The sequence below is a fragment of the Sebastes fasciatus genome, chromosome 4, assembly GCF_043250625.1.
Source record: "Sebastes fasciatus isolate fSebFas1 chromosome 4, fSebFas1.pri, whole genome shotgun sequence".
NCBI lineage: Eukaryota > Metazoa > Chordata > Actinopteri > Perciformes > Sebastidae > Sebastes > Sebastes fasciatus.
The window spans coordinates 22764077-22908255 of NC_133798.1; the positions used below are offsets into that span (position 1 = coordinate 22764077).

At 39.3% G+C, this 144179-nt stretch overlaps 10 protein-coding genes, 4 long non-coding RNA genes and 1 pseudogene across 26 annotated transcripts in view; 9 read left to right on the forward strand and 6 right to left on the reverse strand.

The window, feature by feature from the left end:
* The first annotated feature begins 921 nt into the window (after window positions 1–921).
* On the forward strand, window positions 922–2556 carry LOC141767080 (beta-1,3-galactosyl-O-glycosyl-glycoprotein beta-1,6-N-acetylglucosaminyltransferase 3-like; annotated as a pseudogene).
* A 2599-nt stretch (window positions 2557–5155) lies between these two features.
* LOC141766892 (beta-1,3-galactosyl-O-glycosyl-glycoprotein beta-1,6-N-acetylglucosaminyltransferase 3-like) lies at window positions 5156–6472 on the forward strand. Its single transcript, XM_074634063.1, has one exon. It carries the CDS (start codon window positions 5189–5191, stop codon window positions 6470–6472), a length of 1284 nt encoding a protein of 427 aa, XP_074490164.1. The 5' UTR covers window positions 5156–5188.
* A 2853-nt stretch (window positions 6473–9325) lies between these two features.
* On the forward strand, window positions 9326–10642 carry LOC141766893 (beta-1,3-galactosyl-O-glycosyl-glycoprotein beta-1,6-N-acetylglucosaminyltransferase 3-like). Its single transcript, XM_074634064.1, has one exon. The coding sequence runs from the start codon at window positions 9359–9361 to the stop codon at window positions 10640–10642; it is 1284 nt and encodes a 427-aa protein (XP_074490165.1). The 5' UTR covers window positions 9326–9358.
* An 8117-nt stretch (window positions 10643–18759) lies between these two features.
* LOC141766244 (beta-1,3-galactosyl-O-glycosyl-glycoprotein beta-1,6-N-acetylglucosaminyltransferase 3-like) lies at window positions 18760–21284 on the forward strand. The gene is made up of 2 exons (XM_074632916.1): window positions 18760–20487; window positions 20671–21284. The coding sequence occupies exon 1, from the start codon at window positions 18790–18792 to the stop codon at window positions 20119–20121; it is 1332 nt and encodes a 443-aa protein (XP_074489017.1). The 5' UTR covers window positions 18760–18789; the 3' UTR covers window positions 20122–20487; window positions 20671–21284.
* Window positions 21285–28225: 6941 nt separating this feature from the next.
* On the forward strand, window positions 28226–30365 carry LOC141766245 (beta-1,3-galactosyl-O-glycosyl-glycoprotein beta-1,6-N-acetylglucosaminyltransferase 3-like). The gene has a single exon (XM_074632917.1). The coding sequence runs from the start codon at window positions 28265–28267 to the stop codon at window positions 29594–29596; it is 1332 nt and encodes a 443-aa protein (XP_074489018.1). The 5' UTR covers window positions 28226–28264; the 3' UTR covers window positions 29597–30365.
* A 1771-nt stretch (window positions 30366–32136) lies between these two features.
* Window positions 32137–34968, reverse strand: LOC141766233 (uncharacterized). Of its 3 annotated transcripts, XR_012593594.1 has the most exons (5): window positions 34735–34968; window positions 34523–34637; window positions 33977–34182; window positions 33238–33359; window positions 32908–32995 (listed from the first exon to the last, which is right to left on the reverse strand). It is a non-coding gene; the product is annotated as an uncharacterized LOC141766233 (long non-coding RNA). The 3 variants fall into 3 exon arrangements; XR_012593595.1 differs by lacking the exon at window positions 33238–33359 and having other exon boundaries at window positions 32137–32995; window positions 34735–34960; XR_012593596.1 differs by lacking the exons at window positions 32908–32995; window positions 33238–33359 and adding an exon at window positions 33541–33675 and having other exon boundaries at window positions 34735–34962.
* Window positions 34969–35636: 668 nt separating this feature from the next.
* On the forward strand, window positions 35637–38134 carry LOC141766243 (beta-1,3-galactosyl-O-glycosyl-glycoprotein beta-1,6-N-acetylglucosaminyltransferase 3-like). Its single transcript, XM_074632915.1, has one exon. The coding sequence runs from the start codon at window positions 36149–36151 to the stop codon at window positions 37574–37576; it is 1428 nt and encodes a 475-aa protein (XP_074489016.1). The 5' UTR covers window positions 35637–36148; the 3' UTR covers window positions 37577–38134.
* Window positions 38135–39760: 1626 nt separating this feature from the next.
* LOC141766246 (beta-1,3-galactosyl-O-glycosyl-glycoprotein beta-1,6-N-acetylglucosaminyltransferase 3-like) lies at window positions 39761–41356 on the forward strand. 2 transcript variants are annotated; one of them, XM_074632919.1, is made up of 2 exons: window positions 39761–39884; window positions 39933–41356. In XM_074632919.1, exons 1-2 carry the CDS (start codon window positions 39787–39789, stop codon window positions 41122–41124), a joined length of 1290 nt encoding a protein of 429 aa, XP_074489020.1. In that variant the 5' UTR covers window positions 39761–39786; the 3' UTR covers window positions 41125–41356. The 2 variants fall into 2 exon arrangements, with proteins under 2 accessions (XP_074489020.1, XP_074489019.1); XM_074632918.1 differs by lacking the exon at window positions 39761–39884 and having other exon boundaries at window positions 39898–41354.
* Window positions 41357–41639: 283 nt separating this feature from the next.
* bnip2 (BCL2 interacting protein 2) lies at window positions 41640–53759 on the reverse strand. Of its 4 annotated transcripts, XM_074632914.1 has the most exons (13): window positions 53364–53759; window positions 52736–53148; window positions 49163–49258; window positions 48965–49032; window positions 48376–48552; window positions 46525–46707; window positions 46243–46345; window positions 46034–46165; window positions 45811–45897; window positions 45621–45719; window positions 44485–44520; window positions 43873–43900; window positions 41640–42371 (listed from the first exon to the last, which is right to left on the reverse strand). In XM_074632914.1, exons 2-12 carry the CDS (start codon window positions 53128–53130, stop codon window positions 43888–43890), a joined length of 1389 nt encoding a protein of 462 aa, XP_074489015.1. In that variant the 5' UTR covers window positions 53131–53148; window positions 53364–53759; the 3' UTR covers window positions 41640–42371; window positions 43873–43887. The 4 variants fall into 4 exon arrangements, with proteins under 4 accessions (XP_074489015.1, XP_074489012.1, XP_074489011.1 ...); XM_074632911.1 differs by lacking the exon at window positions 43873–43900; XM_074632910.1 differs by lacking the exon at window positions 43873–43900 and having other exon boundaries at window positions 44464–44520.
* A 138-nt stretch (window positions 53760–53897) lies between these two features.
* Window positions 53898–85630, forward strand: LOC141766250 (uncharacterized). Of its 2 annotated transcripts, XR_012593598.1 has the most exons (4): window positions 53898–56961; window positions 57052–57150; window positions 84741–85131; window positions 85317–85630. It is a non-coding gene; the product is annotated as an uncharacterized LOC141766250 (long non-coding RNA). The 2 variants fall into 2 exon arrangements; XR_012593597.1 differs by having other exon boundaries at window positions 84741–85630.
* A 221-nt stretch (window positions 85631–85851) lies between these two features.
* Window positions 85852–94401, reverse strand: LOC141766251 (uncharacterized). 4 transcript variants are annotated; one of them, XR_012593601.1, is made up of 4 exons: window positions 92396–94401; window positions 92084–92300; window positions 91629–91842; window positions 85852–85986 (listed from the first exon to the last, which is right to left on the reverse strand). It is a non-coding gene; the product is annotated as an uncharacterized LOC141766251 (long non-coding RNA). The 4 variants fall into 4 exon arrangements; XR_012593602.1 differs by lacking the exon at window positions 85852–85986 and adding an exon at window positions 91263–91432 and having other exon boundaries at window positions 92084–92243; XR_012593599.1 differs by lacking the exon at window positions 85852–85986 and adding an exon at window positions 91263–91432.
* Window positions 94402–96483: 2082 nt separating this feature from the next.
* Window positions 96484–97822, forward strand: foxb1a (forkhead box B1a). Its single transcript, XM_074632896.1, has one exon. It carries the CDS (start codon window positions 96484–96486, stop codon window positions 97441–97443), a length of 960 nt encoding a protein of 319 aa, XP_074488997.1. The 3' UTR covers window positions 97444–97822.
* Window positions 97823–99210: 1388 nt separating this feature from the next.
* Window positions 99211–123995, reverse strand: LOC141766252 (uncharacterized). Its single transcript, XR_012593603.1, has 3 exons — window positions 122745–123995; window positions 122367–122631; window positions 99211–99425 (listed from the first exon to the last, which is right to left on the reverse strand). It is a non-coding gene; the product is annotated as an uncharacterized LOC141766252 (long non-coding RNA).
* Window positions 123996–132851: 8856 nt separating this feature from the next.
* Window positions 132852–138501, reverse strand: anxa2a (annexin A2a). Its single transcript, XM_074632900.1, has 13 exons — window positions 138383–138501; window positions 137698–137755; window positions 137493–137586; window positions 136143–136237; window positions 135929–136042; window positions 135661–135751; window positions 134886–134965; window positions 134740–134799; window positions 134008–134101; window positions 133808–133903; window positions 133574–133632; window positions 133197–133319; window positions 132852–133107 (listed from the first exon to the last, which is right to left on the reverse strand). Exons 2-13 carry the CDS (start codon window positions 137743–137745, stop codon window positions 133048–133050), a joined length of 1014 nt encoding a protein of 337 aa, XP_074489001.1. The 5' UTR covers window positions 137746–137755; window positions 138383–138501; the 3' UTR covers window positions 132852–133047.
* Window positions 138502–138709: 208 nt separating this feature from the next.
* ice2 (interactor of little elongator complex ELL subunit 2) overlaps window positions 138710–144179 on the reverse strand; it is an 11936-nt gene continuing 6466 nt past the window's right edge. The window contains exons 11-16 of one of the 3 annotated variants that reach the window (XM_074632898.1): window positions 143708–143837; window positions 141701–141785; window positions 141424–141474; window positions 139792–140035; window positions 139026–139137; window positions 138710–138930 (exon numbers count right to left, since the gene is read on the reverse strand). In XM_074632898.1, the coding sequence (XP_074488999.1) occupies window positions 138896–138930; window positions 139026–139137; window positions 139792–140035; window positions 141424–141474; window positions 141701–141785; window positions 143708–143837 (657 nt within the window). In that variant the 3' untranslated portion in view covers window positions 138710–138895. Of the gene's footprint in view, window positions 139138–139791; window positions 140036–141423; window positions 141475–141700; window positions 141786–143707; window positions 143838–144179 lie in introns of all 3 variants that reach the window. The other 2 variants (XM_074632899.1, XM_074632897.1) reach the window with 2 other exon arrangements.

Genomic DNA, 144179 nt, shown 5'->3' on the forward strand with positions numbered 1-144179 from the left:
TCTTTCTATTTTCTCTGTACTTTCTTTTTAGTTTTTTTTCTATCATCCTGTATCTTCCCAGTGGTGTTCTTCATGTATTCAAATCCCAACATTCACATTTTGGTCAAAGTATGTTTTTGCATCAAAATGCTATTTTTCTTTCAAGTCCTTCTAAAACCTTTTTCCCACATCGTGACCTGACGTAGGTTTCTGCATGATGACACTGCTACATGTACAGTATTTATACTAGGGCTGGGACGATATGCCTATCTCCTGATTCAATACTATCATGATACTCGGGTGCCGATTCGATATATATTGTGATTTTTAAGTACATGGACATGTAATGTTTTATACTTCTGGTGAATATAATCCAATCAATCTTATTTCCATATATGTATTTTGTATACAGTTCCCTTTGTTAACACCTTATTTTGAAAACCAGACATAGTCACAAATGTATACTTCCTCTAACTTCTCCAAGGTCATTACTAGCTCTCCCGTCAGCTCCTTTCTCTTTATAATTTATATCCATGGTCAGCTCCATCAGGGCCGTTTGAACGCATCATTTTAAAAAAAATTTTTTTTAATTTTCATAACAATCAAAAAAAGTAACATCTACAGACAGACTCACAAACATACCAACCCCACATACAGAAAACAAGCATAAAATAAAATAAAAATGAAAAATAATTAAAAAAAACATGCATGCAAAAAATGTCGTTTGAATGCATTTAACATAAACATCAGTATATGGGTGCTCTACAGTTGTAGCGTCAGCCGATTTGACCACAGAGATGCGAGTTACCTTTCCCTCCACGCCTTAATTTGACACACCTACTTACTGAATCTGAGTTGATCATTTATACGGACGGCACTTGTCAAACTGTAATTTGTACTGAAGATGAGCTCACCTGCTTTGTAGTTACCTCAAGCAAGGAAATGTTTTTTACAAGGCTGTTGAAGATGCGGAGGATCCCCTGTCTTATCCTCACAGGTATGCTCCTTTTTTTTGTCCTTTGGAAAACTGCATTGAACAGGCCGTCATTGCCTGATCTCAGAATACCACAGCAGCTCTCTAATGACCTGCCTGGCTGCTCGGCTATCTTCAGTGGAGACGCAGTGGTCAAGAAAGACAAATTAAAAATGCTTCTGACATCCAGGAAGAGAAAGACTCTTTTATCTGAGGACTTCTACCTTAATGTGACTCAAGACTGTCCTTCTTACATTGAAAGGAGAGGTTTCTTTACAGAGCATCTCAGTGAAGAGGAGAAGGATTTTCCTATTGCCTACTCCATGGTGATCCATGAGAAGATTGAGATGTTCGAGCGACTTCTATGAGCTGTTTACACTCCGCAGAACATCTACTGTGTACATGTGGACCAGAAATCCCCAAAGGAATTTCAGAAGGCCGTGGAGGCAATTACTTCTTGCTTTCCTAATGTGTTTATAGCCAGCAAGTTAGAAAGAATTGTATATACCTCGTGGTCGCGGGTGCAGGCAGACTTGAACTGCATGAAAAACCTCCTGAACTCACCCGTCCAGTGGAGGTACCTGCTAAACACCTGCGGGACAGACTTCCCCATCAAAACCAACGGAGAGATTGTTCAGACCCTGACGGCCCTAAACGGGAGAAACAGCATGGAGACTGAGACCACCAATGACTACAAGAGACCCCGTTGGCAGTATCATTACGATGTGACTAACACATCTGTCATCAGGACAGATGTGAAGAAAAGTCCCCCACCCATTAGCAGCCCCATGTTCCAAGGAAATGCTTACTTTGTGGTCACGAGAGCCTTTGTGGAACATGTGATGCAGGACAGAGAGGTTCAGCAGCTTCTGGAGTGGGAGAGGGACACATACAGCCCTGACGAGCACTTGTGGGCCACTCTACAGAGGATGCCCTCTGTTCCCGGATCAATACCAGCCCACTCCAAGTACGATACATCAGACTTGCAGGCCATCGCTCGTGTGGTGAAGTGGAGCGATTTAGAAGGAGATGTGAAACACGGAGCCCCGTACTATCCCTGCACTGGTGATTACAGAAGAGCAATTTGTGTGTATGGAGCTGGTGACCTCCCGTGGCTCATGAGACAACATCATCTCTTTGCAAATAAGTTTGATCCTCTGGTTGATGATGTTGCTATCAGATGTCTGGAGTCAGTCCTGTATCACAAAGCTTTAGGCTATGATCCACTGCTAACAGATCACACCACGTTGTAAAGCTTGTAATTATTTGAAATGTAAAATATGATGTACTAAGGAAACAGTTCGTACTTAGACAGGTAAATATGATAGAAACCATATTTATTCTATATTATATTGTCAAAGATTTTCTACTGAAATGGCATTACATATTTCTTATTCTCAAAATATCTTGTAATGGGATTTTTTTTTAAGTCTGTGGTTTTTAATGTTGTTGTCAGTATGTTGTTAAGATCTATAATTTATAATATTCTGTGCATTTGTATTTATTGTCAAGATATTAATATGTATCTTGCTATGTCATTTTGTTTCCGTAGCAGAATTCGGAAACTATTTAACTTAGGAATTTCAAATTTGGTATGATGGTTGATAGTGTGGTCTCGTTGTGTCTTTTGGGGTTTAGAAGTCCAGGGTGCCCAACATTTTTGAAATTTCGCCAAAAAACTGTAATTCCATTAGTTCCAAACGGGCAAAACCTTTGGCCCTACTTTAGTAGGAGTCAAGCAGTGAGCGTGGGTATGTGAGCCATGCTCAGTTTTGCCTTGTTGTCAGGAGCACTTGTCATTTAGCCAATATTTTTCTAAACTAGCAAGTAAAAACAACTATTATTTTCATCATATCATTTAGTAATCTCAGAACAATGTTGCATTACATGTATAAGTGAGTTTTATGTTTGTAATCAGTGCCTGAAATGGGTCGGTTCTCACTGGTACTGAGTACAGGTACTTCTGTTTTTTGTCCACATGAGTACTCTTACCTCTTATAGCTAGCTGCAGTGCAAATTGACTCTGAGGCTGTCAGTAAGTTTTCTGTTTTACTCAATTTATGTTGATTTGACACACTGTAGCCTACTTCAAGGTGACAATTGACGTGAATGCATCATTTGAGTTAAATAAATGCCCCCAGGTTTTGCCCATACATTATGGACTTACCTTTGGTATTCCTTCTCATAATCCAATTTAATCTGTAGGTCAACAGATATCATATTTTCAGTTGGTTTTATTGTAGCATATATGCAATATTATATTTGTGTACAATTAGATTTGTATAAATAGCTACATTTAAAGTTTTATTATTAACTATATACCTTTATGGACAAACTGTGGAAATGTATGTTATACTGTTTGTACTTTTTTTAATGCAGATTAATTTAAAAAGTTTGATTATGCCTTACATGCAATCCTTATATCCTGTGTCATCTTTTTTGTGTAACTATCTGACCATCAGAAAATGAAACATTAAACAATTTTCCCACACTAATCTTCACATTTAACTTTTGTAACAGTGGTGTAAGAGATGTTAGACTCCTACAATAGCAGGTAACATGTTGCAGGTTTAATACACACCAACTGCATCCATCATTTGTGCCTAAGCAACACCATACTTACAGCTTCTTATGCCTCTATCTAGTGGTAAAGGTGGGTAAAGCAGACAATTCTGAAGTTTCTGTGCCCAAGTGCTCAGGTCAACAGGACACTCTCTGTTGTCTGTCAAATGTGAGATGTGGTTACTCTGTTTATTGTTTTTATTTTTGGCAAATATAGCGAATGCCTCGCATGTGATGCATCCTGTAAGACCTGCTTTGGCCCACAAGCACTGGATTGTTCTTCTTGTTTGAAAGGTACAAATACTCACTGTCTTTGGTCATGAGTGTAAGTGTAAAGCCAAGACACGTTATCATTACACTTGTTCAACAAGCATAAACATGATGAAACGGTTAAACATGGAGGAAAGCAACGTTTCAATATGCTCTGTCTGCAGTCTCTCATCCACCGCCGCTTTAGACAGGCACAGTGCGCTAGCTCGGTGGCTAACAGCAAACTGTAAACACGTGTAAGTTATTTAGTTGAGTTGTGAGTGACTTTTTTCCACTTCAAGCACTGTCGTCATGTTACTCAGACTACAACAATAAAAGTATTAACTTCCTTCTACCTCCACATAGACTCAAATGAAGCAAATATCGATTCTGGCATTAGAAAAATCGATTTCAAAATCGTACAAAAAAAAAATTGCGATAGGTGAATCAATTATTTTTCCCAACTCTAGTAAATATGTACAGTATTCTGATATTCTACTCATATGTCTTCATATAATAAGTGTTACTGGCATGCTGCACTTCATTGTGCTTCACGTCATACCTTGATTGACACACAAGAGGTGACGAGCTGCAGAAACACAAACACAGCTTCCTGCAAAACCAATCATCTAAACTGCTATTTTCCTTTCAAGTCCTTCTAAAACCTTTTTCCCCACATCGTGACCTGACGTAGGTTTCTGCATGACGACGCTGCTATATACAGTATATATACTAGGGCTGGGACTATACACCTATCTCCTGATTCGATACTATCAAGTTACTTGGGTGCCGATTCGATATATATTGTGATTTTTAAGTACATGGACATGTAATGTTTTATACTTCTGGTGAATATAATCCAATCAATCTTATTTCCATATATGTATTTTGTATACATTTCCCTTTGTTAACACCTTATTTTGAAAACCAGACATAGTCACAAATGTATACTTCCTCTAACTTCTCCAAGGTCATTACTAGCTCTTCCGTCAGCTCCTTTCTCTTTATAATTTATATCCATGGTCAGCTCCATCAGGGCCGTTTGAATGCATATTTTTTTATTTATTTTTTTAAAATTTTCATAACAAAGAAAAAAAGTAACATCTATAGACAGACTCACAAACATACCAACCCCACATACAGAAAACAAGCATAAAATAAAATACAAATGAAAAATAATTTAAAAAAACATGCGTGCAAAAAAATGTCATTTGAATGCATTTAACATAAACATCAGTATATGGGTGCTCTACAGTTGTAGCGTCAGCCGATTTGACCACAGAGATGCGAGTTACCTTTCCCTCCACGCCTTAATTTGACACACCTACTTACTGAATCTGAGTTGATCATTCATACGGCACCATTCAAACTGTAATAGGCACTGAAGATAAGCTCACCTGCTTTGTAGTTACCTCAAGCAAGGAAATGTTTTTTACAAGGCTGTTGAAGATGTTGAGGATCCCCTGTCTTATCCTCACAGGTATGCTCCTTTTTTTTGTCCTTTGGAAAACTGCATTGAACTGGCCGTCATTGCCTGATCTCAGAATACCACAGCAGCTCTCTAATGACCTACCTGGCTGCTCGGCTCTCCTCAGTGGAGACGTAGAGGGCAAGAAAGACAAATTAGAAATGCTTCTGACATCCAGGAAGAGAAAGTCTCTTTTATCTGAGGACTTCTACCTTAATGTGAATCAAGACTGTCCTTCTTACATTGAAAGGAGAGGTTTCTTTACAGAGCCTCTCAGTGAAGAGGAGAAGGATTTTCCCATTGCCTACTCCATGGTGATCCATGAGAAGATTGAGATGTTCGAGCGACTTCTACGAGCTGTTTACACTCCGCAGAACATCTACTGTGTACATGTGGACCAGAAATCCCCAAAGGAATTTCAGAAGGCCGTGGAGGCAATTACTTCTTGCTTTCCTAATGTGTTTATAGCCAGCAGGTTAGAAAGAGTGGTATATACCTCGTGGTCGCGGGTGCAGGCAGACTTGAACTGCATAAAAAACCTCCTGAACTCACCCGTCCAGTGGAGGTACCTGCTAAACACCTGCGGGACAGACTTCCCCATCAAAACCAACGGAGAGATTGTTCAGGCCCTGACAGCTCTAAACGGGAGAAACAGCATGGAGACTGAGGCCACCAATGACTACAAGAAAGGCCGTTGGCAGTATCATTACGATGTGACTAACACATCTGTCATCAGGACAGATGTGAAGAAAAGTCCCCCACCCATTAGCAGCCCCATGTTCCAAGGAAATGCTTACTTTGTGGTCACGAGAGCCTTTGTGGAACATGTGATGCAGGACAGAGAGGTTCAGCAGCTTCTGGAGTGGGAGAGGGACACACACTGCCCTGAGGAGCACTTGTGGGCCACTCTACAGAGGATGCCCTCTGTTCCTGGATCAACACCAGCCCACTCCAAGTACGATACATCAGACATGCTGTCCCTCGCTCGTGTGGTGAAGTGGAGCTTTTTATCAGGAGATATGAAAAACGGAGCCCCGTACTATCCCTGCACTGGTATTTACAGAAGAGAGGTTTGTGTGTACGGAGCTGGTGACCTCCCGTGGCTCATGAGTCAACATCATCTCTTTGCAAATAAGTTTGATCCTCTGGTTGATGATGTTGCTATCAGATGTCTGGAGTCAGTCCTGTATCACAAAGCTTTAGGCCATGACCCACTGCTAACAGATCACACCACGTTGTAAAGCTTGTAATTATTTGAAATGTAAAATATGATGTACTAAGGAAACAGTTCGTACTTAGACAGGTAAATATGATAGAAACCATATTTATTCTTTATTATATTGTCAAAGATTTTCTACTGAAATGGCATTAATATTTCTTATTCTCAAAATATCTTGTAATGGGATTTTTTTTTAAGTCTGTGGCTTTTAATGTTGTTGTCAGTATGTTGTTAAGATCTATAATTTATAATATTCTGTGCATTTGTATTTATTGTCAAGATATTAATATGTATCTTGCTATGTCATTTTGTTTCCGTAGCTCGGAAACTATTTCACTTAGGAAGTTCAAATTTGGTATGATGGTTGATAGTGTGGTCTCGTTGTGTCTTTTGGGGTTTAGAAGTCCAGGGTGCCCAACATTTTTTAAATTTTGACCAAAACTGTAATTCCATTAGTTACTAAAGGGCAAAACCTTTGGCCCTACTTTAGTAGGGGTCAAGCAGTGAGCGGGGGTATGTGAGCTATGCTCAGTTTTGTCTTGTTGTCAGGAGCACTTGTCATTTAGCCAATATTTTTCTAAACTAGCAAGTAAAAACAACTATTATTTTCATCATATCATTTAGTAATCTCAGAACAATGTTGCATTACATGTATAAGTGAGTTTTATGTTTGTAATCAGTGCCTGAAATGGGTCGGTTCTCACTGGTACTGAGTACAGGTACTTCTGTTTTTTGTCCACATGAGTACTCTGCCATTTTATAACTAGCTGCAGTGCAAATTGACTCTGAGGCTGTCGGTAAGTTTTCTGTTTTACTCAATTTATGTTGATTTGACACACTGTAGCCTCCTTCAAGGTGACATTTGATGTGAATGCGTCAGTGGAGTTAAATAAATGCCCCCAGGTTTTGCCCATATATATATGCAATATTATATTTGTGTACAATTAGATTTGTATAAATAGCTACATTTAAAGTTGTATTATTAACTATATACCTTTATGGACAAACTGTGGAAATGTATGTTATACTGTTTGTACTGTTTGTAATGCAGATTAATTTAAAAAGTTTGATTATGCCTTACATGCAATCCTTATATCCTGTGTCATCTTTTTTGTGTAACTGTTTGACCATCAGAAAATGAAACATTAAACAATTTTCCCACACTAATCTTCACATTTAACTTTTGTAACAGTGGTGTAAGAGATGTTAGACTCCTACAATAGCAGGTAACATGTTGCAGGTTTAATACACACCAACTGCATCCATCATTTGTGCCTAAGCAACACCATACTTACAGCTTCTTATGCCCCCATCTAGTGGTAAAGGTGGGTAAAGCAGACAATTCTGAAGTTTCTGTGCCCAAGTGCTCAGGTCAACAGGACACTCTCTGTGGTCTGTCAAATGTGAGATGTGGTTACTCTGTTTATTGTTTTTATTTTTGGCAAATATAGCGAATGCCACGCATGTGATGCATCCTGTAAGACCTGCTTTGGCCCACAAGCACTGGATTGTTCTTCTTGTTTGAAAGGTACAAATACTCACTGTCTTTGGTCATGAGTGTAAGTGTAAAGCCAAGACACGTTATCATTACACTTGTTCAACAAGCATAAACATGATGAAACGGTTAAACATGGAGGAAAGCAGCGTTTCAATATGCTCTGTCTGCAGTCTCTCATCCACCGCCGCTTTAGACAGGCACAGTGCGCTAGCTCGGTGGCTAACAGCAAACTGTAAACACGTGTAAGTTATTTAGTTGAGTTGTGAGTGACTTTTTTCCACTTCAAGCACTGTCGTCATGTTACTCAGACTACAACAATAAAAGTATTAACTTCCTTCTACCTCCACATAGACTCAAATGAAGCAAATATCGATTCTGGCATTAGAAAAATCGATTTCAAAATCGTACAAAAAAAAAATTGCGATAGGTGAATCAATTATTTTTCCCAACTCTAGTAAATATGTACAGTATTCTGATATTCTACTCATATGTCTTCATATAATAAGTGTTACTGGCATGCTGCACTTCATTGTGCTTCACGTCATACCTTGATTGACACACAAGAGGTGACGAGCTGCAGAAACACAAACACAGCTTCCTGCAAAACCAATCATCTAAACTGCTATTTTCCTTTCAAGTCCTTCTAAAACCTTTTTCCCCACATCGTGACCTGACGTAGGTTTCTGCATGACGACGCTGCTATATACAGTATATATACTAGGGCTGGGACTATACACCTATCTCCTGATTCGATACTATCAAGTTACTTGGGTGCCGATTCGATATATATTGTGATTTTTAAGTACATGGACATGTAATGTTTTATACTTCTGGTGAATATAATCCAATCAATCTTATTTCCATATATGTATTTTGTATACATTTCCCTTTGTTAACACCTTATTTTGAAAACCAGACATAGTCACAAATGTATACTTCCTCTAACTTCTCCAAGGTCATTACTAGCTCTTCCGTCAGCTCCTTTCTCTTTATAATTTATATCCATGGTCAGCTCCATCAGGGCCGTTTGAATGCATATTTTTTTATTTATTTTTTTAAAATTTTCATAACAAAGAAAAAAAGTAACATCTATAGACAGACTCACAAACATACCAACCCCACATACAGAAAACAAGCATAAAATAAAATACAAATGAAAAATAATTTAAAAAAACATGCGTGCAAAAAAATGTCATTTGAATGCATTTAACATAAACATCAGTATATGGGTGCTCTACAGTTGTAGCGTCAGCCGATTTGACCACAGAGATGCGAGTTACCTTTCCCTCCACGCCTTAATTTGACACACCTACTTACTGAATCTGAGTTGATCATTCATACGGCACCATTCAAACTGTAATAGGCACTGAAGATAAGCTCACCTGCTTTGTAGTTACCTCAAGCAAGGAAATGTTTTTTACAAGGCTGTTGAAGATGTTGAGGATCCCCTGTCTTATCCTCACAGGTATGCTCCTTTTTTTTGTCCTTTGGAAAACTGCATTGAACTGGCCGTCATTGCCTGATCTCAGAATACCACAGCAGCTCTCTAATGACCTACCTGGCTGCTCGGCTCTCCTCAGTGGAGACGTAGAGGGCAAGAAAGACAAATTAGAAATGCTTCTGACATCCAGGAAGAGAAAGTCTCTTTTATCTGAGGACTTCTACCTTAATGTGAATCAAGACTGTCCTTCTTACATTGAAAGGAGAGGTTTCTTTACAGAGCCTCTCAGTGAAGAGGAGAAGGATTTTCCCATTGCCTACTCCATGGTGATCCATGAGAAGATTGAGATGTTCGAGCGACTTCTACGAGCTGTTTACACTCCGCAGAACATCTACTGTGTACATGTGGACCAGAAATCCCCAAAGGAATTTCAGAAGGCCGTGGAGGCAATTACTTCTTGCTTTCCTAATGTGTTTATAGCCAGCAGGTTAGAAAGAGTGGTATATACCTCGTGGTCGCGGGTGCAGGCAGACTTGAACTGCATAAAAAACCTCCTGAACTCACCCGTCCAGTGGAGGTACCTGCTAAACACCTGCGGGACAGACTTCCCCATCAAAACCAACGGAGAGATTGTTCAGGCCCTGACAGCTCTAAACGGGAGAAACAGCATGGAGACTGAGGCCACCAATGACTACAAGAAAGGCCGTTGGCAGTATCATTACGATGTGACTAACACATCTGTCATCAGGACAGATGTGAAGAAAAGTCCCCCACCCATTAGCAGCCCCATGTTCCAAGGAAATGCTTACTTTGTGGTCACGAGAGCCTTTGTGGAACATGTGATGCAGGACAGAGAGGTTCAGCAGCTTCTGGAGTGGGAGAGGGACACACACTGCCCTGAGGAGCACTTGTGGGCCACTCTACAGAGGATGCCCTCTGTTCCTGGATCAACACCAGCCCACTCCAAGTACGATACATCAGACATGCTGTCCCTCGCTCGTGTGGTGAAGTGGAGCTTTTTATCAGGAGATATGAAAAACGGAGCCCCGTACTATCCCTGCACTGGTATTTACAGAAGAGAGGTTTGTGTGTACGGAGCTGGTGACCTCCCGTGGCTCATGAGTCAACATCATCTCTTTGCAAATAAGTTTGATCCTCTGGTTGATGATGTTGCTATCAGATGTCTGGAGTCAGTCCTGTATCACAAAGCTTTAGGCCATGACCCACTGCTAACAGATCACACCACGTTGTAAAGCTTGTAATTATTTGAAATGTAAAATATGATGTACTAAGGAAACAGTTCGTACTTAGACAGGTAAATATGATAGAAACCATATTTATTCTTTATTATATTGTCAAAGATTTTCTACTGAAATGGCATTAATATTTCTTATTCTCAAAATATCTTGTAATGGGATTTTTTTTTAAGTCTGTGGCTTTTAATGTTGTTGTCAGTATGTTGTTAAGATCTATAATTTATAATATTCTGTGCATTTGTATTTATTGTCAAGATATTAATATGTATCTTGCTATGTCATTTTGTTTCCGTAGCTCGGAAACTATTTCACTTAGGAAGTTCAAATTTGGTATGATGGTTGATAGTGTGGTCTCGTTGTGTCTTTTGGGGTTTAGAAGTCCAGGGTGCCCAACATTTTTTAAATTTTGACCAAAACTGTAATTCCATTAGTTACTAAAGGGCAAAACCTTTGGCCCTACTTTAGTAGGGGTCAAGCAGTGAGCGGGGGTATGTGAGCTATGCTCAGTTTTGTCTTGTTGTCAGGAGCACTTGTCATTTAGCCAATATTTTTCTAAACTAGCAAGTAAAAACAACTATTATTTTCATCATATCATTTAGTAATCTCAGAACAATGTTGCATTACATGTATAAGTGAGTTTTATGTTTGTAATCAGTGCCTGAAATGGGTCGGTTCTCACTGGTACTGAGTACAGGTACTTCTGTTTTTTGTCCACATGAGTACTCTGCCATTTTATAACTAGCTGCAGTGCAAATTGACTCTGAGGCTGTCGGTAAGTTTTCTGTTTTACTCAATTTATGTTGATTTGACACACTGTAGCCTCCTTCAAGGTGACATTTGATGTGAATGCGTCAGTGGAGTTAAATAAATGCCCCCAGGTTTTGCCCATATATATATGCAATATTATATTTGTGTACAATTAGATTTGTATAAATAGCTACATTTAAAGTTGTATTATTAACTATATACCTTTATGGACAAACTGTGGAAATGTATGTTATACTGTTTGTACTGTTTGTAATGCAGATTAATTTAAAAAGTTTGATTATGCCTTACATGCAATCCTTATATCCTGTGTCATCTTTTTTGTGTAACTGTTTGACCATCAGAAAATGAAACATTAAACAATTTTCCCACACTAATCTTCACATTTAACTTTTGTAACAGTGGTGTAAGAGATGTTAGACTCCTACAATAGCAGGTAACATGTTGCAGGTTTAATACACACCAACTGCATCCATCATTTGTGCCTAAGCAACACCATACTTACAGCTTCTTATGCCCCCATCTAGTGGTAAAGGTGGGTAAAGCAGACAATTCTGAAGTTTCTGTGCCCAAGTGCTCAGGTCAACAGGACACTCTCTGTGGTCTGTCAAATGTGAGATGTGGTTACTCTGTTTATTGTTTTTATTTTTGGCAAATATAGCGAATGCCACGCATGTGATGCATCCTGTAAGACCTGCTTTGGCCCACAAGCACTGGATTGTTCTTCTTGTTTGAAAGGTACAAATACTCACTGTCTTTGGTCATGAGTGTAAGTGTAAAGCCAAGACACGTTATCATTACACTTGTTCAACAAGCATAAACATGATGAAACGGTTAAACATGGAGGAAAGCAGCGTTTCAATATGCTCTGTCTGCAGTCTCTCATCCACCGCCGCTTTAGACAGGCACAGTGCGCTAGCTCGGTGGCTAACAGCAAACTGTAAACACGTGTAAGTTATTTAGTTGAGTTGTGAGTGACTTTTTTCCACTTCAAGCACTGTCGTCATGTTACTCAGACTACAACAATAAAAGTATTAACTTCCTTCTACCTCCACATAGACTCAAATGAAGCAAATATCGATTCTGGCATTAGAAAAATCGATTTCAAAATCGTACAAAAAAAAAATTGCGATAGGTGAATCAATTATTTTTCCCAACTCTAGTAAATATGTACAGTATTCTGATATTCTACTCATATGTCTTCATATAATAAGTGTTACTGGCATGCTGCACTTCATTGTGCTTCACGTCATACCTTGATTGACACACAAGAGGTGACGAGCTGCAGAAACACAAACACAGCTTCCTGCAAAACCAATCATCTAAACTGCTATTTTCCTTTCAAGTCCTTCTAAAACCTTTTTCCCCACATCGTGACCTGACGTAGGTTTCTGCATGACGACGCTGCTATATACAGTATATATACTAGGGCTGGGACTATACACCTATCTCCTGATTCAAAACTATCATGATACTTGGGTGCCGATTCGATATATATTGCGATTTTTAAGTATTGCGATTCGATATTACCATTTATTGTCATTTTTGTTCACTTTTTTTAGCACTAGACAATGGGAAATAGCTGAATCATACACTTCTAGGGACTTTTACTTTGAAAAATCTCTAAATGAATCCAGTAAAAATGTTAGATTTTCAGCATGTACTGTATGTAGTCAGATATGTCCTGAAGTCAAATATATAAGTCATTGTCAGGAATTATTTATTAAATTCTTTCCAGCAACCCAAAAATCAAAGAATAAAGACATTTCCTTCACAAATTAGTAGTATTTCCTTTTTACTTTATAAGGGACATGTAATGTTTTATACTTCTGGTGAATATAATCCAATCAATCTTATTTCCATATATGTATGTTGTATATACAGTTACCTTTGTTTACACTTTATTTTGAAAACCGGACGTAGTCATGTGTATACTTCCTCTAACTTCTCCAAGGTCGTCGCTAGCTCTCCCCGTCAGCTGGTAAATGGACTTGGACTTATATAGTGCTTTTCTAGTCTTCCGACCACTCAAAGCGCTTTACACTACATGTCAGCATTCACCCATTCACAGACACATTCTTACACTGATGGCAGAGGCTGCTAAGGTGCCAAATTTGCCCATGAGGATCTAATCTAAATACTCATTCACACACCGATGGCTATGCCTTCGGGAGCAATTTGGGGTTAAGTGTCTTGCTCAAGGACACATCGACATGTGACCCAGAGCAGCCGGAAATCGAACCACCGACCTTCCGATTGGTGGACAACCTGCTCTACCCTCAGCCGCCCACAGCTCCATTCTCTTTATACATCCATGGCTAACAGCTAACTGTAAACACGTGTAAGGTATTTAGTTGAGTTGTGACTGACTTTAGTTCCCTAGTAAGCAGTGATCCAGTGTTTGTGTCCTAGGATGATTGTAATGGAAATTCTGTCAATTTCCCTAGATGAGTCCTAATGAACGTTGAAATAAAGATCTCGAACAGATGAAATGTCTTTGTCGTATTTTATTCTTGCAAGAAGAGGCACTGGTTATACAGAGTCACACAGAGTCTGCAGAAGAGTGCACTCCGTTTCACACCCTCACAGAGGGGGAAAGCAGGTGAAAGGATGTTTAAAATGTCATTGACGCCATATTGTCAACACAGGGTTAAAATAGGTGTAATCCATTCATCTATTACACTCTTCAAAGCTATTTATATTTAGACGACAATATCTCACTTTTGAGTGTTCCGTTAAATTAATAAGTCTGTTAATTTATGCATCCACAAATCGGGAGTTTTTTCTTTTTCCAGCTGTTCTTCCTGCATTTGGCAGCTTCAACTGTGTTACTTTTAATCTGGATTAAGTGTTTAACTTCTTCGTATTTGTCTAATATATATTAGTTTGCTCTTCCTTTGTTAAATGTGCCTCTCTGCCTGTCTGTCTGTAGACTTGTCCATGTCTGTGATGGGTCAGATGCTGCAAACACCTCCTCGTTCATGTGAACGCGCTCATATCCAGACTGAGAAACCCTGGGTTGACTTACCGAGTTGATAACCAGCTTCGTAGTACAGTTTAGCGAGATCTCGTTTGTTAGGTTAAGTGAAGCCAGATAACGAGAAGGTACCCTGGGTATGTTGAATTCGCTTCGTAGCACAGGCCTCAGGACCCTGTTTAAAGTTATTCATTCTGTTATTTATGCTATGCAGATGATACACAGCTTTATGTCCCGCTTAAAATCTCAGATTCCAGCTGTTTAACGTCCCTCAAGGCCTGCCTAGCTGATATACTGTACATTGGTGGATGTCCCAGAATTTTCTTCAGCTGAACTCTGACAAATCAGAGGTACTCCTATTTGGTCCCCTCAGTCACAACTCAAATTTACATGACAGTCTCGAATCCCTCTCTGTAAATATGAAACCAGTTGCAAGAAACCTGGGTGTTTTATTTGACACAACACTTTGCTTTGAGTCACAAATAAAATGGGTGGTGCAATCCTGCTTCATGCATCTCAGAAACATTTCTAAAATTAAATCTTTGTAATCAACTCATGACCTCAATATAGTAGTCAACGCTCTTATCTGCTCCTGTTTAGACTACTGCAACGTCCTTTATTCCGGTCTCAGCCAAACTTCAATACATCGCCTTTAACTAGTCCAAAACGCAGCTGTTAGACTGATCACGGGTACGAGGAGATTTGAGCACATCACTCCGGTTTTAGCTGCACTTCACTGGTTGCCTGAAAAATTTAGAATTGATTTTAAGATTTTATTATTAACTTTTAAAGCTCTGCATGGTTTGGCACCAAGCTACATCACTGAGCTCCTTACACCCTATGTGCCACTGCGAAACCTGATGTTGTCTGACTTGGCTCTACTGGTTGTACCCAGGTCTAGGTTGGTGACTAAGGGTGACAGGGCCTTTGCCATCAATGCCCCTAGACTGTGGAACAGCTTACCTCGGGACCTCAGGTTAGCTAGCTCTACTACCAATTTTAAATCTCTTTTAAAAACCCATTTTTAAAAGAGATGTCACGCCACACAACAATGTGTTTGGATCCAGCACAAGTCCCCTATCACACCAGGTGCACTGGTTTGCGTCTGAGCCAGAACAACTCATAAAAGTCTGGTGGCACTCTGCAAATAGTCAAACAAATTAGATTGCGTCAGTTGAATGTCACATAACTGTATTACTTATTGTTGACTTTTGTCAGCCACAGCCACGCTGTACAAAGGGGTAGCACTAGAACTGGCACTTAAACTCTTCCACACAACTCTCATACTACGCAAGGGGCAGCCTCTCACACTAGGCCTGCACCATATGAGGAACATCTGCGATGTGCGATAACACTGTTTAATATTGCGATGACGTTGTGACTTGCGATAAATAAAAAAATATTGAAGTGTGCATATTAGCTATACATATACATATACTGTATTTAAAATATAACTAGGCTAAATGTTGTTTCTAGAGCAGCAACAGTAATGTTTACAACAGCAAAGTCACCATATAAACTCTCTAATATCTCACTGGAAACAATCTAAAATGTTAATGAAATAAATCATATTCCTGACATGAAAATACTAAGTGAAGTTTATAAAGACTGAAGAACACAGACATCAGTCAGTATCAGTCCTTCCTCCTGTCCTCTGTCCTCTGTCCTCCTGTCCTCTGCTGCAGGTAACATTAGGGCGGATAGAGGAAAGAGGGGTTGCTTTGTTTCAGCCAGCTGATGAATTTGTAAGTTAAATATGTGACAACCAACCTAACAGTGAGACTACACAGCCTACGGCCAGGTAATAAATTAACAACACAGATGCTCAGTGTGCAGCGCATGTAATGGAAAATTACACTGTTTGTATCGATGTCTCTTTGTGCACCAGTGGAAAGTTACTGTCTACTCTGTCTGCATGTCTCATGTAGTGGGAAAGTACTGAGTGTTGATGTTCTATTGGGACACTCTGTAAAAACAACTCCTTATCTGTGTAAAACAACTCCTTTCCCCACAGTCCCCATTGTAGATTTCTATATAATCACCTTGTAATATTCTCCTGCAGTGCACTCTTCTGCAGACTCTGTGTGACTCTGTATAACCAGTGCCTCTTCTTGCAAGAATAAAGTACGACAAAGACATTTCATCTGTTTGAGATCTTTATTTCAACGTTCATTAGGACTCATCTAGGTACATTGACATAATTTCCATTAAAATCTTGGCGCTGCGAGCAGGGTTCTATGGAAGATCGTCCTGAGACCACGGGAGATCAGGGACTGATCATCCAGGAGAAGTAAAAGCATTAACTTCCTTCTTCCTCCTCATAGACTCAAATGAAGCAAATATCGATTCTGGCGTTAAAAAATCGATTTCAAAATTGTACCAAAAAAATAAATCGCGATACATAGGTTAATCGATTATTTTTCCCCAACCCTAGTAAATATGTACAGTATACTGATATTCTTCTCATATGTCTTCATATAATAAGTGTTACTGGCATGCTGCACTTCATTGTGCTTCACGTCGTACCTTGATTGACACACGAGGTGTGAGCTACAGAAACACAAGCACAGCTTCATGCCAAACCAATCATCTGAACTTTTAAAACACTTCTAAATCAAAGCTTAAAACTTTCCTGTTTGCTGCTGCCTTTTATTAAATCAAATAATGATCTTATACTGCACTATAACTTTTACTCTTGTGTGTTATATTCTATTTTAGCTTCGATCCTAGCTTTTATTTTTAGATTGTTTTTATTTTCTAGTATTTAATGCTTTTATGTTTTTATACCTGTTTTAATTATTTCTTAATGTTCTTTTGCACTTTGTCGCAATGTTCTTGAATGTTAATGTAAAGCACTTTGAATTGTCCTGTTGCTGAAATGTGCTATACAGATAAAGCTGCCTTACCTTGCCTTGCCTAAACTGGACTTTACCACCTGATCTCCACCAACATCAGCAGAGCCAGGAAACTGCCATTACAGCTGGCTAATTGTGCATTACTGCCAATACTGACAAGATCCTTAAAATAAATGTCCTTGAAATGCCCCTTCTTAGAATATGGAGGTGATGAAAATTGATACGATTTCCCAGAACAGTGGAGCAGTGATGGCCTACAGGTTGGAGCTTGGGACCGAAAGGTTGCCGGTTCAATCCCCACGGACTGGCAGGATAAATTTGGGTGGGGAAAGTGAAAAGCAGCGCTTGCCCCTTCCTCATTACCACCACCACTGAAGTGCCCTTGAGCAAGGCACTTAACCCCAACCGCTTCAGTGGCCAGCAGATAAGACTGTGGTTGTACTGAGCAGCTTCAAGATGTGAATGTGTAACTGTGTGGATGTGATCAGGGCGTTCCTGAAAAAGAGAACATTGTTCTCAGTGAACTTCCCCTTCAACAGATAAAGGTAATAAAAAACAGCTGTAAACCAGCTCAACAATCACCCTTTTATTGTTTTACCAGAGAGGAGCGGGTCAAAATCTCTCTCAGCATCTTTCTATTTTCTCTGTACTTCCTTTTTAGTTTTGTTCTATCATCCTGTATCTTCCCAGTGGTGTTCTTCATGTATTCAAATCCCAACATTCACATTTTGGTCAAAGTATGTTTTTGCATCAAAATGCTATTTTCCTTTCAAGTCCTTCTAAAACCTTTTTCCCACATCGTGACCTGACGTAGGTTTCTGCAAGATGACACTGCTACATGTACAGTATATATACTAGGGCTGGGACAATACACCTATCTCCTGATTCGATACTATCATGTTACTTGGGTGCCGATTCGATATATATTGTGATTTTTAAGTACATGGACATGTAATGTTTTATACTTCTGGTGAATATAATCCAATCAATCTTATTTCCATATATGTATTTTGTATACATTTCCCTTTGTTAACACCTTATTTTGAAAACCAGACATAGTCACAAATGTATACTTTCTCTTACTTCTCCAAGGTCATTACTAGCTCTTCCGTCAGCTCCTTTCTCTTTATAATTTATATCCATGGTCAGCTCCATCAGGGCCGTTTGAATGCATCATTTTTAATTTATTTTGAAAACTTTTCATAACAAACAAAAAAAGTAACATCTACAGACAGACTCAAAAACATACCAACCCCACATACAGAAAACAAGCATAAAATAAAATACAAATGAAAAATAATTTTAAAAAAACATGCATGCAAAATTTTTTCGTTTGAATGCATTTAACATAAACATCAGTATATGGGTACTCTAGTGTTGTAGCGTCAGCCAATTTGAATGTGGATATGCGAGTTACCTTTCCCTCCACGCCTTAATTTGACACACCTACTTACTGAATCTGAGTTGATCATTTATACAGCACTTGTCAAACTGTAATTTGTACTGAAGATGAGCTCACCTGCTTTGTAGTTACCTCAAGCAAGGAAATGTTTTTTACAAGGCTGTTGAAGATGTTGAGGATCCCCTGTCTTATCCTCACAGGTATGCTCCTTTTTTTTGTCCTTTGGAAAACTGCATTGAACAGGCCGTCATTGCCTGATCTCAGAATACCACAGATAACTGCATTGAACAGGCCGTCATTGCCTGATCTCAGAATACCACAGCAGCTCTCCAATGACCTGCCTGGCTGCTCGGCTATCTTCAGTGGAGACGCAGTGGGCAAGAAAGAAAAATTAGAAATGCTTCTGACATCCAGGAAGAGAAAGACTCTTTTATCTGAGGACTTCTACCTGAATGTGACTCAAGACTGTCCTTCTTACATTGAAAGGAGAGGTTTCTTTACAGAGCCTCTCAGTGAAGAGGAGAAGGATTTTCCCATTGCCTACTCCATGGTGATCCATGAGAAGATTGAGATGTTCGAGCGACTTCTACGAGCTGTTTACACTCCGCAGAACATCTACTGTGTACATGTGGACCAGAAATCCTCTAAGGAATTTCAGAAGGCCGTGGAGGCAATTATTTCTTGCTTTCCTAATGTGTTTATAGCCAGCAGGTTAGAAAGAGTGATATATACCTCGTGGTCGCGGGTGCAGGCAGACTTGAACTGCATGAAAAACCTCCTAAACTCACACGTCCAGTGGAGGTACCTGCTAAACACCTGCGGGACAGACTTCCCCATTAAAACCAATGGAGAGATGGTTCATGCTCTGAAGGCCCTCAACGGGAGAAACAGCATTGAGTCTGAGACCACCAATGACTACAAGAGACCCCGTTGGCAGTATCATTACGATGTGACTAACACAGCTGTCATCAGGACAGATGTGAAGAAAGGTCCCCCACCCATTAGCAGCCCCATGTTCCAAGGAAAAGCTTACATTGTGGTCACGAGAGCCTTTATGGAACATGTGATGCATGACAAAGAGGTTCAGCAGCTTGTGGAGTGGGAGAGGGACACACACTGCCCTGAGGAGCACTTGTGGGCCACTCTACAGAGGATGCCCTCTGTTCCTGGATCAACACCAGCCCACTCCAAGTACGATACATCAGACATGCTGTCCCTCGCTCGTGTGGTGAAGTGGAGCTTTTTATCAGGAGATATGAAAAACGGAGCCCCGTACTATCCCTGCACTGGTATTTACAGAAGAGAGGTTTGTGTGTACGGAGCTGGTGACCTCCCGTGGCTCATGAGTCAACATCATCTCTTTGCAAATAAGTTTGATCCTCTGGTTGATGATGTTGCTATCAGATGTCTGGAGTCAGTCCTGTATCACAAAGCTTTAGGCCATGACCCACTGCTAACAGATCACACCACGTTGTAAAGCTTGTAATTATTTGAAATGTAAAATATGATGTACTAAGGAAACAGTTCGTACTTAGACAGGTAAATATGATAGAAACCATATTTATTCTTTATTATATTGTCAAAGATTTTCTACTGAAATGGCATTAATATTTCTTATTCTCAAAATATCTTGTAATGGGATTTTTTTTTAAGTCTGTGGCTTTTAATGTTGTTGTCAGTATGTTGTTAAGATCTATAATTTATAATATTCTGTGCATTTGTATTTATTGTCAAGATATTAATATGTATCTTGCTATGTCATTTTGTTTCCGTAGCAGAACTCGGAAACTATTTCACTTAGGAAGTTCAAATTTGGTATGATGGTTGATAGTGTGGTCTCGTTGTGTCTTTTGGGGTTTAGAAGTCCAGGGTGCCCAACATTTTTTAAATTTTGACCAAAACTGTAATTCCATTAGTTACTAAAGGGCAAAACCTTTGGCCCTACTTTAGTAGGGGTCAAGCAGTGAGCGGGGGTATGTGAGCTATGCTCAGTTTTGTCTTGTTGTCAGGAGCACTTGTCATTTAGCCAATATTTTTCTAAACTAGCAAGTAAAAACAACTATTATTTTCATCATATCATTTAGTAATCTCAGAACAATGTTGCATTACATGTATAAGTGAGTTTTATGTTTGTAATCAGTGCCTGAAATGGGTCGGTTCTCACTGGTACTGAGTACAGGTACTTCTGTTTTTTGTCCACATGAGTACTCTGCCATTTTATAACTAGCTGCAGTGCAAATTGACTCTGAGGCTGTCGGTAAGTTTTCTGTTTTACTCAATTTATGTTGATTTGACACACTGTAGCCTCCTTCAAGGTGACATTTGATGTGAATGCGTCAGTGGAGTTAAATAAATGCCCCCAGGTTTTGCCCATATATATATGCAATATTATATTTGTGTACAATTAGATTTGTATAAATAGCTACATTTAAAGTTGTATTATTAACTATATACCTTTATGGACAAACTGTGGAAATGTATGTTATACTGTTTGTACTGTTTGTAATGCAGATTAATTTAAAAAGTTTGATTATGCCTTACATGCAATCCTTATATCCTGTGTCATCTTTTTTGTGTAACTGTTTGACCATCAGAAAATGAAACATTAAACAATTTTCCCACACTAATCTTCACATTTAACTTTTGTAACAGTGGTGTAAGAGATGTTAGACTCCTACAATAGCAGGTAACATGTTGCAGGTTTAATACACACCAACTGCATCCATCATTTGTGCCTAAGCAACACCATACTTACAGCTTCTTATGCCCCCATCTAGTGGTAAAGGTGGGTAAAGCAGACAATTCTGAAGTTTCTGTGCCCAAGTGCTCAGGTCAACAGGACACTCTCTGTGGTCTGTCAAATGTGAGATGTGGTTACTCTGTTTATTGTTTTTATTTTTGGCAAATATAGCGAATGCCTCGCATGTGATGCATCCTGTAAGACCTGCTTTGGCCCACAAGCACTGGATTGTTCTTCTTGTTTGAAAGGTACAAATACTCACTGTCTTTGGTCATGAGTGTAAGTGTAAAGCCAAGACACGTTATCATTACACTTGTTCAACAAGCATAAACATGATGAAACGGTTAAACATGGAGGAAAGCAGCGTTTCAATATGCTCTGTCTGCAGTCTCTCATCCACCGCCGCTTTAGACAGGCACAGTGCGCTAGCTCGGTGGCTAACAGCAAACTGTAAACACGTGTAAGTTATTTAGTTGAGTTGTGAGGGACTTTTTTCCACTTCAAGCACTGTCGTCATGTTACTCAGACTACAACAATAAAAGTATTAACTTCCTTCTACCTCCACATAGACTCAAATGAAGCAAATATCGATTCTGGCATTAGAAATCGTACAAAAAAAAAATTGCGATAGGTGAATCAATTATTTTTCCCAACTCTAGTAAATATGTACAGTATTCTGATATTCTACTCATATGTCTTCATATAATAAGTGTTACTGGCATGCTGCACTTCATTGTGCTTCACGTCATACCTTGATTGACACACAAGAGGTGACGAGCTGCAGAAACACAAACACAGCTTCCTGCAAAACCAATCATCTAAACTGCTATTTTCCTTTCAAGTCCTTCTAAAACCTTTTTCCCCACATCGTGACCTGACGTAGGTTTCTGCATGACGACGCTGCTATATACAGTATATATACTAGGGCTGGGACTATACACCTATCTCCTGATTCAAAACTATCATGATACTTGGGTGCCGATTCGATATATATTGCGATTTTTAAGTATTGCGATTCGATATTACCATTTATTGTCATTTTTGTTCACTTTTTTTAGCACTAGACAATGGGAAATAGCTGAATCATACACTTCTAGGGACTTTTACTTTGAAAAATCTCTAAATTAATCCAGTAAAAATGTTAGATTTTCAGCATGTACTGTATGTAGTCAGATATGTCCTGAAGTCAAATATATAAGTCATTGTCAGGAATTATTTATTAAATTCTTTCCAGCAACCCAAAAATCAAAGAATAAAGACATTTCCTTCACAAATTAGTAGTATTTCCTTTTTACTTTATAAGGGACATGTAATGTTTTATACTTCTGGTGAATATAATCCAATCAATCTTATTTCCATATATGTATGTTGTATATACAGTTACCTTTGTTTACACTTTATTTTGAAAACCGGACGTAGTCATGTGTATACTTCCTCTAACTTCTCCAAGGTCGTCGCTAGCTCTCCCCGTCAGCTGGTAAATGGACTTGGACTTATATAGTGCTTTTCTAGTCTTCCGACCACTCAAAGCGCTTTACACTACATGTCAGCATTCACCCATTCACAGACACATTCTTACACTGATGGCAGAGGCTGCTAAGGTGCCAAATTTGCCCATGAGGATCTAATCTAAATACTCATTCACACACCGATGGCTATGCCTTCGGGAGCAATTTGGGGTTAAGTGTCTTGCTCAAGGACACATCGACATGTGACCCAGAGCAGCCGGAAATCGAACCACCGACCTTCCGATTGGTGGACAACCTGCTCTACCCTCAGCCGCCCACAGCTCCATTCTCTTTATACATCCATGGCTAACAGCTAACTGTAAACACGTGTAAGGTATTTAGTTGAGTTGTGACTGACTTTAGTTCCCTAGTAAGCAGTGATCCAGTGTTTGTGTCCTAGGATGATTGTAATGGAAATTCTGTCAATTTCCCTAGATGAGTCCTAATGAACGTTGAAATAAAGATCTCGAACAGATGAAATGTCTTTGTCGTATTTTATTCTTGCAAGAAGAGGCACTGGTTATACAGAGTCACACAGAGTCTGCAGAAGAGTGCACTCCGTTTCACACCCTCACAGAGGGGGAAAGCAGGTGAAAGGATGTTTAAAATGTCATTGACGCCATATTGTCAACACAGGGTTAAAATAGGTGTAATCCATTCATCTATTACACTCTTCAAAGCTATTTATATTTAGACGACAATATCTCACTTTTGAGTGTTCCGTTAAATTAATAAGTCTGTTAATTTATGCATCCACAAATCGGGAGTTTTTTCTTTTTCCAGCTGTTCTTCCTGCATTTGGCAGCTTCAACTGTGTTACTTTTAATCTGGATTAAGTGTTTAACTTCTTCGTATTTGTCTAATATATATTAGTTTGCTCTTCCTTTGTTAAATGTGCCTCTCTGCCTGTCTGTCTGTAGACTTGTCCATGTCTGTGATGGGTCAGATGCTGCAAACACCTCCTCGTTCATGTGAACGCGCTCATATCCAGACTGAGAAACCCTGGGTTGACTTACCGAGTTGATAACCAGCTTCGTAGTACAGTTTAGCGAGATCTCGTTTGTTAGGTTAAGTGAAGCCAGATAACGAGAAGGTACCCTGGGTATGTTGAATTCGCTTCGTAGCACAGGCCTCAGGACCCTGTTTAAAGTTATTCATTCTGTTATTTATGCTATGCAGATGATACACAGCTTTATGTCCCGCTTAAAATCTCAGATTCCAGCTGTTTAACGTCCCTCAAGGCCTGCCTAGCTGATATACTGTACATTGGTGGATGTCCCAGAATTTTCTTCAGCTGAACTCTGACAAATCAGAGGTACTCCTATTTGGTCCCCTCAGTCACAACTCAAATTTACATGACAGTCTCGAATCCCTCTCTGTAAATATGAAACCAGTTGCAAGAAACCTGGGTGTTTTATTTGACACAACACTTTGCTTTGAGTCACAAATAAAATGGGTGGTGCAATCCTGCTTCATGCATCTCAGAAACATTTCTAAAATTAAATCTTTGTAATCAACTCATGACCTCAATATAGTAGTCAACGCTCTTATCTGCTCCTGTTTAGACTACTGCAACGTCCTTTATTCCGGTCTCAGCCAAACTTCAATACATCGCCTTTAACTAGTCCAAAACGCAGCTGTTAGACTGATCACGGGTACGAGGAGATTTGAGCACATCACTCCGGTTTTAGCTGCACTTCACTGGTTGCCTGAAAAATTTAGAATTGATTTTAAGATTTTATTATTAACTTTTAAAGCTCTGCATGGTTTGGCACCAAGCTACATCACTGAGCTCCTTACACCCTATGTGCCACTGCGAAACCTGATGTTGTCTGACTTGGCTCTACTGGTTGTACCCAGGTCTAGGTTGGTGACTAAGGGTGACAGGGCCTTTGCCATCAATGCCCCTAGACTGTGGAACAGCTTACCTCGGGACCTCAGGTTAGCTAGCTCTACTACCAATTTTAAATCTCTTTTAAAAACCCATTTTTAAAAGAGATGTCACGCCACACAACAATGTGTTTGGATCCAGCACAAGTCCCCTATCACACCAGGTGCACTGGTTTGCGTCTGAGCCAGAACAACTCATAAAAGTCTGGTGGCACTCTGCAAATAGTCAAACAAATTAGATTGCGTCAGTTGAATGTCACATAACTGTATTACTTATTGTTGACTTTTGTCAGCCACAGCCACGCTGTACAAAGGGGTAGCACTAGAACTGGCACTTAAACTCTTCCACACAACTCTCATACTACGCAAGGGGCAGCCTCTCACACTAGGCCTGCACCATATGAGGAACATCTGCGATGTGCGATAACACTGTTTAATATTGCGATGACGTTGTGACTTGCGATAAATAAAAAAATATTGAAGTGTGCATATTAGCTATACATATACATATACTGTATTTAAAATATAACTAGGCTAAATGTTGTTTCTAGAGCAGCAACAGTAATGTTTACAACAGCAAAGTCACCATATAAACTCTCTAATATCTCACTGGAAACAATCTAAAATGTTAATGAAATAAATCATATTCCTGACATGAAAATACTAAGTGAAGTTTATAAAGACTGAAGAACACAGACATCAGTCAGTATCAGTCCTTCCTCCTGTCCTCTGTCCTCTGTCCTCCTGTCCTCTGCTGCAGGTAACATTAGGGCGGATAGAGGAAAGAGGGGTTGCTTTGTTTCAGCCAGCTGATGAATTTGTAAGTTAAATATGTGACAACCAACCTAACAGTGAGACTACACAGCCTACGGCCAGGTAATAAATTAACAACACAGATGCTCAGTGTGCAGCGCATGTAATGGAAAATTACACTGTTTGTATCGATGTCTCTTTGTGCACCAGTGGAAAGTTACTGTCTACTCTGTCTGCATGTCTCATGTAGTGGGAAAGTACTGAGTGTTGATGTTCTATTGGGACACTCTGTAAAAACAACTCCTTATCTGTGTAAAACAACTCCTTTCCCCACAGTCCCCATTGTAGATTTCTATATAATCACCTTGTAATATTCTCCTGCAGTGCACTCTTCTGCAGACTCTGTGTGACTCTGTATAACCAGTGCCTCTTCTTGCAAGAATAAAGTACGACAAAGACATTTCATCTGTTTGAGATCTTTATTTCAACGTTCATTAGGACTCATCTAGGTACATTGACATAATTTCCATTAAAATCTTGGCGCTGCGAGCAGGGTTCTATGGAAGATCGTCCTGAGACCACGGGAGATCAGGGACTGATCATCCAGGAGAAGTAAAAGCATTAACTTCCTTCTTCCTCCTCATAGACTCAAATGAAGCAAATATCGATTCTGGCGTTAAAAAATCGATTTCAAAATTGTACCAAAAAAATAAATCGCGATACATAGGTTAATCGATTATTTTTCCCCAACCCTAGTAAATATGTACAGTATACTGATATTCTTCTCATATGTCTTCATATAATAAGTGTTACTGGCATGCTGCACTTCATTGTGCTTCACGTCGTACCTTGATTGACACACGAGGTGTGAGCTACAGAAACACAAGCACAGCTTCATGCCAAACCAATCATCTGAACTTTTAAAACACTTCTAAATCAAAGCTTAAAACTTTCCTGTTTGCTGCTGCCTTTTATTAAATCAAATAATGATCTTATACTGCACTATAACTTTTACTCTTGTGTGTTATATTCTATTTTAGCTTCGATCCTAGCTTTTATTTTTAGATTGTTTTTATTTTCTAGTATTTAATGCTTTTATGTTTTTATAACTGTTTTAATTATTTCTTAATGTTCTTTTGCACTTTGTCGCAATGTTCTTGCATGTTAATGTAAAGCACTTTGAATTGTCCTGTTGCTGAAATGTGCTATACAAATAAAGCTGCCTTGCCTTGCCTAAACTGGACTTTACCACCTGATCTCCACCAACATCAGCAGAGCCAGGAAACTGCCATTACAGCTGGCTAATTGTGCATTACTGCCAATACTGACAAGATCCTTAAAATAAATGTCCTTGAAATGCCCCTTCTTAGAATATGGAGGTGATGAAAATTTATACGATTTCCCAGAACAGTGGAGCAGTGGTGGCCTAAAGGTTGGAGCTTGGGACCGAAAGGTTGCCGGTTCAATCCCCACGGACTGGCAGGATCAATTTGGGTGGGGAAAGTGAAAAGCAGCGCTTGTCCCTTCCTCATTACCACCACTGAAGTGCCCTTGAGCAAGGCACTTAACCCCAACCGCTCCAGTGGAGCTGCTCAGTGGCCAGCAGATCAGACTGTGGTTGTACTGAGCAGCTTCCAGATGTGAATGTGTAACTGTGTGGATGTGATCAGGGCGTTCCTGAAAAAGAGAACATTGTTCTCAGTGAACTTCCCCTTCAACAGATAAAGGTAATAAAAAACAGCTGTAAACCAGCTCAACAATCACCCTTTTATTGTTTTACCAGAGAGGAGCGGGTCAAAATCTCTCTCAGCATCTTTTTATTTTCTCTGTACTTCCTTTTTAGTTTTGTTCTATCATCCTGTATCTTCCCAGTGGTGTTCTTCATCTATTCAAATCCCAACATTCACATTTTGGTCAAAGTATGTTTTTGCATCAAAATGCTATTTTCCTTTCAAGTCCTTCTAAAACATTTTTCTCACATCGTGACCTGACGTAGGTTTCTGCAAGATGACACTGCTACATGTACAGTATATATACTAGGGCTGGGACGATACACCTATCTCCTGAGTCGATACTATCAAGTTACTTGGGTGCCGATTCGATATATATTGTGATTTTTAAGTACATGGACATGTAATGTTTTATACTTCTGGTGAATATAATCCAATCAATCTTATTTCCATATATGTATTTTGTATACATTTCCCTTTGTTAACACCTTATTTTGAAAACCAGACATAGTCACAAATGTATACTTCCTCTAACTTCTCCAAGGTCATTACTAGCTCTCCCGTCAGCTCCTTTCTCTTTATAATTTATATCCATGGTCAGCTCCATCAGGGCCGTTTGAATGAATATTTTTTTATTTATTTTTTTAAAATTTTCATAACAAAGAAAAAAAGTAACATCTATAGACAGACTCACAAACATACCAACCCCACATACAGAAAACAAGCATAAAATAAAATACAAATGAAAAATAATTTAAAAAAACATGCGTGCAAAAAAATGTCATTTGAATGCATTTAACATAAACATCAGTATATGGGTGCTCTACAGTTGTAGCGTCAGCCGATTTGACCACAGAGATGCGAGTTACATTTCCCTCCACGCCTTAATTTGACACACCTACTTACTGAATCTGAGTTGATCATTCATACGGCACCATTCAAACTGTAATAGGCACTGAAGATAAGCTCACCTGCTTTGTAGTTACCTCAAGCAAGGAAATGTTTTTTACAAGGCTGTTGAAGATGTTGAGGATCCCCTGTCTTATCCTCACAGGTATGCTCCTTTTTTTTGTCCTTTGGAAAACTGCATTGAACTGGCCGTCATTGCCTGATCTCAGAATAACACAGAAAACTGCATTGAACAGGCCATCATTGCCTGATCTCAGAATACCACAGCAGCTCTCTAATGACCTGCCTGGCTGCTCGGCTCTCCTCAGTGGAGACGTAGAGGGCAAGAAAGACAAATTAGAAATGCTTCTGACATCCAGGAAGAGAAAGTCTCTTTTATCTGAGGACTTCTACCTTAATGTGAATCAAGACTGTCCTTCTTACATTGAAAGGAGAGGTTTCTTTACAGAGCCTCTCAGTGAAGAGGAGAAGGATTTTCCCATTGCCTACTCCATGGTGATCCATGAGAAGATTGAGATGTTCGAGCGACTTCTACGAGCTGTTTACACTCCGCAGAACATCTACTGTGTACATGTGGACCAGAAATCCCCAAAGGAATTTCAGAAGGCCGTGGAGGCAATTACTTCTTGCTTTCCTAATGTGTTTATAGCCAGCAGGTTAGAAAGAGTGGTATATACCTCGTGGTCGCGGGTGCAGGCAGACTTGAACTGCATAAAAAACCTCCTGAACTCACCCGTCCAGTGGAGGTACCTGCTAAACACCTGCGGGACAGACTTCCCCATCAAAACCAACGGAGAGATTGTTCAGGCCCTGACAGCTCTAAACGGGAGAAACAGCATGGAGACTGAGGCCACCAATGACTACAAGAAAGGCCGTTGGCAGTATCATTACGATGTGACTAACACAGCTGTCATCAAGACAGATGTGAAGAAAAGTCCCCCACCCATTAGCAGCCCCATGTTCCAAGGAAATGCTTACATTGTGGTCACGAGAGCCTTTATGGAACATGTGATGCAGGACAGAGAGGTTCAGCAGCTTGTGGAGTGGGAGTGGGACACACACTGCCCTGAGGAGCACTTGTGGGCCACGCTACAGAGGATGCCCTCTGTTCCCGGATCAACACCAGCCCACTCAAAGTACGATACATCAGACTTGCTGGCCATCGCTCGTGTGGTGAAGTGGAGCGAATTAACAGGAGATATGAAAAACGGAGCCCCGTACTATCCCTGCACTGGTATTTACAGAAGAGGGGTTTGTGTGTATGGAGCTGGTGACCTCCCGTGGCTCATGAGACAACATCATCTCTTTGCAAATAAGTTTGATCCTCTGGTTGATGATGTTGCTATCAGATGTCTGGAGTCAGTCCTGTATCACAAAGCTTTAGGCCATGACCCACTGCTAACAGATCACACCACGTTGTAAAGCTTGTAATTATTTAAAATGTAAAATATGATGTACTAAGGAAACACTTGGTACTTAGACAGGTAAATATGATAGAAACCATATTCATTGATTATTATATTGTCAAGATTTTCTATTGAAATCGCTTTAAATATTTCTTATTCTTTATTTTCAAAATATCTTGCAATGGGATTTTTTTTTAAGTCTGTGGCTTTTAATGTTGTCATTATATAGTTATTGTAATTGTATAGTAATTTATAATATTCAGGGCATTTTGATTTATTGTCAATATATTGATATGTATCTTGCTATGTCATTTCTTATAATATTCTTTTCTTTATGATTTCAATGTATTTGTGGTGCCATCTAGTGGATTCTAAGCGGAAGAGACAAAGCAAAAAAAAATGACATCAATAGCAATTTGGAGATTATTATTTGAATCTTTTCAAACGTACTTGGTGTTTGGTCACTATATACTTTTAATGTTGCTTACAATGTCTACCTTGTTAGAACTGCAAAACTGGTACTAAATGGAATTAAAAATAATAAGCTACATCTTTGCTTCAGATTGTTGCTCCCACAAATGTTCTTCCTCCACAAGTCAGAGGGCACATTCAAGTGAAAATAGAATTTTTTTTTTCCCCAGGCAGGATTTTGATAGCGACGTTTCATCGGGTCAGAGACTGTGGAAGTAAAACTTTTAGAACTTATAGAAATATGTTAACCAATGATAGATAATATTGATCATAAAGGTATAAGATCTTTATTAAATGTTATATTATAATCCCCAGCCAGCATACTGTTCACCTTCTGTGTGTGTGTCTCCAACCTGACCTCACCCTGCCCATTTGCATGGCCACAGCACAATTTGATAAGACTGCATTCTTCTCTCCACCAGAATATAGACCGAACAGAGACCTTGTTTAAAACCCAGCTCTTATTTGAGTATCCTGTGTTGACTTTTTTGACATCCTGAACATTGATTTTTGTAGAAAGTTTATCAGGGATTTCAGACATCATTTGACCCAAGGTCTGAAATATTTTGCTTCGACAAGACCTACAATGTCATATTAAATCACTCTATTTCCCCTTTCACAATATCTCTTACTAACAGGCAGGAAAAGGGTAATCAATATAGGCTCTATATACCTATATACTATGAACTGTGCTTATCTTTGACCTGTTCAAATCTATTATTGCTTGGTAATGTTTCCTCATTCATGTTTTTTTTTTAATTTTCATAACAAACAAAAAAACTAACATCTACAGACAGACTCACAAACATACCAACCCCACATACAGAAAACAAGCATCAAATAAAATAAAATAGAAAAATTATAAAAAATAATGAAAAATAATTTTAAAAAAAACATGCATGCAAAAAAATGTTGTTTGAATGCATTTAACATAAATGTCAGTTTATGCTCTACAGTTGTAGCGTCGGCCGATTTGACCACGGAGATGTTAGGCTCCGGTACAAATCCGCAAAACGGGTCCGGATAGGAGTCCACTTGCACGGCGGGACGGATCCGTAACAGATACGGATCACGGATCCAGACCAGATCCGGCCCGGACACTGCCCGTATCCGCTCACAAATGAGCTTATCCTGCCCGGATCCGATTTGGACCCGTTCATTAAGCAGCTCATCCGGCCCGGATCCGATTTGGACCCGTTCATGAAGTGGCTCATTCGGTCCGGACCCGTTCCGGATCCCTTATTAAAAATGGCTCTGGCCAAAACTAGCTACAGAAATATCAAAAATCTAGCTGACCAACATTTAGATTGCTCTATAAAAGCTTGAATACTTCTTATAACCAGTCATTCTTTATTATTAATAAAACATTCAATTAATTTAAAACTTGAAAAAATCTGAACCTATTCTTTAAGCCACCCTGTGATTCTCCAGGTAAATGCTTTTACTGTGAAGCAGAAGTAGGAAAATTGGGTTATTAGCAGTAACTTAATAGTTCTGCTACTGCTGTAAGAGAGCCAGCAGTTATCAGTGAGGCTCATGTCAGATCAAATTAGTTACGCTGGGAAACATAAATGCATAGTTTCTTGTAAATCCCGTATGTAGTTTTATCCAAAGGTGGACTCTGCCTTACCACCGTGGCCCGGGTTCAAATCTGACCTGGGGCCCTTTGCTGCATGTTAACCCCTCTCTCTCCCCCTATCCAGCACATCTGTCCTGACTATCTAATAAAGGGAAAAAGCCAAAAAATAATCTAAAAACAGAGGTCATTAGACTGTAAATGTATTGAATAGGTGTTACTGGAAAAAGGATATGCTTCCATAAATAGTATAAAATCCTTTTTTATTTAATGAAAATCTTAATGAACACAGTAGGGTACACCTTGAGGGAATTTCATTACAACTGGTAAAAACATCCACTTGAACTGAAGAATGAACTCATTAGAATGTGGTGGTCAAGGTCACTGTGACCTCTCAAATCATGTTTCTGGCCACAACTCAAGAATTAATATTGTAATTATGACAATTTCATAAAAAGATGAAGTAATGACATGCAGCTCAGCACTGTGTCAAGTTCTTCTAGTCAATAATAAGAAATACAAATGAATGAATGAATTAAAATGAATAGTAAAAGTGTATAGGGGTTTAGAATGATAGAAGTGACAATACAGTACAATGAAATGGCAACTATGGGGACTAACATCATCACACATGAATCTCAGCTTAACAGTGATACCCAATTTATGTAATTCTAAAAAGACTGTTTAGGGACCCCAGTATGCAGAAATATTCAAATACACCATTTTAGAAAAGGAGACAATAACACATTTAAACTGCATCCAAAAACCTGCATGTGATTATCATAAAGTGGGCATGTCTGTAAAGGGGAGACTTGTGGGTACCCATAGAACCCATTTTCAGTCACATATCTGGAGGTCAGAGGTCAAGGGACCCTTTTGAAAATGACCATGCTAGTTTTTCCTCTCCAAAATTTAGCCCAACTTTGGAGTGTTATTTAGCAATCTTCTCGACATGGCAGCATGACATGGTTGGTACCAATAGATTCCTTAGGTTTTTCTAGTTTCATATGATATATGTAGCTCTAAAACTGAACCTGCTACAGCCTCAGAAAGACAGTAAAGTTGGGTCTCAGAGGGTTAACAGGATGATGAGGATCAGCAAATTCAACTGTATGAAAACAACGGAGGCAACAAATGTGATTGGCTGTTGTTGATGTGGAGCTCATGACTGTAGCCTTAAACCTGAACCTACTAGAGCCTCTGAAAGACAGTCAGAGGGTTAAATACCGGTCGGCTCAGCAGGGATGCCGACAGTGGCACGCTTCCTCGAGCTCCCCCGATCTGCGGCAAGGTTGAACCACCGTATTGCGTGTTTTGAAATGTCAGCATCAGTGGCGGCACGGGAGACGGCACTCTTTCTCACGGCATCTGTAATCACATAAGCAGATTATCATACAAAATTTCATGAACCCCCATTGTAACCACCAGTTTTTATGTTTTAAAAGGATACACATAACCACTTTTAGACTGAAAGGCTGCTTTCTGACATGTAAAGGTTCTCTATACAATATTCAGAGCATTAATATATCATCATCAACTATTGTCTATGTAAAGCTATAGAGGAGTAATGTCTACCAACAATTTTAATATAAACAGTAACAATTGCTTACTCAGGAGCAACGTCTTCGATGCCATCTGGCTGAAAGACTTTTTCCCATTTATCCCTTTGGGCAAGGATATTCCATGTCACACGTTTTGTGTCATGTCCCCCGATGGTTGCCAGGGAGGAAATCTAAAATGAAAAAAAAAAAAGTCCTGTCAATATCTTATAATTCACAGAATGTTTTTAAAATATATTTTTATCAGACAGTGTGTAAATATCCAGTGTTAATTACATAAGTTTTCTTCTCAAGACCCAAGGGAGATGTCATCCTATATGAGCACAACATTTTGAGCCTAATTGTAGTGCATTACAAACTGTACAGGGACAGGCCTTTCCATTTCTTGGCCAGCTGGGTTCTTGCTGGTCAGATAGTTCACTTTGGCAATTAATTGCTCTTGCTGGTGTTTTATATACTCCAGTAAATTCCTAATATGGACTTCTGCCGCTGTTAAAAAAAGATTATATATATATATATATACACAGTATATAAAAAATGGCAGTCTGCTTTGGACAACTCATTAAGAAAGATTTAACTTAGCAGATGGTTATGTTTATTTTTGCTTATTTCTTTACCACAAAGAAGCCTTGATTTGGTAAAGGTCAATTAATGTCTTACATGTTATACATATCTACTAGAGGGGTGAATCTTCACTGGCACCCACGATTTGATTATGATTCAACAATTCAAATGCACAATGATTAAAAGGTTCAATTTGAATCTCATAGCCATTTGAGGTATTGCTCACCCGAACAGGTCATGGTGTCTGATCCACACCTTCCCCCTAGCCAGGTAGGTCTGTAGACCTGGCTTGAAGAAGGGGTTTGCTCTACTGCTGGTGGGGGTGGGATAATAGGAGCTGGTGGCTGTGGTGAGGGTTTGGCTGGACCTCTGGCTCTCTTTTATAGAGGACTTTCCTCCACACTGTCATCATCGGAGTCCCCAAAGAAATGACTATAAAGTGGGATGGAAAAATAACCATGCTCAGCTGTCAACATAATGTTATCTTGATTTGCAGACTCCCTTATTAATAATATCATAGATGTTTTCACTGGCTAAAGAACTCAAGTTGTAAATTAGTGTAAAAGGTCAAGAATGCCATGATGGTTGTGTTAGGAATATTCTGCATGCACAGTTCTGCCTTAAAGGGATGCTTAGTCGATTTTCAACCAGCTGTGTCATCGAAGTGTCAGCTCCGTTCTCTTTATACAAAAATCTATTTCAGAATTGTAAAAAAAAAAAAAGAAAAGAAAAAAAAGCAATACATAGTTTTTTTCTGACCCCTAATACTTACATCGGCTTTGGCCTTCTCTTTGATTGAACTTCCTCCTCTTCCTCTTCTGACTGTAAATCTGACGTGTTGCACGTCAGGGATTTTTTTAAGAGATGACGTGCCTCAAAGTAATGATCTAAAAAAATGAAATGTGTCACACGTCACTTGAGTTTCAAAGTAACAGTATAAAAAAGAACAGTTGTAGATATATATATTTTTGAGAATTAGCATACCACATGACTTAACAACTCTGACATCGTAGCTTTGCCAGTCAGGTCCAGGCTCCTCAGCTCCCCTTTACTGCCCTGTCGACTCTTTCATCATTTTTGTAGTTTGGCCAAAAGGTGACACCGACTCTATTATGTGGAACATCCATAAACTGAGAAGGAAAAAAACAAACAGCACCATTAATCACAGAAATATAACTTCCTGTTCCAAGAAGTTCTGAAACAATTAAGTGATTACTCAATTACCTTCTACAGCCAACAATATTAATCAGTAATTGCTGTGGCACGGAGTACCAACAAAAGGAAAGGTCCAATTTTGATGATCAAGCCCCATTTCTATTCTCTGACAACATTTTAATTATTTCCTAACATATTAACATTATGAAGTGTTTTTTTGCACTTGACTTTACACTTGAAGGTTTGATAAATAAGTGACTGTTTTAGTAGTTCATTTGGGTTTGAAAACATTAGGTATACCGTATAACATGTAATAACTGAACAGCAATAATAGGTTTGGTGTACACATTGAAGACAAGCAACTTATACAAAGTACTTACAGTCAATTATTATCCAGTTTCACATGGACTGTCGTGTTTGTGGTGATGCAGTCACTGTCAGTTTTTGTCACAGATCCTTATTTTACAAGAGCTACAACTTTTGCTACCATCAATACATCATCATTCTCCCTGGGAAACAACAATATGACAACAAGCTAAAAATGGCTTCATCCTTTGTCTTGTAATTGGAAATGAATGAATTGCCAACATCCGTCAGAGGCTGCTCTTTCCCTCACCACTCTGCTGCTCTGTAGCCTCTCTGTGAGCATGACTACCCGGCTGGCGAGGTAGCAACCCCGGCAGGCGCTAGCTAGCTGTCACGGCAGTTTGTGGAGCTTTTTAAACTCCGACAACGGTGGAGCAAATGTTGTAAAACAGTCAATATTCAAAATCTACACAGTTTATTTCTTGCCTCAAAAATGTTCATTGTTAAATATTTGAACTGTTGCGGGAAAAGGCGAGTCCGGTGTGCGGACAGTGCCCTCTCTGGAGGCGGGCCGGATCCGTGGCGCAAACGAGTCAGACACTAGGGCGGACGTACCGACCTGGGGGCGGAGTCTTACAACTTACAGTCCTTTGTTTACACAAGTCCTTTGTTGTCATGGTGAAAATGGTGTCTAACGGATCAACCTAAAACTGTTGCAGACACTCTACACAATTAACGCTGAAAGATCGACACGGACAATCAATAGGAGACATCCTATTTAGGAACTACTGAGTAATATTTTACAGAAATTACTTCCACGCCTTATAGTTTGACACTTAATTACTGAATCTGAGTTGATCATTTATACAGCACTTGTCAAACTGTAACTTGCACTGAAGACGAGCTCACCTGCTTTGTAGTTACCTCAAGCAAGGACATGTTTTTTACAAGGCTGTTGAAGATGTTGAGGATCCCCTGTCTTATCCTCACAGGTATGCTCCTCTTTTTTGTCCTTTGGAAAACTGCATTGAACTTGCCTTCATTGCCTGATCTCAGAATACCACAGATAACTGCATTGAACTTGCCGTCATTGCCTGATCTCAGAATACCACAGAAAACTGCATTGAACAGGCCTTCATTGCCTGATCTCAGAATACCACAGATAACTGCATTGAACACGCCGTCATTGCCTGATCTCAGAATACCACAGCAGCTCTCCAATGACCTGCCTGGCTGCTCGGCTATCTTCAGTGGCGACGTAGAGGGCAAGAAAGACAAATTAGAAATGCTTCAGACATCCTGGAAGAGAAAGACTCTTTTATCTGAGGACTTCTACCTTAATGTGACTCAAGACTGTCCTTCTTACATTGAAAGGAGAGGTTTCTTTACAGAGCCTCTCAGTGAAGAGGAGAAGGATTTTCCCATTGCCTACTCCATGGTGATCCATGAGAAGATTGAGATGTTTGAGCGACTTCTACGAGCTGTTTACACTCCGCAGAACATCTACTGTGTACATGTGGACCAGAAATCCCCAAAGGAATTTCAGAAGGCCGTGGAGGCAATTACTTCTTGCTTTCCTAATGTGTTTATAGCCAGCAGGTTAGAAAGAGTGGTATATACCTCGTGGTCGCGGGTGCAGGCAGACTTGAACTGCATGAAAGACCTCCTGAACTCACCCGTCCAGTGGAGGTACCTGCTAAACACCTGCGGGACAGACTTCCCCATCAAAACCAACGGAGAGATTGTTCAGGCCCTGACGGCTCTAAACGGGAGAAACAGCATGGAGACTGAGGCCACCAATGACTACAAGAAAGGCCGTTGGCAGTATCATTACGATGTGACTAACACATCTGTCATCAAGACAGATGTGAAGAAAAGTCCCCCACCCATTAGCAGCCCCATGTTCCAAGGAAATGCTTACATTGTGGTCACGAGAGCCTTTATGGAACATGTGATGCAGGACAGAGAGGTTCAGCAGCTTGTGGAGTGGGAGTGGGACACACACACCCCTGAGGAGCACTTTTGGGCCACTCTACAGAGGATGCCCTCTGTTCCCGGATCAACACCAGCCCACTCAAAGTACGATACATCAGACTTGCTGGCCATCGCTCGTGTGGTGAAGTGGAGCGAATTAGCAGGAGATATGAAAAACGGAGCCCCGTACTATCCCTGCACTGGTATTTACAGAAGAGAGGTTTGTGTGTATGGAGCTGGTGACCTCCCGTGGCTCATGAGACAACATCATCTCTTTGCAAATAAGTTTGATCCTCTGGTTGATGATGTTGCTATCAGATGTCTGGAGTCAGTCCTGTATCACAAAGCTTTAGGCCATGACCCACTGCTAACAGATCACACCACGTTGTAAAGCTTGTAATTATTTAAAATGTAAAATATGATGTACTAAGGAAACACTTGGTACTTAGACAGGTAAATATGATAGAAACCATATTCATTGATTATTATATTGTCAAGATTTTCTATTGAAATGGCTTTAAATATTTCTTATTCTTGATTTTCAAAATATCTTGTAATGGGATTTTTTTTTAGGTCTGTGGCTTTTAATGTTGTCATTATATAGTTATTGTAATTGTATTGTAATTTATAAAATTCAGGGCATTTTAATTTATTGTCAATATATTGATATGTATCTTGCCATGTCATTTCTTATAATATTCTTTTCTTTATGATTTCAATGTATTTGTGTTGCCATCTAAGCGGAAGAGACAAGAATCAAGTCAGAGGTCACATTCAAGTGAAAATAGAATTTTTTTTTTCCCCAGGCAGGATTTTGATAGCGACGTTTCATCGGTTCAGAGACTGTGGAAGTAAAACTTTTAGAACTTATAGAAATATGTTAACCAATGATAGATAATATTGATCATAAAGGTATAAGATCTTTATTAAATGTTATATTATAATCCCCAGCCAGCATACTGTTCACCTTCTGTGTGTGTGTCTCCAACCTGACCTCACCCTGCCCATTTGCATGGCCACAGCACAATTTGATAAGACTGCATTCTTCTCTCCACCAGAATATAGACCGAACAGAGACCTTGTTTAAAACCCAGCTCTTATTTGAGTATCCTGTGTTGACTTTTTTGACATCCTGAACATTGATTTTTGTAGAAAGTTTATCAGGGATTTCAGACATCATTTGGCCCAAGGTCTGAAATATTTTGCTTCGACAAGACCTACAATGTCATATTAAATCACTCTATTTCCCCTTTCACAATATCTCTTACTAACAGGCAGGAAAAGGGTAATCAATATAGGCTCTATATACCTATATACTATGAACTGTGCTTATCTTTGACCTGTTTCCTCATTCATGTTTTTTTTTTTTATTTTCATAACAAACAAAAAAACTAACATCTACAGACAGACTCACAAACATACCAACCCCACATACAGAAAACAAGCATAAAATAAAATAAAATAGAAAAATAATAAAAAATAATGAAAAATAATAAAAAAAAACATGCATGCAAAAAAATGTCGTTTGAATGCATTTAACATAAATATCAGTTTATGCTCTACAGTTGTAGCGTCGGCCGATTTGACCACGGAGATGCGAGTGACGGCCGGCTTGACCGCACGTTACCTCAATATGATAACGTTTTCTGTCCATGACAATGTTAGCATGCAGCTTTAGCCGTGATGTGTACCTCTGTGTTTCCTGTAATGTGTGGAACCCAAAGTGTTTCCATATTTTACTGTATGTGTAGTGTTTACCACGTTGGATTTTAAATGGGAGGGTGCAGGTTGTAACCACGGAGACCGTCCGCCGTTTTCTACTTTCTCCTTTTGGCTCGCTGCGGTTTGTTTTGGTTGACGGATACGGAACGGATATGACATTACGCAGTGCTTGAAGTGGGCCGGTACGCACCGAGAACCCAAAGGTCATTACTTTTCTCATCTTCTAACACGCCACAAAGATATATCTGCCAATGAATAACCTCACACTTGTCAGTATTGAGCAGCACATTTCTGTGTGCGTGAGCGAGTCTGACAAAGGTTTGTGGCAATTATTAAACATCAGCAGGGAGCGGGTATGCAGTGAGTCATGCAAAGAGCTGTGAGAGTGGACAAGCCGGGTGCTCAGTGAGGACGAGTTACTGAGGGGAATCATGTGTGGAGGACATGGTTACAGTGCAACCACAAACCCACGGTGACTAAGACGAGCTACTCCCTTGTAATTTCACCCCATTCAGTTGTACAAACATGAACAAACTTACCCAACATCAACCATATCAAATTCTAGTAGTATTACAGGCTTACTAAACGATGCACAGCCCAAGCACATATATATAGCAATAAAATCACAACTGATTATGACTGACACAGTTTAACATGAAATAATTAATAAATAGGAATAGGTTGCAAGAGACTGTTGATACCGGCCGACACACACCAACATGTAAATGAGGGGAGTTATTTTTTTCCACCTCAGGCATTGTTGTCATGTTACTCAGATTACAACAATAAAAGCGTTAACTTCCTTCTACCTCCACTTGTCAAACTGTAACTTGAACTGAAGACAAGCTCACCTGCTTTGTAGTTACCTCAAGCAAGGACATGTTTTTTACAAGGCTGTTGAAGATGTTGAGGATCCCCTGTCTTATCCTCACAGGTATGCTCCTCTTTTTTGTCCTTTGGAAAACTGCATTGAACTTGCCGTCATTGCCTGATCTCAGAATACCACAGATAACTGCCTTGAACAGGCCATCAATGCCTGATCTCAGAATACCACAGCAACTCTCCAATGACCTGCCTGGCTGCTCGGCTATCTTCAGTGGCGACGTAGAGGGCAAGAAAGACAAATTAGAAATGCTTCTGACATCCAAAAAGAGAAAGACTCTTTTATCTGAGGACTTCTACCTTAATGTGACTCAAGACTGTCCTTCTTACATTGAAAGGAGAGGTTTCTTTACAGAGCCTCTCAGTGAAGAAGAGAAGGATTTTCCCATTGCCTACTCCATGGTGATCCATGAGAAGATTGAGATGTTCGAGCGACTTCTACGAGCTGTTTACACTCTGCAGAACATCTACTGTGTACATGTGGACCAGAAATCCCCAAAGGAATTTCAGAAGGCCGTGGAGGCAATTACTTCTTGCTTTCCTAATGTGTTTATAGCCAGCAGGTTAGAAAGAGTGGTATATACCTCGTGGTCGCGGGTGCAGGCAGACTTGAACTGCATGAAAAACCTCCTGAACTCACCCATCCAGTGGAGGTACCTGCTAAACACCTGCGGGACAGACTTCCCCATCAAAACCAATGGAGAGATTGTTCAGGCTCTGAAGGCCCTCAATGGGAGAAACAGCATGGAGACTGAGGCCACCAATGACTACAAGAAAGGCCGTTGGCAGTATCATTACGATGTGACTAACACAGCTGTCATCAAGACAGATGTGAAGAAAAGCCACCCACCCATTAGCAGCCCCATGTTCTCAGGAAATGCTTACTTTGTGGTCACGAGAGCCTTTGTGGAACATGTAATGCAGGACAGAGAGGTTCAGCAGCTTCTGGAGTGGGAGAGGGACACATACAGCCCTGATGAGCACTTGTGGGCCACTCTACAGAGGATGCCCTCTGTTCCCGAATCAACACCAGCCAACTCCAAGTACGATACATCAGACATGCTGGCCATCGCTCGTGTGGTGAAGTGGAGCTACTTAACAGGAGATGTGAGACACGGAGCCCCGTACTATCCCTGCACTGGTGATTACAGAAGAGCAATTTGTGTGTACGGAGCTGGTGACCTCCCGTGGCTCCTTGGACAACATCATCTCTTTGCAAATAAGTTTGATCCTCTGGTTGATGATGTTGCTATCAGATGTCTGGAGTCAGTCCTCTATCACAAAGCTTTAGGCCATGACCCACTGCTAACAGATCAATATTCCACCACGTTGTAAAGCTAGTAATTATTTAAAATGTAAAATATGATGTACTTAGGAAACAGTTCGTACCTGGACAGCTAAATATGATAGAAACCATATTCATTGATTATTATATTGTCAAGATTTTCAATTGAAATGGCTTTAAATATTTCTTATTCTTGATTTTTTCTTTAAGTCTGTAGCTTTTAATGTTGTCAGTATATTGTTATGATCTATAATTTATAATATTCAGTGCATTTGAATTTATTGTCAAGATATTGATATGTATCTTGCTATGTCATTTCTTATAATATTCTTTCCTTTATGATTTCAATGAGATCTGTATTTGTGGTGCCATCTAGTGGATTCTAAGCGGAAGAGACAAAGCAAAAAAAAACGACATTATCAATAGCAATTTGGAGATTATTATTTGAATCTTGTCAAACATACTTGGTGTTTGGTCACTATATACTTTTAATGTTGCCTACAATGTCGACCTTGTTACCACTGCAAAACTGGTACTAAATGGAATTAAAAATAATACAAAACACTGATGTGGATCCATGACTTTACTTGGAGGAAATGTTACATGAATACCTACATCTTTGCTTCAGATTGTTGCTCCCGCAAATGTCCTCCCTCCACAAGTCAGAGGGCACATTCAAGTGAAAATAAAACTTTATTTTCCCCAGGCAGGATTTTGATAGCGAACGTCAGCAGTGAACAGTGAAAAAGATGCAGTCAAAACTTGTTCTGTGAAATGCCACTCAACGGGTCAGAGACCTAAAATGCAGTCTAAAATCAGAGTAACCATAAAAATATATTAATTTCTCTCCTTTGTCACCTTTTGAATATAAATATATATTTAAATGTAATAAAGCAGAACATGCATCAACCATTTGTAACAGAGTGCCTTAAATAACGTGGAGATACACCAGTAACTAGGGAACACCAATAAGCTAAGTTTTTACATGATATATCGGCAGTAAATAAAAAAAAACAAAAAACAGATTAAAACATTTCAGACAGCATGTGGAAAAAAAAGCTGGAGATCGAGCTGTAAAAAGTTCCACGGTGTAACAGGCAGCATAGTTTCAAAAAGGCATTCTCTTGATGCAAAGAGCTAAATCTTCAGTCAGGTCGCCCAGAACATACGCATCATAAGAGCGGCTGTTGGCGACATCCTCCTCTTCCACATCTTCCACATCTTGCAGTGCGAGCCGGGTCACTCTGGAACAGCAGCAGCAGCGATCTCCACTTTGCCGTGCATGTCCTGGTCGGTTCTGCAGACACATTCAACATCATCAGACATCTGGGGGGACTGGGACGGCATGCCATCTAACAGGGACAGGCTACTACGCTGCCCATAAACACACTTTTCATATAATCACATCCTGCAATGTGATCATTACCTATAAACCATTACAAAGGGAATTCTTTACGTCAAAGAATATTTCTATTTTTTGGACTTACCAGACTTATTTTCAGCATACAAATGAATGCCTTATATTAGCAACGCTCTTTCTGCTGAAAACAATTTAAATATCTGAGCAATACAAACCACCAATATGAGTTCTGTTATTATGAAGTTCTGACTTCCCTTGAAACCTTGCAAGACAAATGCACTAACGTTTACTTTGAAGCCCAAAATTCATGTTTGGGCACAGACCATTTTCATTATCTGCTGCACACACTGTAAATAGTCGTAGACGTCATACTGTACAATAAGAAAATGTATACGGTAGGGCTGTCAATCGAATAAAAAAAATAATCGTGATTGATCGCATGATTGTCCATAGTTAATCGTGATTAATCGCACATTTTTCATCTGTTCAAAATGTATCTTAAAAAGGAGATTTGTCAAGTATTTAATACTCTTATCAACATGGGAGTGGGCAAATATGCTTGCTTTATGCAAATGTATGTATATATTTATTATTGGAAGTTTCTTAACACAAAACAATGACAAATATTGTCCAGAAACCCTCACAGGTACTGCATTTAGCATAAAAAATATGCTCAAATCATAACATGGCAAACTGCAGCCCAACAGGCAACAACAGCTGTCAGTGTGCTGACTAGACTATGACTCGTGGGTACCCATAGAACCCATTCTCATTCACTTATCTTGAGGTCGGAGGTCAAGGGACCCCTTTGAAAATGGCCATGCCAGTTTTTCCTCGCCAAAATTTAGCACTAGTTTGGAGTTTTATTTAGCCTCCATCACGACAAGCTAGCATGACACGGTTGGTAACAATGGATTCATTAGGTTTTCATATGATGCCAGTGTCTTCACTAGCTTAAAACTGACTCAGAAACTCCATAACGTGTGACGTTTTAGTGCATTCATCTTGCAAGTTTGCAATCAGCTCAGGAACTCATGCACCCGATAACAGAAGTGCAACTACTTGTAGCACACACAACACCGAGTCTCTTCTACAACCCCACTCATTACTTTTCTCATTTTCTAACACGCCACAAAGATATATCTGCCAATGAATAACCTCACACTTGTCAGTATTGAGCAGCATATTTCTGTGTGCGTGAGCGAGTCTGACAAAAGGTTTGTGGCAATGTTTAAACATCAGCAGGGAGCGGGTATGCAGTGAGTCATGCAAAGAGCTGTGAGAGTGGACAAGCCGAGTGCTCAGTGAGGACGAGCTACTGAGGGGAACCATGTGAGGAGGACATGGTTACAGTGCAACCACAAACCCACGGTGACTAAGACGAGCTACTTCCTTGTAATTTCACCCCATTCAGTTGTACAAACATGAACAAACTTACCCAACATCAACCATATCAAATTCTAAACCTGTTTTTTCAAAAAGATACATGCAAGTAAATGCACCAACTTTAATATCAGAAAGCAGCAATGCAATCATTTACCTCACAACTATTCTAACTTGGACATAAATGAATAATTCAGCATCACAGTGGAGACAGTACCTTGGGTGTAAAATGGGCTACAAAAAGGTACTTTTTAAACCACATACAGATAGCTGATATTATTTTGAGGCAATAAATAGAGAACAAATTTAACAAGAATCGGCTTTGAAATGAACTTCACAGAATTGGCTCAGAAATGGGATTTAGTTGGTTAAACAATCACCAAGCCAGCTATTTTTGGAAACCAATCAAACAGCTTCTCAGCCTGCTTTTAAGGGAACGTCCTAAATCTACTGAGAGGAAAATGTGGGACATTCGGGGAGAAAAAGTTGTTGTTTTTTTAGCCAGAAGGTAAAAAGCAAATCCAACTACAAACACGCTGGACAGAATGAGGTGTATTGGTGCATTTCTGAAAGCCAACGGATCATTTCGTTGTTAGTTTTGTGAAATGCAAAAAAAAAAAAAAAAAATTTAAATGCTGAGACTGACCCTGAGTGAAAGTGCATATACCTTTTACGGCTTTTCCTATTTTTTTCTTCGTCAAACCTTAAGAGGGGGGCAGGGAAATGGAGTTAAGGAAAGGAGAATTACACAGCCAACAGCAACCAGACATCCAAAAGAGCACAAACACATTTGATAAGATGAGATCTGAAGTCTTTTTCAAATGCCACATGGACCCGCCTCAGGTTCAAGCCACATCATGGAAAAATACAGCACGAGCAATTTCTCAGCATGAGCTCAATAGTTATGCATATCAGGAAAGGTTAACACAAGGAAATGACTAATGTATTCTTGAATAGCTGACACATAGTGTACACAGACTATACTACGCTCTAAATGTATATTTTACAAAAGAAAATGTTTAGATATCAGTAGTTTGCATTTGGATTTCTTCCCCACCAGAATACATATAGTGTAAGTGACACCATCATGCTTGCAAAATGCCTAAATCCTGCATATAAATATCAGGGCTTTGAACTAAGATGAGACTGTGCAAAATGTCAAGTGAGTCAGACTCATAACTACCGACATCTTATCTACAGTGGCCACACAGGAAAAGCAGAACGCTTCTGTGGCACCACCTACAGATGAAATGTAACCACATGTTGCAGGATCAGTCAGAGCTGATGCTGCATATGCACAAAACGTTTCTAGAATTAGGGAACCAATTCAAGGAAAAACAGGAAGGCACATCAAAGGAGTTACTTTTTATGAATTTATCTAATGATATTGTGAACCACGTTTGGTGGCGATTGGATGAAATCTGTAGAAAGGAGGAACTGGAAGGTTACCTCTACTGGTTTATTATTTACTAATTCAAGTGAGCGGCTATGTGTTGCTTCATTGCACTGCTGTAAAATCACTAAATCACCAGGTCAACTTCATATGGAAACAAAAACAGTCTTGATTCTACCCTCAACCGAGAACCACCCTGATATGTAAACATATAACGTGAATGCGTATTCAAGTGTTCGAATTGATCATGAACACCTTTTCTTCACTAAAGTATAAAACTCAGAGGGTAAAATCACCAAATCTCCGATACGGTTTTGGATTTATATTCATTAGCTTGCAGACACCTACATATTTAGTCTTCTGACGGGACCTTTGTCTCGTTTTGATGTGTTTGAGTGGAGCGTACTTACTGTTTGATACAATCTGGTATGGACACATACTCCATTGGAACCAGTTCCGCGAGGTCTGTCAAGCTGAAGACATACTTGATTTTCTGACTAAATTTGGTGCTGTGAAAAGAAGCAGGAAATGTCAGGATCTGAAGGTTACCGGAGAAGGTCTTCATCTATTTATTGTAGCGACCTGAAACATTAAAGTTACCTTATGAAGGGTTTTGTGAGTGCCAGCAGGGTGCGAATAAACCAAGAGGGATGGACAATTATCAAAGACTTCAAGTTCTTCCGTAACCTGTAAAAAAAAAAGAAAAAAAAAGAGAGAAGCTGTCATCAACTTAATAATCACATATGATGATGCTGTTCTTGATGCGTCTGCATTTGTTGTAAAAACGACTTGTGCTTAATTGTCGGGGGCCAATCGGACTCACCTCCTATCTATCTGCTGATAACACTTTCTGAGCCAGCCGACAGCTGGCATCTTTTTCCGAGAGGTTGCCCCGTTCAAATACACAATCATGTAGTTCTCAGCGACCAAAAGCTCCAGCGTGCCGATGACATACCTGCAGGAAACGGGACCATTAGCGCCGGTTCTGAAATGTTCGCTCACGAGGCCAGAGGAAATCAAATAAACACTCACTTGAATAAATTGTCCATGATGTATCTGTAATTTGGTTGATTGCTCTCAGGCATAAAGCACACAGCGAACACAATTATGGCATTCAAACCGTCTCCATAGTAACCTACAGTGAAAGATCAAACATGAAGAATTGATGTTTCAGTATCAAAACACTATTTTCATTGTCAAAACATTTTTGAATAAACAGACTGATCAACTCGTGTCAAACACAAATGCGATACAGCTTGTTCATAGACACACTTAAAATGACTGTATGTATGTGTGTAAAGTATTGCCACTGACCTCCATGGCTGATAACCCTCTTGTAAGGTTCGATGGCCTTCATGTCCACTCGGTGTTCCTGGTCTCCGATACGAAACACCCTCCAGCGTCGACCCTCCTCCCTCTCCTCCGAGGCGGAGAACTCCTGGACCGACTCCACGCCCTTCTGTAGGAGGTCTGTGGTTTTCGGCTTGGGGAGATCGTCTAAAGGAGAGGAAGCATTTTAAACCCACAGCTTGGATGCTACACCCACAACAGATGAGAGGGCTGTCTGATGTCATCAAATCAGATCTATTTATCAAATTATTTATTAAATGTTTAGATCACTCAATAATTCAGAATTGAACTTTTCAATCACGTGCATTTTTTGCTTTCATCTATTGTATCTGGACGGCATGCTTTCTCTCTTAATCAACACCAACAATCACATCTCAACTTCCACTTGAGGTCAGCATTTACAATTACCTGATACAGTTTCCTGGGGGAAACCCCGCTATTGTTCCCTGCATGAGAAATCAATGTGTCGAACAAACACTGCTGAAAGGACTTCTGTGCATCTTTCGTAAGATGTGAGGCTGCATGCCGTGCACAATGTCTAATTATGCGCATCATGTGTAGACATCAAGTAAAGTGTTAAAGAGGACCTATAATGCTCATTTTCAGGTGCATACTTGTATTTTGGGTTTCTACTAGAACATGTTTAAATGCTTTAATGTTCAAAAAACACTTTATTTTTCCCATACCAGCTGTTCTGCAGCACCTTTTATCACCCTCTGTCTGAAACGCTCCGTTTGAGCTCCTAACCCTCCCTCTCGAATAGCCCAGTCTGCTCTGATTGGTCAGCCGGCCCACTGTTGTGATTGGTAAACTGAACCAAACTCTTTGGACTCTGCTCTAATTAGCTTTGTTTGAGGATGTGCCAAACTAGCCGCTAGGCAAAATGTGTTACTTGGTGACATCACCACGTTACGGAAGAAAAGGCAGGATTTCAAGCAAGGTGTTTCAGGCAGTTCCGGATCAGTATTTTTGTGGGGGAGAGTAACTCCCTTTGACGTGGACTTTGTAACTTTGCAGACCTTTTACATGCAAAAAGAGCTATATAACGCACTAAAGGAAAGGGAAAAAGCACAAAAGCATAATAGGTCCCCTTTAAAATGATCATATGCAGTATGTCAAGCATGCAACAAGCAGAATCAAAAATACGTGAATAGTACAACAAAATCACATCAACACACTTATGAGGATCTCTCTGTGAGCGGCCCATTTCCGTAAAACATACCGAATCAAACACACTGATCTGTTTCTTCTTTAGAGTACTGTATGATCCACATACACAGATTTAGGAAATGACATGCACAAAAATATGAACTGAAAATGAAGTGTGTGAAACACAAATTCTCCCCATGATTTGTTTGAAAAAACAGCAGACAGAACATAATCTGGACAATAGGAGTTGATTGACTCATGGCTGGCAGAACAAAAATGGGGGCTGTCCAAGAGACCTTACCACGAGGAAGAGCGAAACCTGCTGCTGGCCCGCAGCCTGTTTCCAGGCTGAGAACGGAAACAATTCTTCCAAGTGAAAAAGAGGAAGGCAGCAGTGTGGAAACACAAAAACAACAAAGCACATTTTAACTACACTTAAGGCAGTCTGCTGCCTACCCAGACCTGTAAAATCAAGGAAGGAAAATACCAATGGATCCAACAGCCAGGAAATAACACACTTCTGTGTTACAAGCCAACAAATAAACCCAAGAAAAGGTAAATCTTTTCATAAATAAAGTTACACAACCGTGGACTTCATCTGGGTCCAATTTGAAAGCATGTTTCCAGCTGCACTGAAACTGTTATCATTGATATAAAAGCTCTCACCTTCCCATTCAAACTCATTGCTGTTGTCTGAAGGTGTGTCCATGTCGTCGAGGTCCAGCTCTGTGCTGTCATCCAGCTCATCAGAGAGAAGAGACCCTTCACTGCGGTCGAGTGTGAGACTGATGTCCGGAGCCGCAAGCTTCTTCTTAGCCTTCTTGCCACGGTCCATTGCATAGCCTGGGGTAGATGCCAAATCACGAGTGGTTATACTGTTCAAGTCTTTTATAAAACAATTCTATTACTCAGCCAAAGCTCATATGGGGCTTCTTTTTAGTCTGAGTTACAAAAATCAAGTGGCATCTTCCAACGTTAGTCTTTTTGTACAATATTCCCTCTTTGTGTTACTGTCTGGGAGAATTTTTTTACTAAAAAGACTTTTTGTTGGCTAACTCAGACTGCTGAGGCCTCATATTAGTTTCAGCTGAATGTTAGAATACATTTTTCCACGAACAACAAGAATGAACAGGAATGATTACAGTGACTAATACCTCTCTCAGCGTACATGTAGGTGTGAAGATAGACTTGAAAATGTGAACATGTTCTTAGTTATTGTAAAACAATGCACCGTTTATGACTGTGTTTTCATTACCAGGGTCTATCTCTTCAGAGGTTCCTGCAAAAAGCTCATCTTCAAGCTCCTCTTCCTCCGGCAGGGGCCTAATAATCAAACATCGTGCCTTCAGTAGGGTTACGTTTCATGTGACTTTCAAAACACAAACACGTGATACAAAGCCGTGGAACCATGATCCATACGTGATTTACAACATTAGGGAGTGATTGATAATACCGTGGGAAGTCCTCATCCTGCCATTCTTCCTTCAGCTCAACTCCTTCCATTCTCAGGCGAGCCTCTGTTGTGGCGACCGACTCCTGCCGCTCCAGGCTGGGAAGGAAAACACAAAATGATTATGCCATCATTTGAGTTTAATGATCTCTACTATAATTGCTAAAAGGCCCCTTTTGTACTACAAATGTATTAAGATCAAGAGCAGGGCCAGCAGAGATTATACGTGACAAACAAAACCCAAACACATAATTAGTTGTCTGACAACGGCTGCTTGTGACTTGTACAATCCTCAGAGGATTATGGGGGAAACTTGTTCCTGGGTTCATAAGTCAGTCAGCAACAACAACAAAGTTAGTGGATATGGATAGCGGCACGAGACAATAGATACACTTGAATAAAGCTGCACAAAAGCACATGATTTTACACTCAAGGGTGGGGATAATTATGTTGTGAATAGGATAGGCTATGTTGAGAAAATGCAACACAGTACCGGTAAATTTGATTTTAAAGGATTCAATGGACAAAAGAATGAAATCTCATTCTTAAAACTGATTCAATATATGATTTATATAAAATCTACTGATGTGTAAAAATCTAATACTTTCCCTCTGGTGGGCCAACAGCAGCCTCTACTGACACTCAATGAACCTTTACAGGTTTGTAGATCAACGTTTGAAATCTGATGTAACAATTATTATGGTTGACAGATCATTCTAACAAGATCTGTTGAAACAGTTGCTAGATTGTGTGTGTCATGTATAATCAAATAGTACAAATGAATTGGCTAATAAGTTCACTTATACAGCTTACTCCTCAGTTTGCATTACGTAAGATTTTAGTCACATTGCACATGACATGACAAGTGAACAAATACCTTGGAATGAAACATGTCAATGTTGTATTCAGGCACTTTTTGCATCATTTAAGCACATTTTTTAGCTTCACAACTGGACATATTGTGTATAAAGTGCAATTTTTAAAACCTAACCAAAATTTGTGGGTAAGAGTCCCTTTGGCATTTCGGATGAGCCTTAAACCTCCAATACTTAACATATAATAAAGGGTAATAATAACAGCTTTATTGTGTGCTGTGGTAGCCCCGCCTGTTACTTACCACCTCAGCATTACATTGAGTCAGTGACAACCCTGCTTATGTTTATATGCCAAGCGGGATTGCCTTTTCTCAACAAACACTGTGATTTGAACGGGTTCTTTGTATTGCCGTGCTAACCAATACATAATTCGCAGTCCTGCATGTTGATCGAGAATCTCCTTAAGAGTTTCAGCTTGCGACTGGCCATTGGCCACATAATCAGATCACTGGCTTTTTGAAAAGCTTACAAACTTGTATTAAGGGCTTAGTTCATAAACCATAAGGCTATTCACTAATGCTGATCATGGTATCTGTATCTTTGCTGTACAGAGCTCCCTTTGATGCATTAATCACATACACGACTGTATTTGTGCTCCCAGACACAAAAACATTCTGGGCATTTGGTGTTCAACATTTCTAAAGTTTAGCCGTTTGCTCAAGTATAGTCCTAATCCCTTCATTACATTTGAAATCCAACTGAGGGAGGTAGAAGTGCTGCAGGAATGTGGTTTCCTGAAAATAAACCATTGCAATCAAAGTACACTGGAGACCACCGAGCTGCATGTAAGTGGAATCAGCCACATTCAGGAGAGGAAAAGATGAATGACAGTTTAGAAACAACAACAATAATAATAATAATAATAATAATAATAATAATAATAATAATAAAGCACTTTGATTTGAATTAAACTGCAGATCAGACCAGAGGGTTTGACCAAAATGTGTATTGAGAAGATTTTCACGGTCATGATTTCATCAATCTTGACAGGATGGAATATGGTTTGTTGTTAACATATTGGCAATATTTTTCAGTTCTTCATCTACACATTTCTTCTTCTTATGTCCCATCTTTATGATGAAAAGAGTGGGGAAGCATTACTATGCTATATTTGAATTTAGTTCCCTTATAGCAATACAGCACAAACTGGATGGACCCACTGAGAGAGAGCCTTGAGTTCCCCTGGCACGGACCTGTTTACCACAGTCTCTATGATACGCTAATCTGTCTCTGTCAGATAAAGATCGGAGTGGTCTATTTTGGCTTGAGTGAAGCACTCTGAGTTTAAATTTCTATTTCTTCTGTTAGTAAAACTGCTGGTTATTCTATATGAAGACTAAAAAGGCCAAAACACAAATGCATAGCAACATCTTATCCTGTCAAACACAAATCAACACAGTGGGCATTTCCAGACAATTGTTAAGATTGTCAAAGGTCAGCTAAATGATGCTCTGTGCATGTAATGTTGCTCAGCTGTCCACAGATGTTGCTTACTATAACCTACAAAGGCTTGACAGTTACATGTGTACAATATCGCGCCGTCCCAACAAGCCAATATTCTACATTCCCGGAGCTTATAGTTACCAATTTTGGTTAAGATTATGCCAGAGAAGTGTTGTTTTAACTGGTCATTTGTGACATCCTAGTCTGAACGCACAGTGGTGCAGTAGTTAGTGTGAGCGTGACTGGTTGTCTGTCTTTATGTGTCAGCCCTGTGGTAGTTTTTTGACCTGCCCAGGCTGTACCCCGCCTTGGCCCAAAGGCATGCTGCGATCAGCTCCAGCCCCCCTGTGACCCTGACTAGGACAAGCGGTTACAGATAATGGATGAATGGACAAGATAATAAAATGAGATTATACAGGTATCCCTGTTATTGTGTCCACTTGCTCAGTCTAGCTTCTACTTTTCCTGTATTTCTGGCTAAGCTACAAATTTGGTAATGTCATATGGTTTTGAAAGGATATGTCCTACTCTCTTAGTATCAATGCAGTGGGGGGCAGCGGTGGCCTAAAGATTAGAGAAGCGAGACCGGAAGGTCGCCGGTTCAATCCCCCGGACCGGCAGGATAAATCTGGGTGGGGAAAGTTAAAAGCAGCGCTTGCCTCTCCCTCATTACCACCACTGAGATGCCTTTGAGCAAGGCAACCCCAACCACTCCAGTAGCCAGCAGATCAGACTGTAGTTGTACTGTGGCAGCTTCCTGGTGTGACTGTGGAACTGTGTGAACATGATCAGGGCGTTCCTGAAAAAGAGAGCATTGCTCTCAGTGAACCTCCCCCTGAATAAATAAAGGTAAAAAAAAAAGTAAAACCTGTTCATAGGGTAAGAATCGACTTAAGAGACATTTCTGTAAAACTAAATGTTTGAAAGCCAGTGTAGTGGGATCCCGTTATGATTTTAACAGTATTGGTCCTCTTTGTTTTCTGGGTCAAACTGCTAAGTTTTGACTGTAGGGGGAAGGTTTCAAATTGAGGAGCTGAATACAGCAAATAATGGCTACTGATTTTGGCAGCAACAACACTGGATAATCTCTCAAATCCAGTATCCTGGAAAACTTCCAGACACTTGAACACAGGCAGTCATCTGGCTCTGGTGCTGGAGTCTTGGAGAACAGTATTCTTGCAATGGAGAGAAGAAACCAGAAACTAGAAATATTCTTTTTTTTAAGATGCCAACATGTAAAACTGTCCATTTTACAGACCTTCCAATGGGTCCAGGTGGTGATCTGGGCTGTGGGAGGCTCACTGGGGTAGAAGAGCTTCGTCTTGCTCCCGGCTGTTCCTTCTCATTGTCTGGAGTTGTCCTTTCCTGTGGGGGCTCACCTCTTGTTTTGGTTTCTTGAAGTGCCTCTTCGCCATTTTCAACTGTAGAAGCTGTGCTATTTTCCAAGTCGTCTAATAATTCCTCCTCATCCTCATCATCACCGTCTCCAGACACTCCAGAAGACGAGGGACTACTAGACGTCTGTCTGTGTCCCAGCAGCTCCTCATGATGAGTCCTCCTGCTGGGTGTGACACAATCTGAGCTGCTATTGTTCAACTTCACATCGCCTCCAGCCTTCAGCACCGCTTCACTCTCAATCACATCCGATGCCATTGAGTTGCTCCTGTCGTCCTGCCAATAAATAGTTAAAAACACAGATAATCTCGATGAGTTAAAGAGCTGAATCCGACCTACACAACTTCTTTAAAAGTTTGTGGCTAGCTAGCTCTGGTCCGCTCTACAGCGAACTAGCCAAGAGGGCTGTTGTTGTTGTTGACAGCTTGCTATGCCAACTAAACAATAACCAAATAAGTGTTAAATGTCACACAGGGTGCACAGATAGTCACCTTTTTTTCTAAATGCGTCGCAGTGCGTGAACTCAGGACACCAAACGAGTATGCTCGCTTTACATAAGCACGCAGTGATCCTACTGATCAATTTCCTCCCTTTCCTTCCTCCAAGTCACAATGTTCTCCTGATGACGTCACGCGAGCATATGCTAACGAACCTAGCCACAGCTAAAAAGACAAGCTAATGTTGTCCACTTTAACGCCAGTTGGCATTAATCCATGAAATCGAGCTACGACGCAATGTTATGACAACTAATCCATGGATCCGTGTCAGTATGTGATGATTTAACTAGCCGGTCCACCGGTATCGATGTGGTAGAAGACGGTTGTTTCCTAACAACGCTAGCTAGCTAGCTAGCTAACCGGAGCATTCTGTTGCTACGTTGCCAGCTAACGGTAAAGCGATAGTGATGTGTCGGTCGCGAACGAGCCGGTTAAAAGAGCCGACTCTTTTAAGTGAACGATGGGAGCCGGCACCGTCCGAGAACCGTTTTTTTCATTTATTTATTTTTAATTAAAGGGACTATTTGTAACTTTCAGAAATGCTTCTTAACAGCGACCCCTGTGGCCGTGAAATCAACGAAACTCAGTGTCGGGCTTGCTCGCTCTCAATATACCTGAACGAGCATCGCTCAAAACAGTGAGGCGACACACGTCAGCTAAAACCACAATATCACTCTATATTTCAGCTGCTTGGCAGTAATGTTAGCTGACCAGACGAAGGTCTCTCCATGAACATGATCTACATCTGATCCTAGTGTTGGCTTTTCCTGCCTAAGTGCAGGCTGAGGCAGCGGGGCTCTGCAGCGTGTCTCCCTGCTCTCTCCGCCCGCAGCCGGAGAGAGCAGGGGAGACACAGGCACCCGGTCGGTAACGAGAAGACAACGTAAAGCTCCGTCACTTCACAAGACACGGAAAACCTCTGTTGGTCTGGAGGAGCTGCAGCAGTTATTTCTGCACAAACGTCCCCTGTGCATTCACTAGATATTCTCAGAGCTAAACTAACTCTTCTGCAGTGTGGAGTGAGCGCGCGTTCACGTCTAGAGGTGGAGCGAGCTGGGCTGTCTGAGTGAAGGAGAGCAGGCAGAGGAGGAGGGTACAGTGGCTACACGCGAACGCGCATATGCGAGCGCGCATGTGTGACGACCCGCTACATTTATGCGCGTACAAAGTTACAAACAGTCCCTTTAAAGGGACTGTTTGTAACTTTCTACACGTATAAATCTGCTGGGTCGGTTTCCCATGCGTGCTCGCATATGCGCGCTCGCGTGTTGCTACGCTGTTCAGACTCTCTGTGGACATGTACCATCAGACTCCAACACAAACTACACGGAAGCACCAAACCCTCAAAGTTATATCTAGTGAAGCCCGTCTTGCAAAACAGTGTTGGCGGCGCTCGTAGTACGCGGGGGAGACCGTAGCTTTGGTCTCCAGGGCCGGAGTCTCTGTTGTACTCTGCTCCTCTGCCTGCTTGCCTTCACTCAGCTCGCTCCACCTCACGTGAACCTGCGCACACTACACACTGCAGAAGAGTTAGTTAAGCTGTGAGAATATCTAGTAAATGTACAGTGGCCATTTGTGCAGAAATAAATGCTGCAGCTCGTCCAGACCAACAGAGGTTTCCCGTGTCTTGTGAAGTGACAGGGCTCGGCAGCGAGAAACGTTATCGTCTCTGACCGGGTGCCGGTGTCTCCCTGCGGGCGCAGTGGGAGGCAATAAAGTTTCTCTTCCTGCAGGAAAAGCCAACATTAGGATCAGCATGGATTCATGGAGAGACCTTCGTCTGGTCAGCTAACATTACTGCCAAGCAGGTGAAATATAGAGTGATATTGTGGTTTTATCTGACGTGTGTCGCCTCACTGTTTTGAGCAATGCTCGTTCATGTATATTTAGAGCGAGCAGGCGCGAACCCGATGCTACAAGTTACAAACAGTCCCTTTAATTCAAGGCAGAATGACAAGACAATATTCTCCGCACCACGGGCACTCAATGCACTGACTGTGACTGAATGTTGTGTTAATGACGTCCGTGCGCGTTGACGGTCTATACAGGTACAGAGCAGGAGGGAGAGGAGGAGATAAAGAGAAAGGAGTGCATTGCATGAATAGCAGACAAGATGAGTGACAGTTGGAAACGAAGCCGCATGTAAAATGATGGTATTCTGGAAATGATAAGGTTTAGTATAATTATATTGAATAATTTAGGTGATATATCTGCACACATACTAATCAAAGGTCAAAACAGCGCTAAATATGGCTGAATTATAAAAGGCAGAAGTGGTAAAATGAAGAGCCGTTTGGGAGCCGAAAAAGCCGGCTCTTCTTGAGCTGAGCCAAATGATCTGGCTCACTAAAAAGAGCCGGAATTCCCATCATTAGTAAGCGAGCGTTGCTATGGAGTTGCCAGTTGTGTTTCCTGCAGGTTCGTATCTCAACTTTCTATCTTCATAGGTCAAGCAATAAAACAGCACACAAAAAGCACGCTACATAACAATACATTTATATTTTTGTTGCATTGTTTTTCACCATCTGAATAATGATGTTGTTCCTCGCCTCATCTTGCGGTGTTCTATACTGTAAAAATGTCTTACAACAAGTTGAAACTATCAAAACAAAGTTGATAAAAGTGTATTTTTCTCTCAAACTTTAGCTCAAAATGTGTCATATCATTAGAGTTAGATGCTTTGACATATAGGTTAATAACGTTAGATAATATGAGTCTAAATGTTCCTGACTATAGTGCCCAGAAGGAAAATGCGTGGAAAATGATCAAACCTGGCAACCCCCAGGGGTGTATAAAGAGAACGGGCACCCCTGCAAGATTTGATCCTTCCGTGAACTGTCGAGGTGTATTCAACACATTGATATTCCTCTGGACCAGGGGTCAGCAACCTTTACTATCAAAAGAGACATTTTAGTCAAAATAAAAAAAAAATCTGAAACTCTTTTTCCCGAGTTTATCAACTTCTCCATGTTTATGCAAATGTCATTACACATCGATAATTGAGCCAGCTCATATTTCAACATATACCGTATATTTATTAACGGAAATACATACCAAAGAAACAATATATAAACACAATTAGCAGGGTACTACATATTATTGGATGGTAATAATTGATTGATAAACGTAAGCACCATCATTGTAACAAGTCAAGGTGGCCTCCTGTGAACTGTTGGGTTCTTAAATCAATATATCAATGCATGAACTGATCATGTGTTTAATCTGTAACTTAAATTTAGTAAAATGTACAATACCTGAAATAAAGTGAAGAAGTATAAAAAAAAAGCACAATAAAAATATTCATGTAAGTACATAAATATTGTCATACATATAAATATTATCCACCAAACACAAATTTCCAAACTTTTTTTCACCGAGCTTAGTTTGGTAAGGTAGCCGAAAAGTCCTCTGATTTTAGTAGCCCCTGACTTGTCAGATCCTTAATTAGCCAATCAGTGATGAGTATTTAGACTAGTTCTATGATTGGCAAAGAGAAGCGGGTAAAGCAACCGCCACGTGTGGACGCTAGCGCTCGAGCTAGCTGGGAGGAGAGACTAGACTGCAGGAGACCTTTATGCCACCAAGTTTCTGAGTGAGTATGTACACTGACAAAATGCAATGACTTGTACATTAATAGTTAAAAGATGTAAGTTCATTAGTGTTTGTGAATTTTCTGGTTTAGTGTTGTGTGGGATGTTGCAACAGGTTGCTGCTGCAGGACTCCTGCTGGACTGAGGGTTTGAACAGACTGATGCTAACAGTGTGCTGAGTTCATGGAACAGTGAGTACAACAACACATATCTTCCTTGAGGATTTTAAATTTGTCATTTTTTGAGAAACCCACTACAGTAATCTCTGAGTAGCCAGTAGTAGTATCTTCTTTTTTAAATTTTATTTTATTTATTTATTCATTATCATTATTTTTTTTTAATTCTATTTTTATATGTATGTGTGTATGTGTATGTATATATATATATATATATATATATATGTATGTGTGTGTATGTGTATATATGTGTGTGTGTATGTAAGTATGTATATATAGAAAAAAAATCAGAATCAGAAAAAAACGTTATATATAAATTATATATATTATGCTAAATATAATTTAGCATATTATATTTATATATATTTAAAAAAAAAAAAGTTTCTCTTCTTCTTATTATTATTTCATGACTTATTTGTGGATACTCTCCCTGTGTTGTATTCTCTACAATTTGAATTTTATGTGTCCATGATTGAGAATCAGTTAGGTCCTTTGTGGCCAGCTGTGGCTGTTTGTGTGTATGTTTTTGTCAGGTATGATTGACTGATGTTTTGTGTCACGGCTGAGTGTTGTTCAGAAAAACTAAAATTAACTTTCCCTGTATAGTGACTGTTCTCTTGATTATAGACAATTATTAAAAAGACCTTGATGATGTCCAACATTGTGGTACCAAACTGAAATATAAAAGCCTGGGTATTTGTTATTTTTGTTTTAATTAATTCAGGTCACCAGGACATTTTAGTGGTGTGAATTACCTGGTTCTGTTATAAATATTCTTTGTTATTGCATTTAATCTTGTGAATCTCTAATGTGATTCATGTGGCAAAATAAGGGTAGTGACTAAGTATGCATAGGAGTTTTAAGATTACAATAACAGTATAGCTATACAATGAGCTAACTTGGCTTGGCTTGCACCCTCGTCAAAGTCATATGCCCAAATTTGTTATTTACTGTAGACGCATCCTAATTTTATGTTTTAGTATCCCTCAGCAATTCACCTCACATGCGAAGGGATTATCAGATGTGGAGTATGCAATGATAATTTGGTAACAAAATTGGAATTCAGTTTGTGGGCTACAAATATAATTTTTTTTTCTCTTTGGTATTTGTGGATAAACATGCACAGGTACAGTGTATCGGTAGTATTAAAGACCACATCATCACATTAAATTATACATCATATTGAAATTTTAATCATTTCATTATATGTGCTACACATTTTGTGTGGTTAATTATACCATTTCCACCTATACATGGTAGGTCAAAATCTAATTTTGAACAGTTACACTAGTCACTTCAATAAGTCTTAGCTTTACCCTCAGTGACTAATCTTTGCCACTAGGTGGAGGCAGAGGCTTGTTTAAACACTGCAGTCTGGGGGGGATACCTTTATTGATAAAAAATCCACCATAACTCAATGTGCAACGCAAACTGGACCAAAGGCAGAGATGTAATGAGGAGAAATTTGCCAATTGAAATTATAATTATAAAAGCAAACTTTTAAGTTACATTTCCAGATGGTTCCAGATTTATCTGAATTTAGCAATGACATGCTGTTATGACCTGTAATTCAGGCAAAATTACATGTCTTTTTGATAGTGATATTCCCAAATTAATATGGTTGCAGTCACCTCTCAGGTGTGGCCTTATCGATAAATAATTCTAGAGAGTATAGAGCATGTCAGTCTATTTAGTTTGAAGTACTTTGAGCAACACTCACTTACAACTAAAAGGAGTCAACAAATGCGCTATAATTTTTCTTTTGGGGTTAGTTATAATTGCAATTTTACTATCAGACCTCACGGTTAAAAAAAAGAAAGAAAAGGCGGCTATAGATCTAATATAATGATGCTGCCTGGTTAATACCTCCTCTGTGTGCAGCGGATCATTCAGTGTAATTTCTAATTAACACATTGCTATTTACTCTGTTGGATCATTAGGCCTCATCACAAAAGGATAATCCAGTCAAATTGAGAGTTTATGCTTCCCTTCCACCTTCCACCATGGTGCTGTTTGCTAATGAGTCTTGTTGCAATTATCTAACAAATTAAGACAAATGTTGCCTGTTTAGCCAAGATAAATGTATTGTGCCAGGGTATAGCATTAACGCATATAACACAGATAGAAGAATGAGGTTTCTTGTAAAGTCTTTTCACAGTTATACCCCAAATGTCTCAGAAAATACTAAGATAAACAGCAGCATTTTGATTAATCTTAACTTTTGAGATATATATATATATATATATATTTTTAGCTTGTCCTCATCCTTACTTTTTTTATTATTTATGAAATTGTATGTGAAAATGCAAAATATGACAATAAGGAAGCTTTTTTTAATTTATTTTTTAGCAAAAATCTGACCAGAATATGATATTGTTAAGACAGAAAAAGCCAGTGCAAATAACCATAGTGAAAGAGCACTATTATAATGTTTGTGTTGCATCGTTCATTAAACCTATCTCGTCAATACACAGTTAAGTGTCAGGGAGTTGCTATTGTTGTTCATACAGTTCCACTGTATAGCAGTTGATTTAAAAAATAAAGTAGCGTTGTCTGATGCAGGACGTGTCTCCTTTTTAAAAGTAATACAAGAACTCCAGATCTCAGTGCAGATGCTGTAGCAGACCCCTCCTTTCATGATGAAAGGAGGGATGAACGTTGGGATCAGAGATGGAAGCTGTAACCTATTTGTGAAGCAGAATCATTAGGAGGGTTCTCCAACCAATTTCCATAAGTGGGGTAGCGGGATGTATTTAGGCTACTCGAAGTATATCACTAATGAGAAAAGACAAAAAGGATTCATGTGCATGTTTTATGCAATCTCTTTCTGGGTGTAGATGAATAATTATTTATGATTGCAAAGCCTAAAAGGGAGGCAAAAAGATAGCAACTGCAAAGAGACTGGTAAAAAATTTAAAGAGGAAGTTAAATGAATATTTAAGGGAAGATGAAATATTTAATGGAAACAAATGAGCAAAACATTTAAAACGGCATGATAAATAGTAGCGAGTGCCATTAAAATGACCCTCTTAATTTGTGCTATTTGCTGCAGTAGCCATGAGGTCTCATTCATACTCGAACTAATGCTGCGAACTGAGGACTCCGACAATGTTTTCAACATGCCACTCATTATATGAGGACATTGTGTCTGTAACCCAGGGCTGACCTCGTAGCTGAGAAATATTAGCCTTTGATTCAGTGGAGTTTGTATTGATGCCACAAGGCAGAAACTATTCATGTTTTATTGACCTTCTTCATGTTGAGGTTAGGTTTCTGAAAAAACACATAATGACATAAATTCTGAATATGGTTGCTGGTTAATTTCTCTGGAGACATTCTGCATAACGGTTTATGATAACATCAGGGTTTCACTCTGATTCTCTACACTACATTTTGTAAAATCTCAAACCTACCGATGTCAAAATAAAAATGATTAAATCGGCAAACAAATAATTATTCAAGTCAATGAGAACAATTATCTCAAAGACGCCTCTGAGACTTGGATGTGCATACTGAATTGATTAATTATCCTGCTAAAGATAATTGAGTGGAGCTGGATCTTTGACTGCTTCCTTTCAACGTTCCATTTTGATCTTGAAGTATATCATTTCCACCATCGGTTATAATATGTGGTCATCGTGCACACTTCTGTGTGTGTTCACAGAAATTGCCATGGTGTGATGACATGTGGGACCTTTTTAAATTTTAATTTTGCTGTCATCTTGCTCCGCACTACTCTACATTATTCCTGTATCATAAGGAAAAAAATCTAAAAATGTCCATGGCTAGAAATCAAAGGATATATCTGTGACTTAAACTTCATGAACCTTAGGTTTCACAATATATTCTAATCTTTATTAAATTGCCTATTAAATGTATTCAAATGTAGCAGTGTACCGACCTGAGTTCATCTGTCCGAGTTCAACTTTGTCAGTGATGCTGTGTCATGCCCTTACTAACCCGTGGGCAGACTATTACTTACTTCTGAGCCAGACAGAGATCATTACCTCTGTGAATGATGGCAAGGTAGCCCGAGCCCAACAGCTTTATTTCCCAGCTCAACTCGGCGGACGCGAGCCATCACATCCTGTTAACAATTCCATGGCTCCACCATAAAGATAAGCTCTCTCAATCAGCTCCGTCTGTCTCAATCGCCGCTGAAGGGGCCATCCGTCATCACTAGCCGGGACGGCAGCCCCTTCCATATTCACTTGTGATTGACACCGTTTAGATAATTCAGTCAGAAATCACTGGGCTGTTTATTTTCCTCTGCGGACCAGTGTAATGTTTTCTGATTAAGGGAGTTCATGAAATATTTATTCTTGATATCAGCATATTCAACTTCATGCAATGAGTCTTTTCACTCTGAGCAAATATTGGTCCATTTCATGTGGAATCTTTCAAATGGCCGAGATGAATTAAGTCAGAGGCTTTGACATTTTAATCAGAGTGAACATAAGAAGCCAATTGTCACTGTCACACCACATGAAGGTCATTTCAGTTGTTAAGGATCTGCTTGCCATAACATTTAATCGTTACATCCTAATGATTCGTTTACATGTGAGATCAGGTTGATATTTTATGTATAAGCACACATTCTATTCAAGGCCTTTTATTCTATTAACCTGTCCTGTCTTTATTGGATCCTTTCTAAGATAATTCCCATATGGCTTAGCCTTTGATAAATATGCTTTTAGGTCTATCTAATTAATGCATTCCGCCGTGATTTTCTTCACTTGTCACCCACTCTTTAACCTCATAGCGGAGGAACAGACTTTTCCTACTCAAATTAAAGGTCCTCTGAGACGCTGTACATGTGTGAGCTAATGATGTAGTGCGCTGTGCAGCCTGATATCTTATCTGGAGGGCCTTGTTGAAATGTTGTGAGTAGAAATGAATTACATGACCTCACTTTTATGGAGTGTGGATATATTCCAAGCAAACATGTTTTTAGTTTATTGTCTGTTCTTGACTGATAATTCTGACTTTTTTCAGTTGTGAATTCAGAGTTTTTTTTTTAGTAGAGGTTTGGTTGTGTTACAATCAAAATATCAAGCAGATATTTGCTTTGTGATTAGGTTCTCATTGTGGTTGAAATATGGAAGTGTTTGTTGCCATATTGCAGTTGATAGTGTTGGATGATTTGTACTAAAAGACTGTAACTCTTTACTTTAATTTGAATACAAGGTGAAAAAAATCAAACATAGCTACATTTAGATTCACGTGGGCACAGACCAACAAAGCGATGGCCTGGTGTTGAGACAGCATTTCTGAAAGGGACACAGGAGGATAGGCCTCCACTAGCTAAGTCTACTTTTTCCAAATTAATTAAACCAATTCAGCGTTTTTAAATGTACTGCTCAATTTTTCCTTTTACTGCCAGCATAACTGCAGTTTCCAGCCAAGTGACCAAGGGACCGTTCTTCGGTATAATGAATGGGGTAAGACGATGATCAGCATAGACTCACATTTTTCTAACTAAAATTGCTTAGTGAGAGAAAGGCCAGCTGTACTCTAAGGTATTACTATAAAATATGTTGCATAAGGTCTATAACATGTTATACCTTTATAACACACCATGCCATTATTTACGATAAAAACTATGGTTGCATCCAAAATTCCATACTAACATGAAAGTTAGTACGCTAAAACAGTATGTGAGATTTTTTAGTGCATCCAAAACGTATATTACAATATTACAGTATGGAATGCTGGACACTACACTGCCATAAATACCCCACAATGCAATGCGGTAGTGAAGACAACGTTCATAACAGACGTTGACAGACAGCTCTTTAACGTCCATAATGCTTCAATTTAAGTGTAGTTTAAGTAAGATTTCACTTTGCTAGGAGTAATATATATTTTAAATTCATTCAGACTTTGATTCTCACAAATCGTCATTTTGATCACATGAGGTTGGTACCGATTACCATGGTTACATGTCTCCAACCGGCAAGGAGGCACTCAGGAAATGACGACGTAAATAACTGCTCAATGCGTCCGAAAAGATACACACTACTGTTTGTTCACACAAAAGTATGCTGAATGATAGTACACATATTGGGTACTTAGTGCATAGTATTACACACACAGCGTTGGAAACTCCAATGTCATTTGATTCATCCAGCTGTCACCTGTTACTGTAAAATGTTGCAGTGTGAGTTAACAGCAAAATGGCTTTAAAAAGTCACTATAGGATGTGTTGTCTGTTTCTATGGTAACAAGACCCAGGGTGCCTGGTGCTTAAGCAGAGCCTTTACAAATAGTAAACATAGTCTTTATGCACATCCAGAGCAAAGGTTGTTAGGGAGGAACCGCTGAGGTTCTTGGGTGGTCAGTGAGAGTGTTGAATTCACTAACAAATAAGACAAATAAATGAGCATTTTATTGACTTTTATTCAGATCATCCAGAAAGAATAAACTGAAAAGAAACAGATTTTTTTTTCTCCCCCAAATGACCACTAAGATCAGATATATAGTTTTAAGAAGTGTGCAATTTACTGTTGTGATATACTGTAGTTAATATTAATTGATAAGCTTTAAGAATACACTCTGTACTCGTCTCGGAACACCATTGGACTGCAGATGTGAGATATGACTGTGATTTCTCAGTAATGCAAATTGCAGTCCTCAGTATTCAGTCAGTTGCCTCTGTTTGCCTTGTGGGGCCACCAACATGTGCAATTACCTAATGGAGTATCAAGTGCATTTATGTCGTCCGTAGGAATGATGGATTGAAATTTTCCACATCTCTGTCCAAAGAGAGGTTACCATTTAAAGGGGCGTCTGGTTATGATCTGTCCTTTTTAAAAATAGAATAAAACATGTCCTGAAACTGGGATTTTTCTCCCAACAGTTTGTATTATATCTTATGATAAGCACAACTTCTATTTTCACATCCTATTAAAGCTGAAGACATTCTGATTTACAGCATAACTGTAACATACCGTATAGATTTGTGGAATTTGTTTTGTATTTAGGTTATGTTATCAGAGTAAGTTTAGAGTCACTTAAGGTAATAGCAAAATGTTATTCATGTTTACTGTTGCTGTTAAAATAAGTAATTGAATACTGCCTAACTGAGTTCACATGGTCCACATTTCATGTATACAATATATAGATCAAGGTTCAACACTATTGATACAATACCGGGAAATGTTATATTACATCAGGTTCACCAAGGACACTAACACCAGCACACTACTTATAACTCAGTAAAGAGTTATCATGTTATTGAGGCAAATTATAATTTTGACAGTTGACTGAGCTATCAAATAAACTTTAGTACATCTGTTGTCAAAATGCCAAGAATCTTTCAAAGTCAAAGATTGATCAACCCCTCAGCCAACACGAAACTCTTTGAAGCATCCTTTTTATCTAGTGTGTCAGAAAAGCCTACCGGTAACTGTCAGTGCATGCATCTTACATCCAGTGAGCGATGAGAAAAAGCAAAACTTATAATTACTCTTTCTGTCACTTTTTTATGATAAATGTTTAAGTTACCATCCACACACAAAACAATAAATATTGTGCACAAAAGCTGCTATTTTCCCCCCACTCGGGCTTAGAATTTATCCACCATTACAGCCAAACAGTGTAACTACAAAAACTACTTTTCCTTGTCTTTTTAAAAAGATGAAATATTTTCTCTGCTATGTAATTCTCCTCTCTGTATTTCGAGAGATACTGACCTAAAAAGGTTGATCAAAGACTGTTGGAACTCAACAGCCTGCAGCAACCAATAAATTGGTCCATTCGATGTTTTGCACTGACAAATTATTCTCCAGAGTACTAACATTCTTGGTAGCAACTCAATTAGCAAGAGACAGATGTAGCAAGAATTCACATTTATGTTTCATAGACCTTTTCAATATTTTATTATTTCAGTGCATGTTAGCACGGACCCTTTTATGTCACAGAAATGATAACTATTTGCTAATTCTCACATAAAGTGATAGTTGTTTTGGTGCAGTTTTGTGGGGGGGAAACTACACTGTTTAAATCCCTTTAGGCTTTTACACAATGTTGGAATGGCCTTGAGCGTCCATATGCTTTAAAGTGGCTGTTAAAAGCCAATATTTCGTATTATCGCTGAGGGGGAGACCGGTCCCGCACACTGTCAATGTAAAGAGAAATGTCGACAAAGGAAAGCGGAAAAATCATACCTAGGAGAAAAATCACTTATTAATGTAACCCTTTGTGAAGTTTATATATTTAAACTTTATGAGTTCAGTTCATTTCAGTCTATCTTGTAACATGATCGTTGTCTTGTTGATAACTGACTGAAAGACTGCAAAGATCCATCCCCATTATTGCCATTAGTTTGAGTAAATAGTTGAAAAAGAATGACATTTTTTGATTAATCCTATTCTATTTTGTTTTGAATCTCATATCAGTCTGTTAGTTAGAATAGACTGTGATGAAAGTGCACTGAAAACACTGTACATTCATTGTTGTTTTTTAAAAAAAACAATGCCATCTACCTGGTCTTCTTCGCACCAGGGAATATAGACTGTCATTAATATGCATGGGTCCCTCTTGTCTATGTTTGGGTGTTTGATATTAACCCTCAGAAACACTGGTGACCTTTTGCACCAAACCATATGGTTAACAGTGAGCGATCTCCCTGCTGTTCAAGCATCATTTACCTCAGAAAAGACACGAAAACAGAGAGTGTCACAACATAACTCAATGAAGATGGGTAAAAGCATTGAAGGATTCGCTTCATAGAAGAAATGTAGATGGACCATAACTTGTATATATTCTTCATCTATTTATATATAGAATATTATGTAGCTCTTATACATAGTGGGCATCAATTCTTCAGTGTATTGTGTGTGTACTTATGGATTACAGAGCATCAACAACATAAATACATGATTATACTCATGTTATGAACATCAAACATTAGGGATTACCACCTTATCACCAGGAACTGAATCAAGTAAGCTACTGACGTACTGATAATGCATCTCTACAGACACAAATAACACTAGCATTTTTCTAAACACGCTGAGCCTTTGCATGTGGCGGCAGCAGTAAAAACACATGGTGCGCTTTCTGTTATGCAAATATGACATGCAACCAGAGCGCAATAACAGCTTTATAGTCTCACTGTACATTTGCTCGGAACATCTGAGAATACCAGACTGCATAATTAACTGCCAATGAAATGTTCCCCCGAGTCAGTCTTCTGCTTTATTAACAAAGTAATGACGTTATTTTTAATTGGCCCTTTCATTGTAAACCAAATTAGATAAAATGACATGGGCACATTTCTGAAGAACAGGACAGTGTATTGTCTTCTTAACCTTTGTATTTTCTAATGACATATGGTCAGGACAAAGGATATGTTCCTCATCAGAAGTAAAAATATGATCTAAAATATAGTTTTAATGAAAGTGCTGAAACAACCTTTATATACTTACACATTTAGGTGTAAGCCTACACTATTTTAGTGTAAGTCTATGACCTGTTTATTATTATAGGTGGGTATTATGTATTGTATAATATGGAAACATAGGTGTTTATTATGATGTGTATTATGAAAATATAGATTTGTGTAGGGCCAGGGCCATTTTTGTCTGTACAGTATTATTATTATTAATAATAATAATAATAATAATAATAACTTTATTTATATAGCACCTTTCAAAACAAGGTTACAAAGTGCTTTACAATATAAGCATGATACAAGTAATTAACATCCAGAACTTAAGATCTAAACAAGATAAAATCATATAAATAGTTACAATAATGCGCCATCAGTTAAGAATGAGCCATAATATAAAAGTGAGAGTATTGAGACATGTATATTGCATGAATATGTCAGTATTAGTGTTGATGAAAATTCAATAGTATTTTAAATGGATTTTAAGTTTAAGTATTTAATAAAGCGCTGATTTGAAAAAAAGAAAAATATAATTTTAATTTACTTTATTTGTATATGTTAGCACAGATTACATTACATACAGTTGTTAAAAAATACTGTAATTAGTGTTTTCACCACTTATTATTATTGTTTGCTTGTCTCTGACAGTGATTTGATTTCACATGCATGTGCAGTAATATTAGTATAGTAATTATATATAGCGTCGTAGACCTATATTCTACTTTATTTAATGCAGTCTACTGTAGCTGCCTGCAATAAAGTCACTGAGTGGCAACCAAAACATGATGTAGGGCTCCAACAGATGCAGAAACATAGTTGCGCTCATCACAGTTTGAGATGGAGTTGAAACTGTTTAATAATTTAGATCAAAGTAAAAAGTTAAAAAAACTGAAAGCAGAAGGTGCCCTTTGTGGCACAGCATGAAATTTTTCTGGCAGCATAGCTTAAAGAAGACAACCAAAGGGGTTGACGAGCAGTTATGAGGACATCAAACAGTTCTACCTCTTATTGAAGAAATACTAGAGATTTTGTGGTAATCGAGCCTGTCTTTTTGGCTGGCAGAGATCTCATAGCGGGTTGTTGCACTTAGCAGCAGGGAGGCACCAGTGGAGAACTATACCTGGATGGCTTTCCTAACCACAGACCTCTCCCAGAATGGATCATTAGCATCGTGCCAAAGATGGATGGCAACTTTCTGCACGACTTGCTGGCCGCCAGTGTAAGAGCCGGGCGCCGGCTTTCCTCTGGTCCCTTGGCCTGCCTGCTGACCTGCTCCTGGGTCTTAGTTAACATTCAGGGGGCCCTGACCTGAAAAGCAGGCTTGGCAGCAGAACCAAGGTCCCATCCTCCCCAAAGAAATTAGAGGTGGTAATCTTTCAGGAACAACTTGCTAACCTTCCCAGACCATGTAAATGCAATAGATGCAGCTGATTGCCCTGCTTCTGTTTTGCAGCCCCTCTGTGTCTCCCCTGTCACTGGCCAAGCCAGCTTCGTCTCCAATTTATGTGCATTTGACAGCTCAGAGGTGACAAATGATGGCTCGGGCTAAAAGAAGGTTACATTTAAACACAGCACAGGTCAATGGGGTAGATGGCTGAATGCTAAATCATTGTCAGGGAAACTAATGATACGGCATTATAAGACAACAGGGGCACGGAAAAAGATAAAGTGCAGGATGTCATGCTGATACTATAATCAACCAATGTCTGTTTCAACCACACATTCATCTTGATTTTGCATAGACATTCACATATTCGAGCCATTTCTGAATGGAAACACTGAGGAATCTCATTCGAATAGCTATTTATGTAGCTGGATCCTTTTGTGTGGCACAGGAATATCACCACATTATGGCTATATTATTATAGCTGGAAGTATAATGACCATTTATACCCGTCTCCCTGTAATACTACTGGGACCGTTCCAGTTCCACTGTAATTAAGACACAAAATACACTTTGTTAAGCATTAGAAACAAATATTTAATTCGTTGTGTCTAAGATCTGTTACACCTGCTGTAGCAATTTCAAAAACACACAGGAAGTGTGAATAACAAACACAGAAAGAGCCCGGGAACCGAAGCACGAGTTGTGGCATCTTGACAAGTCTTTAAGTAATTCTTACAAGAACAAACACCCCAAGGCTCACTTGCTTCATTGCTTAAGTCAAAACAGAGAGCACATACAGCCACTAGACTGCCATGGAAATAAGAATAGTAGTGCCCATTTGTTTTAATAAGAAAATTTAGGTTATTGAATAGTCATCACTGAGGAAAATATGAGCTTATTGTGTTGTTGGAAAGGGTTTAAAATCAATATGAATGTGGTTATACTGACATTAATATACAAAAGCATAATAGTGTAATTATTTGGATTTATTACTGAGATTGTTATCTGGACATTTCTTTTACAATTTTGTCTACATGATATGAATAAACACCAAAAATGTCATTTCAGTTTATCTACAATTTTTTTCACTAAAAGAAAAAGACAGTGTGGCAGCTAATAATAACTATTAGTACAACCTAACTCCATGTAGCTGGAGGTTATGTGGACACGGAGTGTCCAGGATCTCAAGGACGGCTCACACTCCCAGATTAAACAACATTCACTCTCTGTCAAATGCCTAGCTCCCAAAACTGCCAAGCCAGAGGAAAATGAGCCCCCACACGACCCTCGCTGTGGATGACAGGATGAAACACAAGACAGTAGTGCCTGAAGGAGACTCGGGATAACGAAATAATCTTTAATCTCTGTCCCTTCGAGGCACTTTCAACACCTGTTATTCTTGATGGCATTGTGAGAGAGGGCAGCTCGCAGATTCATTTTAAAGCCTGGTAATTATTACACTAATTATTCACTTCGGTGTGGGGTGATTACCAGTCCTCGTTCAGGTGAATACACGTCCGCTTGCACACCAGCTGAGGCCAGAGCAGCTCGGTGGAACAGTTGTTCCACTCCTTTTTCCCTTGCAGATATTTGACCTCTTGTCATGTTTGCAATCTGTACTTTGGGGGGAAGGGAGAAAAACAGCCAGAAACTTTTAATTGCTCAACAGAAGCAGGAGTGAAAAGCACAGGTTTGGCCATCTGTTCATCTCTTTAGCAAAGAAACTTCCTATTTAAACAGGTTGCATGGTTTCCACTGCATCCTGTGTGATGGATCTATTGGGGCATTCACACTCACAGCAGAGTTGTTGCTACGCCGTCCTACGTAACGATGAGACATTATTTCTCTTAAATTAATGAGTACCCATAGTATTTTTTCTCCGTCTCATCAATAATAAATGAATCAAGATATATTCTTTTCATTTAACGGGGTGCATTTATAATCAGAGCCTGGGGGTTTGAAAGCCTTTAAGACAAATATTTCTGCTCTTTGACTAGATTTAATTCAATTAGTAGAAATACAACATCAAATACTATGCCTCCATTAACAGATCTTTCATGTTAAAAATGAGTATCATGAATATTACATCTGTGGTCATATGAAAACAATTATTCTCTCATGCTGTGGAGATACAAAAAACTGCATAAGTAATTTCCCCACATTGTTCAGGTGGTGGTTAGTTTTAGATCTGACAGATATTAACTCCGGGCTGTAATGTTCACATAATTACAGGCTGTTTTAATATGAAATAACACTTCACAGAACCCATCTAAATGATCAGATGACAAATACTATCCAGAGGATCAAGTGGCAGTGAAAACAGAGCGTTTTACCCTTTAAGTTTTGGTGGGAAATGCTTTCACGATCACGTTTTTGCTCATCATCAATATTCTATATTATTGTTATTGTCAACAAATCCCTGAAAATACCAAATCCAACTTACTCTGTCTGTGGCCCTCAGCCTCAAGCCCATTCATTTATAATGAAGAAGTAAATGTTAAAAAACCCCACAAACGGTTACTTTAATTTTTAATTTTTTTTAAAAAGATTAAACAATTTATTAAAACAGCTGGGCTCTGTAGTTTTTTTTTTTTTTTTTTTTTTTTTTTTTAGCAAACATCACTCAAACCGAAGTAAATTGTGTTTTTGTTGGGGACTAGTGAGCAAGTGACTTATTTACGGCACCAGAACAGTGTTGGTGGGATTGACTCAAATACAGTGCCCATGCTAATCATAATAAAGGAACATTTTAGCCATTACAACTATGAGTTTCACCTGTGTTTTTTTTTGTAAATTTAAGAATCACGGTATATCAGGCTTTGGCTACACAGATAATACATGTTAGTAGGATAAAGTCATTGTTGGTTTTAGTCTTTTCATGGGTTTGATTGGCAATAGGATAAATATAGAATATCGTCCTTTAAGCACACAATCTAAGGGATGTAGAGTTTATGTTAAGATTTGGATTTACAGTGGTGTTTGTAATTGGGGCATAAACATACATAGGTAAAAGAAAGTCAAGTGTGAGAAAGGAAGGAGGAGGAAGAGCTTCACATGGTTTTCCTTATTAGAACGCGTAATCAACTGATTTAGTCCACCAGTGATCGGGGTGTTGATAAAAAGCTTTTTATATATTAAAACTGAGAGAAAAGAGTCGAGTATCATTTGAGATTTATCCAGATTACTTTGTATCCACCTTCAAAAGCAGATAAATAATGAAAAAAATACAAATAAAGATTCCATTGAATTACATTATGGTACAAATGAGTATTGGGCGATGGCAAATAATAACGCTATCATGATGCGTTCAAATGTAATCTTGTAAAATGTAATTTTTGGTGAGAAACTTGAAGAAAGAGTTGTTTGTAGGAGATGTTTTCACAGCATTATAAAATAGATATTCTGACTTTTTTAACATCCTGACACCAGCTCTAAACTGCTTATAATATAAAATTAGAAATACTGATGCCAAGATTTGTTTTAATGAAAACAAATATTTAAATAGCAATACAATCATGTATTTCTGTAACCACTATAGATGACAATAACAAAGTAAAAGGATAATATTTAGAGTTTTTGACAGTTGGAATGTAGCACAACATGGATGTGAAAGCAGCTCTCTGTTTATTTAAATGTGAAATTGCAATAGAAATATTTTGTCCCTAATCTATTAATAATTGGGATAAATAATCGTGATCTCAATATTGATCAAAATAATCGTGATTATCATTTTGGCCATAATACCGCAGCCCTAATACAACATATCTTGATGTACACACATCCACACATGACACAACTAACCCACCTACTGCTAACCTTGAAGAAACTCAATGACCAAAAAAAAAAAACTTTTTTTAAGTTTGCAAAAACAGTGAAAAGAAATTCTTGTAATAATTGCCTTAAATTCTAAATCTTTGCCGGGCCCTCCTAAAGGTCAGGTTTCACTGTCTCTGGAAGCACCGCTGAAATATAAATGCTCTGCAGCACCGTGTCTGCTGATTGCTTTACTCTCTAGGCAATGTCAATTTTGTGAAAGTACTTCCAGATTAAGTCGGCAGGACGTCAAGGGCCCTTGTAGAAGCTACTGTCTTGTCTTAGCGAAGGGTCCGAAAGCCCTTGTCTATTACCGGAGACACCCCAAGGACAGATGTTTTAGGCTTAGGGGGGTGATGGAGAATAATAGCACATTAGATTCCTAATGTCTCTCGGATGCAGGACTCGGGGGAGACAGAACTCCTGGGTAATCCAAATTCATCTCTCTCTTTCGCTCGGCTTCTCTCCCTCATTTCCTCCTTTTCTTTCTTCTCTTTCTTCGCCCTAACCAGAGTTGGGTCCTCTCTGCCTCTTGAGGTGCTGAATCCTAGCCTGAAGCTACAAAGCTACACAGTCCATTCATCAAAAGCATGACCCTCTCCGGTGAGGGACAGGATGCTATATGGACTAATGAACTCAGTGCACGGTACGAACGCATGTGTGTCATATCTCTGTACATAAGGGAGGGGGATCTTTATTTGTTACAGGCCATCACAACACGTAAAACACACTCGCATCATATTTCAATATAAAGAGACACATCTGTCTGGGGTGCTTTGTCCTTGTGTTGGATGTGGAATTATTCCACTAAAAACAACATTGAAAGGCTGGATGCCATTGTGATGTATTGGGTGTGATGCTTATTGGTTTCAACAGCCGATATACATAAAACAGATGGATGTTAATGTTTTAGTGTGAAAAAGTACCTGCAGGGGCAGACACTTTGTCATTCAATCTATCTCCAACTTTTTTCCTGCAAGGCCTTTCAGCCTGGTAAATATATTGCCATAAAGCTAATATGTAATGAACAGCACTGTGGTAGCATTACCCTCTGGAGTTTTTTATTGTCATACATCATATGTAAATTGGGGATAAAGGGATTTTCATTTTTTTTTTGTGCCAGCATGAATGTGCGGTGTACTAAACACATGCTAGTGGTATGAAATCCCTGCCCCCACCCCACCCCACCTCACCACCAGCGTGGAGCCCCCACCCCCATCAGGCCAAGGGTACACCTTGATGAGTGAAGAGGGAGGCTAATTCAGTCCTCAGGCTTAATTAATCCTATGTCTTATTTGATGAATGGCTCCCAAATTGTGCTGTAATAGTGGTATTTTTTCGCGGAGGGGGCTGCGGCGCGGAGTGTTGACACGGAGCTAGGAGAAAGTCAAAGTCGGGACTTCCGAGAGGCTGGACTTGGGGCTTTGTTTGCAAAGTTGTAGTCCTCTGTGGACAGTTTAAGCCCTGTCCTCTGACGTCAGGCCGGCCAGAGAGAGTGATGGTGCGCTGCAGGGAACATGTGTTTATGGATTTCTCCTGGCTAAGATCACTATAGGAGTCCACCGCCTTTTGTCTCACGCTGGGTTTGTCAGTTTTTGACAAACATGATTTGTTGTCTGTAAATACACACAGTGGCCTGCGACGTTCTTTCTGTTCTACATGAATATCTGCCTCAGGGGTGCAACACATTACAATGATAAATCCCATGTTTGACTTTCTAATGAGAGGTGCCTAAACTATTGAAAACCAACACTTTCTCTTTATAATGAATCGAAATGTGACCCCAAATTGTTCAGTTGTTTGTCCAAGGTTGTAGTTGAATATAGAGGCACCTGAGACATGCCATATGTCTGACTTGAAAGTAGAATTTTATTGAACAATTTTACAATTATAGGCAGATTCCCAGCACAACTGTAATGTAATATCATTATTGTGATATTTTTTCCCGTTCTGTAAATGTGCCTTCAGACCATATGATATGAGTCGGCCCACAGATTCAGGACTCCTGCTTTTGCCCCGTTTAATATGAATCCTTTAGTCACAAAGGGTTCTGCTTTAAGTATGCATTGTCCTAACAGAGGTAGCACTTAAAACTAACGATGTCATAAATTTTTCTGGCTAATGTGGCAGGCGTAAAGGGAGCTTTGGCGGGTGGGGCGAGGGTCTGGTGATTTGAGAGGAAGGATGATGAGATTCGGTGGCCTAGCCCAAGCAATGAACTTGATTAAACTAATCTCATCTCTATCAAAGCATCACTCTGATCCCCCTTGTCCCATTATTCATGGCAATGGGATAATTACACTGAGATGCATGGGGCCAGACAGACAGCACTGTGACACGGGCCCCCTCAGACCCTGGGCTATGCCTCCACTACTATGTGGCCTGTTCATTTTAAACACAGATTAATTATGGTCAATGGGATGGTTCACATCTGTCAGTCTTAGTGAGAAAAATGGAAATGATCGGCCCCTCAAAGATGATAAAGGATGTATATTAAGTCATATGCTGGTTGGAGGTTCAGCGGGGATGAATACAATCAGCATTTTGATTTCGACATCAGCACTATGAGTGTCAGAATAATGTGGAAAAACTGCAGCAGTAGACGTGATAATGTCAATGTTTACAACCATTGTACCAGACAACTCACAACCCTGTCTCGTAAAACCAAAGTCTGCAGAGATAATGACAACTGACTAATATTTTCTGCCTATATACACCTGAGCTAACTCTCTGTGCCTGTGTGTGTGTAACATGTTCAGTGCTTTTGTTATGTCAGTAAATTGCAAATTTGTATATTTGGTCAAATAAAAACAGTAATAAGACAGTTTTGAGAATTTTTTTAGCGTGTTCCCAGTGTGCAAATTAGTTCTCTAAAAAACTCAGAGTGACACTGACCATATTGCCCATATGGTCAGAAAAATGGATTACAGCTAATACAACTCTTTTAATGTCTAAAAGAAACCCCATGCATACTAGTATTTTTGTTTTCTCTTAACTTAATTATTAATTGTGCAAGTAAAACTCTATATTTTACATTGAAAAGACAACAACTTTTATTTAGTTTTATTGGATTTCAAACTTTATTGGGTGTCATTTTTGACCCCAAGCATGCAGAATGATAATATCTATATTTATGCTGCTAAAGTATGCTTCAATATATTAAACACAAGTCCAGTGATTCAACTTACAAATATTTTCCTTTTCAAGTAAAATGTTTTTTTTAATTAATAACACATAAATAATTGAGTAATGCAATATTTATGTAATCAACTCAGAGGTGTTTGTGGTACAGCGCTAACGCCTACACACATCAGTAGTTTATACTGTGTGCAATCTTTTCAGGCACTTACATTTGCTTCCTCTGAGTGCCTTTTTTTATTTATGGAGATTGTAATAAAAAAAATTAAAAAACAAGTAAGTAAGGTCTTATCCTTTAGTTCAAAATAAATATAACCCCGAGCAGCTTAATTGCACAGAGTGTGTTTTAACAGCTTTTGTGTCTTTATTTTATTTTTGTTTGGATGGCTGCGTCAAACACACGAACGATTAATTTTTGTTCAGCAAAGCAGTAAGAGGTGATTTCAGTGTGTATAGGGTCCTCCAGTACACACACACACACACACACACACACAGTCCCATAAACACCCCCAAGGGACAACAAGGAGGGATGAACAGACATGAGAAATAGACACCCAGCCAGTGTAATTGTCTCCTGGGGTGGTGTATGTAGTCAGTGAGCTCTGCTCTGCCATGGTCAGAGCTGTGTGACCCTCAGTGCTCATCTGTAGGTTGTTTTTACCACCACAATGATTGGGCTTCTTCCCCAAAAAAGCCCCAAGGATGTTTTTCTCCAGTTCAGCCTTTCAACTGTGTCCCCAAGGACTAACGTTGAGTCACTGACAAGTGACCATACCACTTGAAACTAACAAGATTATTTGGTTGCACAGTGTACTAGCTTTCCTTTTCTGTGTTTCTTATTTTTTGAAGTCTCCATTACCTGAGAAGACATTGTGTTGTTGTGAGAATTACAGATCAAAACCTGCTCCACAAGAATATGTGACTGTAAAATAAAGGTTTATTATAATAAACAGGGAATTATGGGCAGGAAGATGTGTCACTAAGAACTGAATTTGAATTATTACTATGCAATTAGGGTTGGGCGATATTGAAATTTCCATACTGACGATATTGCTTTAAGAAAAAAAAGATATACGATATTATCGTCCAAAAAAAGCTGAAGAGAGACGCACATAGATATAAATATCCATGGACTGGAGACACATGCATTGCAATACTAATAAGTGGCCACAATGAATAGACAGTTAGCGCTATTTTACACAATGACATGCTGAGATTAATAAATCAGATCAATCAGCTGGTGACTAGTAACTGCCCTCGTACAGTCTCGCCACCCTTTATATTTGGTTACCTTTGATTGAGGGCTGACTGCTCACCGTGGGAGGAGTTTTGGTCCGGTTGCTCTTTGTTGAAGGAGTCGGTGGCAGACTTGCTTATACTAGATGGTGAGTTTTATGATGGGAGCGGAGATTTGCGGCGTTTCCATCTTTAGTCCTGACTTGTTTATCGCACAGCTTACAAATCACTTTGTTCACGTTGTCTGGCTCCCCTTTTTGGTTTGGTTTAAAACCAAAGAATCGCCCCCTTCTCGCCTTCAAATAAGCGTACAGGAGACCAGAGAGAAAGACGGTGTGTGTTCAGCTTTCAGTACTTTTGTAGCTTCTAACTGAATCTCCGACTTCACTGTTTGTACTTTCAGATATCTGCTTTATTTTACGCTTTTCAGCTGCATAGGAGTCATGTTAAGTTGCTGCTGATAACCCAACATTCCCTGAATTGTTTCTTCATGATAAAAGCTTTAAAATAACAAAATAACAGGGGACTTTTATTGTGAAGAATATAGGAAATGAAATGTGTTTAACACTGTTTTACAGCTGCTCCTTTGAGTAGCGGGTAACTGTTGTAATGGAGACGTAAATCCCTGCCGTGCTGGGCTGACGCTCCGAGTCATGTATGGAAAAATCCTACAAGACACAGGAACTTGTCTTGTGTCTTGAGGAATTGTAGCGTTTATTCACCAACAGCTTGAACTGTACATACACTGCACACTCCCTCGCTCTCTCTCTCTGTCTCTCCCTTGAGCGCAAACACCAACACTCGCTAACGTTAAGCACACAACCTACACACTGAGTTATTCCTTAAAGCAGTTTGCTACTTGTATAACACATTTTAGTTTAAAAAAACATCTTAAAAATACATAATTCCCTGATGCTTTGCCCCGGCGGGGAGTCATCTCAGGCCCGTCGGTCTTGCAATATACTGGCGGAATCCTTGTATTCAACATAATCGAATATCGTTCTGTTATCGTGGACACGTGAGGACCATTATCGTGGCCAATCAGTATCGTGTCTAACGATAATCTCTTATATCGTCCAAGCCTATAAACAATACAAATTCAAATTATGTGATTCTATATTCAGTTTTTTAATACAATTCAAATATATGATTCAAAATCAGTTTCTAGTGACATATTTATGCCCATGTGCCCAGATGTGTGCGGACATGTTTATTTTCTTCTTCAGGGGTTTATGTATTGCATTAAAAGTGCATATTAATTAACACCCCTCTCTTTGTGCAGTAATTCTTTATATTTGGATTTGGTCCAACACAGTAAACTTGCTCTCAGATGCAAATGTTTATTGCTGTGTTGTTTGTAATAGTCACCTTTCATTGAACCAGCATTTTACATGCTGTGACAGTTATAGATTACAAATTAGGAATATTTTAACTTTAAATACAGGAAGTGAAACTTAAAGGAAAACTACACCTTTAATGTATCTGGGTTTTATTTTTTGTAGTTTTGTCATCATTCCTATTGTCTATTAAACTCACCACTTCAGTTGCTGAGATCTACACACATAGCAGCATCACCAGAGTCTATTGGGGCAATATGAGTCCGATGATAAGACGTCAGACAATCATATAAATAATAACATTGTTTATTCAAGCAATATATTTGGAAGTAGGCTATTAATTGTATGAATTGCAATTATGCCATTGTTTTCAATGCACCAACCACTTAAAGGCCAGGTCGGTTATGCTGACAAAGTAGCAAGAGTACACTAGATTTTAAGAATAATTCAACCAAAAAAATGTTTAGTGAGCAAGTCACCAAGACAGTCCATCCGTTCAGGTCTCCCGCTAAATCAAGTCACGCAAAATTATCATTATGAACGTAAAATTATCATAATGAAAGTAAACATGGCTATTGTTAGTACTCACAGCTGTCAAACTAGCAGCTTGTGGGAGACCAGTGATACTCAATGAGCAGAATGCATGCAAGTAGGCAGGTAGGTAGGCAGAGAGGCAGGCATTTTTTTTTTTTTTTTGTCGGAGCATTTAATTTATTGATTGCAGTCACAATGTAAAGAGGATTTCAACAAATATAACAGAAAATGTATGCTGAAAAAAAGGCATAAGAAAGTCATAGTATAATATGTCATAAAAATGTGATAGTATAATATGTCATAAAAAGCCATAGCATAGTATGTCATTAAAAATGTAATAGTATGATATGTCATGAAAATGTTATAACAAAGTCTTGGTATAGTATGTCCAAAAAAGTAAAAAAAAAAAAAAAAAGGTCATAGTGTGGTGGAAAAACTCATAGTATAGTATGTTGAAAAAATTCTAAAGAAGTCATAGTACAGTATCTTGATAAAAAAGTCAAAGTAAAATATGTCGAAAAACGTCATAGTATAGTATATCGATGAAAAAAAACATAGTATAGTATGTCTAAAAAGATTAAAAAACAAAAAAAATCATGGTATAGCATGTCGGAAAAGTCAGTATTGTATGTCAAAAAGGGTAAAAAAAAAAAGTCACAGTATAGTATGTTGAAGAAAGTCAACTAAAATGTCATAGTATAGTATGTCTAAAAAAATCAACAAAAAGGTCATAGTATAGTTTGTCGAAGACCGAGTCATATTATAGCATGTCGAAAAAATTCAAAAAAAGTGATAGTATAGTATGTCAAAATAAAAAGTCAAAGTATAGTATGTCAAAAAAGTCATAGTTTAGTATGTCAAAAAAAGTAATATAGTATGTCGAAAAAATTCTAAAAAAGTCATAGTATAGTATGTTGAAATAAAAAGTCATAGTATAGTATGTCGAAAAAAGTCACGGTAGGTAAGTTGAGGTAGGTAAAAAAAAGTCATAGTATAGTCGGTCAAAAACAAGTCAACAAAAAGGTCATACTGTAGTATGTCTAAAAAGTCAACAAAAAGGTCATAGTATGTCAAAAAAATTAGAAAAAGTCATAGTACAGTATGTTGAAAAAAAGTCATGGTATTGCACGTCGTAGTATTGTATGTCAAAAAGGGAGAAAAAAAAACTTGTAGTATAGTATGTTGAAAAAATTCTAAAAAAGTCTTAGGATAGTATATCGAAAAAGGTGAAAAAAAACATGGCATACTATGTCTAAAAAGGTAAAAAAAGAAAAATCATGGTATAGCATGTCGAAAAAAGTCATAGTATAATATGTCTAAAAAAGACAACAAAAGGGTTACAGTATTGTATGTCGAAAAACATTTGAAAAAAGGAGTAGTATACCATGTCAAAAAAAGTTTGTAGTGTACTTTGTCGAAAAAAGTCATAGTGTTGTATCTCAAAAAGTGTAAAAAAAAGTCACAGTATAGTATGTCGTAAAAAGTCATAGTATATTATGTTGAAAAAGTCAGTGTAGTATGTAAAAAAAAAGTACTATAGAATAGTATGTCAAAATAATTCTATAAAAGTCATAGTATAGTGTGTCGAAATAAAAAGTCATAGTATAGTATGTCGAAAAAAGTCGTATTGTATGTCTAAAAAATTCATAGGATAATATGTCGAAAAAATTCTAAAAAAGTCATAGTATATTATATAGATTAAAAAAAAGTCATACTATAATTTGTCGAACAAATTTATGGTATAGTATGTCGAAATAAGTGGTAAAAAAGACATAGTATTGTATGTCGTAAAAGGTCATTAGTGGAGCGGCTAACATCCATTTTTCAGTCAAATCGTGCAAATAGTGATACAAGCACCACATTTGGCATGATGATTCCCGAGGGGTCACTTAGCAAATATAAACGATCGGCCACTTGAAAATCCAAGACGGCGGCCATTTTTCAAGATGGCCGCCAAATTGACCTGCCGTTAATGGTTTCTCTCATAGAAATTCATCTACTTGGTCAATTTGAGTGATCTTGGTGTCAAATTATGTGTTTTCTAGCATGCTGGATCTTATTTTGATAGTTTTAATAATTTTGAACTGCAATATGGCGGACATTTTTAAGATGGCTGTCAAATTTACTCGCAGAGAATGTTTTTCTTAAAGAAATGCATGTACTTGGTCAACTTGAATGATTGTGATGTAGAATTATATGTTTTCTGGTATGCTATCTAATTTTACAGCTTTAACATCCTCCGATACGTTTTTTTTTTACTTTTGGCTGTCCGGTGAGTTTTTGCTTTGTGGTGTTTGCATGGCTCAATTGGCTTGTAGGTCTACTGTTGTAGATATCAATAGCTGCTGTTGGCATAGGTGTAGGGGCTTAGTGGTAGGGGTAGTACCTTTGTTTCAGAAGTCAGCCACATCCTCCAGGATGGACTACTGGCACTGGTCCTCACTACTTGCCCAACTCTCACCTGTGGCTCCATGAAGTTGCTAGTGCACGGCAATGACCACACCCCGGGACACCATGTTGGCTCACGGGCTGAACTAGGTGAGGGTAGCACACAGAGAGTATCTCTGTGATGGAGTATGTCTAGCTCTAAATGTCAAAGTGCATAGAGTCAACGAACCAGCCATCTTTATCCATGAGGTTCCAACCCAACTGCCAGAATTGGAAAAACAGCAAAGAACTGTAAAGGAGTGATTGTCGGGCACTACCAGGGCACACTGGTGACAATCGCTGCTGTGTAACTCAGAATGGGGTTTAACGTCAGCTAAGTAGGATTCAGCATTATACTTAGTGTCCAAAATGCTGCTTACTACCAACCCCTGATCAGTTTAAGGCAGCAAAACCTGAATCGACAGGATGTGCAAGCGCGGGAGAGCCGAGCCAAGGATAATGGGGTTTCAGTTATCCAGATAGTGTACAGATTGCGTAAAATAATGCATGAACCTAGCTGTATCCCATGCAAGCAAGTGCCCGTTCAGTGATGGAAAGCTCCTTCCCAATCTGAGTGCTGGAGATGTCAGCCTGCTTGCTTGGCTGCTCTGTACAAACGAGAACGAGCCTATCTGAATGCCCAACAGCTGCAGAAGAAAGAAGAGCTGTCCCAGAAGAAGGAAGCAAATATGGAGAAGCAGTCCACCTGGCAAAGGCTGCTCAGATGATACGTCGTGACATGTTTCAGCATAAATCAGAATTCAACAGCACGTCTCATGATGGGTACCTTGAAGATACCGTCCCACCATCACTGCTTCAGTTTGTATGTATGATTGAACATGGGGCTGATATCAAGTCACAACTCCAAAATGGCACATCAAAATCTGACCTTGCAACTGTTACAGTAGAGCTGTTTTGCCAAATACAGGGAAGGATCACAGGTCCACAGGCAATCCAAGGACAGGAAGACACCTTTTGCTATGTATGTTGGCCTGTCTGTGTTTTCCAAGACCAGAAAGAGGCAACTGATAGATATGTTGGTGTGGGAACCTCATGGATAAAGATGGCTGGTTCGTTGACTCTATGCACTTTGAAATTTGGAGCTAGAAATACTCCATCACACAGAGACTCTCTGTGTTTTACCCTCACCTAGTTCAGCCCATGAGCCAACATGGTGTCCGAGGTGTGGTCATTGCCGTGCACTGGCAACTTCATGGAGCCATAGATGAGAGTTGGGCAAGTAGTGTGAACCAGTGCGAGTAGTCCATCCTGGAGGATGTGGCTGACTTCTGAAACAAAGGTGCTACCTCTACCACTAAGCCCCTACACCTATGGCAACAGCAGCTATTGATATCTACAACAGTAGGCCTACAAGCCAATTGAGCCTTGCAAACACCACAAAGCAAAGACTCACCGGACAGCCAAAAGTTAAAAAAAAAAAACGTATTGGAGGATGTTAAAGCTGTAAAAATTGTTAGATTAGATAGCATACCAGAAAACATATAATTCTACATCACAATCATTCAAGTTCATCAAAATCATGCATTTTTTTAAGAAAAACATTCTCCGCGACTAAATTTATATTGAAGTTAAAAATTATTTAACTATCAAAATAAGATCCAGCATGCTAGAAATCACATACTTTGACACCAAGATCACTCAAATTGACCAAGTAGATGAATTTCTATGAGAGAAACCATTAACGGCAGGTCAATTTGGCGGCCATCTTGAAAAATGGCCGCCGTCTTGGATTTTCAAGTGGCCGATCGTTTATATTTGCTAAGTGACCCCTCGGGAATCATCATGCCAAATTTGGTGCTTGTATCACTATTTGCACGATTTTTCCACTATCCGCTCCACTACATAGCATAGTATTTAAAAAAAAAAGTAATAGTAATGTTTGTCGAAAAAGGTGAAAAAAAGGCATGGTATAGCACTTTTTGCAACATATATACTATACTACGACCTTTTTATCACTTTTTTGGACAAACTGTATTAAGACTTTTTTTTTTACATATACTATTCAATTTTTAGCCCTTTTTTTGACATATTATACTATGTCTTTTTTACCACTTTTTTCGACATACTGTGACTATTTTACCACTTTTTTTGACACACTATACTTTGACTTTTTTTTAGCCGTTTTTTCGACCTACTATACTATGACTTTTTTTCATAAAGTTTTTTGAGAAACTATACTATGACCTTTTATGATGAAATTTTTCAACATACTTTACCATGACTTTTTTTGATTTTTCGACATACTATACTATGACTTTTTCTTTATTTTTTTGACATACTATACTATGACTTTTTCTTTATTTTTTTTGACATACTTTTTTTACTTTTCGACATGACTTTTTTTCAATATTTATGTAACACAATCTGTTTTCAGGTCTAACGTCAAATGAAGAAGTTAAATACAATAACAAATACTACATCAGTGTATCTGGTCAGATAGCTCAGTGTGGTAAATATCTAGTTAGAATACTGGAGGTTGTAGGTTCGATCCTTATGTGGCACAGTGTTTTTTCAGGTCTAACTTCTAATGATGAAGACAAATATACGAAGAGAACAGTTTCAAATGCATGTGGCATTGGTGGCTCGGTTGCTAAGTTCCCGGTTCTGGCTATGGCAGAGCAGGGTTCGATCCCCACCCTCACATTGATGCCTGGTACCCGACAGTGGAGTGAGACGATCGTCTCCTCCCAGGGTTTACCAGAAATACAACTAGGGGGTTATGCAACAGAAAACACAGTATCATATATATTAATGATAATAAATATATATATATTCATTATAAATAATATTATACATTACATATACATTATAGCCTTGACCTGCATGCTATGTAACCCTGATATATAACCCTTACCCTTACCTTATCCTATATAATGTATAACCCTAACTCTATCCTATATAATGTATAACCCTAACCCTACATAATGTATAACCCTAACCCTAGCCTATATAATGTATAACCCTAACCCTATCCTATATAATATATAACCCTAACCTTAACCCTATCCTATATAATGTATAACCCTAACCCTAACCCTATGTAATGTATAACCCTAATAATTTCTAATATATTCACCTCTGGTAGAGGATCCCTTCAACATCTCCTTCAAAATCTCCTCAGCTGCAATAAAGCCTTGGCCGATTGACGTTACCGCTGGCGCCACGACCAGGTGCTCAAGGCAGTTGTGGAAACGGTCACCACAAACATTCATTCACCACAAACACCACCCCAGGAAGAAACCATCCCGTTCCTCAAGGCTTGAGAGAAGCCCCATTCCCAACCACAATGCCGACTGTCCACAGCCGCTGAGAGTGGATCTAGGACAACAACTCAAGTTCGCTGAACTTGCGTCACTGATGGTGCATCCCAATGTAGTAGCAGTAAAACCAAATTTCCAATTTCTGTTGCATAACCCCCCAGTTGTATCTCTGGTAAACCCTGTGAGGAGACACTCGTCTCACTCCACTGTCAGGCACCGGGCATCGATGTGAGGGTGGGTATCAAACCCTGCTCTGCCGCAGCCAGAACCGGGAACTTAGCAACCAAGCCACCAATGCCACACGCACTTGGAGCTGTTCTCTTCATATATTTGACTTCATCATTAGAAGTTAAACCTGAAAAAACACTGTGCCACATAAGGATCAAACCCACAACCTACAGTATTCTAACCAGATATTTACCACACTGAGCTATCTGACCAGATACACTGATGTAGTGTTTGTTATTGTATCTTCTTCATTTGAACTATGACTTTTTTATATTTTTTGACATACTATTATATGACTTTTTTTTCAACATACTAGAGTATGACTTTTTATATTTTTTCAACATACTAGAAGAGAAGAAGAAGAAAGGTCCCCGAGGAGAAATTCATTCACTCTGTTATTTTTTTACATAGTACACACAGGCCCGAAATACACACACATGCACAAACAGGACTACTACATAGTGAGACTTATTTTTCCGGCATAATATACTATGACTTTTTTTCCGACATACTACTACTACTATGAATTTTTTATTTGTTTTGACTTTTTTTAAATAAATTTTTCGACATGCTATACAATGACTTCTTTTCATGAAAGTTTTTGATATACTATACAATTACTTTTTTTTTTTTTTTACTTTTTTCAACATACCATACTATGACCATTTTTCAACATACTATATTATGAGTTTTTATGAATTATTTCGACATACTACGCTACGACTATTTTTCCACATACTATATTATGACTTTTTTAAACATACTGTACCATGACTTTTTTTTTACATACTAAACTATGACTTTTCTTTCAACATACATATGATTTTCAGCCTTGAGGAACGTGATGGTTTTCTTCCTGGGGTGGTGTTTGCTGGACTGAATGGCTGTGGTGACTGTGTCCACAACTGCCTTGAGCACCTGGTCGTGGTGCCAGCAGTAATGTCCATCAGCCAAGGCTTTATGGCAGCTGCTGAGGAGATGTTGAAAGGAATCCTCTTCCAGCACACAGAGGGCAGGAAGGTGTTTTATGTGTGAAGGTATTTTATATTTATTTCTTAACAATTCAGTAGAATTTATTACAATTTCTGGTTTTCTGTTGCATAACCCCCATGTTGTATCTCTCCAAAGTCCTGTGAGGAGACACTTGTCTCATTCTGCTGTTGGGCACCAAAAGAAGTCATAGTACGTCTAAAAAGCGATAAAAATGTCATAGTATAGTATGTCGAAAAAAGTCAAAGGACAGTATGTCGAAAGAAGTGTTAAAAAAGTAAAAATATAGAATGTTGAATAAAGTCATAGTAAAGTATGTCGAAAAAAGTGATTAAAAAAGTCATAGTACAGTATGTTGAAAAAAAGTGATAAAAAAGTCATAGTATACTACATCGCAAAAAGTCATAGTATAATAGGTTGAAAAAAGTGATTAAAAAGTCATAGTATAGTATGTCGAAAAAAAGTCAAAGAAAGTATATCGAAAGAAGTGATAAAAAAGTCGTATAGTATGTCAAAAAAGTGGTAAAAAAAGACAAAGTATAGTATTTCATTCATGGATATGAAACTGAGAGATCAAATCCTGCCCTCACACTTCTCTAAGTTTTCAGGATATCTGTTCTTTGTAATGTGAACAAGATCAACAATGATCACCTAATTTCTGACCAAATAAGTGGCTCCGCAAGAAAAGTTGAAAACTACAACGAAAAGTCTGAAGTGAAAAGATCATATCCCGTCTCCCCCGTAGCTAAACAAAAGCTCTATGAAACAGTTGTCAAATGTCTCACATCAAATGACTCGGGATGATGGAAGAGTAGTCTGAAGACTGGAAATTGTATGTTTGATCCTTATGAGGCACAGTGAATTTTGAGGTCCAACACTGAAAGGGAAGACAAGCGAGTATGAGACTACTGCCTCCCATTGTTTCGGAGAGATAGAAGGAGGGGGTTATGGAACAGAAAACCAAAAATGTTTCCTAGGGTCAACCTGACATGGGGTTGTGAGACCTCTGAGTTCATACAGTGGACGATGTGGATGAAGTGAAGAAACTCTGACGTCCTCAGTTTTGGCCTGGAACTCTGACCTCATCTGGGGAGAAAAGAAGAGAAGAACTTGCATCACTTGCATTTATATAGTGCCTCTAGTCTACTGAACACCCATTCACACACCCAATCATACACTGGTAGGGGCTCTCATGCAAGGTGCCACCTGCCATAAATACTCATTCATACACAGCAATTTGGGGTTAAGTATCTTGCCCAAAGACACTTGGACATGTGGACTGGAGGTGCCGGGGATCGAACCGCCGACATACAAAAATTTGAATGCAGGCCTTAAACTCATAACAGTATTTATGGACTGTGGTATCAATACATTTACATAAGTAAAGGATGTGAGTACTTCTTCATTTGCTGCCTCTAAGGTATGATTCATGCTTTTAAAATGGATTCACTAGCACTAAATCCCAGACTGTGATGTTTTTCAGCACTTTCTATAAATCCCTCACGTTTTTCTAAATTCATATTCCATACAAAAACAACAACTTCACCCTCAGTAGACAGGGAGCTCATGCTACTTTATATGACCTGAAGACTATATGCATGATGAACTCCAACTCGGCTATACCAGCACATATGCTTTTTTTTTGGACTGGTTGAGTGTGCTTTACATATTTTCACTTGAATCATATCTTAAGTAAATCAATATGTCTTTCAAGCATGGCCATTAACAGAAACGTCCTTTCATTCCCTTTTTCTCCATCAAACCACACTAATCCTGATTTACACAGTTTAAAACCTTGGCCACATCCCTTACCTTCCAAGGAGATAGGGTAATTAAATTGGTACTTTTTACAAGTCGTACTCAATAAATCTGAATAAATTAACAAGGCATTACTAAGACTGCTACATTAAATTTGCATAGTGTGTTTAATGAATATGCAACTGCAAGTGAAAGGTCTGCTACTGTGAACTCTTGAAATTAGCATAACTACTTCCAGCATGTTTCTTAAATAATGCTCTCATTTGCACATCACTGAGTTGGCTAATTCTAACTTCAGTCAGTGTAGCCTCATAATTAAGACTCTTGCTTTAATTTTTAATGAAGTTTATGTTACATCAATCCTGACAGTAATGAGAGGGACATGGAAACAAAAAGGCTGCTAATAATTAAATTCACCAACCAGTTTGAGGCGTAGTAATTCCTGAGGAGAAATTACATGACTAATTATTAATTTGATATTCATACCAATTCCATGGATAGACTCACATAACTGCTCATCCTGGTGCCAGTTATGCTGAAATGCAAAATGCCTTTTCACTGCCCCCATGACTGGGAGGTCTCACATGGATTTTAGTGCACAATTAATCATGTTGACACTCACGATTAAATGCTTTTTATTGGTCCCGATTTATTAGGCCATATTACCTGAGTTGGTTTAACGCCCGTTGAAGTCTGTCAGTGAGATGAGGACATAAACAGTGTAATGATTGAATAACAGTGTTGATTTGAGAGCTCAGTTCAGAACTGGAGCTGACTTTCAGCACTTTGATTGAACCAAGAAAATACTAACTTAAAAACTGTCTCTCCCTCCCAGACTGTTAACTTTCAGCATTAAGAAGTTTGCTTTAAATATTCCCAGACTGTGTTTGTACAAGACTACAAGACTTACGACTCATAGAAAACTTTGCACACCGAGATGGCAAGAAAAGTCCAGAAATAAAGAAACTGAATTCAGACTTATTTTGTGAAATTTTTCATTTGAGTCAATGACCATGTTTACCTTTATTTTCTGTTTTTGCTTTATTGTTTTTTTTTGTTTTTTTTTGCAGTTTTCTGTTTTACAATGGATGATTATTCACTGCATTTTGTCACAACATAAAACTACAATATTTAATATGTAAATTGTTAAAATATGCTAATTTTAGCTTTTTAAATGGCATTTTAGCTTATTTATTAAGACCAATGTACAGAAATTTGTGATGTCATGTTTGTTTTATAAGAAAGTTTGTATTTTCTCTTAGAGAAAGGAGAGGAGGATATGAATTGTGGAAAGCTATGTAGATGTTGTTTATTGTGAAGACTGATATGTGCATCCTTTCAAATAGAAACATTAGATATATGCAGTATCTGTCAGCTATATGAAAAATAAGAACCTTTCATATAGAAAGTGGACATATTTCCACCAAAGCTCTGAATTGAACATAACAGTGTGTAAAAGCATAGTGCGTCATTATGATCTGGTATCTGAACCCAGTTGCGTATGAGAAGACTTAGAGATGTAGTGAGATACAGATACTTTTGATCAAAATTGTTCTACATGCAGATCCTCTCATCTTAGTTGTCACGACAACTGGCTATCCAGCTGAAAGTTAATTATTTGGGATTGTAATAGCTTTGGTTTAGGCAGGGGAACTGAACATTTCCCCAGCTGATAAGGCTGTTAATACTCTGTGAATACAGTTGCCGTGACCGATAAAGATTTCTCCTGGCATGCAGCGGCACTTGACATTTCATAGGATTCTTCCTGTGCTTTTTTTCCATTAGTGCATTGTAATAGCGTAAACCCCAACTCTAGATTAAACTTGTTTGATAGAAATGTAATTGCATTCTTTTGTGTGCATGCAGTCTGTGTGTATTTCCCCATCTATAATTCAAATGCTTTGTCACATCTGGAGTACTTGCTCCTGAACAGGTCAGAGTCAACAACATTATTTTCAAGTGTAGCCCCTTAAGGGTCTAGTAATCAACACCACAGTTCATCAGTTCTATTACTACTATCCTTCAAAAAATACACCGTATCGTATATATCAGCCAGCGCTTCAAGAACCCTTAATCAACAGGATTTCAGACACATAAATACATATTTCTCTCTAGATATTAGCCATGCTTTCCAAGGTCCTTGGCCGCCAGCTAGGGGTTGCATTCTCACACTGGCAGTGTCAAAGCAGTCTGGAGGAATAATAATAATACAGAGTCGGCACTGTGCCCTTCCTTATGAGCATGCTTTTATAGACGCACAAATATTCAAGCCTCGCCTTAATTAATATGACAAAATCCTTCTGCAGGGGTTGTTTTCAGTGCCCTTTTGATTAGCCGTGGATTAACAGGACCTTTATGTTTTCCTCACTGCACCCATGTTTTCAGCACAGGTTAGCTCCCCTATTACTAAACAAATGAATTAGTGCCTGGAAATGTGTCATGCATATTACCTTTCAGCAGGAGGCACATTGAGCTGGTCAACCATAAAGGAGCAGTGCAAAGCGTATACCATGCAACATCGCTTGTTTGCGTTTCTCTTTAAAGCTCTTTTGTGATTTACTGAGGCTTGTTTATGCTTAGCAATGCAAATGTGAGTCTTACAGCAGCATATATCACACACCAATTAAAATATATCAATAGAAGTGGCACTTGGTGATTGGTCATTGTGGTAGTCACCCAGGAAAAAAAGGACTGATCACTGCTTGGGTGGCTGCAGTCCTGTCTTGTAAAATACAAATACAAAGTGACATTAAAACAAAGTACAGGTCTCTAAAATAAGATGAGATGTAGGTCAGAAAGAACAATTTAGGTGTTTGAATTAGTCTCTCTTCCGCTTTGACAATTGGACGTCCACACATGGATTACGTTTGCAAACTTTTCTATTAACATTTCCTGTGATATCCTTTCATTCTGTTACCTTCCCCGTGGGTGTCCCCATTATCAGCCGTGTGTTTTTTTGTTTACGTGTGTTGTAAACACTCCTGTATTGTTATTGTGTATTGTGTTCTGGTCTTTGGCTCCGTTAGCCACCTCCTTGGAGACCAGGCATTTCCCTGATGTATAAGATGAAAGACAGAACAAAATGCCCCCTCATTTGGTCCCAGTTGGTTAAGCGCGTTCTGATCACTGCCAAGGTCTGGATGAACATAAGCCACACAAAAGGACCGTGCCTTCCTCACACAAGCTCACAATAAAAAAAGGATTTGCCTCACTTAGACGCTCTTACACGCTAAACCCCCAAAGGAGAGACGTGTTGGTGGCGTTGCCGAGGACATGTCTAACAAAACAACAATGTCAACTTTCTCTGAATTGATCCCAGAGTTCAAAGCTTTTCATCCTCTCACTATATCCCATACCTTTACAAACGTCATTAATTTGGGGGAAACAAGTCAAAGTTAATAACAGTTTTCCACCATTTTCTCCACAATGACAGGATAATAGTAAACACAAAAGGAGAGGTGAAAGGTTAAACCTACAACATTGACCTCAAGAGGTTTACATTCACTTAAAGGGACCCAACATATTGATCCATTTTATGCTCTTCAGTTAATGTCACCTGTCATCTGGGTGTGTTGTACATCAGCGTTTAATGACACAACACAATTCAGGGAGCTTTAAAATCCTCCCTCTCTAAACATGGTATACCTCCAATAATATCACTTCACCGTGTGATCCTTGCTGCACAGATTCATCCACCTCAAAGCCTTCCACCTCATTTTTTATCCTCTGTGAAAGGTAACTCTTTGTATGTGATTGAACTACAGTATGATAATTCACACCTTCTTTTTTTTTCATAATTGGCTTTTTATCTTTCTGCTTTATGGTGAAAGTTCACTCTTCTGTTGAGTTTGTTGTTAATATATTATGATCTCACATTGCTTAATATTGCATTATTCTCTCATTTTCAACAATATATACAGTGACTGAGAATCAGTGTTCATGTGAAACTAGTTCATTATACGGCGATACATATAGTAGTGAGGGCTTCTGCGTGTTCTTCTCAATATTGAAATGGACTCGGTCATATTGTTATTCTGTTTTCTCCTCTCATCTTTCTGCCCATTTACATTTTTTTCCCTGTCTCACCATCTTCGCAGCGACTTTCTTCTTGCTCTTTGCTCCTTCCCTTTCATATCTGTCAGCTGGCTAAGTATCATGTGCAGTTTAATAGGATGATTTGTTGTTACGGAGTCATCTGTCACCAAAAGCTAAATGATGAAATGAGAGTGTGAGCGGCACTGTCTTGTCTGTAATGAATTATGCAGTGGGTCAGGGGCCTCTGTTTTGGTTACAGTCGACAGCACAAACACGGACCTCAGGTAGCACACTCATCAGTCCTGCTGTTTCTCACCATATGGAGTCAATGAACCGGGACACCCCTCCTACACACACACACACACACACAGGCTTCACATGCACACTCACATGCGCCTGCAGATACAAATTCATAGTAATGCACAGTAGATAGATGGATAGATGTGTTTTATATTGTCCAAAATTGTCATATTGACTCAAAATAACTGACTCATTTAATTATACTTATAAAATTGGATGGATGGATGGATGGATGGATGGATGGATGGATGGATGGATGGATGGATGGATGGATAGATAGATAGATAGATAGATAGATAGATGGATATTGATATATTAATTATACTTAAGGCAAATGCAATTATATATAGATCATATATAGAGATACATAGATCATCAACCATAACAGAATAAGACCAGAGCTTGTCCCCATCTGATGGTCACAGAGTGAAACTGCTGCCTGAGAAAAAACTAATCCAAAAAAAAAAGAATAAAAGAAAATTATAGAGAAAAAAATCCTTATTGTCTTGGATAATTAATTAATTAATAATTATAATTAATATATATATATATATATAAATAAATATCGGCATAATGGTCAACATTTCTTCCTTTTTTCCACGTCTTTCAGTATTTAATTGGATGAAACTACTCACAGACAAATTGAATTAGATGTTCCCGCCTCCGTACAATTGAGATATCTGTTACAGATGATGTGCCGTATAATGAATGCCTAATTTATGTAATTAGACCATTAAGCATAATCCAAGCATATGTTGTAAATGCCCTGAGGTCTTCTTCCAGGTACTCCCTCTGATGTCACCCAGAAACAAACTAATGGGGCGGGCTGCTGCGAGCACTATAATCCCGCTGTTTGATAAAATAAACAACACAAAAAAATACATTCACCATATGTATATGATATTGAACATAGAGATTATGCTTTTATTCTGATTTCCTTTTTTTTGGGGGACAAAAATTAATATTGTGAAGATGGCCTTTACATAGTCCTGTCATATATATATATATATAGGCTAAATTTGCCATTGAGGAGGTTCTTGTGAGAGCCCTCTGTCTGCTAATTAATTGTCATTCTGCTGAATATTCATACCTTCATCATCAGCGCGTCCTTAATTGCACCGTAAAACATCTCTGGGGGCTGAAATCACCACGGACTTAATTAGCAGCTCAGGCCTATTGGTTGAGTTGGAGAGTCACAGCAGACAACAAACTCTACCTGCTTTCACTGAGCGTGTGTTTGAACGCAGAGGCTGCAGGTAGAAACAAAAATAAATCCCTTTAAAATCTACAGGCCTGCTCGAGATAATCTGCGTGACAACAAAAAAAAAGAAAATTGCTGTAATTTACACTCACAATTCAGTGGGATTATAAATGTTTGTTTTAAAGATGCGAATTTGTTCACCTCTAGCAATGATTTGTCTATTTATAGGTTGATTAGTGGCCTAAATATACATTGCCTGCAGTCAGCAACCTGCCAGCTCTGTAGGGGGAAAAAAAAGAAATCAACACAAAAATAATATATTTCAGCATCCCCAAAAAAATTGTAGACCTACATTTTCCAAAATATATATATATATATATATATATATTTTTTTTAAACAGAGTTTATTTCTGAATTTTGTTAATTCAACTCTGACAATCCATTGCACAAACATGTTTGGACTGATAGATATCCCACTCACCCCCCACCCATGACAATACCCAGAGGGCACTCTTATAAAAAAAATTATAAAAATAAATATATATAAATAAATAGATAAATAAATAAAACAAAATAAATAAACATAAATCATGATAAATTGTTAGAGGTCTAGGACATTACACCCTATCATCTAGGGCACTGACATGCATAAAACAAACACAGGAGTGTAAAAGAAAATCACCACAAAAAATATATATATTTCAGCATCCAAAAAAAGTGTAGACCTACATTTCCAAAATATTAAAGCTTAAATAAAAAAATGTTTTATTAATTAATATTAATTTTGAGCTCACCCTTTGGAATAAATGTTAACAACAATCCGGTTTAAATTTCTCTTAATCGTTCCCTGGAAGGCAGATTATTTTTTTTCCCTCTCTCCCTTATAGGTCTGGGTGGCAGCATATCTCAACTCGATTCACTGTGACAATATTGTTTGGCTATCATTCGCTGCTTTAGGGATGAATGGCATCGATCCTCTTTTAACAACATTTGTTTCCTATTGTGTTCTTGGTGGGTGCAGCAGAGGAGGGCAGACGTGTGAAAGTGGCTGTTTGATTCTCTTTTTCATCCCCATGACCTCAGCTTTTGTGTCTCGTCACCCTGGGAATGTCACGCCTCACTACTCTACTTTAAGATGTTTCAGAAAGTGCCCTTTGTTTTCCCCTCTTTTTTTTGTGAAAAGCTCACACAAAATTGTTCTTGGTGGAGGTCCCCCCTCCTCTCCTGCTATAAAGGATACTTCAGGCTGAGGCACGGTTCACAAGTGCAATGCAATTTGGCTTATCCCAACCTTTGTTCGGTGTTTCTACAAATGACCAAACATAGTGCAGACTTGATCTACTGCTGCTTGAACTCGGGGAGTTTTGGGAGCAAGCTAAAAAAAAAACCTATTCAGATTCAGAGTCATGGTGGTATTTTTCAGTGTGTGCATTCGACGTGGGACAAAAGGTCTACCAATATCCCATAACCCTGGAGCTCAAAAAGCCACACCGTCTGTGTGTGAGAGGAGAGAGAGAAAAAGACTCTTACTGCTCCTCTGGCTGGTTATAATGCGAGTGTTGCAGGTTAACTTGCACTAAACTTGGCAGCATGTTTTGCAGTGTGCAAACATGAAGAAATAAAAGTGACTTTTAAAAGATTTTGCCATTTCAAGAGGAAATTGTGTGATTAAGAATCGTGCGTAAAATTCCAGAATTCAGCGTAAAATTCCAGAATTCATTCAAAGGATTCTCTGCATGCGTCAGTGCGCTTTTTTTTAACAGCTCACATTAATCACATTTCACAATCATATTTTTTTTTTTGCACGTATAACAAAGTCAGTGTGACTGCTTTGTACACGGACATATTAATCTGAGGGAGATAATATAATAATATATATGTTTTTGTAAAGGAATGAATGAATGAATAGAGGTGGATGTCAGAAGATGTTTGGCACTTGGCAGTGTGTTGTCATTATCCGCGCTGTGTGTTTGGAGATGGGTCGACTGGGCCACTTCCTTTTGGACAAAACCTTTTCAGCTGAACATTAATGGGAAATGACAGGTGTTAAAAAGGCACTCTGTATAGGAAAAAAATAAATAAATAAATTGCACGATGGAAGATTTGGACTAGAGAAACTTCAACCTATAGACACAAAAATATTAGACTTTTTCCCAATTTCTATTTTTTTTTCTAGAATAATGTATAACCTCTTACAATATGAAGGAGAAAAAAATAAAGAAATTGCACGATGGAAGATTTGGATTATAGAAACTTCCACCTATAGACAAAAAAAAAATGGACTTTTTCCAATTTATATATATTTTTTTTCTAGAATAATTATAGCCTCTCAGAATAAGAAGTATAAAATGATTTACTATAATTAGATCATTTCTATGAAACAACCTTTTTTCCTTTTCTTTTTGTGTGTAGTAAGTCATGGTTTTAGATTGTTAAACAGTGTTTATCCAGCAGCTCCTGGTTTCTGGGTGAAAATATCTCGGTGTCCCCCCGCAATGCGATTCTTTTCGTAATCCGTCAGACTGGTGATGGGGTGCATTGTGGATTTATGGGGGGAAATTAGCATAAATTATGAGCAAATCTGCGTGTGCGTGTGTGTGGTCCTTTGGCATTGCAAACCCTCCAAGCGGAAAAGGTGGCCCTGCATGGCCAAAAAAGCTTGAATAGCAATAGCTCAAAATAGGCTTCCCCATTTGGTTTTTCACATTCATATAATTGACTTATGGATATTTTATACAGTTTATCGCCACACCATCCTCAAGGGTTTATTTGCATTTCTGAAGTACTTTTTTTGAATCTTCTTTACATAAACACAATAGACCTGATTGCCTCATGAAGTTTCAGTTTGAACAGCGTTTGTTTGCATTGTGTTGATGTTTTCATATCGTCTACTTCCTCCAAAGCAGCTCTGGGCCAAATTAGCTGAGAAAAACTAATAGAGTCGGGCTCATCAACAAACTTGCTCATGGCAAAGTATTTTTGTGTGGCATTTTCGTAAACAATATTAGTCTGTAATTATAGGAGGAGGAGGGGGGGAGACAAATCACAGTTTATCTGTAAAAAATCTGTTTTCTGTCAAATCCAACATCATAAAAAAGGTTAGAAGCTTGCATAAAACAATTTAGATTCACTTTATTGTCATTTCACTGAGTATTTGCACACACAGAAGGAAATGAAATATTGTTTCTCCCAGCAGCTCCCGTCAGTGCATTAAAAAGGATAGAATAAATAAGCATTAAGATTAACAATACCTAAAAATAACAATAAAAGAGTAAAATAAGTAAAGACACAATTTCATACAATTTGCAGTCGTGTTTAGCAGCAGAGAAAAGTGCATTTATGTCCATAGTAAAAAGTGCTGTTTTGCATTACTGTTCCAAAAATTGTCTTTGACATGTTATTGTCTTTTTACAATTTATGGAAAACTGCACTCATTACGCACATCACTGCACAAACAGGAGCATTTTTAAAAATAAAAAAGCCACCTTTAGATCAAAATGCATCTGCCTTACAATATCACATAAGCCAATTTTATGACAAAATATAATTAAATCACAATATGTTATAATAATAATTTCGTGTCCGTTAAAAATTCCACATTTTTCTTGTGAATTGTAAACTGTAAAGTCCTGCTTGAAGAAGTATTAACGCATACCTTCACACACACTGAGTGCCATCGCAGTTCAATTCCGGTTGCCGAGCCTTTTTCACCCCTTTTTTTCTTTCCTCTGTCTTCAAATGGAAATGATTTCCATTGGCCCAAGGTGTCCATGTAAATAGGTGTAAATGAAACCAGATTATGCCTTGCCTCCCTCCTCTCCACAAACCCCCGCCCTCCCCTGCCCTCCCATGGCAATTGTCATGTGATAAGCAAAAAAGAGGTGGCACATTAATGGAGCGCGCCTCTACAGGGGTCTTTTCTGCTCATGTCACTACATAAAACTATCAGATGGTTAGAGAGGAAGGGCCATGGAGGAGGCATCCACTTAGCTCGTCGTCTTATATCCAGATCCAGGGACGCCAAATGAAGTCTATTCAGCTCTGCAAGCTGACTTACTTTGCAAAGAAAAAGACTTAAAGCAAGCAAGTCACTCCATAAATGTGCACCGTCCTGCACACTCTGCAGAGAGGCGCGCAAAACCGTGGCTGCTTTTACGCACGACGCAACTCCAGCATTGAAACTTTCCTCAGCAGCGGTTGTTTCTCATGAAGAGCGGCAACTTTTCGCATAGGAATTAAAAGGGAGACTACTTTTTTTTATTATTGCTTTTTTCTGAAAAACCTCCAGGATGCCTCGCCCAGGGAGAAACACATACAGCGACCAGAAACCTCCATACTCCTACATCTCCCTCACAGCCATGGCCATCCAGAGTTGCCCAGAGAAGATGCTGCCTCTCAGCGAAATCTACAAGTTCATCATGGATCGATTCCCTTATTATAGGGAAAACACTCAGCGGTGGCAAAACTCCCTGCGACACAACCTCTCCTTCAACGACTGCTTCATCAAAATCCCCAGACGTCCAGATCAGCCAGGTAAAGGCAGCTTCTGGGCTCTGCACCCGAGCTGTGGAGACATGTTTGAGAATGGAAGTTTCTTGAGACGTCGCAAGAGATTCAAGCTGTTGATGCAATCCGATCATCACTTGGCACCGAGCAAACAGTCGCAGGATGCTGCACAGCATTACCTGCAGCAGCAAGCCAAGCTGAGGCTGAGCGCGCTTGCAGCCACGACAGGGACGCATCTTCCACAGATGTCCACCTACAACCTGGGAGTGTCTCAATCCTCCACGTTTAAGCATCCTTTTGCCATCGAGAACATCATCGCCAGAGAGTATAAAGTGCCAGGGAGTCTTGCATTCTCCACCATGCAGTCCATGTCTGCAGGTTACCCTCTGCACAACCAGCTGACGACAGCATGGCCACACATGTACAACACCAGTATGCTTGACTCTGTGGCACCAATGTCCGACTACAGCGCGTATGGAGTGCCCATAAAGAGTCTGTGCCATGGAGGACAGTCTTTACCAGCTATTCCTGTGCCAATAAAGCCCACGCCGACCTCCATGGCCGGTTTCTCATCGGCTTTACCTCCACACATCCCCGCGTTTCTCTCATCAAACTCTCCGCAGTCTCTGAGCCCGACGTCGCCACAGACAGCGACGAGCCAAAGCAGCCCTGCGACTCCGAGCGACACTCTGACGAGCGCCTCCACACTGCAGCAGCAGCAGCAGTCTGTGGCTGTGCACTGACCAAGATCAACTATTTTCCTCCAGTAAACTTTACCTTTACATTTGCAGGGCTGGACTGGCCATCTGTGCATACAGACGTCCCTTTGGGCCAATGTATGTCTTATTTTTTGGCCCATAAAACAGGTAAATAGGCCCATTTCTTTTCCTTAATTGACACGTTGCTGGCCCAATCGCTCTGTGCTGTGTGACTCACGTTTTTTTTTATCGCCCTCTCCTTGGTTTCCCTCTCTGGGTCACAATTTCTCCCAATTTATATCAAATCATAATTTTTTTAACCTGTTTCTGGCACTGTACAGCATGTATAATCCTAAAAAAAGAGACAGGACAGCAGGGGTTAACAAAAATGAATTATAACTGATGAATATTAGATGATGCTTTAGATATTTATCTATGCCAGAGAGGGCAAATTATTCATTTTTTGTTTCCTGAGATTTAAAGGTAAAATTAGAAGTTTTAACATTAAAAAAATGCTGTTGCAGTGTACTTATTACTGTGTTATTTTCATTGTTTTAAAGTCACCAGAATTCAGGAAACAAAGTCTCTGAAACTCTGGCGAGTATGCAAAACAACCACATTTGAAGGGATTTCCTCGAACAGAGCCTTCAACAAAACGTGGTACACACAGCACAGATAACTGGGCCAAAATGCCAGTGCTGATTTTTTGTCCCAGTCCAGCCCTGCCTTTACCAATCCCAAAGTTTATATTTTCTGTCGTCGGAATAACTATCAAGGCGAGTTGCAAGTTGTTGCATATCGAATTTATTTGTGTATTAATGTGTTGAATGTGTCGCTTTAAAAATAATTGTGTCATATAGAAGTCCAGCACAGAATCGCACAGAAGAAGTTATTTGCTCTTGAGAATATAAATTATTTGATAGTTATATTTTTCAGTTTATTGTGAAATGTGAGTGTTGAAAAGTGGCGCCTCTGATGGGGGGATCCAGTTTTTTTTCTTTTTGGCACCATCAACTCTGATTTTCAGTGCTTGCAATTCCAGTTTTTCAGTTTTATCAAATAGCAAAACTTTTGCACCGTTTCTGTGTTGACCACTGTAATGTCAATGAAAAATTGCGAGGCTCTGTTTTTCTTTGCTTTTTTAAATACTGGAATGATGGGTAAGGGTATACCAAATAGGAATAGGATTTTAGATTTGTTCTTACCATCCCTGTAAAAAAGAAAAAAAAAGAAAGCAAAATTAAATCTTTTCAAAATGGAAAAGTAGTATGAGACGTCCTCAAAATGCAAGATGTGAATATTGCAAATAATACTGATACTGAAATGTTGTAAAATGCACTTTTTAGTTTTATGTTTTAGATATCTATTTTCCAGAAAATGTTCTGTGAAGCATTTAATTTAAAAAGGCTGTGGTGACCATGTGTATCAGATGCTGTAAATTTGTACTTTTTTTTTAATTTGTTTTTTAGGTAAAAGCATGCATTCTAAAAAAATTGTGTTGGTGCTGTTGTTATTGTTGTTATTGTTGTTGTTTTGTTTGTTTATTTTTTGCAAGCATGCGTGCTTTTGAAAAGTGTGCAAACAGTCTGCAATGAATTGGAAAAAAAAAACTGGTCATCGAAATATTTTCTCATTAAAAGTGAAGTAAACAATCAAAAATGTTTCTGAAGATTTAATCTAAGAAGATGTCACATATTAATATTATTATTATCATTATCATCATTATTATTATTTGTATCATTATTATTATTATTAATAATGGGTATCAGAGAACACAGTTATTGCATTGGCAGAACATATTTATCACTTGAAATTTTCATACAACTATAATATATAATAATAATAATAATAATATTAATAATAATAATAATAATACTTTGATTTGTGTTGTATCCAGACCTGTATGATTTCAGAGTGTGAGAGTTGCAGAGAAGCAGTGGAGAGAGAAATGAATCGTGGAGTCGATTAGGATGCATGGAGTTGCGATGCCATGGTCACAGCGCAGACAACTGGGCTCATTCATCAAGCTGTAGGCGAAACACAATTAAGCCCAACAATAAACATTTAGAAAAAGCTGCACACAGTGTCCGAATTAATGTTGTTGCATATTTTTGACTTAAAAAATGTCATAGAGAGGCAATTAAATGAGTCATGCTGATTTTTTTTGTTCGACCTTATAATGTTTTCCTTTGCGGGTGGATTTTATTCAACAGGTTTATAAATACAAACTGAGAAATATCCAAATATATTTTTCATTCTTTTATCCGATTTGTTTTCAGGATTAAAAATAAATAACGCGCTTTATGTGGCTCCCCTATAGAAAGCAACAGCCTATTTCGGGGTATTAAACAAATACATTAGAATTCCGTCACTTTATGCAATCGAGTAGATCAAATAAAAGGGTCTCGGGCCACTTCATTCTCCCTCATTCACTTGAATTGAAAGTGCAAAGAATAGCAAACTTAGACTGGGCCACCAATGTAGATTTAGCCTTTTTTCAGCGAGACAAAAAGACTGATTTTTTCACAAACACATTGCTGACTGGGGAACTAGGAAACGAGCTGCAAGACCCTTTTGGAATTTAAATCCACCCCTCCCCCATGGACTGTTTGGACAACAGTGTTAGATTTTTTTTTTTTTCTTCTTCTTCTTTCTTTCTCCCCACTTTGTGCATTTGTGTGTGTAACATTAATTCTGACTCTGGATGATTAAATGTATTGAAACTGCAACGGCAGATTACAAGCTTTAATTTTGAATCAGATTTTTATTTTCCTTGCTGGTCATTACAATTACATTTAAACCACATTATGGGACTTATTTTAAAAAAGCTATGAAATCCAGCAACTGTAACAACAATATGTATATATTTACTATACATTTATACTTGTGCAATTTTTTTTTTCTATCAATTTGGATTTCAGTGTAACTTTGTCTTATTTGGTGTGCATTGCACTGTTATAAATAAAATGTTAATGTAATATACATATAGATGAATGTCTGAAAAGAACTTTTGTGAATAAGAAGTCATTCTTTTCCCAGAATGTGAATAATAATAATAATGTGAAATAACCTCATCATTTGATGTAGTATGTGCTATTATGGAGCAGAAATGCAATACTCAAATTACAACATCCTGCCATCCTATAATTATGTTTTAACACGTGGATGTTCTGTGGAAATGTTGCACATCAATAGTATGAAGGGCGTTGTTTGGCTGGCACTCAGTTCATTACTAATAAATAAAACACCTACAGCTTTTCCCGCACAAAATGTCCAAATGTGCTGATGAATTTAACCCCTAAGAGAGAAAGTGTGAAACCACAGGTTACAGGTGGGAAAAAGAGGAAACACATACTAAAACCTCACCATAGGAAACTCCTCTGACAGCCATGAAACTGAATCAAATAGTCTGGAAACATTTTTAAATGATGAATAAAACCTTTAAACAATAACTGTTTCTAACACTACAGTCATTTTTTATCTGCAAACATGATCCCAGATTTTTCCTCATTTCTTTCCCATGACAAATAAAATCTGTTTCTCGCTATTTCCGCCTATTATACAGATGATGTTTTCCATATTTTCAGTAGCATCAGTATGAACTCAGTTGTATAATCCAAGTCAGCATTGTCCTTGTTCTCTCAACTATGTTCCACTTAGACAAAGAAGAAGGTCATCTTAGGCAGGGGATGAAATATAGACCCACATGCAAAACCCCAATGTTGTAGTTTAATTAAAATAATTCATTAAAGTGGAGGCCCAAGGTAATTAGCATGTATAATTTATGATTTGCTTAATGCATGCAGGCAGTGGCCTCCGCAATAAACTCAACTTAACCTCAAGTAGGGAGCTGATACGGACAGGGTGCTGTTATTTACTATGTGTTTATTGTTTGGATATTTGTCAAGAGGAAGCAAGTGTTTCATAAAAATTGCTGGCCGTTATCTGGCTTCCACTGCACACAAACAACTTATTTGTTTATGAGTTTATCTTGTGGATTTATGCTCACTCATAAGAGAAGCTGTCAAGGTTTGTTGTGAAGGAGAGATATTGGGAATATGTTCACGGTAATCCGGTCACTATAGTGTTGAAAAATAGTTTTATGCTGGCTCTTTGAGCTGACAGAATGAGGACGTGGACAAACACCACCAGGTATAGCTCCGCTCAGCTCCTCTCCCACCGCAGACAGACTGTCAGCGTTGACTTTTAGAAGAAGCAAAATAATAATCAGTGATAGACAAAACTTGCATTAATTATGTTCTGCAAATGTGTCAATCCTTGACAAGCCTTTTGACATTTTGAAACATGGCTAGTGGCTATATATTATTATTTCTTGTAAGTACATATTTTTTTTTATAAAAACAACAAAGTAAAACAAATATTTTCAGATGGAGCTGTGGACCATGGTAAACAGATTTATTTTAGTGGTACATACAGCAGCGTGGTGCTCTCCTGACGGCTAAGAAAGGAGCTACTGAGTGAACATCCTTACTTTCTTAGATACTATCATTCTTTTAAAACTGTTTTTATAAATCGGACACTATGTGCTCGTACTAAAACTTGCCATTCATAAGATTTTGTCAGAGGTCATCCATCTGTTTTATTTGATCTCGCAATGGGAATGATATTCTAAATGAACTCCTCACGGTGCACATCATCATTATGAGAGTATATGGTTAAATCATCAGTCATAATGTGTGACTCCTAGGTTAAATACATTACATGGCTGTGTCGGAGGGCAAAGGTCAGGTATAGTGGGCAGCTGGAGGGGGATGTAGCAGCACTCAAGGCTGGCTCAGCCAAACACCCATGTGTGCATGAAATTAGAGTGTCAACATCTGATTCATGCTGCTGGGTGGTGACTGTGAAACAAATTATGTCAGCGGGTGGCAGCGGCGAAATTCCACTGAGCTGCAGCAGACAGTGGCTGCGTGGAAGTTACAGCAGGCCGTAGATTTAGACTGTGATCAAACTTTTTTTATGTCATAAACTTAAAGGTTCTCAGTTCACGCTCCAGCTCAGCACAAAAAAGGAGTGAAAGTATATTTTTTAAGAATTGCTTTTTCTATATATTCTCGAGGCTGCAGACAGGAACATTTAAGTTCTTAGATGGAAGTGGTAGCGTCGTAAAGAAGATCTAATGGTTCCAGGAAATGGGGTGATAATTGTTATTCAAGATAAGGATGCATATTGTCGCAGGCGGGGTGCAAATGAAAGAGTTCCTACTCTGACATTGTCAGCAGAAAAACAAGTTTGTAGATAAACATTTCACATGCAGAAAAACATTGGAATTCTTTAAAATGTTAAGTGGAAATACATTTTGCAAACAGTTATCCCTCTTCTGTTGCTCTTATTCCTTTTTTTTCTCCTTGTGTTAACTGTTTCTGTGGAGTTTTCCCAATCTGAATAGAGTGTCTTTGGATAGAGAGCACCATATGTTGTACAGATTGTAAAAAAAAATCATTAAATGTCATATTCCCTTGATAGGACACTGGTTTTACAACACAGTGACAGTCACTGACATGTTTTTCAGTTTACAATATGTGATGCAACATGTCGCCGTCTCTGTACAAGTGTACTTAGATGGATCTCATGTTATTGGCTCCTGAATGTGTGAAAGTGTTGGGCGGGTTGAGACAAGGTGAGACAGAAACTCGTGCATCAAACTTCAGGCTCCAGCCCTGTCAACCTCCAGCCATTACATCTGACTCACATGTCTTCTTCATTTCATAGTAAAAGTGGGATTAAAATTAGTAGGGTTTGGACTCTTTTATTGCCTCTTCCACGTGGCCGATCGTGTCTAATTCTATTGTGTTAATTGCTGCTAAGTCCAACATTATTCCAGTGTTTAAATTGGCATGCCTGTGTAGGGTGTGTTCTGAGAGCAAAAGGTGGGTGCTCTGTCCCAGCACGTCCTGTAGTATATATCTGTTGCACTAGCAGCATATTAGATAATACATTTATCCTAATATACTTACTTACCCCACAGCTACAGTTTGACCAAATGCTTGTTCATGCAGAACCTCGGTGTGGGAAGCAAACTAAATACAAACAAGCTGCTTTAATGAAGGTACTTAACAGATTTGACACCGCAATGTTTTCGCTTCTCGAGTGCTTTAGCTGTTAGGTGTTAGATCTGTAACAGATTCTGTGGATTTTCTAGCAGCCTGCTATTTCCCCCTTTTAAATGTGGGACGAAAAGCTAATTTATCACCTTTCCTTGGGATCTTATCGTACCATCTCCAGCCATAAACTAACACTTGCGCAGGACTTCAAAGGTGCGCTAGGTAGCAGAGGTGAGAAAAGGGCCTACATCCACTTGGGGCTAGTTCCTCCCAGAGATGAGATGGAGCTGATTAGTGGGAGTGTGCAGCGAGCCCCGTGGGGGCAGCAGCTGGAGGAGCACTCCCCACGGGAGCAGGGAGAGAGGTGTGAGATTTGACAGCTCCTGTCTCTCCCCTCTGGATACCAGAGGGTCAGGGCACCCTCAGCAGTCCCAGACTCTGCGCTGGATAGGAAGTCAGCAGTAATTGCCATTCAGCCAGTGGGACAGAAACAGAAGCAACAATAACCAGCGAAGAGCACACAGCCCGTTTCCTCTTTGTCTTGATGTGTTTGAGGAAGGATGCTACCTCCTCTCTGACAGAACAAAGCCGCAATAAAAGTTCTCACAATCAAATGCAATCTTGCAGAAGAAGTTGCGGCAGAGGAAGATTCTGGTGTAGCTGCACACTCGGAGGCTTCTCCTAAACCAGAGGAGGCCCAGATGGCTGCTTGTCATTGCATAACAAGGCTGCATTGTTTTGTTAATGTAACTTCATCTGTCTTTGATCCAATCTCATGTTGTCGTGGCCAGTGTGAAAATCCCTATCAAGTGCATGATCCAGCACTACGCTCATTGTGATTGTGATAATCTCCTGCATTGAAATTCCACTTTGTTCCTTTGTTTCTTTGTTAGCGAACACAATGTGAGGTTAATTAGCAGCCACTGGTAACCTCTGCGTTCCAGGATCCTTCATCACAGCTGAAGTGTACTCTTCACTGGGGCCGCTGGCACTGACAAGACCAAACACAGGGCCTCGAGCCAATTGAAAGTAAGCAAGAATACAAACGCAAGCAGCAACTTAATCCCTTTCAGACTAACACACCGGCCCCGAAAGTATCAACTGTAATTGTTTTCTTCATGTCATTAATTGCTCTCGCCATTGTTGGATTGAAAACACACATGAGGAGGAATTGGCAAAACCAGCATCGAGTTCCATTTGCAGAAAAGGGTGCAGCGATCACGTTTGCCAAACATTAAAAGGGCTTTAATGTGGTTATTATCTGATTCCAATGTGTCACAGTGTAATTTTCTGTTTCTTCTGTGGTGCAGGAGCTCTCAGCACAGCGCATTTATCTGTAATATTGCCCTTCCGCCACTTCAGATCTCCCCATTCCCTGGTGGTCTAATTTATGTTAAGTCACAAACCTCCCCTATGGCTGTTTTGAAATGTTCAGAATGGAGACTGTGTGCTCCAGGTTTATGCCAGCGCCACAATCCCCTGTATAATTGTTCTCTATGGGAAAGCACATCTCAGTGAAACCATCTGCAAGTCCATGGGGCAGTTTCCTAAGAATGAGTGGACTTCTTAGGGGGTTCCACTGCAATCCAGTTTCTCTTGTGAAGCAAGTAATTAATTCAAATCTCAGGAAGTCAATAGCTGCCTGGATCAGAGGCACGTAGCACACAGCTGCTGATACCTCCGAACACACTGCTTGTCTTCTCAGGAAGTCGCCAAACAAAAAGGTTACAATGGGCGCACACACCCATACACGGCTCGTTTTAAACTGTGATTTTTGTGTACTCTTATCATACACTTCATTAATCTAAATGATAAGAGTCGCCAATACTCTTGGGAAATGGGGTTCTTTATGAATGATGTAAGGTGGTGTCATTAAACAAGCTTTCAAGGTTCTGTGGGTCCTCTAGCTACAATTAATTTATCAATTACTAATTAAAGTAATAAAATATGCCACATACTATTTTTCCCATTAAGTAAAGTGTCGATTTAACTCGGCAGTGTCTTGCTCTCCCCAAATAGTTGATATCATATCTTCATATAGCGTTGAGTTTCCCAAAATTGTGTGCAAAGAAGCCCTAGTTTGTGTGGCTGTTTTTTTTTTTTAGTGATGATGCATTGAAAAAGTGGTGTTCCTCTCATTTTACATTTCTTTTTTTGGGTCATTAAATTCATTAGCTAACTCGCAGAGTGATGAAATATGATGAAAGAGCCAGGGCAGCACTTTAAGAACCACAAATGAACATCACTTGCTTGCTGCATCCATCTTTCTTTTCTGTAAAGTATAAAGTAGAGCAGATGAGAAGAATGACTCATTCTTACAGTTATGCTCTATCTCTGATTTTTGGACTCGCTTCAAGACTTGAAGGTATATTTCAGAGCTGAAATCAAACTGCGGTCTCTTCCACCCTGACAGTATGATCGACCGAGCCGTCGGGCAGAGATCAACGGGACGGGAAGGAGTCGATGTGTTGGGGAGTGAAAGTCTCTGATTCACGGGCAGTAAACTTCCCTCTCCCCTTCATTCTGGAGACGGGGCAGGGCCGGGCTAAATGCCTCGCTGGGCTGCTCCCTACAGCTCATTGTTATCCAGCCTATGGAGGAAGCCACTGCTGTGCTTCCAGGCTGTCTCTGACAACAAGTGTAAATAAGGATCTAAATAACAAACAGAGGAATGCAAGTCTGTGTGTCACAGTGAGCTTCACAGGGCTCCGCTTTAGCTCCACACTGGCCACCTTAATGACTCGGTCAAAGGGAGCGTGCAATGGTCGACTAATTTCTTTTCTTTGGCATCATTAGATGGCACTGTAGTGGACAAATGAAAAGCAGGGCCATTGGTGTGTGTGTGTGTGTGTGTGTGTGTGTGTGTGTGTGTGTGTGTGTGTGCGTCATGGATTACTGGCTTTGGCCTTGTTATAAAGAGCTGGAGAAGAAAATGAGTCACATTTTCTACATGTGATGTCTTCAATGTGACATTGTCAGTTGTGCTTATATATAAATCAAATTTGGATTTGGCAACATGCAAGTCATTTAAACACCTATCTCACACCCCAACAATGTTGTCAGTTTGATGATGAACATCTTGTGAAAAATGCCTCAATGCAAAAATGATTGACACTATGTCTGAGCCCTGCAGCGCTAAATGAATTACAAGCCTTTTTAAGTATAAAGGTCGTGCTAGATTCACAGCTTTGTCTTTTGTTTCATTCTTTAATTGAGGACTTGCAAAAAGAGAGTTATGACCTGTCTAAAAAAATCTCTTCTCGCTGCCATCGGCGGCGCTCAACACCTGGAACTTCGTCAACAGTCATTATTGATGTTTCTCGTGAAAGCAAAGCAAACATTTTTGTTTGCATACGATTTTCCGAACTGTGACTAAATCCCCACGGTGTCACCCGAGTCTCCTTCCACTTGACCTTTGACAGTCAGGAGCTCTTCTTTCTCACTGCATGGAGAGTGTGTGTTGTGCGGCTTGATTGAGGGTCCTCGAGCATATCGGCGAGTTATGAGTCTACCTCCTTAGTTCTGACACCGCTCTCTGGTTTGGCGAGAGCGTTGTGCAGGGCCTGGAGAAAAGGGCTTGCCCTTCTGGCCACAAATCAGCCGGGGAGGCAAGCTTGTATCTTCAAAGGGTGGGCTTCCCCCCGTGATTTACAGCCCCCACAGAGACGAAGTTAGGCACGGCCACTGTCTCTGCACCTGGGCCTTTATCAAGCAGCCAGGATGAGCTCTTTGCAGAAGACATTCAAATGTACAAGGAGCAGATTAGGCTGACTCAATCTTCTTTTGCTCGGAGAGGGAGAGAGAGAGAGAGAGAGAGAGAGAGAGAGGGAGAGAGAGAGAGAGAGGGAGAGAGAGAGAAAGAAAGAGAACCGGCTGACTTCAAAAAGACCTCTCTCCCTCGGCTTCTTGAATGAGTGAAAGGAGTTGGGGAATGAAAACAGCCTTGTGTATTCAAAGTGCTAATTCACAACTTATTCCTCTAATACACTCATGAAGCACTTTTAATTGTGTTAGTTCGCATTCCAAAGACATGTTTGTAGCTTTTAATTGGGGCTCTCTTTGAAATCCTTGAAATGTATGACTTGTGGGGCCAACTTAAACAGTTCTCATGTGCTTGGCTTTGGAGGGTGGCTGGCTTTCATTCCCAGGCCTGGGTGGCACTCAAATATTGGCTATTAAGAGTAAAAGTGATCTAAATATAAATTTGGTTGTTGGTTTTTTTTTTATCATCGTTCAAATTTCTAAGTTAAGTAAAAAGATTTTTTTAACGTATTTTATTTATAAAGATTTTTCCTTTTTACAATGCAAAAAAGCAGACAAATAGACATGACAGAATTTAACAAAATAAAACAAACAAACTGCCAGCTCATAGAAAAAGTGCATGTACATGTAAATCCATACGACGACTGAAATAGTCAGATCAGAAATAGTCCAGAAAGAGTCCATGGAAGCAAGACAAGTTAAAGTGACAGAAAAGTTTGGGTGTTTATTGATGGTAACTGAAAAAAATATACAATGAATTGCCTGTTCTGACCTTTTGATCTGTCCATTTGTTTCTTAATCCTCTTTTTTACGCGTCCATTTAAAATATTTGTTAAAGTTTAGAGGCAATAAAAGATGTTTGATTGTAAATTAACTTCAAAAATGAGAGAAGAAAGTATGCCAAAGTCAAATTTTTTTATTTGATTATTGATCCTGTGCTTTTAAGGAACCAGTAACTACATTGCAGCTTTTATGAATGAGAAAAGTAAGTTTAATATCATATGATATCAAAGTAAACAAGTGTATTATAATCAATACATTACATTTTATAACTACAAAAAAATTTAACATTTGGGATAAAACTGTAATTTTTACCATTCTTTTGCATGGCCTTTTGGAGGACTTTCACTTAATTGTATTTTATTTTGGAATATTTTAATGCACGTGTGAACTTCTATACGATTAAAACTGGAAAGGATGTGTGTGTGTGTGTGTGTGTCCTGTGGTGGTGGATGGGAGGAGCGAGGGGCTGCAGCATATTTCTCTGTCAATCTTCACACATGTCCACAGTGTTCAATACACTTTGGCAACCTCTGCAGGTCTCAGTTACTTTTTTCAGATAAACTATGGACTTCTTTCTCCCTGAATGAATTCTTTCTTAAGCCATTCGGCCTTCCTCTCCTGAATCATCCTTTAATCCAGAGAAAAAGGCCCCGAGAACTGGCTGTCATTTAACGCTGCCACTGCCAGGACTCTTAGCTTAAATAAAGTCAGTGTAGCATGAATCTAATTCTGTGGATGTATGGGCCCTGCCGGGACGGTGAATGTTGCGTCTGGAGAGCCAGTCCTCCTAAAAAAAAAAAAAAAACCTCCGTGCGAATGCCTGGCGACTGCACAGTTACCCACAGTGAAAGGACCACCCACTTAGGGTTGAGGGGGGATTTGAAGCTTCCCTGCCTGCTCATTCCTTTCCAGGCTTTTCTGATACTGTTTGCAGGTCATCCAATTGTGCCACTCTTAACTGTTACTCTCTGAAAGCAAGCTGCAACTGCCAATCTTTCTTTTAGGATGATATCCGTGCGTGTGTTGATACATCTTAAAGGATTTCCTGAAGACCTTTTGAGTATAAGATCTTGTTAACAGTTAAGTTCACAACAAATAAAGACTCATCAAATATTGAATTCAGACTCTGCGCTTTCATATTTTTGTAACACAGAATACAAATCTGCACTTAATTTTTATAAAATGTCTGGAATATATGATATTTAGAAATTATTGTTGTTGGGATAAATGACTTTGAGACACTGCACATAGAGTTTAAAATTAAGTTAAAATTGCTTTTCACCAAAGTGCATGCAGAAATCTCAACATTCAGTGTTGAATTATTGGGTAATTTTCTCAATTGCTCCTGTAGTTTGAATTTTAATGCGTCATAAACAACGTCCCCAGGGCTTCTCCCTCTCTCTCCCTCTCTCTCTCTCTCTCTCTCTCTGCTTTTGCCAGTTTTCTTTGAGGTCTTGTATATTTGGATTTCCCGCTTCACTGCTCCACCCCAACATGTTCATTTCCAACTGCCCATCTCCATTTACAACCTGTTTTTATCAACTTTTTCCACAAAGCACAACAAAACAGAGGGAGGGCAGCCTCGCTGCTTGTGGGGTGCTAACACAGCCAGGAACATTGTCCATGAACTTCTCCTCGTCTCCATCCCCCAGTGTTATAGACAAACAATCCCTTCCATATGCAGTGGACGGGGTCATGGCGTTAACAGAGGGAGGAATGCTTTGGGGAGAAAATATTGTTCAGCAATGACACAGAAGTAATTTGGGTCTCACTGAGTGATTTCATCAGGGCCTTTTGTTGCCTCAAAGTGTTTGACCCAGAGGTCCCTGTCAGCCCTGTTGTTAATGGGAGCCGGAGCAGAGTGACAGCCCCAGAAAGTAAAACATTTTACTACTAATAGTGGGCCTCCAGAGGCTTAGGCATAAATATTTAAGCTCTTCTCCCTTGTCCCAAATACTGGGGGGTCTCCATGGTGCATTTATCTATAATGCAAGAAAAAGAGCAAATATATCCGCTAGATGCTACGATACCGGCTTGTTGCCAGTTTTTTTTCCCGCAAGAGTCGTTAAATGGAATAAAAGTTTTTCTTTAAGCAGGAAATTGCAATAGTACTCATCGAGCCTCTCGGGGGGCTGCGTGACTAAAAGATATGAACTCCCATCATCAATGAGGTCTGAGAAGATTCCCCTAGCATAGCCTAGCTATGAAGAAAAGGTACTAGCTCTGGCCTATTTCTCAAAGTAAACTTCATTAAAAAGGCTATGTGGCTTGTGAAGGTGGTCTGACGTGCCCTGAATGATGGTCTCCACAAACAAAGCTGCTACACAAGCCATCGAATTATCTCTGTCAAACTTTGGCGTAATCTGAGCTGATCCTCTTAAAAATATTTAAATGAAAACATTTGCACATCAATGGGCTCCATGGCAACGCTGTGTGTATTCTTCTTCGGGGGTGCCTCTTTAACACTGCGCTTTAGAAAAGCACATCTCCTCTGTTGTGTTGACAAACAACAAAACAAACAATATTAAATGGAGGAGCTGGAGTTTTTCACAGCGTTGATGGATAGAGGAATGTGAAAGGACTGAAGGAAGCCGAGTTGAATGAACACTCGAGTTGGAGACGTTGGTAATTATATGATTGGTGCTTGGGATGTGTCGTTATACATGGGCTATAAACCAGACTGAGAGCGTTTTGAATAAGATGACCAAGGTTGTGAGAGTGAATCTAATGCAGGGACTCTTCATAAGTATTCACTGAGCCGCCTCATCAGTACTTTATAGCTGCATATTATTGCTCTCCACATGGGGACCTGTGAGGATCACCTCGCCACCTAGTGGCAGTAAAACAAACCAGCCTGCATGAACTTACTCCCTGCTCAGGTTTTTTTTTACCCAAACAAGCTCCTTCAGACGCCTTCAGAATACATTACAACACAAACTCAAGGCATTTTCTCGGGTGCAACTGTTGCAACAAAATGTGATTATGTTTGTGAAAATAATAGTGCTTCCGTGGTACTTCCTCTGCATTCTGGGAAATGGGCGATGTATTAATATAGCTCGTGGCTTAATTGGGTTTTTTTGGATGGTAGATTAATTAATTTGTGGCTAATAGGCACAAACATGAGAAAACAAACTTCTTTACTTTAAGCTCAGGCTGCACATGCATCTAAGTAAGTAATGTAAATTATGCAGACTGTGTTGATTATTCTGACAAAGAGGTTTTTGTAAGAGGTGCTTTAAAAGATTACTCCTTCCTGGCATTTTATCAATTGTACACTTCCATAAATAAGTCATGCTGCAGATTTGAATTATTAGTCTGCTTTGCTCTAACAAATATTGTGCAGTGATTAATGACACGGCTTGTTTATAAGTGAACTAATATCATCAATTTTACAATACAATAGCGTGTAGACTATATAATACACTCTGCTACCAGTTTGTACAACTACAATATAAATATGAATCTTTACCAAAGTACTAAAACTGTCACTCTTTTGTAAGTATCAGACTTTCACACAATACAACTAATTGTACTTTTCTGTTCTCTAAATCTGCAGTTTTTTTTTATCTCCCCAGAGGAAACTGGATCTCTGATGCAATACAGAAAAAAGTTCTGGGGGTTCAGCTAAGCCTTGTAACTCTGCTGCAATCCTCGCCCGCAAACTGATAGCTTACAGAAATAGAGCCCCCCCGGTCCTCGGCATAAAATGTGCTCTAATCAGCAGAACATCAATTAACAGTTGGAAATAAAATGTCACCTTGCCGTTTCAGGGGAGAAGACTTCTCCCCTCAAGCTCTCATTTGGGAAACTTTTAAATTCTCTCTTATGGTAATTCTCTCATTGTGCTGTGTGCTAATACCATCTTCATTTACTCGGGGTGTTAATTATGTTTGCAAAGTTTTACAACTCAACAAAGCAATTAGAGCCAAATAGTTGTATCAGAAAATGTCAGTATTCAAATATATATTGTTCCAAGGTTTCTGTTAATCTGAGTTTTGTATTAGGAAATGTTGACAGAGATTTTGACACAACCAAGGCAGATTAATTGGAAAAGGCAGACTAATTAGACTGGATTATCAGATATTCACTACACCATTAGTATGACCAAAATAATTCACAATAATGATATTATTGCAATATTTATAGAAAAACAGTCAAATTCATCTTTAACTTTGTTCATTGTGTGTTTTGTCTCTTTTTTTGGCAAATTAATTACACTCAAAATACGAGCGTAGGGAGGTGGAGAGAGAGTCTGTCACCATAAATGTACATATAAAATCATTTAAGAGGCGCTGGATTGTTTACACGATATTATCATATCAATATTATTAACATGATATCAATATTTCATTTTTAAATATCACGGTTATCGTCAATACCGGTATATCGTGACACCCCTAGTCTGGATAATTGAATATGTTTTTAAAGGAGAAGTCCTGGAGATGTTTGCTGCTGCTGATGTTTGCACACTTACTAGTTGTATTTTAGCATTATTTAATTTATTTGACTCATATTTCTCCATTTTGCTCATGATTCTGCACTTTTTATTGCTGATATTTCTTACCAATCTTTAATCTCCTTTAATGCCTTATTTATTCCTTGTATATACTGTATGTGTGTAGTCTTTTTTTAATACAATGCACCATTTGAGGGCAAATGCAATTTCATTATGTTTGCATAATGACAATAAAGTTCTTGAATCTTGAATAAATGTCAATATAAATGTTCTAAATGTACTCCTTTAAAATATGCTTCACTTTGATGTACAAGCTCAAACAAACATGCAATATCTCTACAAATTCTGGTTATCTGCTTATTGGGGAATTTCAAGCAATATGTGTTAACATAAAAAAATAGATCATGAGATAATTTTCACAAACCACAAAGATCATATTCGTGGAAAACTATTTCCATTATGTTCAGTGTAATACAAAATTCCATGCACATTTTTTTTATCAAATAAAGACTTCAATACAAATGTTTCAGTATCCACTTTGTCTGCAGATTTCGGTCCAAATAATGGCTTTCAAAAGGCATGATGGATAAGAGACAATATGCTGAGGTGGGACTGACTGTGCAGCATATATCAGCCGAGTCCTGCCACTGTGATAATTCTCCAAAGTTAAACAGCCATAACAGGCTTGAGAACTCTGACCTTCACAATCTAACTAAGCAAGAGAAGCCAATGATGTGGAACAGACCCATCGCAGCACTCACACGATGATAAACTACGCCCCAGCTTTGCTAAAAAATAACTGTATGTCTTCGATGACATATATAGCGCCAGCATTTCAATACGATCCCAATTTATTTTGCACTAAAATGGTTTATTGTCGGCTATAAAGCATATGCAGCAAGAGGCGGAAGGACGCGGCTGCTTCAGTGCAGCGAGTGTGTCTCAAAGGCATATTGTTCTCTCTGTGTGCAGCTCAAGAGCACATCTCAGTGATGTGCCTCAGCTCCACGAGGAGGCCGTAAAAACTATCAAAACTTATAAACCTTATCATTAGTCTGCCTCTTGTCACTCACTCCTGCTACTTTGCTCACAGTTAGCTGTTTTCGCTCCACGACTTTCTACAAACTTCTATCGTGAGTGGGGGAATTTTGGCACAACAAAAAAATAATTTGATCTCATAAGAAGTGTTTTATAACAACCCCCCACCCCCACCACCACCATCACAACCACCATCACAACCACCATCACACGCACAAATTCAATGAATTTACAGACATTTAGGCTCCCGAGCATGTATTTGTCACTTTGTGTCAAAAAGTTATCATAGAGAATAAAATGGAAAGAAAAGAGGTTTTGCTTGTTGTGAGACTCGTGAGGTGTCGCGGGGTCATTTACAATCCTATAACATATTCAGACACCGAGCAGATAAGCGAGCGATACATCTTTCACCACGCCTGCCCTTCACACTTGTCATAGCAGCACCATAAACAGCATCCATAACAATTGAGCCCACAGAGGGAAAACCTCCAATATGCAGAGGAGCCTGCAGCTAGGGCATATACTTTGCAAAGAAATGGATATGTTTTTCAAGTCGTTGTGAAAATACGAAAAAGCATTGTTCTTGTGACAAGCGATACATTCTCAGCAGGAATTTTATTTTGCTGCAAACAGCCCTATAATTAATGAATAATGTAGTGTTTAGTGAGAGCGTTCTCTTATTTGTATACTTGGTGGAGGAAATCTTTGTGGGTATGTAATTAATCATAATTAAGAAGATTTTGACAAGAGCTTGGGGACAGAGCAGACAAAGCCTTCTTTCTATATTCCCAGGGAGGGCACTGTGAGATGATGGGAGAGGTATGCATGCAGCTAATGAGATATGTTTTAGGTCTTGTTATGATCTTTGGCTTCCTCTGTGTTAAGGGAGATCATCGCGGGTTACAACCGCTGGCTGGAGAAGGGAGGACGCGCACCTCCTTGTTTTCTCTTAACCCCCTCCTTAGATCTATTACAGTGCACTTCACAAGGCTAAGTACCATTTAATTTAGTCGCCCTCCCATATTTATCTTCCGCTCGTGATTTATGGGGTTTGAATCTATGCGCTTCAAATGTAGGGTATCTCTTTACTGTGTCGGTCCACAGATTTTCACACTATGTTGCGTAAACAGCTCTTCCTTCCTTTTGATTAATTGTTGGCGGAATTTTTAATGCGCATCATGATAATTATTTACAAAGTATTACAAGTTATTTTGTGTTGTTTTCTGGTGGGGGGGGATTAAAAATGAAGCATGGCAGCATAATATAAACACAGGATGGTGAACTCTGTCCTGCTCGGTCATGACGCACATTATCTTTAGTGACTCGTTACCTATATTTATCATTTCTCAGCCGATCAGGCTATTAAATAGGCGTTATCAGTCACTATACGCCCCATAGATGTGGGTCGATAGGGGTCTACTACACCAACTAGTAGGTTTTCTCATCTATCCATATGGTAGATCACCGAAAGAAGGTATAAAAGAACACGACAGTGACCTCTAGCGACCGTAGTAATAACGACAGGAGCAGAAGCAGTTGTCAGGCGCTGTAGTATAGACATTGTGAAACTCCATAAGGTGAGGAGGTCACAAAAACACAGGACTTTCACCCAAGAGACCGGAGTTTGCATCCAGTGTGAAACCAACATTGTGTCGCTGTCTTTGTGTTTGTAGTTATTTTAACCCAAACTGACCCACATCTATAGTGCTGATAGTGACTGACGTCTATTTAATGGCTTGATAACAGTCAAATCGGGTGAATTTCTTATAATGAATTTTTATCCTTTATCTTTTCTATTACTAATAATTCAGCTATAGCAACAGTAACCTGAAACAGTCAGCTCTAGTGTTGTTGAATTTAAGGTCTTAGTCATACATGAAGTACAAGCACGCCGCTCTGTTGTACTTACAAGTACGAGGGAGGTGTGAACACACTCAAATTAAACAACTTGAGAGAGAATCACTGACAGGACAGAGGTCAGCGACCTCAACATCGATGAAAGTTCCCGGGCGACAGCAGCTTGTCGGCACCTGTCTGACTGGTTGTGTTAAAGGTGTGCAGAGTTGACTGTTTGATGAAAGTCATGAGACTCTTTAAAGTCAAGAGATGAATGAGATTTGAATGACCCCGTCCCTCACTCCACCTCTCTAATTTACCTTTTGGAAACAGAAATGAGCTTGTCTGCGTCGGCGCTGTTGGTTTAATTGCTCTTCACACGCAGCAGCAGCAGCAGCGTTGAGAAAGCGAGATGACAAAGTGAGCATACCATCTGCAGCAGCTGCTGACTGGAGGCTAAAGCCCCGAGAGCACGCATACTGTCCTGACACTGGCATTTCTCACTCGGAGCTGCTGCTCCTCCGGTCAGGAGCAGTAACATCTCGGGTTGAATAATTCAGCCAGCCATCATCCACAGAGGATAGCCTGAGGAGGGACGGCCTCGAGGAAGCACAGTTCAACACATGTTCCATTTGGTTTTGGACGCCGTAAATAAAGAAACGATCGATTACTGGCTTTTTGATGGTAAAGATGACAGGGTGCTTTCTGTAATAAGATGATTATGAGCGGTAAAGAGTGGAGATTTGTTGAGTGATCTGGAGAGCTGTCCCACTTGGCGAAGAGCTGAATTGTGTTTGATTTCATAAATAATTGCAGTCATCAGGGACACACATTGTTTTAGGCTTAACCGTGTTGTTTACCCATGCCACATGTCTGAGGGAGAGACACTGTTGTGGATACACATCGCCCTCAAGGAATCTTACCAAGGGCCCACAGTTGGCAAGTGTATTAAAGGCTTTTCCACAGTGTGTATGTGTGTGTGTGTGTGTGTGTGTGTGTGTGTGTGTGTGTGCGCGTGAGGAAGAGAACTTAAAAGGGGAGAGAAAAACAACATGCATCCAGTACTTGAGGTATTTAGGCGAAGCTGTAAGCAAACACATCCGTAGCTAATGAGGCCTGGCATATGGAGTGATGATTGGAATTCATCACTGTTGCTGCAGTGCAGGAGTGTTATGCTCCATCACTTAGACAACCACTAAAGACAAGTAAAAAGCGTCTTTCTGGGTTTTTTTACCCCAGTGTTAACAAATTAACCGACACATATGTGGGCCAAAAAGAAAAGTTGAAAAGAAAGGTGATTGATTGCTCCCTTGTTGCCTCCCTGTCAGCAGAGGATACATGAAAGATGGAAAGCATCGACGCCTCTGGCCCAAATCCCACTTTGCACTCACAAACGTAGAAATTCTTCGAAAAATAACAAAAAAAAAGCAAAAGAACTTTTCCCATCCTCGTGACCCCAAGAGTTTTCAGAATAAGAAGACATGTCTTTTGGAAGAGGTGTGGTGCTCACTTCTACATTTGTTCATCAGAGCTTTAAGTGTGGAAGTCTCTGTGGTGGACTGTGTGTGTACAAATGTGTACACTTGCATTTGTGTTTGAGAGCTGAGAGGTGGAGGCATGTGGAGAGAGAGAGAGAGAAAGCTGATTAGGAATCAGCGTTCATGCTTCCTCTGCCTGCGTTTGGTGCCGGAGATGAAAGGGAGAGGAGGTGGAGGTGTGGGTGCAGGTGAATCTTTATCAGAGTGTCTCCCTGCACAGTGGAGGGACCGATATGTCCCTATTATGGGTGAGTGCTGCGATCTAAACAGTCCCAGTCACCCCTCAAAAAACAGCAGCGCAGTAAAACCGGCATGGTGCCAATTAGGATGGAGCGAGCAAACATATGCCTCTTTCAAAAAAAAAAAAAATAATCCTGATGAAAGTGCATATTGATGTCATAAATTAGAGGAGTACAATAGATTGTTGGGTGTTTGTGTGTAAATGTTTAATTAACCTGCGTGCCTACATCACTGCTGTGCTTTGCAGCTAAGGAATCAATCTACTTAGCAACCCATTTAACAATACAAGGCCCGCCTTGTGTGACACATTCATTGGGGACAGGCGAGCAGTTGTTAATGTCTTCAAATTAACAAAGCCATTAACCCAAGTGATAATGGTCTGTTTCATGTGTATGTGCAGGTTGTCCGAGGACGATAACTCTGTTTAAAACCCGGGTCTAATTTTCTTTATGGCTTCAGGTGAATTATCCGTATTTTAATGATCACAGACACGTTGAAATCGGGATGCTAATGATCGAGGATGTGTTCAAACTAACAGGAATGAAAAGGGGACGTGTCTAATAGAAATATTAATAATTAGGGCTGTCAATCGATTAAAATATTGAATCGCGATTAATCGCATGATTGTCCATGATTAAGTGCAAATTAATCACAAATTTTTTATCTGTTCAAAATGTACCTTAAAGGGAGATTTGTCAAGTATTTAATACTCTTATCAACATGGGAGTGGGCAAATATGCTGCTTTATGCAAATGTATGTATATATTTATTATTGGAAATCAATTAACAACACAAAATAATGACAAATATTGTCCAGAAACCCTCACAGGTACTGCATCTAGCATAAAAATATGCTCAAATCATAACATGGAAAACTCAAGCCGGACAGGCAACAACAGCTGTCAGTGTGTCAGTGTGCTGACTTGACTATGACTTGCCCCAAACTGCATGTGATTATCATAAAGTGGGCATATCTGTAAAGGGGAGACTCGTGGGTACCCATAGAACCCATTTTCATTCACATATCTTGAGGTCAGAGGTCAAGGGACCCCTTTAAAAATGGCCATGCCAGGTTTTCACCAAAATTGAGCGCAAGTTTGGAGCGTTATTTAGCCTCCTTTGCAAGCAAGCTAGTACGACAAGGTTGGCACCAATGGATTCCTTAGGTTTTTCTAGTTTCATATGATACCAGTATCTTCACTCTAGCTTTAAAACTGAGCCGGCTACAATATAAAAGTCGCAAGTTGCGTTAAAGAAATTAGTGGCGTTAAAACGAATTTGCGTTAACGTGTTATTATCACGTTAACGTAAACAGCCCTGTTAATAATAATAATTAAAAGAGTTGTGTTATTCCACAGTGTGAAATTGCGATTCATTGTTCACCCTCAGCTCTTAGTTTTCACTAAATCAAATATGTATCCAACATTTCAATACTGTATGTGAATGCTGCGACTACGGAAATCTTTAGACAAATCTCGATTTTAACACCCATTAAGTTCTTTTTTTTTTTCAACAGTGGTACATAATAGTGAGCAGGCTGCACCCCCCTCCCTGTTTTTTGTACAGAGATCACAGAACACAGAGGGGGCCATGATGACCCCATCCCAGAGGAGCCTGCTGTTTTTGCCTGCGAGGTAAAGAGCCGGGATGCAGAGGAGTTTTTTGATTTAATCACCGAGCTCCGCGGTGCACAATGTGTACTAGGAGGAGATGGCAATTATAACGCCCCGTGCCGGCCTGCTGTCCTGCCAGCGTGGTGATGCATTCCCTGGGGCGTCACAGGGAGACGGCGGCGGGGGCACCGCTACCATGAAAGGGAGCAGAAATCCCCCCACAGACAGGCGGATCACTCTGCACTAAGAGCCAATGACGAGCAGTGTCACTGGGGCGTGCCGCACTTAGTTAGTGCCTCCTTTTAAGAGCAGGATAAACACTTCAAAACAACGTGCAGGCTATTTTTGTGTTTTCTTTTGTGTGTACTTTTTTCTGCCAATCCACAAAATCCCAGCACCACACTGACCCAGTTTACCTTCCTGCTTCAAATCGATTTGATTACACAGCTTTGTATACCGCGGTTTTCCTTAATCCTCACATTAATCTCACAGTCCAGATTTAAAGGACCCTTTTGATTGTGTTGTTTATACTAAGAGGAGAGGATACGGCGTTATGATACAATATTGATATTTCCATAAATAAGTACTAGTGCCAGCTCTCCCACATACTGCATTCGTCAGACTTTCTTCATACTGAGAGGAACTAGCTCAACAACTTTTCATATTGGATCAATCCTACAAGGAATATTGTTGTTTATTGGCAAACATCCTGACACATCATCATACACAATGAAGCGGGCATGAATAATTAATACGCTCTCATACAAAATATTCACTCGCGCTCCAATGGTGTTTACTCCCCTGCAGACATCCACGCTGAGGATAACCTCTGCTGTTTAGAGGAGCTCTGCGTCTCACTTCTCTGCTGCTGAATACTGAGAAGTTACAAGAGACACAGTAACAACATAAAAGCAAGCGAGAAATAGATCAGTAAATACACAGCAGCGCTGTTTAAAGAGTGGCTCGAAAACACTGCGGTTGTGTTTTTGGAACCAGGAAAAATAGTGCAGTGCAACCAAGAAGTGGTGACTGCAGAGAGAGGCTGAACCTGAGTACAGGTGAGCTGATAATGAGCTTAATCTGACTAAATAAAGGCAGATTTAACACATGAAAAGGAAGGTTTGTTTAGTAGCCCACAAAAAAACCCTTGTTTGAATTTGTTATTTGATTATAATGATTGCATTCTTCTCCGTTTCTCGAGGCATATTAGTTAACTTTGCCCTCTTTGTGTGGTGTGTTTGTTCAGGTTTGGCACCAGCTGTTAACACATGTTTGGATTATAGGTTTGATTTTATTGGCTCCGCAGATTTATGGCCTTCCTCCTTCAGGATTCACAAGGCTGCCTAAATTTATTGAATTATGCTCTAGACAAATTACTGTTATTGTTAATACTTGTGCTACATTTGAGCACATTCATATTAAAATTCGGGTTTAGACTAAAAACCAACAAGACTTACAAGTGAATTTTGTATACCTTAGTGAATGTAACCCAGTTGGGTCCTGTAGACGGTGTACAGCTGAATATTAAGATGGTGACTGACTGACTGATGGAAGACGGAGCAACCCTGGGGAGACGTCTTTGTGGGAGAAATGACACTCCCCTTGTAACTGTCTCGGAAGTCAATGCTATCACACTGTCAAACTCAGAACTTGCTTCCCGCATTTCTTTCATTCCCCCCATCTCTGCATTCGAAATCATTCCCACAGCCTACAGCTATGAGCGCAGACTTTTAGTGCACGTCCGCTCTAGACGGGAAGTGTGGGGGACGGGGTGCATCCTGGGCCACCCTCACCAGGGAAAGTGACAGCCTGGATAATTGGCACTAATCAAGTGACTGCTTGTATTGAGAGAATGTCGCTATCTGCACAGAGAGAGGAACGAGGTTGACCCACAGAGGTAGCGCCCAAGGCCCTCACTCTCCTACAATAGATTCTGTCAATCCGCAGTGTGTGACAGTCATCATCATACCAGCACCGTCCCTCTTTGGTCAATATGCAAAAAATAAAAATAAAGAAATAAAGAAGAAAGTCAGAGATAAAGAAAGAAAGAGAGAGGGGGTGGTGTTGGAGGAGAGGGGGTAAGAGAGACGTTTCCTATTTCACATGAAAACTAGGATGTTATGGAGCGCATACTACATTATTCTTTTTTATAATTTCTCTTACAGCTATTGCTTTGAATTACAGAGGACTTTTTGTCAAGAGCGAGAAGGAGATGAATCAAAAATTCATCTGAAGAAGTTCTGCATAGGGCGAGGCGAATATACCTCTGGTGGAACCAACATTTGCAAAAGTTCTATCTCCTTAAGCAATTATTAGCGGTGATAGTTTGACATGTACAAGAGTTGTCAACAACTGACTTTAAACAAAGTACAAAGCAGAAGTAAACAGTGCCTTGGGCAAAATTAACTTGGGGGACTAGCCACCTCATGAATTATAAATGGCCATCTATTACTGCAGTGAGTGCTACTACCAGGAGGCTCCATTCATTGGAATAGACTAACCTATTTTCAACACATCTGAAAGTCAAGTGACAGAGAGGCGCTGGAGAATGCAGTTCAGGGAAAAATGAGCCTGTTATTTAGTAAACGAGTTGTGTAATTTCTAAATTGTACCAAACTAACCATGGAATACCCTCGGGGGCGTTGTGTCATCTGTTATACGCGTTTGCCTGCTAACTGCCATTCACTTGCAAATTAATTCCCCTCGCAGAGCACGTTTTAATCCATCTAATTAGCAAAGTGGCCTATACATAAAAGCCTATGTTTTATCTTTTTAATCCTCACCTCCCTGATGCTGCCTGGGAATAATTGAAATTATGTCAACTAAGATTATATCAAGGCAGGGTTATTTTTTGACAAAATGGACTTTAAAGCTGAAGTGGGTAGAAATGGAGCAAATATGATTAACAACGTTATTTTTATAAAATGGAAAAAAAATCATGCGCCTCTGTGTCCTCCGGTGCTCCTAACGGCATCTGCAAGATTTCACAGACCGGAGGAAAACAACCAATCAGAGCTGAGCTGGAGCCTGCCGTCTATGAGCAGCTGTCAATCATTCGCAAACTCCGATCAAACGGTCAAACTAGGCAGCGCTGATCAAATATGAATCAATATTCTGATACTGTAATGCCTATTTCTCGCCTCAAATGTTTTCAGAATCATCTTGTAGTGTACTGTTTAGCTGTAAAATGAGAACATTTGTGACCCAGCAGACATGTTGAGATCTGTTGAGGAAATATCAAGCACCGCCCACCAGCCGAAGCACAGCCAATAGGAATGCTCTCTCTGAAATGACCTGTGATTGGCCAAAATCTCCCGTCACGGGCTAGATGTTCTCAAGCCTGAAAACAGAGTCATGAGGAGGAGCAGAAGTCTAGTTTTCTCTCAGAACACGTGAATTACAATATGCTGAAAGGCTATTATGGAATTTTTGCCCAATGACGCCATAAATATACTGCCTACCCCCTCTTTAATTTGTCCTCTTTGAAGATCCCTCTACATATGAACGCTGTTTGTGTGTTTGAATCTCAGGAGAAACAAAGTTTGAACTCATCAACAGAAAAAAGTCCTCTTCACATACCCTCAGAGTATTTCCTTTGTCGTAATTCTCAAGGTGGAAATGTAGTGCATCTACTGACCTGAGATGACAAAGAAGAGGGATTAGAGGAGCTCCCAGATGCAGCTGTGCGGGAGCCACGAGGAGTCTGGCTGGTCAACATTGATAAAAGACGGCAGCATGTCCTAACCAGGGACTTGTGAGGGCCTGTGGGCTCCGTCTCAGGAAGGTGATGAGACGTCTGGATTGGCACCTCTCTGGATACACGGCTGTAACCACTGGAGAGCTGCGAGGCCTGAACTGCTGAGGCTCCCTGTAGAACGAGCCACGGCGCTCACCGAAGGCTTCTTTTTAGACATGTAGAGAAAAGAGATGTTGAACGTCAATTAAACAGCACTTTGGGTAGATTTTTAGATATTCAAGACTAATTTATTTATGTCAGATAATATCAGATTTTCACCTTTTTGTTTCAGGTGACATACAGGATCTTTATGAGGTCACTATCTGGGCTACAGCTGCAGAGAGTGACGTCAGATTCCTCTCCTGTAAGACAAGCAAGCAAGATGTCCCACAGTTTCATTGGCTCTAGTTTTCAAAAGTCAAACCACTACAGGACAGATGGTTTTTTTAAATCTGGCTTTTATCCAATGGCTGTGAAGAAAGCAGGGTGGCGGGTGTGTTTGCTGTCAAACTGCGCACACGTGGGTCAAGTGCAGGTTGACCTTTCACCGTCTTTGCTACACTATGTCCAAATGTGCAGATTTAGGCAGAATATGATGGAAACTACCACAAAGAAAAGGTAAAGCAGCAACAACAAAGACTGTGAAACTACTTATAAGTATTTATAATCCGTTGGAAGGAGATTCTCCGATTTTTTTGTGAAATTTGCCAGTTATTTTTCAATTTCACACAGGAGGAATACGACATGAAGCGACACAGTTCATGTGAGTCTCACAAGAAACGTGAGGCTCAAAAGGAGATGTGCCGATCTATGGATGCATTCGGGCAACGCATAGAGATGTTATAAGATAAGGGGTTAAAGGATATTTAAGTTAGACTGACATTATACATTTTTTTAAGACTACCTCTCAGCCTTGGTAACGTGTCCCCTTGTCCCACACAAACACACTCTTTGTCCCACATTTGGTTTGTTGAGATCTAGTCACCCTGATGATGAAGTTGCACCAACTGAAGGGTGGGAACACTTTGCCTGGTCTGACTTTCAGTGCACACACACACACAAATACTGAAGACACAGTTTCCTCTTTGCTACCCCACATTCCCTTTTTCCTCTCCTTTTCCTTTTTGCAATTTGCGAGTCTTTGCACAGCGTGCGCAGCTCCGCCTCATCTTCAAACGAACCAGTAAATACAATCTTTTCTACACCAGTGGAAGTAAATACATAGCTGCATACAGTAGGAAAACAACACTGTGATCTGGCTCTACAAACACCGTGATTGGCAGGTGTATGGCACAAAGTGGGATTCAAGCACAGCTTCACACATTAATTGTAGCTGCCGTTAAAGGATGTTAACCAATATATATTCAATGCTCCCTTTTTAGACTCAGTTCTGAGGAGTCACTCTTCAAGCATGGCAGCGTTGTGTGAGCCGCACCGCTGTAGATTTCAGGAGACTTGAAATACCTTTTTTAGTCGGAGCGTCACTGCAGAACAACATTCCCCCCCAGCTGTTTATTGGCAGCAAAATAAACTAAAATAACTTCAGTTTGTTTTGAATTGAAAGTCTTCATAAATGAAAATAAACAGTGCTGCAGCTATGTGCTGCCGCATATTCTTTTCCCATAGAAATGAATATATGTTTACTTTGTCACGTCAGTATTTCATTTTTCTCTCATGTGATTTTGATTGTTTTGATAAGGCCCAGAATTATTTATCACCCTGGACACACCGAGGCCATCATGCTTTGTTGTTTCTGATTAAAAGGCCTTCAGATTCAGGTCTATATGCTAATCTGAAGAGCCCAGGATTTGGTGAAGAACTTTACAGATGAAAGTGCTCTGATAAAAGGACAGTGAACACAACACCGCATAACATTAGCAAGGTGGAGTTACTTCTCACTGACTCATAATTGTCCCACATGCCTGGGAGATACACAGATGAGTTCATGGGACACCAAAAAAAAAAAAAAAAAAAATCCTCGCCCCTTGTTTTGCATAATATTCAGCTTTGCATGGAAGCAGGGCGGGGACGCAGGGAGGGGCAGGTGCCAGTGATCTTCCCAGTGTCTCCAAGTCATTTTGTTTATCATTCAAATGAAAACCTTGTTCCATTATCCATGAGGGAGCAGCAATAATGTGTTAATGTCCCTTACTCATGGCCGAGCTGACAGCACGGCACCCGTCCATGTCACAGATGATGAGAGACAAAAGGCAGACAGAGGGGCGGCAAAAACAGGTAATTACTTCACACCTACACTTTCATAAAGGCCCCTCAGCATTCATATTTCTGTGTATTATAATTAGGCCAGCAAGGCCATGGTCTGGAGAGGCGTTTGAGGACACACAGACTTTGGGACTTTGATGAAATGTGAGGTGTCAAGCAGACATGAAGGGACCTCAGCAGCACTTGTGCCCTTCACTCAGTGTTGTGTTGATGCTGCATGCAGTAAAAGAGTCTCCTCATAGGGATCCTCTGCTTTTATATGATGCTCTATGTGATTGATTATTTAGTGGGAAAACTCCACAGCTCAAAATCAGTGTGAAGCCAGCAAATAAAGTCAAATAACAAGGGAGAGTGCAGGTCTGAGGGAGGGGAAGATCTCAAGATGTTTTTTGAAGCGAGTCGGAGTAGCCAAGGGCGAGTAGATCTTCACGCTTTCATATCCCCCCTTTTTAATATTTCTCCCCCGTTTTAATGATGTGCTTCCTATCCTTGAGTAAAGTTCTTCATCGCCAGTCTTTTTGCCAGAGAGGATTTTTTTTTTCTCTTTGAAATAAAATGTAAGTATATATTTAGTCTCCTAGTTTAGAGGCTTACAGGCCGAGGAAGAAATTCAAATTTGTGCTTTTATGAATAAGCATATTGACGGTTGTCTGGCTATTGCCAAAAAATGTTAACAATATATTAATAAACAGTGTGTGAGTTGTGCTTTAAAGCTTTACTGGAGAAATACGAAGCTTCAGATTGTAAATTAACAAAAAAATGAATCACATTAATAGAAATATTTCAGCTCACTTTCATCATCTGTATGTTAATGAGAAAAAAAAGACTACTTTAAAGATATGCCTATATACATCCTCATGCATGTACAGTGCATGCATGAGGATGTATATAGGTACTGTATGTGGGGATTTTGCATAAAGAAAAATCAAATATTGATGATCGTGGAGAAACTTCCAACAGAAAAAAAAACAATGAAACCCAAAGCAGCAGACGGCTGTCATTACAACACCTATAAATGTCTGAGGCCCAGATATCAAAGCGGTCCTTTTGATATAACCAGTCTCACAGAGGTCTGCTCTCCTTTAAACATAATGAAGGCATCTCATCACACTGCGTCCGTCTCAATTATCAGCCACAGCCTCGTACTACCAGTCGCAAACCCTAAGGCCGATAGAATATACCTGCATGTCTTTTTCTCTTTGACTTGAAAAGACACTGGGTGCACTTGAAAGAACACGCAGCCAGTAAAGTTGACATATGTGACATTTCTTAGTCTGTATTTTAAAGCAGGGTTAACTAGTAGGGGTGTAAATAATGAATATAATATCATGATACTATATCATATTGATTATTTGGACAATGATACGATATTTGCTGATATCACAATGTCTACCACGATACGATTTTGATTTGATTCAATTCAGGGTTCTGTGATCGATATGAGACAATATCATATGCCCATTTAACACAATCAGTTACATCTATATCACTCATAAAAAAACAGCAAAATTATGATTTGACAATTTTAATATTGGGCTCTTCCAGACATTTAAATGAAAAATTATTTATTCTTTTTAATAAAAACTATAAAAAATAGACCTCCTGTTGTTCACTATAATGTGCCACAATTCTAATGTTTAGGTGCAAATTTTTTTTTTTATCAGTAAAGAAATTCAAAATAAGGGCATATCTTATAGATGATGATATGTATCTATGTTTTCAATTTACATTGATGTATTGGATCATTGATCATTACAGTTTTTCTCATTCGCTTTGGCTCAATTCTTGAATGAGAATATTATTTTTTTTCAAAACATGAAGTTGAAAATCTCTGAACAATTTGTTTGTCGTTCACAACAGATTTTAATTTCTCAGTCATTCAAGCAAATTGCGCGTGTTTTGGCACATGTTTGCAAAAGACTATAAGTACAATAACTACTTGCACATCATGGCTCGCCGATCTAAACTGATGAGTTGATTCTCAATGACTGTACATGAAAGCTCAGAAGTGAATTTTCTGTTTACAGTACATGTATCACGTTGCTACACGAATACATTTACTGTATACATACAAGAGTACATATCCCTTTTCTTTGCAGCTATTGACTTTTAGTAAACTGACCTGCTGTTGAAATGGGAATCTAAACAGCTCAGTGAGATACACAACAGCATTCAGCTAGACAGAACTGACACTCTAGTATAGTAAAGTAAGCAGTCAGTGTCAACAAAGAGTAGAATAAAACATAGATTTGTATATTAGAAAGATTTCCAGGGATGACTGTGATGGTGAAAAAAAACATCTAATCATTTTGACCAGAAGGCTAAGGCTCACACGATGACAAAATGTTGGTTCATGTTGTTTACAACAAATGTGCAAACCACTCAAAATGCAAAAGCCAAAGAAGAATCCCCTCATATGATTTCTGTTTCTAGATACTCCTCTCAGACAGTAACTAAATCAAATCATACAACACTTTCTGCCAACACCTAGTTTACGAGCCTTTCAGAAACTATAACATTGACAGTTTATAGTTTACAGTTTAGCAGCATTGTTGAACCTATTGTTCTGTTACAGAATATTACCAACTTTTTGGCAGAGGCGTTGAAAGGGAAGTATGTCTTAAGGCAGAGATAGCCATTGAAAAGTGCTGGTTCAGTCTCCCTCTGTCTCTGGGCATAGCTTTGATCAGTCCCACCTCAAGACTTATCCTGGAGGGAGCGCTGCACTCCTATTCTCCATGGCTAATCACACTTCCTGTCTTTGTCTTTATGTGCTTTAGACAAGCATCAGATAGAAGCACAGGAACAGATTTGCCCGAAGAACCTGGAGAATAAAGCCTCTGGTTGTGCTGCGGCTCGTCTTCTCCAGCGGATTTCACTCATGAATATTTCCACTGTTGTGGAGTGGTGGATTTCAACCCATTGCCGCTTTAAGAAAAAGGTGCTTTTGAGTGAGAGAGAGGAAAAAGAAAAAAAAGCCTTTCGGAATTCAAGATGCCAGAGTAAATGCACTGTATGTCACCTGACTGAGGTGTATTTATAGCTGTATACCTACAGCTGCTGATGACAAGGCCAGAGGTTAGATGGTGCTGTACTCTGAGCCAGAAGTAGTGAAATGGTTAACAAAATAATTCCACATGCACAGCATATTCTTTGGGGCTCTCAGGCAATATTGCTCTGCCTGCCACCAGTGGCACTTTTCACCAAGAAACGTGCTTTGTGTGTTTCAAACAAGTATAGAAAAGACCATTTCTGCCAGGAGCCAAAAAGAATGAAAAGAAATAGACAAAAATCCCTTTTTTAGCGGGGGAGCTGAAGGCTATGAAAACCATCTTGTGTTCTATTTTTGAGCTGATTTCCATATCCATGGCCACCTGAGGGAGGTCAGGCTGCACTGGCCAACTTCCTCACAGGGAGACGGTGACAGGGACACAAACCCGAGCACCATCCTTTCCAACACCCACGCCACTCACTATCCTCACTGGCACCACCAAGACGCTCACACGGAGAGGGAAATGAATCGCCATAGAGAAACAGAAAACAAAATCATTTTTTCCCCCCCCCCCTTTTACTTCTTTCCCTTTTCTTCTGCTTCAAAGCCTGAATCTCTCTGCTGCGCCCTAGGGTTAATTAACATGAACCAAACAGTGAATGATCAGAGAGAATGGGAAATCTCCAAAGGTTAAGTGTCACATGGGAAACGTGTTGTCAGAAGACGAAGAAGTGTTTTTTTTCATTTCAAATGAGAGAGCAGCGCTGCACAGGGAAAGAAATTTGTAGACACCTTTCCAAAACTTTGCATTTCTCCTGTCAGAGGGAGGCAGAGCTTCACGGTTCGGGCTTCAAACAATATCTGTAATTCCCTGACATTTATGATGAACAAAAGAACTCTGCAGTTTTTCTCTAACTTGCTCATCTTTCAATGGATTTACTCCCGTTTTTTTGGGGATAATATCATATAAGTACACACAACACAATTCCATAAAGTGATAAGCAGAAGCTTGAGGGAAGAAAACACATCCCTGACACGAGTTAATCACTGCTTTTAAAGACCTACTCATTGAAATTGTGTCTCCTCTCGGCTTATCCCCGGAGGAGAAAAAAGAAAATGACTTCATGAGCCACAGATATCCTGAATAGCAGTGAAATAGTATGATTTGTCTCTGTAATAATTAACATGGCCTCCTCTTCTCTCCCTGTGGCTTGTCGCTGACATTTGGTTCATGCTCGAGTGTCTGCCTAGCTGATTTCAATCTCTTGCATGAAGGTGAGGCTGTGTGTGTGTGTGTGTGTGTGTGTGTGTGTGTGTGTGTGTGTGTGTGTGTGTGTGTGTGTGCATAGGGTCCAGTGACCAGTCTGACAAGGACATCGGTGACAGGGCCTGCCATCAGTAGACGGGATTAAGCATCATGAAAATAAGGATTATACTGCCACTCAGTCGAACCTCCAACAGGTTATAGGCTGGAAGCCAAAACGCTGAAACACAAAACTGTCAACGTGTTTGTGTTCTTGCAAAATTGCATTATGTAAAAGGTCATATATCTCACCGGCTTCTGAACACATATTTTGACAATTCCCAAATTTATCACAGCCATCTCTATACATTGTGTCTGCAGTGACACGCCGTATTGATTTACACCTCCTTGAAAAACACCTCAGAATGGTCACCTCATCCGCCGCTGCAACAAGCCTTATTTTACATTATTACATTATGTATGCAGGCTTGAGTATGGATAATGGATGAATCTAAAGCAAAGCAGTTTAATTACCCACCATCATTCTGTCTCACCTAGCTGCGGAGCACACATCTTATTAGCCATGGTGTAAATAAACATTAATATGCCACCCTGATAAAGACGGTCCTCCCTCTTGCAGCTTCTTGGTGTATTATCACCATCGCTGCAAAACACACACACACACACACACCCAAACTGATCCAGTGCAAACAACAGAGGAGCTGCAGAAGCATGAGGCCAGACCATTACAACCACTTCACAGAAAATTATCATTAGTGCATCTGGCTGGAGGCCACGCGGCCCCATCAAAAGATTAAACTGTACATACACAGTGTGCATACATGCATCCTGTATGATATAAAACCCCTTTCTATGTCAGACATTTGATCAAGTGGATTACAACAATCTTTTGCAAGCGTGGTTGTCAGAAAATTCCCCCTTTTTACATGTTTGGCAGGCTGGCGAGTGTCAGAACAGACACAGGGGATGAAGGAAAGCTCACAGTGTCTCTGTGGGCCGTCTGCAGCAGGGGAGACAGTGGATATATAGATAGGAAGAGTGTAGGTTAACCAGCCACAGGGTGTTCTCATCCCTTCAGCACACGGCGATAGAGAGGAAGCTTCAAGCAAAGAGAGAAGTCAGCATCCAATCCAGCCCTGAGCATCAAATACTGCTGATCTGATAAACTATAGAAAAGTCTGCTCGTGTCTCCAGGCATGCTTTTTAACAAACTGGATTGTGACTACTATCAGACATGATTGATTTAATGTACAATTAATAACAAAGTGTCATTTTTTTTATGCACTTTGTGTGTAAATACTGTATTAAACAGGCTGAGGTTAAGCAGCAGATTGCATCAAATATCTTGAGAATTCCTTTTGGTTCCTCGAGATGACAGAAGCTGAACTCTTCAAAGACATAAATTGTGTTGCATGTACACAAAGCTCTTTTATAAACTTCTCGATGTGTCTTTTCTTTCTGCGGATGGACTGACTGCAGCCAAAACCGAAGAGGAGACAGGCCTTATTCTGCTCTCTTATGTTGTTTCAATTACCAGTCTACTGTACAAAGGAGGCAGCCTGATGGCATGACGAGTGCACGGCGCTCTTCTTCTTCTTCTGCCTGTTGTCTCAGTTTGAGCCTCATAAAAGGAAACGGGCCTGACGAATGCCAGAGGCTGCGCAGAGAAACATCAGCAACCATTCTTCAGAAGGAGATGTCCTTCAGTGTGGTGCCAGCTCTCCCTGGGGCGGCGGCATAACACACAACCTCTTATTTACCATATGCAGGATCTCTCGGTGCCCTTAACGAGGCGGGATGCTCGGCATCGCGCAGACAAAGGCCACGCTTTCACTGAAGAAGCTGCGGTTTTTACTGAATTAAATAATGATAATTAAGAAAATATTAATCAAACTCGGCTCTCTGGGCTCTGCAGCTGTGTGGAGGGAGCGGCTCCTCCAGCTTCGCCTGTAGGAGTTCTCATTTAGAGGATGCCTGCGACCTATAGAGCTGCAGGCAAACACACACACACACACACACACACACACACACAGAGGCCCACAATTAAAAGCAGACCTTGGTGGCCTACTACTCTATAATTAAACACCCTTTGGTGCTGTGCACAACAACTCTGAGCCGGGTTCAGCTGTGTCAAGGAGGGAGAGGGATGAGAAGGGACGTTAAGAAGCTGTCGGTTCTCCGAGTTCTGTTCAATGCAATGAATAAATAAAAAGCACAAACTAATACCTTCCCAGTGTGCAGTTGGTATGTCTGGCGGGCCGGCAGCAGCTACACAGCTGTACTGTGAAACTTTAATGCTGCTGGATGCCTGCAGCACTGCCTGGGCTTTGTCTCTGAGGTGAACGGGGGGAGCTTTCCACATGTTCACTCTTAACTGGGACAAGTATTCTAAAAAGGAGCAGGATTTGTGTGACCTTTCAGGCTAAAACCATCATGATACCGCAGCCAGACAGGTTCCTTATCAGTATCTTTGATTATTTAAAAAAACAACAATCAGAAATCTCTTCTCGAATTCAGACGTTATTAGGTGATTATATGGTATTATTCTTCACCTTTTAGGCTCCAGAGTGCTTGTCATTTGGCTCTAGTTGTTATGGTAATGCGTGGTATTCCATCTCCTTCCCAGCATGCTCTGTGTTTGACATTCATGGGGTTAAAGTCCTCTGAATGATGAAGTGCCAGCGTTTGGGACAGTAAATTGCATCGTTTCAATTGAGAAGAGAGTTCCCCTTGGGTTTGCTGGAGGTCCCAACGGGCTGGCCTTGAACAGAACAGCATGTTGTACATCTATATAAAAAAGGGAAAAATATGGTGCTACTTTCCTCTTTATGATGCAGAGATTAATCTGTCACCACACTCGCGCATAAATCTCACTCGCTGCTTTTGCAAAATACTGTTTTACCTTACTTTACACTATATTTTATTTTTTTATTGCCTATAAACATAAACCATCACAAAGGGCTAATGTTCTCATCAATATTATTACAAAATGATCATAAATCCAGCGCCTTGTTAAAATTTGAAGCCATTTCTCCCCTCAGCTACTCAACCAGTGAAAATATTAGACAGAAGCATTATTTTATCAGGCAATTTCTCTCACAATAATAGATGATCTTCTATCATATTCGAGCCACAGTACACCACTTTGTTTTAGATTATTAAGTCCGCGCGTTTTCCCTCACATCCTCTTCCTCATCGCTGTGTTCAGCAGTACTGATCTTGCCTTTTGGGGCCATTTTTTCTTATACTTCAGTAGAAATGCCTTGACAACACTGTGGTGGTTATTTCATCCTGAGAGACCACAAACTAAACAGCAGAAACACACTGTATAGAAGCTTGTTTAGTGGTATGCAAATCAGCTTTGCCGGAGGTAAAATTAACATTTTTAATTAAAATATTAGCACCAAACAAACACAGAAAAACACACTAATGATTAAATCATCTTGATGGAAGCTCATAGTGGAAAATGTGGAAGATTTTAATCATGATTCTTTGTATGAAAAGATGGATCATACATTACTGTGATTTCACAGTCATAAAGCTTCACGTTTGTGCAGTTTGGGATTTAAATCATTTCAAATACGATTTGAAAATTAGTAATATTTTCATCCCTTGTGCAAATAAAATATGTCCTTGTATTTTCATTTATTTTCACTTAATTTACTATTGATAATAATTAAGGGAAATTATGATAATGGAATGTAAAAAAATTATTTTGAGATCAAATATTTCATTATATTTAAAAATTTAAGATGCAATTCTTGCAGCAGGTTTCCGATATTGTGAGGCCTGAGACACAGAGGAGCTGTCTGCTTTTAATGCTACTATAGCGCCCTCTAATGGTCATCTATGTAAACATCAAGTAGAACAAACTAAGTAGGATGCAAAAGGAAAGTAAGGAACAATGCTCTAACAAAGGTTTTTATTGCCGCTTTGGTATAACAAAAGTAAACTGTAATACAGATTATTCATGGATCAAAAAAGATAAATGTATGTTGCATTAAAATGTGTGCAGAAAATGTAGGATGGGCTTTTTGCTGCAGAGTTTGTGATATTCATGAGCCCACCTTTCCGGTGCACCTTTTGATACTGATGGTTCATTTTTAGTGCTCTGGTCCGACAAGGCCCAGCAGCACCTTCTGGTAGTCTCCCTTGGTGTGTTCCTGCAGAAACAGAGCAGGTTAGAACGTGACACAACAAACCTTACTGTAAATCGGTAACAGGTCAGGGGCAGGCTGGATACTTCACTTACCATGATAGTCTTCTGCACAGACTCTCCAAAGGTGGCCTTGTATTCAGAACAGACCTTCTTCAGGTCCACCTCGCAGCGTGACACAATAATTCTGGTCACTATCTTCTCTTTGGCTCCTTTACTCTGAGCAGACAAGCACAAGTCAGCACTTCCAAGTAGTACGCGCTTTAAACTTAACTACAGCAGCTGATGCAACGCTGCTGTAAGACAACTTCTGCCAACTTTGGATTCTGTGTTCCTGCAGCAAAATTGCACTTTCACAAGCAGATGTACTTCTTACATCTGTTCCATTAAAAAAAAAGATAAAGAAAAAAAAAAGTCTGGCCCTCAAAATAGCCATATTTCAAGAAGAAGAAAGAGAACAGCGCTGTAACTACCTTCATGGCTTCGTTCAGTCTGCTGGCGAAGTACAGCTGTTTGTTTTCAAAGCACTTCACTGGAACAAAAGAAAAGCTGAATAAATATCCACAATAACACAGCTTGGATTTGACAGATGATTTTCTTTTGTAATTTTAGAAGTGATTCATACAACGAAATCTGGCCTAGAGGGTTGAATATTTACATCACATATTAAATAAATAATGTATTAATAATATAAAACATATGCGTACCTAGTACCAGGAAGGACTTTTGCAAGTCTCCTTTGACTTCCTTCACAATGCTCTCCTGCATGTCGTAGGGGCTGTAACTCTTGTACCTCTGGAACACTAACAAGCAGAGAAAAACAATGTTAATTATACAAATTATTAAGGAGAATTAAAAAATCAACACTTATGTAACAATGATAGCAAAAGAAAACAGGGTGTAGTACCTTTTTGCAGGTGGGGTACGCTTCTCTCAGACATGATGGTGATCCAGGTCGGCACATCTGTCCCCTTTGTATTCACCCCGGCGTCAAAGAGCGCCTGAGTTCAATCAACAAAATACTAATAAATATATATCATCAAAACTATATAAAAATATGTCTATTGTATATATTTTTTTCTATATCGTTTCTATCGCGATATAGGCTAGGCCTATATATTTTTATTTTTCGCTCCATAATTTCACTTAAAACTGTTAAGTTTGCACTCTTCTTAAAATGAGAAAATACTCATTTGTCAAGTATTTAATTCACACAGGAGTATACAATGATATGCTTTACCATGTGGTTATTTCATATTCATTGACTTACCAGAAAACATGCTATATCGTGAAATATAAAGTTATCAAGATATGAAATTACCTATATCGTGATAGCTTTTGGCCAAATCGCACAACCCCACCAAATAAACACTGTGACATAAGAGTGGTGTCACTCCTTTTAGATATTAAGGTGCCAAAATTAAGTATTATTATGTAATGTGCACAAAATTATCAACTGCACAACAATCATTTTACCAAATTATCCAGGGTTTCCAAACTCATTTGGACATTTCAGTGGATTTTTTCAGTGAATTAGTCATTGGTAAAACTGCTTCTTGAGATATTGAATATTGAATTTGATGTCAAAGTTACAGTTTTTAAATTGATTCCACAGACAAAGTGAAAATGGACAACTTACTTTGGCATCCAGATCAATCTTTTCATAGTCGACTAGAGACGATGGTTCTGCTCTCTTGGTCTGCACAGAAACAAGACACAAACTCAGGTCAGTTTAAACCATCTGGTCTTATATAAATCACAAAGACAGACATTCACAAACCTCACCTGCACCAGAGCCAAGAGCAGCTTAGCAAAGTTCCCAGAGGTGTCACCTGCCACGTCTTTGTCCAGCTCCTTCTTGAACACTGTGGGAAATAATATTTTTTCCATTTAGCTTTCTCTACATAAACGGAGTAATCACACAGCTGATGAATTTCTGGTTCAAGAACATTTAAGACAGGGAACAAGACTTTTGATGAACATAGAGAGCGTATAGACCGGGCCAGATTTGAAAAACAGTGAAGTGCCAAGAGGCTGATCTGATCTGCAAAGCTAGGAATTTAAATGTGATAATAATACACATTTTTAATATTAGTAGGTTGTCGTTTTAATAAACAACATCTTGTTTTATCTTTTTATTCAGTTTCACTCTCCTAAATTCCCTCTGCTTTAAACAGCCTGGGTTAAAACTTCTTAACAAAATAAGTATCTCTGTGCTTAACAAGACATAACTAAGGAATGGGCTAATTAGCCTCCTAATGAAATGATGAGCTTCTAATAATCAAACAATGTAAACACCCATAAACTCAGAATGTTATAACAGGTTATTTAAATAAAAACAGAAAGAAATTTGCTTTTAACAATCCGTAACAGCGACAATACTTTTTTAATATATATAAATGATCAAAGTGCTGGATTGAGGTCATTAAAGGGCAGCTAATTGAATAGGCCTGCTATAGCCTAATAGTGCATGAAAAGCACAACAACCTATAGGTGAGATTTATATATTACAGTGTATTTCCAGCCCTTCATATGAATGCATGGGATGTTTTGGACTTACATTCCTTGTACACCTTCTTGATCTCCATAAGCTCGTCGTTGCTGCGTGAGCACAAAACCTCAATCAGTGTTTCTTCATCTGTTCCTGCGCCCTGAAAGAGATAGAAAATATGTATTACTTTTTATTCATCACACTTTAATATAAACAATTTAGATCAGGGTATAGCAAAGAAAGCAAGTTCTTGCATTTGTCCAGCAGAGGGCAGTGTAGCCCTTCAATCAATTCCACTAGTGTTGAGCACCACTGATGCAATATCTGTGTCCTTTACCTTGATGGATCCTCTGATCACTGAGGCATCGTACTGGGATGTGCTCTTCATCAATCCGAGGATCACTGACTCCAGAGAGCCAGACAGCGCTGCCTTCAGGGCTGAGATCATGTCCTGAAAATACAACAAGTGTTAAAGTCACCACATCAACATCAACATCAACATCATAGCTGTGAAGCATTTTGGAGCATATGTCTCTCAAGGCCTCCTGTACCTTCTTTGCCCTCCTTTCATATGCGAAAGCGATGTCTCTCCTCTGTGAGTAGGTCCTCTTTGTTAGGACGTCGATGATGGTTTGTTCATCCGTTCCTGATGTTAGAATGGAAAAGACACACGTTCATTACACACATCTGGTGAGACAAAAGGGATGTAATTCAACTAGTAAATATATTTACACAAATATATTTAAGTAAAGCTGATCGATTAAACGATTAGTTATCGACTATTAAATTAATCGGCAACTTTTTTGATAATCGGTTAATCTTTTTGTGTAATTTTTAAAGAAAAAAAAGTAAAAATTCTCTGATTCTAGCTTCTTAAATGTGAATATTTTCTGGTTTCTTTCCTCCTCTATGACAGTAAACTGAATATCTTTGAGTTGTGGACCAAACAAGACATTTGAGGACGTCATCTTGGAATTTGGGAAACACTGATCAACATTTTTTTTTTACCATTTTCTGACATTTTATAGACCAAACAACAAATCGATTAATCCAGAAAATAATCGACAGGTTAATCGACAATGAAACTAATCGTTAGTTGTAGCCCTATATCAAAGTGCAACGCCGCTGAGTTAAGAGGAATATGCTGTAAAAATTGGATCATCAGCCAAAAGTGATGCATGACATTGTGTGATGACTTTTCAAGAGCCCCAAATGATAAGAGGGTTTTTTATGGGCTGTATATCATATATACACATTAACACACATTTCTAAAAACGGTAGCTCAAATTTGGTTGTGACCATTTTTCAGTGATAATTCTGACATCCTTTTTAACATTTGGTGCCAAAAGGAAATTCATGAATTTCTTGAGCTAGCTGCTTAATAAGTAGACAACAATACCTAACTTTAACACTAAGAATCTGAGCCGTGAGACCTTCTGTGGGCTGAAATGTTAAATGCTGAGGGCCTATAAATGCCATATAGCAGGTTTAGGGTCATTTGAACATATAATGTGTGTGTGTGGATTTAACTTTGATTACTTTTAAACTGTATTTTGAACAATAAAACACAAATATAAGAGGAAAGCAAGTTTGCTTTAACACATGACGTGGTCACAAGGCATTTTCCCCTCTCTCATTTAGTAAAGAAACATCACTCCACATAGAGAATATTCTTCATAACAACAAGATGGCGGACTGTTGAAGAGTTAGCGGTCAGACGGTTTGCCAACAGGACTGAGCTCTGGCAGCACCGAGGCACAGGCTTGGAGGTGTTCCCAGCATGGTCAAAACGCTTTGAGCCAGGAAGCTGACTCACAAATACCAGCTACTCATCTGTAGAGAGAAGTTGCAGAACCAAAGCAGTGATTTATTTGAGCAACATGTACAGTACTGCATCTTGCCTTTGGTCTTGATAGCAGTCTCTATTCTGGCAGCATCTCTGTCGGGGTCAAAGTCCTTGGCGGGCACCACGGTGGGGAATGTGGGTTCACAGGACTGAGGATCCAAAGCAAATTAGATACAATTGATGCCATCTGATTTTAAGTATACATCATGTACTGTTAAGAGTTTTCATCATAAAGATGTAAAATAAATATGTGACTTTACCCCAACGTTGAGAGCCAGCTGTCCCAGGAATTCTGATACCATAGCCATCTTGACTGTCCTGGAAAAGGTGAGAAAACTATCAACACAAGACAAACTTGTAGTCAAATCTCATAGTAATCCTAATCACCAACTCGTCTGAGCTGCAGGCTATAGGTCATGTTTGTTTTGACTCAAGATATAATCACTTGATACACAAAGAGAATGTCTTTTAAACAGGTAAGACATCTTCATTCATTTTGGTCCCACAAATCACTGCAAGAAAATGTATTCATTTTTATCAATAGTTATCCCTTTATTTTCACTGCTTTGTCATATTCACAGTAAAATGGTTCTATACTGACAGTCCAACAACTCCTTCAAATCTTTGTTTAGTCGGACACACATCCTTAACAGCAACCTCAAAGAGACACACCCTGGAAAAGTGCTACTGTACTCAAGTCTGGTAAAACAACTGAGCACATTCACACATGAAAACAGGTTATAGAGCTCACACTGGAGGGCAGGAATTCAGTCGTACTTAATAGAAACTCAAGAAAAGAAAAAAAATCTTGCACAAACTGAATGGAAGTTGTATGAAATCATTGTCATAACTCGTGACTGCAAGCTGAAAATTCCCTGAAACCATCCTGCAGTGTTAAACTAATGTTACAAATTCAGTTAGTCCACATTAAAACTTATAACTTACCTAAGTTGTGAGCGTTGAGATGAATTGTAGAGATGTGTCCAGGCGGTGTTAAAGTGGAATGGGAGTGTGAAGGTTTAACTTTTCTGGCAGAGAAAAAGGCTTCCCCTTTCACCTCCCCTGACTCAGGTTCCCTCCCCTTTTCCATGCACTCATGACTCCACCCTGCTCCTCTAGAAGCCACTGGAAGCTCAAAGTTTTTGGTAAAGTCTTCCCACACAAACACAATTCAGAGTCGCTGAAGTCATCTGTGCCCTCAGGGTTTGTTTTTTTCTCAAGGTGAGGTCTAATGTTGACTTCAAGCAGTCCAGAACACAGTAACCCCCATATGGATACTTAAACAACGTTTATTGTTGAACTGTTTTCACAAAACATTACAATTAACAAAAATATACAAAACTGAACAAAACTAAAATATAAAAAAGGTATAGATTCTATAACTCTCAAAGTGCTTCGGCATATTTATGTTTAAGATCATAATGTATGAGATATTGTCAGTCCTTTCCTGTCCTTTCCTCAGCAGTACAGGTCCAGCTCCTCATCTGACTCACCTTATATGAAATGATATGAATGACATGATATGAAATTATTTTACATGCTGATTTTTAAATGGACTTCTGAACTAGCTTTGTAATATATTTTTTACGCTTGGCCGCGCGTTTCCTTTGTTTTTTCTTCAAGTTGCGACCTGCGTTGGAGTTGTTATTTGACTGCCCGGCTCCGTGGTTGTTGGACTGCGATGGCCCATCTTTCGCTGTCTGGTAAGGATAAAGAAAGATAAAAAGATCTTTAAATAACTGGGGCTAAATTCAAGTAGCATCATACATTATACACTCAAATTTTTTTTTTGTAATTATCAGAAGTACAAACATCAGTGCCAAATGTTGACAATCCAAATGGCCAGTTGAAAACTTCACAGAGTTGTTTCCTTTGCTGTTTGACAAGTTAAAATGTGTGTTAATGTCTTTGCTATGTGGAATTTCAGAAAGGCATCCGATGAATGTCTCAGAGTCTACACGACTAACCCCCGCAGAGCTGTTGTTGATGTTGCTATGCTCTCTATTGTCCCTTTATTGTCTTAGTTTTGGGGCGTTCTCAGGAAAGCTATGCAGTAATGCGCTGGTTCAGCTCGTCTGATAAGAAAATGAACAGGGGCTTTGCACTCACCACAACTTTTTCTCTAAAAGTCCAGATACATGACATGCAGTCTCCTTCTGTGTGTGTGTGTGTGTGTGTGTGTGGGTGTGGACTTCCTAGACATTAATCAATAAACGCCTCCTACAGTAACAGTTCCAACAATCTCTCATTTCATTGCCATTACTTGTCCGCTCATGACCTTCAGTGCTATTATATTTTTTACAGATTTCCATGTAACAACGCAGTAACTATGGTGACGTAAATGGAGTACACACCTTTACCAAGGGTTTTGGAGGGAAGGTGCAGGGGACATGGCAGTGCTTCTGGTGGAAGGGCAGCACCACAGCTGGATCAACAGGTATCCAGGGCACGCGACCGGATGCCGGGGGCAGTGGGACTGAGCTGTGGACCTGCTGCAGGTTGTACGCCCCCCGACTCACTCTTCCATTAGCTGCTTTTAATAAGGTCACGAACGGTTCCCCTGCCTTGTGCGCAATCAGGTACTGTCCTTCCTCTAACCTACAAAACCAAATAAAGTCATTGAGGGTGTGTTAAAGTCAAAACACACACACTTAAACATGTAGTATTCAGAGTTTCCTACCACATGACACATGGTATGGAGGTGAACAGACACATGTATTGTGCGTCGCTGAGTAACTGATTGTGTAACTGATTGTGTAACTCTCCAACACAAAAATGAAGGCAAACTAAAGTCATGCTCTTTGCCCGAGGCTGTCAGACATGACTGTACGATATTTCATCATCTTAAACAGAGCATGACGACTGATGTGTACAGACAATCATCTGCAGATGAATGAATAAACAATAGAGTTTAAGAAAAAGACCCAAACCTTCTCAGATGTTGGACTGTATTTTCAGTTAAACCACATTCATCCATACATATATGAATTGTTAATCATACTCATAAACAGCCTTGGAATTACATAAATTTGGTATCACTGGAACTCTTGTGGATCCAATGAGCCCAACTGTATTCATGTGTGATGATGTTGTCTGTCCCCATAGTAACCATTTCATTGTAGTGAGACCATTGATTTTTAAATTTGACCTCACTGTATAAAATGACCTGTGGTGACCTCTAGGATAATCACAGCCTCATGAAACTTTACAGCCACAAACTAGAGACCTAGGGCATTCAGAGGATGGACAGCTTTCCTAGTTAAATTGACAATAAGGGGGTTTCTGAGTAGTTTCCAGAACAGAAGCGCTCGGCATCCAATTGCTGAAAAATACAATTCTTGCAGAAATCTCTAATTGTCAAAGGTTTTTGATACCAAATCACAGCATGGCTTTCTCTATGGTGTTCCTCAAGGTCTTGGTGTCTTAATGTGGTATTTTGGAGGGATTATTGATATTTTTTTATCAATTCTCGAGTGGTAAAATTTTTTTAAAATTTAGTACCAAATCTGTGTAACAAATGGTATCAAACCAAATATTGCTGCAACAACTTATGAGACATAAATGAGCATGGGAATGACCATCACAAACTTATACCATCATGTTTTAAGCCCTTATACTCTCACTATTTATCTTAATTAATTGATTCATATTTATGTCTGATTAATGACTAGAACAACTTGACACAGTGCTGAGCTGCATCTTCAGGTTCCCAGCTTTCAGATGATGTACACTACTTCTATGTGACATCTACTGTTGACCTGCTATCTCCCCCTAAAGACCCCCCGTACCCTCCTAAAGGACAAAAATGGTTCTCCATATGTTGTGTGCTCAAATTAGGACCACTGAATGAGAAACTGCAATGCTGTAAAGCCACACCACCATTCTTTCTTACAAGATAATACATGTGCAATACATGGAGGATGGAGGAGCTCAGCATAAATAATCCACAAACAAAACTAACATGATGGATGTCCTCAACAACTCACCGAGTTAGCTTTTTCAGTAGGTGGTGCAGTATATTCAGCGACTTGGATGGCCTGTGGATGGAAAAGACATATCACCAAGTTCCAGTCTGTCGACTTTGGTAGGAATCTAAATTTCAACACTAATTCAGATGACAAAACCAGAGGCGATGATGAAAAGGCTTAGATTATTGATAGACTGACTGAATCTAAAGATGACAACATCCTAAATTATATAATCATACAGGGTTGATTAGGCTAATCCTAATCATCTGCACACATCTGTTGTACCGACACTCACTTGAACCCACAGGAGACGCTCGGTTTCCAGTCGTCAGGCAGCTTTCTCAGCAGAGCTACTTTTGATGTGTGCGCATTGATGTGAGCTACAGAGACAGAACGGGAGGGTGAGAGAGGAACGAGATCTAATGAGCGTGCACATCAAGAGCTTCACTTCATCATCAATGCCATTCCTAGTGCTTACAGAGTAATTAGTCTGTGTTGATTTGCCAGCATTGTTACAAGCTCGAGTGGGTGGTAAGAAATGCTCGTTGGTCCCGTCTCTTTTCATGCCTCCCACTCCAGCATGTAATGCCTGCTTATTTCAACAGTGCCTTCCTTCAATTATGGACTGTTTCAGAGCCGGCCCCCACAGCCATAAATACACAATTGGGGAATGCCACATGATAAACCACATGATGAACTAGGAACCACTAAGCAAAGAAGGAAGTCTTGTATCAGTTGTGCCTGTTGCATAATGTCATGAAGTGGGAGATATTATATATTGTTTCATATAGCCTGAATGTTATCACTGTTTTCTCACTGGTTATTCCTTTGCTTATACTACTGAGACGGAACGATCCAACGCTTTTAAAACGGCAACATCCTCCTACAAATCATCTAGGGTCTCAAATGCCTGATTCAGGGTTACGCCCAGGCCACATTGCCTGCGTGAGCAGCGCCTCTGCCTCGCCAAACCTCTTGCTTTTTATTTTGGCGCCCATGTTAACATGTTAGAGCAGCCACACAGCCCACGAGAGCAGCGTGGCTCAGGCGTGGCTCTTCTAAAGTTTCGAGGTCTTTCGAGGTTTTTCCGTGTGCGGTTCACATAAAAAAAATAGACAGTGAAAATGATCTTTTGACCGTATATCCACATCATACCAGCAACATTACTACAGTTTCAATGACTGTATCTGTAGAATATGTCACATGAAAAAGTTCATATTTATTTTTAACTTACCACTTCCTGTTTCAAAATAAAAGCCCTTTAGCATTTTTCTGTGGACAAAATCCCTTCATTTGCTAACACAAGGCTTTTATTCTGAAATATTTGCAGGACAGTGTTGTGGAAAAAGGAGTGACCTACACAGCTCCAAAAATGAATAGAGTAAAGACTTTTAATTGTGGATTATTATTATTTACAAATGAGCACACACTTCTTAACCTTTCTCTGTCCAAAATAAATATAAATGACATTTATAATGAAATTAAGCTTATTAAAAGGTAAACTATGTACAAAAAAAGAATTGGCAGTAGCAGCATCGCTGTCTGTGCGGACAGCACAGGCGTGCGAGCCGCAGCAGTTAAACGATGTAGCAGTCACGCGCTACTTACGCAGGCAATATGGCTCGGGCAGGTTACGTCCACTTTTTGGCAAAGCCATTCATAGTGAAGCTGAATATCAAACCAGAATACAACTTTTTGTACGGACCTGCGACGCTGGTAGTCCAGCCCACTATGTCAACTACGCCAACAGGGAAAGGTATAATTTAGAAATTGCTCCAAATTAGAGATAATTTAACGAGAAAACTCATTATGCTGGGTAGATAATGACGTACGTTCCCAGCCAACACCTACACGAGTCAACAAATCAATGAAGCTAGTAGAGAAAAAGGATGCAGTCTTTCCCTGAATCTTGAGCTACATGGCTAGCAGCACATGTAAGTCATGTAAATGTAATTGTGAGTTTAACTGAAGTTCAAAACAACATTTAGCTGAGCTCTGCATACTGTGTTCCCCATAATCAAATGTGGCTGTAGTTATGGCAACAAAGTAAACTCAATCACTACACAGTCACAGCAGGATGGTGAGTCATCTAAAGACTATTCCATTGGTTAGTGGGAGGATTTGCCATGTGGACTCGACTGAACCCGCTGAGGGAGGGAGAAGAGGAAATTCTCTCTTTTTTTATCCACATAAACAAGACTTTGTCTATTTTCTTGGCTATTATGTTGAAAAAATGTAAGACTACAGGGATACTTCTCCTTACACTAGAAACTGAGAGGCAAAAGTGATAAAAGTGTTTTACCTATGTAGGATACAGTGCTGGAGTGGAGCAATGTCTCGGTCCACAGCTGGCAAGCCTCACTGCTGCTTAGACACTCAACACCATAACTCAACTGGTACTCCAGCTTGGGCAAGACATGCACTGGCACATGCTATTGGGGCAGAAAACAGAAATAAGGCTGTTGCAAAAATTCCGTTTATACTTTAACATGTGAAATAAAACAGATATGTATAAACCAGTGGTTCCCAACCTTTTTCCTGAATGGACCCCTTTTCTATCACTGAGTAAACTGATAACCCCTGACTAAATGGCATATTTTATGGATATTTAATATCATATTCAATGCTAAAAATAACAGTACAGAACAACTGATAAACTGTACAATTAACCCAAATAGTGAACTCAATAAGTGCGGGAGGTTTGTGTAAAATGAGCAATTTGGATGCATTTTGAACAGATTATTTCCTCTAAATATTGCAGCACAGACGAGTTT

Bases quoted from the DNA above. Each gene is read 5' to 3' on its own strand.
- foxb1a (XM_074632896.1), top strand. From the start codon at position 96,484: ATGCCTCGCCCAGGGAGAAACACATACAGCGACCAGAAACCTCCATAC.
- LOC141766243 (XM_074632915.1), top strand. From the start codon at position 36,149: ATGTTTTTTACAAGGCTGTTGAAGATGTTGAGGATCCCCTGTCTTATC.
- anxa2a (XM_074632900.1), bottom strand. From the start codon at position 137,745: ATGGCTATGGTATCAGAATTCCTGGGACAGCTGGCTCTCAACGTTGGG. The intron at 137,587-137,697 runs GTAAAGTCACAT...TTGGATCCTCAG, and splicing joins AGCTGGCTCTCAACGTTGGG to TCCTGTGAACCCACATTCCC. The intron at 134,102-134,739 runs GTAAGTTGTCCA...GATTGAACTCAG, and splicing joins AGATTGATCTGGATGCCAAA to GCGCTCTTTGACGCCGGGGT.
- LOC141766893 (XM_074634064.1), top strand. From the start codon at position 9,359: ATGTTTTTTACAAGGCTGTTGAAGATGTTGAGGATCCCCTGTCTTATC.
- LOC141766892 (XM_074634063.1), top strand. From the start codon at position 5,189: ATGTTTTTTACAAGGCTGTTGAAGATGTTGAGGATCCCCTGTCTTATC.
- LOC141766244 (XM_074632916.1), top strand. From the start codon at position 18,790: ATGTTTTTTACAAGGCTGTTGAAGATGTTGAGGATCCCCTGTCTTATC.
- LOC141766245 (XM_074632917.1), top strand. From the start codon at position 28,265: ATGTTTTTTACAAGGCTGTTGAAGATGTTGAGGATCCCCTGTCTTATC.
- LOC141766246 (XM_074632919.1), top strand. From the start codon at position 39,787: ATGTTTTTTACAAGGCTGTTGAAGATGTTGAGGATCCCCTGTCTTATC. The intron at 39,885-39,932 runs GCCGTCATTGCC...TGCCTTGAACAG, and splicing joins TGGAAAACTGCATTGAACTT to GCCATCAATGCCTGATCTCA.
- bnip2 (XM_074632910.1), bottom strand. From the start codon at position 53,130: ATGGCATCGGATGTGATTGAGAGTGAAGCGGTGCTGAAGGCTGGAGGC. The intron at 49,259-52,735 runs GTCTGTAAAATG...TTTCCTTCCCAG, and splicing joins CCACCTGGACCCATTGGAAG to CCTGGAGCGGCAGGAGTCGG. The intron at 49,033-49,162 runs GTATTATCAATC...TTTGATTATTAG, and splicing joins CAGGATGAGGACTTCCCACG to GCCCCTGCCGGAGGAAGAGG.